Source organism: Rhinatrema bivittatum, chromosome 4 (genome assembly GCF_901001135.1).
Source record: "Rhinatrema bivittatum chromosome 4, aRhiBiv1.1, whole genome shotgun sequence".
NCBI lineage: Eukaryota > Metazoa > Chordata > Amphibia > Gymnophiona > Rhinatrematidae > Rhinatrema > Rhinatrema bivittatum.
In genome coordinates, this window is record NC_042618.1 from 21,989,573 (window position 1) to 22,133,751 (window position 144,179).

General features: G+C 45.0%; 1 protein-coding gene across 2 annotated transcripts; it reads left to right on the forward strand.

The window, feature by feature from the left end:
- The first annotated feature begins 12,782 nt into the window (after window positions 1-12,782).
- GOLGA5 (golgin A5) lies at window positions 12,783-65,956 on the forward strand. 2 transcript variants are annotated; one of them, XM_029597833.1, is made up of 13 exons: window positions 12,783-12,962; window positions 18,294-18,915; window positions 21,855-22,079; window positions 23,276-23,495; window positions 24,254-24,377; window positions 32,069-32,272; window positions 37,068-37,232; window positions 41,968-42,096; window positions 43,767-43,865; window positions 47,960-48,185; window positions 49,197-49,302; window positions 62,790-62,853; window positions 65,253-65,956. In XM_029597833.1, exons 2-13 carry the CDS (start codon window positions 18,345-18,347, stop codon window positions 65,331-65,333), a joined length of 2,214 nt encoding a protein of 737 aa, XP_029453693.1. In that variant the 5' UTR covers window positions 12,783-12,962; window positions 18,294-18,344; the 3' UTR covers window positions 65,334-65,956. The 2 variants fall into 2 exon arrangements, with proteins under 2 accessions (XP_029453693.1, XP_029453692.1); XM_029597832.1 differs by having other exon boundaries at window positions 12,784-12,995.
- The last annotated feature ends 78,223 nt before the right edge of the window (window positions 65,957-144,179 follow it).

Sequence of the window (144,179 nt, forward strand, 5' to 3'; positions counted from 1 at the left end):
TAAAATATCCTCTTTCACCTCACTTTTTAGCCATGCCGGTAAACATTTGATCTTCGTTCCACCTTTCTTAATGCGTGGAATACATCTGGACTGTGCTTCTAAGATGGTATTTTTTAACAATGTCCACGCGTGTTGCAAACTCTTGACCTTTGTAGCTGCAGCTTTCAGTTTTTTTGTAACTATTTTTCTCATTTTCACAAAGTTTCCTTTTTGAAAGTTTAGTGCTAGAGCCATGGATTTACTTACTATCCCCCTTCCAGTCATTAATTCAAATTTGATCATGTTATGATCACTTTTGCCAAGCGGTCCCACCACTGTTACCTCTCTCACCAAATCCTGTACTTCACTGAGAATTAGATCTAAAATTGCTCCCTCTCTTGATGGCTCCTGAACCAATTGCTCCATAAAACTGGCATTTATTCCATCCAGGAACTTTATCTCTCTAGCATGACCCGATGATACATTTATCCAGTCAATATTGGGGTAATTGAAATCTCCCATTATTACTGCACTACAAATTTGGTTAGCTTCCCTAATTTCTCTTAGCATTTCACTGTTCTTTTTATCATTTTGGCCAGGTGGATGGTAGTATACTCCTATTGCTATATTCTACCCATAAAGATTTGATTGTACATTTTGGGCCGGATTTTAAAAAGGTTACACGCGTAAATCTGGAGGATTTCGGAGTGGCCTGGGAGAAACGGGGGAAGGCAGCAAGGCTCCGCACATGCAAGGTGCACAATTGTGTACCCCCTTGTGCACGCCGACCACTGATTTTATAAATTGCGTGCGTGCGCAAGTTATAAAATCGGGTGTACATGTGCGCAACCTTAGTATCTTACAGGATCTTTATCCTGTTGAAGTCTATGCCATCCCGGACATAAAGTGCCACCCCACCACCACCACCACCATGTTGCTCCTCCCTATCATTGCGATATAATTTATACCCTGGTATAGCACTATCCCATTGGTTATCCTCCTTCCACCACATCTGCTATAAACTCTAATTCTCTCATCTTACTTTAGACTTAGACCCCCTACCCCTGTACACAGGTACCCTCATACCTCGCACATTGACAGCTCATCTGTACCACTTACAGAGGTACCCCTAGCCCCTGCAAACTGACAGCCCCACTGTACCACTCACACAGGTATCTTTACCCCATACACACTGACAGCATCCAAACATTTCAAAGTGTATTTTTTGTCTGTATTAACATGCTGCTTTTCAGTGGATAGGGATACATTGGAATCTTTTAGCTCAGGAGAGTCTTTAATTATGGGCACATGGACCACCTTTCTTACTATTGGAACCTCTCTGTCGGGATGCCCTAACTATAATGCTTCATTAGTATCCTTTGAAGATACCTCTCTCCGAACCATGCGCTGCTGAGCGACTGTCGGCTTTCCCCTTTGTTCTAGTTTAAAAGCTGCTCTATCTCCTTTTTAAAGGTTAGCGCCAGCAGCCTGGTTCCACCCTGGTTAAGGTGGAGCCCATCCCTTCAGAAAAGACTCCCCCCTTCCCTAAAAGGTTCTCCAGTTCCTTATAAAACTGAATCCCTCTTCCTTGCACCATCGTCTCATCCACACATTGAGACTCCGGAGCTCTGCCTGCCTCTGGTGACCTGCACATGGAACAGGGAGCATTTCAGAGAATGCTACCCTGGAGGTTCTGGATTTCAGCTTTCTACCTAAGAACCTAAATTTGACTTCCAGAACCTTCTTCCCATATTTTCCTATGTCATTGGTGCCCACATGTACCACGACAGCTGGCTCCTCCCCAGCACTGTCTAAAATCCTATCTAGGTGACACATGAGGTCTGCCACTTTCACAACAGATAGGCATGTTACCAAGCGATCCTCATGCCCATGAGCCACCCAGATGTCTACATTCCCAATAATCAAATCACCAACAATGATGGCTGACCTAACCCTTCCCTCCTGGGCAGTAACCCTGAGAGACACATCCTCAGTGCAAGAGGACAATGCATCACCTAGACAGCAGGTCCTTGCTACAGGGTCATTTCCTGTTTCACCAGGTTGATGCCCTCTGACCAGAAGACCTTCCTCCTCCAAGGCAGCACCAGGGCTGCCAGACTGGAGTTGGGATTTGGCTAGTATGTTGTTGAAGGTTTGATCTATATACCTCTCTGTCTGCCTCAGCTCCTCCAGGTCTGCCACTCTAGCCTCCAGAGATCGGACATTCTCTGAGAGACAGGAGCTCTATGCACTGGGTGCACACATACAACTTCTCACCAGTAGGTAAAAAATCATACATGTGACACTAGATGCAAAAGACTGGAAGGCACTCCTCTTGCTGCTGGACAGCTGCCTTCATCTTAATTTTATTCAGTTCCTAGTTAAGTTTGTTGCTATGGGAGTAGGAATGCATACAACTAGGGTCCTTTAAATGTTTTAGTGTATTCACTATTTATCTGGTAGTGACCTACAAAGGGATGATTAAACTCTTGATAAGGTGTGGGGAATTTCTGAATTTAAGTTAAAAAAATGTAATCAACCTTTGAACTGAAAGTGTTTTCTGCCTATAAATCAAAGGATGAGTTAGGGGTGGATGGGAGAGGGGTGAGAGGGAGAAAAAGACAAACACACAAACTCCTGGTTTTTGCCTGCCCTCTGACTAGCTATTTAATACAAAACAAACAAACTCATGGTTTATGCCTACCTTCTGACTAGCTATTTAATACAAAATGTTGCGTGTCCCCATTGTGGGCCTACTCACCTCCGGCACCCGGCTCCGGCCCGTCCTCCCTGGGGGCGGTAGCTAGCTGCTTGTGCTCCCGCACCCCCGCTGCCTCCTTGGTCTCTCTCTATCCCTCTGCAGCTCTTCTGGCTCTCTCTGCTCTTCCATGGACTCATCCAGTTCCAGGTGGGTCTCCCCATGTGTGCCACGGGGAGATGCTGCCTTCCAGCGGCCTGCTTCCTCCTAGGCATGTGCATGCTTCTTCCACTTTTAAAGGAGCCGGCGGGAATCATATCCGCGGTCCCAGATGATGACATCATCGGGCCCTGCTACTTAAGGCAGGGCCCGCCACTCATTCCTTGCCTTGGCAACAGGTCTCCACACTTGTCATGTGCTCGTTGCTCATCCTAGTTCCTGACTTCATTCCTGGTTCCTGTTCCTGACTCTGTTCCTGGTTCCTCCCTAGCCTTGCTTGGACTGACTTTTGGCTTTGACCTTTGCTATGTTTGGACCTCACTCAGGACTGATTACTGGCTTTGACCCTCGCTTCGTTGGAACTACGCTCAGGACTGATTACTGGCTTTGACCCTCGCTTCATTGGAACTACGCTCAGGACTGATTATTGGCTTTGACCTCGCTTTGTTGGAACTACGCTCAGGACTGATTACTGGCTTTGACCCTCGCTTTGTTGGAACTACACTCAGGACTGATTACTGGCTTTGACCCTCGCTTTGTTGGAACTACGCTCAGGACTGATTACTGGCTTTGACCCTCGCTTCGTTGGAACTACGCTCAGGACTGATTACTGGCTTTGACCCTCGCTTCGTTGGAACTACGCTCAGGACTGATTACTGGCTTTGACCTTCGCTTTGTTGGAACTACGCTCAGGACTGATTACTGGCTTTGACTCTCGCTTTGTTGGAACTACGCTCAGGACTGATTACTGGCTTTGAACCTCACTTTGTTGGAACTACACTCAGGACTGATTACTGGCTTTGACCCTCGCTTTGTTGGAACTATGCTCAGGACTGATTCCTGTCCTTGGCTCACGCTCCACTGTAGCTTGAGTAGCTCTGCTGCCTGCCCCGACTCCAGGCTGTTCCTGACCTCGCCTTCGGTATCTTCTTGGACTTAGCCCTCTCAGGCTCCGGCCTTCTGCTGCCTGAACGTCACCTGCTTTTGTTTCTGGCCCGTCCTTGGCGCCCAGGCCTCTGGATCTCTGCCTCGTCTGGACCTGTTTCGGTCCCTCTGATACCTCTCTGGTCCCTGGCTACCTGCTACAATGTCCACTGGGAATCGTCTGATGGAGGCCCGCATGAGACCAGCTAGCCCCGGCACCCAAGGGCTCAACCCGCGGGGAACGTGGGCTGGTATTGGCGAAGCTCCATTCGGCCTCCGTCTCCTAGTCTGCTCCACCTCCCAACGGTGGGGACCCGAGGGGCTTGCCCTACAGGTAGCGTCAACCCCACCTCGGGCCAAGGGTCCCCCACCAGCGCAACACGAAACATACAAACTCCTCTTTTATGCCTACCTTCTGACTAGCTATTTAATACAAACACGCAAAATTCCTGTTTTGTTTTTTGCCTTATGACTAGCTATTTAATACAGACAAACAAAACACACTAAAGAATATACCCCAACAGTTTCCTTCTCCCCAAAACGTTTAAGTTCTAAAATTTCCCCAAGCAGTACTTACCGATTCTCTTCAGCCACCAGTAAGGTGATCCTCTCCTCAGTGCTCCCACTGAGCTTTCCAGCTGCTCTTCATATTCACCTTTTCTGCTTTTATTAACTGCTTTTATTTTGTTACTTACTCTTCCTTCTCCCTGCTTGCTTGGGGGTGACATGCCAGATTCACTGGCCACCTCCTGTCACCCCCACTCCCTAGTTTAAATGCCTGATAACGTATGATCTGAATTTTTCACGTAGCATCCTCTTTCCTGCCATAGGTAAATGTAGAAGGATCAAATGTCCAATCCACAAAGTTTACAACTAGTTAATAGCAAATGACAATATCATACCATTTATTGCTTTGGAATTTCAATCCGCGGCCTCTCGCCTCGCAATGGGCCGCAAGCCTTAGTCAGCTTACAAAGCAAGATATAATATTTAATCATTTATTGTCATTTTGCTTGTGCTAGATTTTATTCTCTTAGTATATATTTTTTTATCCCAATTTTTGTTTTCAAATCACCCTAAATAAGGTTTAAATGTGAAACCAAAATTACACTTCTCACCAAGATTAAAAATCTTTCAATAACGAAATTAGAGAAATGAATACTTAGCCATGCTCAGTGAAGTATAGATGCAATCATTCCCGACATGAATCATGTTTCGATTGCGAAAAACAATCTTCTTCAGGGGATGTTTCTCAAGCGTATTTTACATAAAGCGGCCAACATTCTTTATTCCCCGGACAAACTCTGTCTCAGCCAATAGTTTCAAAAATGGCGCCATTGTGTTACTTTGAAATATTGTTCATTTTGTGTGTTTTATAAATCTGCCCTGGATAGATATGTATCATGGAAGTGGTGGAATGCAAGACTTTTGAATGAATGAATGAATGAATGAATAAATAAAATGTTTAAGGCAAAGCTGTAAGACCTGGGGATTCGAGCATCAAGATAAGGGGATTTTAGCTTGGTCCCTACCTCTTGTATGTGAGACATTGTGCTATAATGTTATTTTGTTAGGATGTAGTTTATACGTTGTGAATGTTTATTTATATTTGTATTTTTTATGTTGTAAGCCATCCCGGCTCTTTTCTGGAGAAGGACGACATAGCAGCGTGACATGAAATGAAATCAAATGTTAATATTTAATTACCGTGGGCATGATTTATGGGAGCCGGCGTCTGTCATTCCATGGATCTCTGTGATAAGGTGGCAGACGTGGCCAGCATGCGGCTACAGAAATGGTATATAAATCGGCTTCAATGTGTTATAATTTGAGAAGGTATCTTTAAAAGCAACCTTTCAACATTCCCTGCTAAGCTAATATATCCACCCTTCCCCCCAAGCAAGGGGAACAGTGCTTTTCTAATGCGAGATATGAACTCTGTGGTGAGAACATACACCCATGTGTTACTGTGGCATGAAGATTCTGCTTGTTTAGTTGTTGTCTGCTGTTACCATCTTGCTAGATCCAACGAGGGAATGAATCGGAGTCCGCTCTCAATGCTCTGAGAGCCACGAATGAGGACAAGCGACGGGGCTGGCATAAGCAAGGAAAAGGCTGAACTTGATCTGTCTGGCAGTCTTTATTAACAGTGTGTATGTGACGAGGACTGGCCCAGTGGCTTGGTAGTGGCATGCAGCGCTGCCAGGCGGAGGATCCCTGGTTCGATCCCCAAGTTGGCGGTTCTCCTGGTCGGCTGGGGCTGAGGATGATAAGGAGTCATGGTCATTGCTCAAGGGTGACACCTAGTGGCCGGATCCATGGCCTAGGATTGCAGGATGCCAGCCGGAGCCTTGCTGCATGGCCACCAACCCAGGACCATTGCTGCAATGGTGGAGGGGGAGAGGAGCTATAAAACAGGGAGGAAAGATCCCCAGATGATTGCGAGTGAGGACGCATGGGGGCCAGCATCCCAGCCCTGATTCCAGTTGAGCTGAAGGTCTTGGGAAGTAGGAGGAAACCATCAGGTCAAAAATAGATAGATTTTAGATAATAAAAAAAAAGAAACCGACTCCATAGGAAAGAGCTCAGAAGTGAGACTAGCAGAGACCAACAGCAGCCTTGAACTGGAAAACAATTACAGAAAAGAATGCATAATGTTATAGCACCGGATACCAGCCGTACGTTAATACTCTCTTTTGCAGGTTTTGACATTAACCACGTGGCTTGTGGGATCTCCTGCTACATGCCGACCAAGCAACATCAGCATTAACGCCGACCAAGCAACATCAGCAGTACCCAAGGTCTGACAAGCTGACAAGGCAGTGGTTATTTGTCATTGGATTACAGTGCACGAGGCAGGAATGAAACAGGAAACTGTACATTGAAATAGCAGAAAAGAAATAGGTTGTGGGTTTGTCATCTGAAAAACCTTATGATTACTGAAGATAGGCAGAAAAATCAGAACTGAGGCCGCCGTGGTTGCTTAAAGACCTTTACGCCGAGTATTTCTCCAAGCAGCTGTCAGAAGCCCCACCAGCCAGCTGGGTTTTTGGACTCTTCCTCACGAATGTGCTTGAAATATTTGTATACATTGGATCTAAGAACCAGGTTAATGTATGCAAATCTCTCTCAAGGACTGGTTAGAGAACTATTGGAATAAACCTACATACCCACTCTTAAAATATATGCACAATTTGTTTTATTTAGGGCTTTTGTAGCTCTCCCTTCCAGGTGCAATAGTTATCTGGGGGTGGGGTGGGGGGGAGGGTGCCACACTCAGTACTAGGATTTAGTAGTGACTCAGTCCTGCAGCATTGGTATGGATTCTCCGAAAGGGGGAAGAGGATTGACTTCTAGGCCGCATGGCAATTAGGTGGTAAAACACCATGGAGAAGTTCCAAAATTAACACCTCTAACAATACATAATGCCAAAAAATTAGGTATAAAAACCAATATAAAATATAATAACCAATTCAGAACTTGGTATACTTTTTGTATTTAATCACCTTAAAACAAACCAAGAACTGGTGGATTATTTGAGTCATCGTGTTGCCTGCCGATGCTGACTGCAGTGTTATGCTCAGGCTTGTGGACCCTTGGGCCGACGAGGGGATGTTACACCTTGCGGAGGATCCGTAGGTTCTCTCGTCGGGTGGCGAGGCAGGACAGAGGAGGAGAGCAGCTGACTCTTGGCACTGAAGACAGAAGCTACTGTGGAGACGGACAAGGAGATGAGCAGATGAGCGATCTTCACCACTGGTGGTCTGCGGTCCCCCCGGGAGGAGCCCGTAGGGACCCGACAGCTGTGACTTAGGTGGACCTAGAGAGGTCAGGGTATCGGTGCAAGGCCAACTGGAGCTTCGTCCTGGAAGCCCGCGGTCCCCCCAGGAGGAGCCCGTAGGGACCCGGGCCGCTGGGACTTAGGTGGGCCTTTGGAGACGATGGTCTTGAAGGAGTCCTAGGTCAAGTGCCAGAGGGTCGACGCTCACCAGTCCGAAGTCGTGTACCAGAGAATCACCGCTTGCCAATCCGAAGTCAGGAACCAAAGAATCACCACTTGCCAGTCTGAAGTCAGGAACCAGAGAATCACCATAAGCCAATCCGAAGTCAGGAACCAGGAACACTGAGACGAAACAGGAACCAGAGTTTGAGCACAAGGAACTCACCGAAGCAAGCAGACTAGACAGCGTTGGAGGACGTTGCCAAGTCGAGGAATGAGCAGAGGAAGCCTCCTTAAATACTTCCTCTGCTCTGGATCATTGGAAGCAGGTGAGTATCATTAAAAGGATCAGGTCCCTTTAAATCCAGCAGGGGGGCACGGCCTTGCGCCTAAAGATGGCGGTGGCCATCTTGGATTCCCTCCGAGGAGGAAAGCCAGCAGAACTCCGCGAGGGAGGCGCAGGGATGGCTCCCCAGCCAGCGAATAAATGTTAAATAACATTGCAGATAACTAGGACCCTTGTGGGACAGATGTGCCTACCCTAACCTGCTGCTTCCTGACATGCAGGAAGGAGTAAAGCCATTAAGAACATAAGAACATAAGAAAATGCCATACTGGGTCAGACCAAGGGTCCATCAAGCCCAGCATCCTGTTTCCAACAGTGGCCAATCCAGGCCATAAGAACCTGGCAAGTACCCAAAAACTAAGTCTATTCCATGTAACCATTACTAATGGCAGTGGCTATTCTCTAAGTGAACTTAATAGCAGGTAATGGACTTCTCCTCCAAGAACTTATCCAATCCTTTTTTAAACACAGCTATACTAACTGCACTAACCACATTCTCTGGCAATAAATTCCAGAGTTTAATTGTGCGTTGAGTAAAAAAGAACTTTCTCCGATTAGTTTTAAATGTGCCCCATGCTAACTTCATGGAGTGTCCCCTAGTCTTTCTACTATCCGAAAGAGTAAATAACCGATTCACATCTACCCGTTCTAGACCTCTCATGATTTTAAACACCTCTATCATATCCCCCCTCAGTCGTCTCTTCTCCAAGCTGAAAAGTCCTAACCTCTTTAGTCTTTCCTCATAGGGGAGTTGTTCCATTCCCCTTATCATTTTGGTAGCCCTTCTCTGTACCTTCTCCATCGCAATTATATCTTTTTTGAGATGCGGCGACCAGAATTGTACACAGTATTCAAGGTGCGGTCTCACCATGGAGCGATAGAGGCATTATGACATTTTCTGTTTTATTCATCATTCCTTTTCTAATAATTCCCAACATTCTGTTTGCTTTTTTTGACTGCCGCAGCACACTGCACCGACGATTTCAATGTGTTATCCACTATGACACCTAGATCTCTTTCTTGGGTTGTAGCACCTAATATGGAACCCAACATTGTGTAATTATAGCATGGGTTATTTTTCCCTATATGCATCACCTTGCACTTATCCACATTAAATTTCATCTGCCATTTGGATGCCCAATTTTCCAGTCTCACAAGGTCTTCCTGCAATTTATCACAATCTGCTTGTGATTTAACTACTCTGAACAATTTTGTGTCATCTGCAAATTTGATTATCTCACTCGTCGTATTTCTTTCTAGATCATTTATAAATATATTGAACAGTAAGGGTCCCAATACAGATCCCTGAGGCACTCCACTGTCCACTCCCTTCCACTGAGAGAATTGCCCATTTAATCCTACTCTCTGTTTTCTGTCTTTTAGCCAGTTTGCAATCCACGAAAGGACATCGCCACCTATCCCATGACTTTTTACTTTTCCTAGAAGCCTCTCATGAGGAACTTTGTCAAACGCCTTCTGAAAATCCAAGTACACTACATCTACCGGTTCACCTTTATCCACATGTTTATTAACTCCTTCAAAAAGGTGAAGCAGATTTGTGAGGCAAGACTTGCCCTGGGTAAAGCCATGCTGACTTTGTTCCATTAAACCATGTCTTTCTATATGTTCTGTGATTTTGATGTTTAGAACACTTTCCACTATTTTTCCTGGCACTGAAGTCAGGCTAACCGGTCTGTAGTTTCCCGGATCGCCCCTGGAGCCCTTTTAAATATTGGGGTTACATTGCTATCCTCCAGTCTTCAGGTACAATGGATGATTTTAATGATAAGTTACAAATTTTTACTAATAGGTCTGAAATTTCATTTTTTTAGTTCCTTCAGAACTCTGGGGTGTATACCATCCGGTCCAGGTGATTTACTACTCTTCAGTTTGTCAATCAGGCCTACCACATCTTCTAGGTTCACCGTGATTTGATTCAGTCCATCTGAATCATTACCCATGAAAACCTCTCAATTACGGGTACCTCCCCAACATCCTCTTCAGTAAACACCGAAGCAAAGAAATCATTTAATCTTTCCGCGATGGCCTTATCTTCTCTAAGTGCCCCTTTAACCCCTCGATCATCTAACGGTCCAACTGACTCCCTCACAGGCTTTCTGCTTCGGATATATTTAAAAAAGTTTTTACTGTGAGTTTTTGCCTCTACAGCCAACTTCTTTTCAAATTCTCTCTTAGCCTTCTTATCAATGTCTTACATTTAACTTGCCAATGTTTATGCTTTATCCTATTTTCTTCTGTTGGATCCTTCTTCCAATTTTTGAATGAAGATCTTTTGGCTAAAATAGCTTCTTTCACCTCCCCTTTTAACCATGCCGGTAATCGTTTTGCCTTCTTTCCACCTTTCTTAATGTGTGGAATACATCTGGACTGTGCTTCTAGAATGGTATTTTTTAACAATGACCATGCCTCTTTGACATTTTTTACTTTTGTTGCTGCTCCTTTCAGTTTTTTTCTAACAATTTTTCTCATTTTATCAAAGTTTCCCTTTTGAAAGTTTAGTACGAGAGCCTTGGATTTGCACACTGTTCCTTTTCCAGTCATGAAATCAAATTTGATCATATTATGATCACTATTGCCAAGCGGCCCCACCACCGTTACCTCTCTCACCAAGTCCTGTGCTCCACTGAGAATTAGATCTAAAATTGCTCCCTCTCTTGTCGGTTCCTGAACCAATTGCTCCATAAAGCTATCATTTATTCCATCCAGGAACATTATCTCTCTAGCGTGACCCGATGATACATTTACCCAGTCTATATTGGGGTAATTGAAGTCTCCCATTATTACTGCACTACCAATTTGGTTAGCTTCCCTAATTTCTCTTAGCATTTCACTGTCCATCTCACCATCTTGACCAGGTGGACGGTAGTATACCCCTATCACTGTAGTCTTCCCTGACACACAAGGAATTTCTACCCATAAAGATTCAATTTTGTATTTAGTCTCATGCAGTCACTGTGCCTCCAATACCAATCTGGGACAGGCGATCACAAAGAATCTGATGGTTCAGTGTATCAAATGCCAATGATAGATCTAGAAGAATGAGAATAAATCTTTGTCCAGTGTCCTGTCCTCTTAGAATGACCTCTAGACTAGATCTAATCAGAAGCTCTCTGCTATAATTCTGTCTGGCTCCAAACTGGTATTGGTCAAGCAAGTTGAGTTAATTCAGATAATACTGTAGTTGTTCCAAAACAGCTAGTTCACAAACTTTGCTAAGGAGAGGTGTAGATGAATTTGGACGATAATTATTTAAATCACTGGCAACTAAATTAGGTTTGCATTTTTTTTTATTTAGTGTTCCCTACTGCAGCAAACAGGTCTGGTTTTCAAAGTAACCAAAATATGCAAATAAAACCTGGTTCTTGGACCAAATGCATGCAATTGTGGTTAATGAATATTTGTTGTAGAAACCTAAAAACCAGGACCAGAGCAGAGAACTGCTGCCTGAAACCAGGACACTTCTTAGTAAATTCCAGGTTCCATGCAAGGAATGCTTGCTCTGAAGACTTTACAATCTTAAGGGGCTTCTGTGGCACCAGGAGACAACCAAAGCTGTCCAAGGTCAGACTGACTGTTAATGGCAGAAGCAGGACTTGAACTCAGGTTTACAGAGAGAAAAATTTGAGATGTACTACATGGATAAACATTTTGACAATCAAACACACTTCTGAGAGATATGAAATGTTTCTCTCTTTGACCTGCTAAACAAAAGACATCCACCTTTAATACCTAATTTAAAAGGCTCATTAGTATTCAGTCCCTTGCCTCTCATTGGCTCCTGAGAAGTATTGTCCACCCAAGCTCTGATGCAAAGATATTTCGTTTGTCCATTCAAAAATAATTTAACATTTCATGGAACGTTAATTACAATAAATTCTATTATTGTATCATTCCAGTCATGTCCACTGGGTGTCAGTGTAACCTAACAAATATAGCACTGGCCTCATCAAAGGGAATGTATGTGGAAATTTCTGTAAATAAATAAATATAGCCCTCACAATTTGGTGAGAATTACTTCTGTCTTTTTAAAAGAAAATATTTTACATTTGCATTCCTTTGTAACCTACAAAAGGAATGCAAAGAGTTATGTATATGTCAATATTTGTCTTTTGAACTCAGCTTGGCTCATCAGTGCTTTAATTTACTCTAGCCAGGCACCTAAAGAAACAATTCTAATAAGCCACTGGCTTACACTATTACATAGAAGAAATAGAATTACAAATACCACAATGTAATATAATGTAATTTCAAACATCAAATAGTCAAGAAACTAGGTTACTTGGCAGCTTCATAAACCAAAACAAATCAAGAAGGACTGGCGGGGTTTAGAGGGCTGAGAGCATAAGCATTGCCCTATTTCATGTGGAAAACAGCAGCCCTGGGCTCCAGTACGATGCGAGCAACAACCTGCCTTTAGTGCATGGTGGATGGATGATTTATTACATTATTATTATATTTCTACTTTAGGTTAAACTTTGTTCTCCAGAAGGCACGGGCATGACACTTTGCCCGAGGGCCGCTGCCGAAAGCTCGGCAGCTTTGTCACCCGACTCGCTGGCTCGTGTTTGGGTCGCTTCAATCATTGGGCGCCGACGTGGACTCTCTGGCCCGCTCTCTGTGGTCGGTCCTCCGGCGCCGCGGCGGGCGGGCGTGCGTGCGCGCGCGCGCGTGTGTTTGTTTTGTCAGGCATTCTCCCGGACGCTCCCGCTCGGGGTCCTGCGTCCGCCTCCGTCACGGCAGTTCCGTGTCCACGTCTCCAGGAAGATGGAAGCTGCCTGTTGCCTTCTGTGTTGAGTGAGCGTCGGGGGCGCAGACGTCCTCCCCGCTGGGGAACGGTGAGCGGCGGTCGGAGGGTTCCCGCGCCGCAGGTGAGCAGCGGCCCTGTGCGATCGTTGCCACCCTGAAGCGCTGCTCTCAGCCGGGCTCGTCGCATGCGTTTCCTGATTCTCTGCCTCCCGTGCTGAGACGGTTTCGCCTGAGCCTTCACTGCCTCCCTTGATTCGGCCGCTGCACCTCTCCTCCGCCTTCTGGGCTGACCGAGCGCGCAGCTGCCGCCTTTAATGCTTTTTCGCACCAATTACTGCAGTAACCGCTATGTGAGAAACGTGAGAAGGCTTTAGCCTAAGAAATTTCTGCTGCAAGGGTCATCTGCAGTGGGGCTACTTTTGTGCAAATAATCATTTTCTTTATCAATTTATGTAGCTGTCGCCTTCTCGTACAAACATAGCAAAACAAAAATTACAAAATAACTATTGGGCTGAAAATGCAATTCGAGTGATAAGTGTCTGCCTTCGCATAGTCTCGTTAACTTCTGGAGTGAATTCTTTAATAGATGTGTATGGTTTGTGTGTACGGAGATGTTATTTTTTATTTTTCTTAATTAGTAATTTTTATTGAAGTCCAAGGAGAGAACAAGGGTGTAACAACGCACCTAACAGCAAACAAACATAGAGCAAGGACAGCATTTAAACTTCATAATTGAACCCCCCCCCCCCCCCCCGTGCTGCAATGTCCAAAACTGAAAAACAAGTGTCATAAAAGACATACATCATCATGGTATGGTGTACACCATCAAAAGTCACAAAAGTAATGTTAGAGTGTCTGAGAATAACAAACTAAAGGGATCTAAATAGTTTCTCCAGGAGTGATGAAATAAAAAAGACTTTCTCCAGATCAAATATGGGTTCCAAATGAGATTAAACTTGCCAAGCTGATGGTGTTTTGCCGCAGAAATTTTGTACATGGTGCAAATTCTATCTAAGCATAGCAACACTTCCTGTATGGTTGGGGGGCAGCGGCGAGGCTTTTTCCAAGATATTGCAATCTCCATCCTCATGGCTATACAAAATTTTTTTTATTTATTTGTTTTTATTTATTAATTGTTGAATTAAGAGTTGAGCATTAGGTTCACTTGAGTTGTCCTGGAGGCTAAGAAGTGCCAGTTCTTTAGATAGATGAACAGAAACCTTCAACACTTCTGAAATCATGGTTGATAACTGCTGCCAAATGGATTTTGTGTGTGTATGTGTGTGTGTATATATATATATATATATACATATACACATACACACACACAGTCCCACCACATGTGGATGTAGGATCCTGGTGAAGAGCATCTACGCCAACATAACATACATAAATTTTGTCCTACATTTTAGTATTTTAAGGGATGTAAAATGCCATCTGTATAACAGTTTATAACTATTCTCAATTATGGAGGAAGAAATTGAGGAGGACTTAATCCTTTGAAATATGAGACCACTCCACTCCTCTTCAGAGAGATTTAAATTAAGATCATTTTCCCATGCAATTATATGTGAAGGTTTATTCTTCAAACGGGTATTTAATAACTTGTAAATTTTGGAAATCAATCCCTTCACAATATGGGTTGCGAGCAGTAACCCACCCTGGAAGAGAGATCTTTCAGGGGATAGAAGAGATTTCCTCTTGAGTTCAGTAATAAAATGTACAATCTGAAGATATGAATAATATTCCAAATGAGGAAGTCTGTATTTAGTGCATAGTGCAGCGAAGGGTAATATCTTCCCATTTAAATTGATATGATCTACCTGAGAGAGATCTCTGGATTTCCTCTCATTAAAAGAATAGGTGGGTATACAGGGAGGGAATGCTGAATTATGGAAGAGAGAGGATGATTGAAAATAAAAGGCAAGGCCCACCAACAGATGCTTCGAGAGGGTCCAGACATTCAAGGTGTGTCTAGTAGTAGGGGCTATATTAGGGCAAGGCCGCCAGGACCGCCGGGGTTGCCACAAGGTAGCTCGTAGTGGCATATCTTTCATCCAAGCCTGCTCTATTTGTACCCAATGCTTCTCTACAGGGATGTGATGCCAATCAATAAGGGGGCGTAAGTGGTCCGCCATGTAATACTAAAGAAGATTTGGTAGCCCCAACCCATCATCCAGTTTGGATCGATAAAGGACAGATCTAGCTATCCTTGGGGGGGGGCCTCCGTCTCCAGATAAATCGAAGGAGCTTCCTCTGCCATATTTTCAGTGTAGAGATAGTTGAATTGGGAGAGTTTGAAATAGGTGAAGAAACCTCAGGAGGATATTCATTTTTATTATAGCAATCCTGCCTAGCCATGTAAAGGAAAGGTGACCCCCATCTATCCAAATCCTGTTCAATTTTCTTAAATAAAGGTACATGGGTCAGTTGGAAAAGGTCCTTTAGGTGTTTACTGATATAAACCCCTAAATATATGAGCTTGATCGAGGCCCACTTGAGGGGGGTGGTGAGACTTTAAAAAGAATTCAAGTTGAGTGTCACAAGAGATGTTCAAATGTTCTGACTTTTCCCAGTTAATTTTAAAGCCAGAGACAGGGCTGAAGGAAGCAAGGTGTCTGATTCAATGGCTATCAGAGTTGCGTGAGGGTTACTAATAGTAAAAAGAATATCATCTGCGACTAGTGATCATTTATAAGGCATAGTATCCATTGGAAAACCAAAGATGAGGAGGTTATTGCGTATAGTGGTGGCCAAAGGTCCTAAGAATATAGCAAAAGGAACAGGGGAGAAGGGGCACCCCGTCTAGTGCCGCGTTGGGCATTAAAAGTATCTGAGTACCTCCCATTAATTTTTAAACAGGCTTTGGGATTAAGATAAAGGGCATGAATCCGATTTTGAAAGAATGCACCAAATTCCATGATCTCCAAGGCAGCAAATAAAAAAAAAGGCCCGTGTACCATATGGAACGCCTCTTCGGCGTCTATGGCTAGGAGAAGGAAGGCTATTTGTTTTTTTTATGTGCCCCTCAGATTATATTTAAAATTTTTCAGACAGTATCACTGACCATCCTGCCCGGGATAAAGAGAAGTTTGTTTTGTATTTAATTTACACTGGTTTATTGTGGCAAAACTGGGGTACTTAACTGTTAAGTGGAAGTTAAAAGCACTGCAGCTGATAGTGTAATTTTATATTGTTCCTCTTTGACAGTCTGTCAGTTTAATGTGACTAAATGTCATTAAAAGATTTTTGCAAACTGATTTTCTATTGAAAGGATGAGCTTCTCACAAAAATAGTAATTTTAATATTGATGTATTTTGCCCTTGTAGTTGGCATTTGTAATATCCGGAATGGAACGTAAATATTTGCTTCCTAGTTAGCTGTGGTTTCTTGGTTGGTAAGCTGTGATAGACAAATTGGACGTTGTGACTTTAGTGTGGTGTGACCAATTGTAACTTAGCATTGTCCTTTCACAAGCCCTGCATGCATACCTGTGGTTGTAATAGAAATGAAAAGATAACTTGGAAAATGTCTTTGGTAAAACAACCAAACAAAGCTCCAGATAGCTGCTGGAGTTCACATACACATGGAAAAACAAGCATTACAATATAAATAGTGAAAAATCAGAAAGTATCCCACGAACAGGTCTGGCATAGACAGGTGCAGATGAGCTTCTTTCAGTTTTAATACCTTTTTTTGTGTTTACGATCTCTGCCGTTTGGCTGATCCATGCATGCATCTCCCTGACTGTGAAGCTATGCTTCCTTACATTACTTCTGAGGGTACCTCTTCCAGCTTCCTAACAGATAAATCTTCCTCCTACAAAGTAACACCATCTCTAAATTTATTTCCAAATCATATATTCTTTTGGAAGGAGGGGTGCCTGGCCATTTCTTTTTGCTCCTTTTTTGATTTCCAGCTCAGTTGGAACCAGGAGCTCGAATCTGCTGCCATGACCTCGCAGTTGCAACTGCCCAGGGATTTTTTCCCTGGTTTTTTTTTTTTTTATATTCCTTCTCAACTCACCTAGTCCAGTCATCCCAATGACAGTCCTCAGCCAGGGGCCATGCACTAAGGTTCCATCCAGAACCCTGCAGCCATGGGGCCACTAGAAGCTGCAGTTGCATGATGGGATTCCCTCCCCCTAAGGGCTGTGAATGCTACCACCTCAGCTGAACTCAGATCCATCACATGGCAGTGCACAGCACTGCACCTGAGCTGCCAGACTGGTCCTAAGTCATATCCTGTCTAACATGGCACAGTTTAAAATAGCCTGACCTGCCAAGTTTTGTATCAGTGACTGTATGTATTGTCGATTTTCAAAGCATGTCTTCCACCCTGCAACAGCTTCTCATCCACAGCTGCCAGCTTCAGCTGGAAGGGGGATGACCACACTATTACGTACACATAAATGGCACAAGACATTACTTTATAAGAGCAGATTTGGCGCATGATTTGTTCCAAAAGAGGGTCAATGTACAAGAAATAAAGAAAAAGTACTTAGGATTAGAGTCAAACTATTATTTTGAGCTGATATACCCCATTCACAGAAAGTGCTGTAATAAGCCATGAGTAAAACGTGTGGTGAACTTCAATGCGCCTTTTCTTTACTCTCATGTAGCAAGCTAATGGCATGCTAATGCGTCAGGAGTTAAAAATAAAAGCAAGCTAACCTGAAAATGTGTGCACACAACACATCCTTAGGATGCAGAAAACATGATTTAACACAAACCCTAAATACAGGACCTCTGCATCACCAAGTTCAGTCCCGTAGATTAACTCTAGCCCCCAAAATGAGTTTTCTCCACCTCTGACCAGAAGTTAAATTTCTAGCCTTAGGAAAACAGGCGTTAAGGCTATGTACTTCCCTGCATTGGGGAGTGATAAGCCTTGAACAGCATGGGATGGGCATGATGGAGCACTAATTTGTTTCCGCTCACCTTTTTTTGTTCACTAAACTCCTTGTTAAAGAGGGAGTAAAGTTGTGCACATAGCAAGTGCAGTTTATTACATCGAGTCCTCAGGTTGTAGAGCTCAAATTTTATATTTAGGTTATCAATTTCTTATGCTACTTAGCCCCTTATTTAGGCATAAGCAGAAGTCTAGAGTGCCAAATATCCAGGCCAGAGAAGAGCCTGCCTCCACTTGCTTTATTGCCATGTGCTGGCACAGCTTCGAAGGGATGCCATCATTGCACTCTGCCTGTGGGCGCCAAAATCTTAAATCTGACCCTGCTACTTATACACACAGTATCTGTGCTGTGTCGGTTGCTTTGTTGACTACTTGCTGTTTACAGACAGCATTTAAGGGCCCCCTAAAAAGACTTTTTTATTTGAAGACGCTGCAAAATGAAAACGCCTTTCTCAGGTCTTTTTTCAGAGCATATTGATCACACTATGATTTGGTTTTTCCTTTTGTAGATCATGTATCTGGAATTCTAACACTACGCAGGTTCTGAAGAAATCTTCAAAATGTCCTGGTTTGCTGATCTTGCTGGAAGGGCAGAGGATCTTCTGAATAGAGTGGATCAAGGAGCTGCAACAGCTCTGAGCAAAAGCAAAGACCATGCTGGCTACTTAATCTATGAAGATATGGACTCTGAGGTCTCCAGTCAGCATTTGGAGCAGCAGCAGCAGAGCACAGAGTTGAAGTATCAGACTTATGCTAAAGCTAACTATATCTCCTCTGCAGCTGATAACATAAAGCAGCACAAATCTACATTGCTAGCTGGCACCGCAAATGTAAAAGTTGTGTCTAGGTCATCCACAGAACCTCACCCGAGTCCTGCGGGAGACGTGTCCACGCCTAAGCCCTCCGTCCAGTTTGTGCGGCGGAAAAAGTCCGAACCCGATGATGAGCAGTTGTTTGATTTTCTTAATAGCTCAGAAAAAGCATCCAATGGGAGAACGGACACCAAAAAAGAGAAGAGCCAAGAGATCTTCCTGCTGAGCCACTCTCGGACGTCGAGTGCTAGTTCTGTTGCTACCAGTACGCCGAGTATCAAAACTACTGAGGACAACTCCACCAAGAGTCAAGGCCATGGTAGGGTATCCAACTGGAATTAGGAAAGGACATCTCATTTATTTACAAATCATTATAGATGAGATTTGTAACTCAGATCTTTTCCCCAGAAAATGCATTTTTATATGCTGCTGAACTTACTCTGGTTCCCTCTTTATACATAAAATATTTATTTTCTGTTGGAACAGAGTTTTGTTTTGGTCCTCTGTGGAACTAATTTAGAGATCACAGCTTAGACCAAAGCTTCCCAGTCCAGATACTGAGGCCCATCTGACAGGTCTGTTTTTTCAGGATTCTTACAATGAATATGCATGTGATATATTTACATACACTAGTACAGATATTTCATGCATATTCATTATGCATCCCCTGAGAACCAGACCCGTTGAGTGGGCCTTGAAGACTTGGTTGAGAGCCAGTGGCTTAGACCCTCTCAGTTGGCACAGGGATCATTAGCAGGCCAGTGTGACATGAGTGCATTGTAGCTTCTGCACGGTTCCTGATGCTAGGAATGGAAAGCAAAAATCTCTTCTCAAACAAGACAGAAACAGATTGCCCATTTTCCCTGCTGACTATATTACTGTATATCCTATTTGTTATCTGATAGACACAGAGGGTCAATCTCATGCCTATTTTTTTCAATTTTAGTGCTAGGAGTCTGTTCCATACATCCATCTCCCTGTGTGTGAACATATCCTCAAAAGGTTTGTGCATACCCCCAATAAATATGCATCAGATAGATTTGCATTCAGTGAAGGGAGTGCATGCAACTCTCTCATATGCATATTCATTGTGGATATCCTGAAAACCAGGCCTGTTTGTGGCTCTTGAGGACTGGAGTTGGCCACTTCTGTTCTAGAACTTTTGTCCCCTATGCATGAAAACAAAAAAAACAATTGTTTAGCAATTGTAGAAAAAGAGTGAAGATGACTACTGAAACCTGGAAAGAGAGAGAGCAGTGTTATGAGAGGATGAGTTTACTGTGAATTGCATAATACTGACTATATCACAATAATCATTCCTGGACATTAATCAGAATCAGTGATTGGTTGTACTGTATCTAATTGGTGGACCTTTACATAATCAAAGGTCGGTCAGTCGGAACAAAGTAAAAGTGTGGTACAGGCTGTGCGAATAACTAAAAAAAAAAAAAAAGATTAAGTTAATACAATGCAGTGCAAACAGTGAATTCAAGATATGTGAAGACTGCTGGAGCAATTATAGAGTCACAACAGCCAAAGAGTTGTCATTGTAGTCCAGCAGTGTCCTAATCCTTTCGTAGTAATGACGGCACAAAAGGAGCAGATGGTCCATCCAGTCCATCCAGCAAGTTTGTTATATGCCACTCTGTGCAAGTTACCACCATGGCCTATGATAAGGCTAGTAATATTTACAGTCAAAACCAAGCAACTGTCGAATCCAAACAAATTACTGCTAGCAACATTTTTACAGGGCGAGCAGCCTTCTTGATGATTCAGACAATGCTGCTTGAAGTTCTTTGCTTGGGGACTTGGCCAAAGAAGCCATCCTGTGCTTTTATCCAGCCATCTGGTACGGGTGATTGCTACTTATCCTAAGTATTTATCTAAGTAGTGGTAACCAGGCCAATGTAGCTGGATAAATACTGACTTATTTGGCTATCTGGTAGCTGTTATACTCTGTTCCCTGTACATACCCGGATCAGTCCAGACAGTGGGTTGAGCCTCCTGTCCAGCAGAGGGAGACAGAGAAAAACTGAAAAAGGTATCCTATATCAGGACAGTGCTCACCCTGCGTCCCTTTAGTATTTCTCTGTCTCCCAGCAGAGGTAGGCAGTTGAACCTGCGGTTCCCTAGCTTTCTATGTTTTATTTATCTAAGTAGTGGTAACCATGCTATATAGCTGGATAAATACTGACTTATTTGGCTATCTGATAGCTGTTATACTCTGTTAGGTTGGTTTTTATGTCGCCACTTATTTTAATATTTTATTGATTTTAATATTTTTCTTATGGTTTTTTTTTTATATTGTGTTGTAAACTATTGTGATTAACAGAATGATAGTATACAAATACAATAAATATAGACAGCCGGATAAGTCATACGTACCCGGGTAAGAGACGTCAGCCGCTACTTAGTTGAATAGGTACAGACTTATCTGCAGACATTTTTTAACTTTTAAAACTTGGTTTTCCCCTTTTTTCGGGGATTTAAGTGCCAGTGCAGTAGCGCTGGAAACTTAACTCCAGCTCTGAAATGAAGTTAAAAAAAAAAAAAGTGCGCTGGCCGGATGCAGTCTCTCTGATGGAGGAATACTGCTCAATGCCCTCATTTGCTTGGGATTTCCATGCGAAGGCACTAAGCAGTACTCCTGGTTCAGAAACACGCATTTTCTACGTGCAGAGCCCCCTGCTGCGTCGACAGGTAAGCTTTGCGTGCGGGAAAACGCGCGTTGAAGTGCAGGCAGAAGGGTGTGTGTTCGACTGAACGCACCTTTCTGCATTGGCCTGTTAGACTGTGAGCCCTCTGGGGACAGGGAAATAGCTGCAGTACCTGAATGTGATCCACTCTGAAGTGTCTGAAATATTAAATGAAATAAAGAGGAGGACTGGGGATTCCAGGCTTTTTGAGTAAAGTTTTGCGCAAGGATTTCATGCGGCACCTTCCGCAGTGGGATTTGTTGGATGAACTTTATCCTTTCTAATTTCCTCGCTTCTGATGCTATAGTTCTTTTCCTCCGTGCAAAGGTTCTCTTGATACTGTCATTGCTCACGTGCACCTTTAGCTTTGCAGCTGACCTAGCTGTCTGGAAAATCTGCACTAACCCCAGGGATAAGGCTAAGGTAGCCATATACATGTGGCATAATGGCTGCTGAATCTCAGCGCTGATTGGAGTAGGAAATGTCATCTTCTTGCTAGGTCTATTGTATAATCTCTCCACTCGGTTAACGATAGATTTGAATCTGTGTACTTTCTGCGTAGATACCTCTGACAGTTCAGATTCTGGCCTGGTAGGACCCACGGGTGTTGCTAAAGAAGACACGTCGCCAAGTCCAGCAGCCGCGCCCGGCACAGCCGCTAACGGTGACGGCAGATCCCATGAACTGTCGAATCTCCGTCTGGAGAACCAGCTGCTGAGGAATGAGGTTCAGTCGTTAAACCAGGAAATGGCATCGTTAATTCAGAGGTCGAAAGAGACGCAGGAAGGTATAATGTATGCCGCCTCACTCAAGCCTGGGCTATTTCAGAATCATGATTTGTCTTTCATGGCTTGGTTTCTTGAATAAAAATGTGATGGCCTGTCTTTAAGGATTTTAGCTGCAATGGGAAATAATATGGAGGCTGCTGAATAGTGAAAGTGTGTGTGTATTGATATGTGCATGGCTGGGGAAAATAATTGTAAAGGTTAGGCACCAGCCAGCATTTCTAAGAGCTGGGAAAATTAGGACATCCAGTGTAACTGCCTGTCACAAATGAAGAGGGCAAAACAGCACATACACACGGAGTCCCGATCTCCTGCCATCCTGGGAGCACATCTCTTCTCTGCCACGGAGAGATACATGGGCTCTTCTTGCGGACGCATGCTTTTCCCCTTAGGAATGCTGGATAGTGCAATTCTTCCTTAATTAGGATTCCTAAAGGACAGTTTTGGGTGGGGTACTGATAGTGTCTCCAAGGGAAATGCAATTAGTCATTAAATGACTGAAAAGTCAGCACAGATATCCTTTGAGCGTGACTGACACACAAACCTAGCAAATTATCTATAGAAAGGGACTTCTTTTTTTTTTTTTGAGGGGTATTTCTTGACTATATTTCATTTCTTTTTGACTTTTTCTTTTTCCTTTTCTCTCTTCTCTCTGTCCAGCCAGTTGGCGCCTCTGCCTCTTGGGAGCCCAGACAGATTGGCTCCTTCCCAGGATCCAGTTTGGCTGCAACCGCATTGCCTCCCATCTTCCTTTTGGCCTGGCAGTTGCCTGTGCAGACACATCCGGGAGTTTATTCACCTGAGTTTGTGTAGACCTCACATATTCTGTATATAAAATCAATGCATACTGCTGCCAAAATATCTTGGATGCTTCGTAATACTATTCCAAGAAATTGTATGGAAGGATATTGCTAAGTATTGAGTATAATTTTTCATTGGTGTACTTTGATTTCTTAGTTTGTCTTGCTACTTCCATAATCAGAGGATAATAGATATTTAATTTCCTCATTTTCATTTTGAAGTTGAAAATTTTTCTCCAGAAAAGGTAGCATGGTAATTTGAGACTAGAAAGCTTTAAGTAAATAAGAGCATTTTATGGACACGCGCCATATGGTTTAGGAGCTCCAGCTTGGAAAGAGGGTTATGGTGCGTGTGAATTTGGGATGCTTGTGAAAATGCCCTTTTCTTGTACCTATAGAACTGAATGAGGCCCGAGGAAGAGTGGAGAAGTGGAATGCGGACAATTCCAACGGTGACCGTTTGGTGCGAGAGCTGCGAGCTCAGGTGGATGACCTGACCGAAGCAGCTGCCGCCAAGGACTCCCAGCTGGCTGTGCTGAAAGTGAGACTGCAGGAGGCTGACCAGTTGCTCCACAGCCGCACAGAAGTGCTGGAAGCACTTCAGAGTGAAAAGTCCCGGTACTGTAAACCAGTACAGTTTTTGAATAGTCGTTTTCCCTTGCCTGGACTATGGCTCTCTTTTCATCGATAGGTTTAAATCCTGCAGTACCATGCTTGCATTTGAGATTTTAACATCTTGTGTTTAATTGCTACTCAGTTTCTACCACTTCAGGCATCGGAGCTGTGGTTGTCAATGTTTACAGTATCGCAGCTTTTAAACTGAGACAGGATGAAATGGAGCTAATCTTGAGTTGTCAGTAAAGTCAGTGTAGACCCATCCTTAAATGTGACTAAGACTCAAATGATTGGATAACAGGCATTTTCAAATTGCAGCTTTAAAACTGGTCACTGAAAATGCTTTTTATGTCTAGCTTGCATTTGAGCTCACAGAGTTCAGGAGAAGGGTTGGAGCTTTATCTCCTTGTAGGAGATCCGGTACCACCTTTAATAGCAAAAGCAATGCTGGGGATGCTGACATTTGTGTCTGGCCTGTCTTGTCTTCTGGCTGGAATAAGAGTTAAATGTGCAAGCGGTAGCAAAGATACAAGAAGACTGAGAACTGAGTGCCAAGAATAGACCACGTCTGCTTCTCTTGTCATACCAAAGCTAAAGGAAAACAACCAAATTCCTGACACAATTCTGGATTTATTTCTGTATTTTACTGAAGTAGACAAAAGTCCTTCGGCGTCGACACTGACCACTTCACTTAGTTTTGCCTTTGCTTGATAACCACCTACTTGATTTGACATTCCTGTTGGCCTTCCCTTCCCCCGTAGCATCCTCCAGGACCACAGCGAAGGGAGCAATGCGCACAGCCAAGCCCTGCAGATGTTAGAGGAGAGGCTTCGGGAAGCAGAGGGGGCGCACAGACGGGAGCAGGACAGTTACAGACAGATGCAGGTGCCTCACCGTGTTACTCTTTTTTTTGTTATTTCAGTAGCAATGGGAGAAAGATTCTCTGTGCACATGTTTCCTCTGCTGCCACCTTTATTCAAATTGGAGAAGTCCGACCTGTGTAGTACAATATGTATGGATAAGCATATATATATATATATATATATATATATATATATATCCTATTTATTTAAACAATTTATAGCCCACACTAGTCCAACGTGCAGAGCAGAGTACAATATTACATTTATAAAAAATCATGACACAGAGGACAAGCAGCAAGACAAGCCTTCCAGTCCATTTGTATTGTTTATGGACGAGGTGAGGGGTGTGTGGCTTTAACTAAAAAAAAATCTTGTCTTTGTACTTTGCCTTAAATTTTCTGATTCTTTTTTCTGTCTGTCAGCCTGCTTTATAAGAGTGGTAACGCCCTTCAAACTGTGCGTGTATGTTTAGTGATTTCTTCATTTGTTAGAGCTGCCTTATCTTTCAAGGCATCGTGTGCGTGTTACAGCACCTGACGCACTTTCCTATTATTGCTGACTTGTGTACATGTATGGGATTTGATTGTCTTACAGTATTTGTACCGCATATTTAGAAAAGTGTAGTAATGTGCCTCTAGAGGCCTTGATTTTGGTTTTCAGCTCTGCTTTGATTTCTGTGTAAGACCGATTTTAAATCAAGATGAAAAAACTAAACTGGGACCACAGATAAGTTGAAGTGTGAGATTGTTAGCTTTCCGGTTTAGATCTAAATAATATATTAAGAGGACAACTTTCAAACTGCATCCGTTCTCAAGAGAGAAGCTCCCTTTGAAAATTGAGATGGGTGGGTACTTTTTCCAGCAAAGTTATGCACTTAAGTGTTTTTATATACAAATAAGTGCTAACCACCCCCAGGGTCACCCCCACGCTCTGCATGTACTGTCTCTAGGCACTCACATAATTGCAGAGTGGGTAGGAAACTTTAAAGAGCCCATTTCCTAGCGGGTAGCCAGATGGACTCAAGACCAGTGGCTTGTGTGTTCCTCTGCTAGCAGATGGGAGACGGAGTCAGGTTTCAAAGCTGACGTCACCCTAGCAATACCTCTGCAGTGACCTCAGCTCTTCAGTATCTCTGTCTCCTAGCAGATGCAGATGCTATCCCCACATGTGTTAGCGGGATTGCAGCACTAATCTAAAGAGAAATTTTTTACCTTCGCTTCAAAAGAAGATCAAGCCCCGTTCTCCTGTAGTGATACCTAAGGCTCCTTCCCCCAGTTGAGAATTCCTGAGGTGATTTCCGAGATCCCTCAGAGGTGTGCCTTGGTCCGGTAGCCGGTTCCTGGTGTGGACTTAGCTGCTGAAGCAGCTGAAAGGCAGCGGGTGCAGAAGCCGAGCGTGGTGGTGAAGGCCAAAGCCCTCTCCCCCCGCAGCCGGAGACCGTCTCTGTACTCAGCGGGTAAGCGCTGAGAACCAGGTAAGTAGAGAAGAACTCCTCCAATCCAGAGACGTGGAAGGGCTTCAGTAAGTCTTTCCTCCGGTCTCCTTGTCAGGTATGCCGAACCAACTTCGTTCCCGATCTCCATTCAGGCGAGGGAAGGGGGTTCCGAGCGGCCCCTCTGAGCTAGGCTCCATTTTCAGCTCTGTCATCTCTCCATGAGGCGATCCGCAGCGGCGCCATCTTGCGCGTATTTTGGTGTGGCGCCATTTTCCCCCTTCGGCAGTCGGTACGCGCGGTGTGGGCCGGCCTTCTGTGCGGTTAATGGTAACGCAAATACGCACATAACTGCGCATATATCTTCGCACACAACCGACCGCTTAGACATACACGTGCCGAAGCGAGTCGGTGCGCGCCTGTTAGACAATAACCAGCTAAACGCAAATACCACACAGGCTATGGCCCCGGCAGCAAGGAAGCTCAGGCGACACCCTCTGCGTGGTCTGCCATATTAGAGTCGCACAGTCTCTGACCTGGAATCCTGCTTGTGTCCGCACTGTGAGGAGGCCCAGAGAGGGCTGGATTCTCAAAAAGTTTCCAAGCCCATCCCAGTTGGAGAATGGGTCAGCCACGACATTATCTGGCAGCTCCCTGGACCTGAGCAATTTCGGGTTGGCATACTTCCCGGGAGAGGGCAGTCCAATGGCCCCCTACCCTGGTTCCCCCTGGGACAAATATGGACCCAGCGGCCTTCTCTTGGTTGGAATTTTTTCAGGGCCTCCAAGCCTTTGTTCAGGCGCAGTCAGCCCCGGTCCCTGCCCGGGTTGAACCCGAATTGGGGGGGGCCTTGCTCTTCCAGCCCTGCCTACAGGCCACAAGACCTCACCAAGAGTATCCCTGACAGGGACCGAGATACCACAGATGATGGGGATTCACTGGAGGACAGGGAAATCCCTCCAGGCCTGGAACCATACCGGACCATGCTTCATTTCTTCCACAGAGATGAATTACCAGCACTAGTCTCTCAAACCCTGAAGACTCTGGTTGTTCCAGGCACTGACCTTATGGCAGAGCCAAAGAAGAACCCCATCCTGGTGTCCCTTTTAAAGCCTTTTGCTATTTTCCAATGCGGGAAGCTATCCAGGAGTTAATTGACCTGGAATGGGATGCCCTAGAGCAGTGGTTCTCAACCCTGTCCTGGGGACCCCCCCAGCCAGTCGGGTTTTCAGGATATCCATAATGAATATGCATGAGAGAAAATTTGCATGTTATGGAGGCAGTGTATGCAAATTTTCTCTCATGCATATTAATTGTGGATATCCTGAAAACCCGACTGGCTGGGGGGGTCCCCAGGACAGGGTTGAGAACCACTGCCCTAGAGGCAAACTTTAAAGGAGGTCAGGCCTTGGAAGCCTTGTATCCTCTTTACCCAGCGGTCAAGGAACGCCTGCATTTCCCCAAAGTAGATGCCATGGTCTGCGCTGTCTCGAAGCAAACAACCATCCCTGTTGAGGGAGGGGGAGCTTTGAAGGATGCTCGCGATAGGCAATTAGAATCCATCCTTAAGCAAGCCTTTGACGCGACAGCAATGACTCTACTGATCGCTTCCTGCTTTGCCCTGGTGGCTCGCTCCTGCTTCTCCTCTCGAGAGAGGCAGATAGCTCTGGGGCGCATGCCGGAGTGGCGATTGAACCCGCTGCAGCCTTCCTGACAGATGCAAGCTCAGACCTAGTGTGTATCTTGGCCAGAGGAGTAGCCTCAGTGGTGGCAGCCAGAAGACAGCTATGGTTGCGGAACTGGTCAGCGGACGCAATCTCTAAGGCGAACCTCACAAAGATGCCCTTTAAGGGATCCTCCTATTCTGAAGCAAGTAGGAGACGCTAGCCAGTAAGTGGGGCGAATCTCCAGTGCCTCAACTACCGGAAGACAGGAAAAAGAGGTCTCAGTGCCCCTCTCCTATGAGGGTTCGGGCCAGGGGCTCCCAGCGCTTCTGGCCCTACAGAAACCAGACGTTCCAGTCATCTCGACCCTCGGAGCGGTCTCAGTCCTTTCGGAACCAGCAACCCAAAAGAGGGACAGGTTCAAGCTCAGGCTCAACCTGAGCTTCCCAGTGAAGTTGGGCCGACCCATCCATGGGAAGAGGAGATAGGGGGTCGACTTTCCCTCTTCTACCAGCGGTGGGTCAAGATCACGTCAGACAAATGGGTACTGGACAATATTCTGGAATTTCACAGCATCCCTCTGGACAGGTTCATGATATCATCTTGCCACTCGCAGATCAAGAAACTGGCAGTGGAATCCACACTAAGGCTCCTCAGTCTGAGGGCTATAACTCCAGTACCTACAACCCAAGTAAATATGGGGCGTTATTCCATCTATTTTATCGTGCCCAAGAAAGTGGGCTCATTCCGGCCCATCCTGGATCTCAAGAGTGTCAACTGTCATCTGCGGATATTGCACTTCTGCATGGAAAGTCTCTGCTTCGTCAGAATGGCAGTGCAACCGGGAGAGTTCTTAACCTCCCTGGACTCGCCAAAGCCTACCTTCATATTCCAGTCCATCAAGATCACCAGCATTTTCTATGCTTTGCAGTACTGGGCTGCCATTACCAGTTCCGGGCGTTACCCTTCGGTCTAGCAACCGCCCCCAGAAGGATTAGGGGGGACTCCATGAAGTTAGCTAGTAGCACGTTTAAGACTAATCGGAGAAAATTCTTTTTACTCAACGCACAATAAAGCTCTGGAATTTGATGCCAGAGGATGTGGTTAGTGCAGTTAGTGTAGCTGGGTTCAAAAAAGGTTTGGATAAGTTCTTGGAGGAGAAGTCCATTAACGGCTATTAATCAAGTTTACTTAGGGAATAGGAACTGCTATTAATTGCATCAGTAGCATGGGATCTTCTTAGTGTTTGGGTAATTGCCAGGTTCTTGTGGCCTGGTTTGGCCTCTGTTGGAAACAGGATGCTGGGCTTGATGGACCCTTGGTCTGACCCAGCATGGCAATTTCTTATGTTCTTATTCTCCAAAATTATGGTGGTCGTAGTGGCAGCACTGAGAAAAGAAGGGATCCTGGTGCACCCCTCCTTGAACGACTGGCTGATCCGGGCAAAGTCAGTGGAAGAGACCTTCCAGGTCCCTCCTACAGGAACTCGGGTCGTGAACATGGACAAGAGCAGCCTCAAGCCCTCCCAGTCCTTAGAGTACCTGGGGGCCTGATTCAACACCAAGCAGAACACGATCTTCCTCTCTCCCCCGAGGAGGAGAAAACTGATGGACCAAGTATATGCTGCTTGATGACCACAATGTTCCCCAAGGTGTGGAACTATCTTCAGGTCCTCGACCTCATGTCATCAACACTGAAGTAGTACCGTGGGCAAGGGCTCATATGCAGCCTCTCCAACATTCTTTACTGTCAGGCTGGAACTCACTGTCCCAAGACTACCCTATTTGCTTCCACCTACCACCGGAGGCATGCTCTTGGCTGCAGTGGTGGCTACAGGAAATCCACCTAAGCAAGGTCGTAAGCCTATCCCCATTGAGCTGGATCGTCATCATGACAGACGTGAGCCTCCAGGAGTGGGGAGCTCACTGTCGGGAGCTGACAGCCCAGGGGCAATGGACCAAGGAAGAGGCGAACTGGAACATAAACTGCCTGGAAGCTTGAGCGGTCAGACTAGCATGCCTGCAGTTCAGTCACAGGCTCCAGGGGCAAGCGATCTAGGTGGTGATGGACAACGCAACAACGGGTGCCTACATCAACCACCAGGGAGGAACAGAGAGGCATTAAGTGTCTTGGGAAATAGACCCCCTTATGGAATGGGTGGAGTTAAACCTACAAGGGATCTCTGCCTCCCACATCACAGGAAAAGACAACGTCACAGCAGACTTTCTCAGCAGGGAAAGCCTGGACCCGGGGGAATGGACGCTGTCGACCAAAGGCTTCTAGTAAATCTCTGGGGCCTCCCGGCCATGGACCTACTGGCCACATCTCACAACGTGAAAGTCCCCCGGTTCTTTAGTCGCAGACGAGATCAGCCCTCCCAAGGGATCGACGCACTCATCCAGACCTGGCCATAGGAGGACTTACTGTACGCCTTCCTCCCATGACCTCTATTGGGCAAGATTATCCGCAAGAGAGAACACCACAGAGGTTTAGTCCTCCTAGTGGCCCCGGATTGGCCCAGATGCCCATGGTACGCAGAGAAGGTTCCTCATGGGGAGTCCTCTGTGCCTCCTCCACACCAGGACCTTCTCCAGCAGGGCTCTATTCTTCACAAACGTCTGTCTCGATTCTCTCTTATGGTCTGGCCCTTGAGAGGGCTCGCCTGAAGATGCGTGGTTATTCGGTGGCTGTGATCGCTACCTTGCTTCATGCGCGGAAGTTCTCAATGTCCCTGGTATACATACGGATCTGGAAAATATTTGAGACCTGGTGCGAGGGCTACAGGGTGCCCCCACGAACGGCCAATATCCCCCATGATTCTGGAATTTTTACAGGACGGCCTGAAGAAAGGGTTGTCCTTTAACTCCCTCAAGGACCAGGTAGCAGCCCTCTCCTGCTTCAGAGCAGAGGTAAACGGAAACAGTCTATCGGCACATCCGGACTTCTTTAACCACTTTAAGGAAACGGGCCAACTCCGACCACCCTTAAAGTGGCCGGTCCCCCCTATGGAACCTCAATCTAATATTGGACTTCCTATCAGGACCTTCCTTCAGATCGATGCGCATTCTGTTGCTATGCCTATTAACACTAAAGACAGTATTCTTGGTGGCAATATGCTCGGCCCGTCGCATCTCGGAACTACAGGCACTATCCTGTCGGGAACCATTCCTTCGATTTGCACCAGGAACAGTACAGCTTCGCACTGTCCCCTCTTTCTTACCAAAGGTGGTCTCAGAGTTTCACTTGAATCAATCGGTCTCCAGAGGGACACAAGGGCACAGAAGACTCCCGTCTTCTTCACCATCTAAATGTTGGCAGACTCTTAGTGTGGTACCTAGAGCATTCAGAACCAGTGCGCATGACAGATCGCTTGTTTATTCTTCATGGTGGGAAGAAACAGGGCGAAGCAGCTACGTGAGCTACTATAGCCCGTTGGGTCAAGGAAGTAATCAAGGCAGCTTACGTAGAGGCAGGGAAGCCTTTACCCCGTCAGGTCAAAGCTCATTCTACTAGGGCCCAGGCAGTATCCTGGGAGGAGGCTAAGCTACCGTCGCCTGCCGACATCTGTTGAGCAGTGACGTGATCTTCCCTACACACCTCCAGGTTCTACCACCTGGATGTCCAGGCTTGAGAGGACGTAGCTTTTGCAAGGGCGGTGTTGACTGGACCATGGGCAGCCTCCTGCCCCATTTGGGAGTAGTTTTTGTACATCCCACTGGTCCTGAGTCTTTCTGGCTACATGCTAGGAAATGGAAAAATTACTTACCTGATAATTTTGTTTTCCTTAGTGTAGACAGATGGACTCAGCATCCCACCCGTGGCTGCCAAGGATTCGCTCATGAGGCAAATCTCGATTCCATATGAATACGGGTAAGCCATTGCCCTACCCCTAATTCAGGGCATCCACAATATGGCTGGGTTCGATGCTTATGTTGGTTGAGTACACTGGTGGTCTCCAGTTTTTAATCAACTTTTTTAATCAAGTTTTGTTAACCAAGGGTTTAATCAAGTTGTATCCAAATTCTAATCAAGTTCTTCGATGTCCACAATGGCTTTTGAAGAGAATACTGAAGAGCTGAGGTCCCTGCAGGGTATATCTTGGATGAAGTCTGCTTTGAAACCTGACTCCATCTCCCATCTGCTAGCAGAGGAACACACTGGTCCTGAGTCCATCTGTCTTTACTAAGGAAAACGAAATTATCAGGTAAGTAATTTCTCCATTTCTGCACACAAAACATTGCTTTAGCTGTGGAAATGCCTTTCACAATTGCCCTCATAAAATCAGCAAATTTTATTTCATAAAGGTTTACAATATGATCTTTATTTTGTATGAAAACTTGGAAAGAGCAGTGAGGCACTTTGAGTCAGAGGCTGGCAGATTCGATGGGGCTTTCTCTGGGGTTTTGGTTATGAACAACACAACCAATCCGATTATGGCCTGAAGCAGTCACAGTTCAGCTGTTCTAGGCCATTTGCTACATTATAATCCGGGCCCTGTTTACTGATGATTAAAAAAAAGTCCCTCACTTGAGAGTCCCTGTTGTAAAGAGGTTTAATTAAGTTGGTTTCATTGAAGATGTGTTGCTGGTGATGAAAGTTTCTTGCTTTTGTTGACAGAATGAGTTTGCGACTCGCCTTGGTAAAATGGAATCAGAGCGTCAGAACTTGGCAGAAGCAGTTACCACTGCAGAGAAAAAATACATAGAAGAGAAGAGGCGTGCTGATGACCTCCAGCAGCAAGTCAAGGCAGCCAAAGTCGGCATTGAGTCTGCCAAACAAGAAATGCTGGACTATAAGCAAAAAGCCACCCGTATTCTGCAGGTGAGCATCAGGCCACAGATCGCTCTTAGGAGACCACACAGCTCATAAATAAGTTACATGTTAGAAATGTTGACAGTCTCCCTACTTTAAGGTGTGTATTTTATTGCATCAGAATTTTATGTTTTCAGAAAAGATATTGGAAGTCAGCCAGTTGTAAAAGAGCAGAAAATGCTGATTTTTGTGTTGTAAAATTAACACCACAACTCGGTTCTTGTGGATAAAGCAGCTTGGACTAATTACAGAATTTTGTGAATGTTGTAGGTGTACATGAGTAATTTTTGTGTGTATATATATAAATTGACTGTAAAGTTTAGGAGTGCAGGGACCTGTCTACTACAGGACACTTCCATTTCCCTGTACGTACCCAGATCAGTCCAGCCTCCTGGGTTTTGCCTCCCCTCCAGCAGATGGAGACAGAGTTTTTTTTTTTTTTTTACTGGCACTGTCGCTTAACATGAGGTGCAACCTGCAGTCCCTCGGTATTTCTCTGTCTCCAGCAGATGGTGGAGGTGCAAATCCTGCAGTCTGCAGTTTTGAGATTTAGAAAAAAAAAAAAGAGAAACTTTGAGCGCCAGTTTGGCTTGCCTCCCAGGGGGTTGTTAGGTCCCAGTGGGGCCATCCCTCCTGGTTTGTGAAGCAGACAAGCAGGGGCTTGGGGACCCTTGATTGCTCAGTCCCTTCTTGCCGGACAGAGTTGAAAGCTGGAGGTTCCAGTTCCCTCACCCTGAAGGAGGAACAGAGCATGCTGCCAGTCTTCTGACAAGGAAAGTGCTACTTGTCTTTGATTCCTTGCTTTAAAGTTTTGATTTAAAAAAAAAAAAAAGTATAAAGGTGAGAGAAGGGATTGCTGTGGACACGCTTGCCTGGAATTTTTCATTGTAGGTCGGGCGGCTTTTCTTTTAGTCCAATGCCTCCGGAGATGTTTGTTTTTGCTGCGGCTCAATGCCACATTTGCAATGCTGCATGGGCCATGCTGTACTGTGTGTGGAGACACGGTCGTGCGTCTTTCCCTCGAGAGCTGATGCTCCCGGTGGACAACCCCTTCCCGCTAAGCGCGGGAATGGCCGAAATTTTGTCCACATTCTCCGCTGCCTTATCCGCTGCGGAGGGGGATTTCCCTCCTTCATTGTCCCCTGTGGTTAGGGCCTCCGGGAGGAGGTCAGGAGGCTGGGGGGAATCCTGCAGCAGGTGAAGATGGTTCCCGGCAGGATTCTGTTTTTCCTTCTTCCTTTTTATCTGACTTTGTGCTCCTCTTACATAAGGCTTATAAGGCCAGGAAAGCTAAAGCTGTGAGGGGGCTTTGGCATGTTCAAGACCGGTGAATTGGGCCAGGACCTCTTGAGCTGCCGGGGCTACTAATGTCCGGTGGGTCCCAGGGTCCCAGCTGCCCCTTCTTCGAATCCGGGTCTTGGTGTTTCCGCGTTTATTATCTCACCTGAAGTAGCCACAATTGCTGATACTGCCTGAAAGGCTGCGGTCGAAGTTGGAATCTCTGCAGGCAACCCAGAAGAGGTTCCCTCGTTCAACGTGTTGGGTTGGAACAACGACCCTGATCTTTGTGTCGACGCTGGCCTTAGGTCTGGGCTCAGTGTTGTCTCCTCCGGTGCTGAAACTTCTTTCTCTGTTTCCTGTACCAAGAGTTCCTCGACTCCTGGAGTTTCTAAAGCTGACGGGGTAAGGAACCGGATAATCTCCTGCTGCATAGCCATTGATGGTGGGGGTGTAGAAGGGAATACCCTAATTTTCCCCTGCTGTATGTGTTTCTGTCTTGGCCACTAGCAGGCAAGGTCTTGCGGCACATAGAGGTTCATCCGGGCGATGTGATCCTCATGGCTGAGACATCCTTGGTTTGCAGACTTAATCAACCTAGCAGTGGGTGCTCCGGTACAGCTAGCTCATCTGCTGAATCTTCTGCATCAAGGCCCCATATTTTCAGATCAGGAGGCTCGCTTTTATCTAGTGGCTTGGCTTTTGAGAGGCAGCATTTGAGAGAGAAGGATTATTCAGAAGGGGTTATCGCTACTCTTTTACAGTCCAGGAAGACGTCTACCTCCTTAGCTTATGTGAGGATATGGAGAGTGTTTGAGGCCTGGTGCTTGTAGCAAGGAGTAAATCCTTTGCTAGATTCAGTGGTTCACATTCTCCCTTTTCTGCAGAACAGTTTGGTAAAGGGTTTATTCTTCAGTTCCCTCCGAGTTCAGGTGGTGGCCCTAGGCTGTCTTCGAGGTAAGGTGAAGGGTTCTACTTTAGCTGCTCATCCGGATGTGGTGAGTTTTTTTTTTTCTCTGGGGAGCAAAACATTTAAGTCCTCCGGTTAGGAAGTCTTGTCTTCTTGGAACCTTAACGTAGTCCTTAAGAGCATGTGTGTGGCCCCGTTTGAACTTCTGAGACAGGCGACAATGAAGGATCTCACTTTGAAAGTGGTTTGCTTAGTGGCGATTTGCTCGGCTCGACGGATCTCGGAGCTTCAGGCCTTGTCCTGTAGGGAGCCTTTTTTTAGAATCTGAGTCTGGTGTTTCCTTGAGGGACGGTTCCTTCCTTCCTTTCTATCGAAGGTGGTATCGTCATTCCACTTAAATCAGTCTATGGAGCGCCTGTCCTTTCCAATGGTGGATCCTTTGGCACTGGAGGCAAGAGAGTTGCATCGTTTGGACATGAAATGTGCATTGCTGCAATACCTGAAGGTCATGAATAGTTTCGCCTTGTTGGATCATCTTTTGTGCTGTGGAGCGGTGCAAAAAAGGGGCATAAAGCGTTAAGGGCCATGATTGTGAGGTGGCTCAAAGAGGCTATTAGCTCTGTGTATATCTGTCGGAGTTGCCTTATCCCGATGGGACTAAGTGCACATTCTACCTGTTCCCAGGCGACCTCCTGGGCCAAGTGTCAGCAGGTTTCGCTGCAAGAGATCTGCAGGGTGGCTACTTGGAAATCTTTACACACTTTTGCCAGGCACTACCGTTTGGATGTCCAGGCTCCAGAAGCCATAGGCTTTGGTGAAAGTGTACTACGAACAGGACTCTCACAGTCCCACCCCAGTGAAGGAAGCTTTGGTACATCCCAGGAGTTGGACTGATCTGGGTAAGTACAGGGAAAGGAAATAGTTCTTACATGCTAACTTTTGTTCCTGTAGTACCACAGATCAGTCCAGAGTCCTGCCCACTGGAGGAAGGGAAGATTTGGAGTGTCCGCTCGATCTGTTTTTTTGTCATCAATCTGAAGAATGGCACAGGTTTTTCTATACAGGGTTGTGTGTGGGTGCAGTTATCTGTTCCAGTTTTTCCACTTCCCTCTGCTCATTCAGGGGATATTAGTTTGGTAGTTGGTATTTGTTTCTATTCGTGAGCTTGGGTACAGATCAGTACTGAGGGACTGCAGGTGGCACCTCATGTTTAAGTGTCAGTAAAACTTTCTCTGTCTCCATCTGCTGGAGGGGAGGCAAAACCCAGGAGTCTGGACTGATCTGTGGTACTACAGGATCGAAAATTAGTAGGTAAGAACCAATTTTCCTTTACTCTCCCACTTCACTTCATGCTCTTAAGTTCAGGAAGAACACCATGTTGTCTCCTCAGAAACAGACTTTTATTTATCAGATTTGGCAGGACTTAGCATTTAGAAGACTATTCCTGTCTCTAACATCCTGGCCACTAAGCACCAATTTACCCTAAAGAAAGTTCTGTATCATGGGTGGTTACAAACATGCCATAAACCTTAGCCTGCTTAATTGCTTACCCCTGGTCCCAACTTCAGGTGATTTCCCTCTGTTCACCTCTGAAGCAAATGCTGGATGGAGGCCTGGAGAATGTGTGCAGGGAAGGAGACTTGCTTCCTGGGTTTGGTAAAGGCAGAGCTACTGGCTGTCTGGGTGCTTGCTTCTGGGTCCCATACTAGCAGGGCTGTCAGGCTGCTCTCTGCTTCCCGTCGCCTCAGACTCCAATTCACTGTCTGTCTCTGCGCAGGGCCTCTCTTTCTCCGGTCTCCTGGCCACACTTTAGTCTTCTCCCTCCTCAATATTTATTTATGTATGTATTTATTTATTTATTTATTTATTTATTTATAGACTTGTCACACTGCAGGTCTTTCCCCCTCCCCATTTCTTCAGGGGAGGGGGCAGCCCTGCCACATCTTGGACCAAGGCTGGATGACCAGCTGTTATGCCAGAGGCAGCGTTTTCGCTGTCTCAGGCTGCCCCCCTTTCTTCCAAGGGTGGGGGTCCCTCTGATCTCCCTTGGCCAGTCCATGACTCCTGCTTATGAGCTTAAGTTGTTGCATTGCCCCTCTGCCTTGGTTTTATTTACACAGGAGCATACAAGCAGGCAGATCTTGATAGCACCCTTCAGTTCTGGTTTGCAGTTCTCATCTGGCCAAAGTTTCTTCTTTTTCCACTGAGAAAGAGTCTTGGCCTGTCAGTCCATTTTGTCTACATATTTTTTGGCTATTATGATTCATATTTGGTGATCTCAGTGGTAAAACATGGGATATCTCCCTGCCCTTCACTTGGCTAAGTTAATTCTGAATCACCAAGCAAAGATGTGCTGTATTAGTACAGGAAGTATAGGAAGAGTAAGAGGCATCAGAAGATGAGTGGCTCTCCATGCTGGCATCAAAAGTTGTCTCTTGAGTGCTATTTTTTTTTTTTTTTTAAATAAAAAAAAATGTATTATCCAAGCTTATGCAAAGAGGTTGCTGGCTCTCCAAATGGACTTTCTTTCAAGACTTCACGTTCGGTCAGTTTAGTTCTCTTTAAATAATTGTGAGTACATTAACAGTCTAATATAAAAATGTTTGTCCTTTTTAGTCCAAAGAGAAATTGATCAACAGCTTGAAAGAAGGCTCAAGTATGGAAGGGCTGGATGCTGTCAGCACCATGGAACTGGAAGAACTAAGACACGAGCGAGACACACAGAGAGAGGAAATTCAGAAACTGATGGGACAGATCCAGCAGCTGAGATCTGAGTTACAGGTAGGGAAACCTCACACACGAGTCTTGTCTCCTGCAAGCTGAGCCTGAATCTGCTGTGTTTATGTATTTTTTTTAGCCCAGCAGTACGACTGCCAACGAAATAAGTCTAGGCCACCTAATATTAGAGTCCAAGTAATTTTAATTTAGCCAATGGATTTTCCATCGATAAGCAGGCTGAATGAGCAATTACATGGAAGCAATGGCATCCAGCGGCACAGAATGGAATTCTCTTTCCAAGCTGCTAGAGCTTTGAGCTCTACTGGGCATGTGCAGGAGTTCCCACACACGTGTTGCTTCAGAAGCCTCCTCAGTACATATCAAAGCTAGTAAGAGTAGTATCTACTCTCCAGGGAGAAGGGCGGGCATCTCATGGTTAATTCATCCTTCTTTCTATGGAAACCACCATTTATGGTAAGCAAACTTGCTATTTCCATCAATAAGTAAGCTGAAATAGCCATTACATGTGGGGGCTATGTTCCCTCCAAGGAATGACTAGGTGTATGCAAATTTGTTTTGTGAGCAACAATTTTTGAATGCCAATATTAGCGTTTCATTTCTATATATAGTGCAAAAAAAATGTATGTGAGCGACGATGTAAAACTTGTGAGCGATGCTCATATTTCGGAGCAATCGCTTACGCACTCAGCTTAGAGGGAACTATGGGTGGTAGTCCCAAACTAAGGGTTGCAGTGGAGCAGTTACTTAGTAAGTAATCCAGCCCTCGCCGGATTACTTACTAATTGGATTCTGGGATTGCAAAGGGACCTTAGCAGATCACAAGGAATAAACTCACCTGCACTGTAAAGCCTTCCAACTGTTTGACTCCTACGATCCCCATAGGCTAGGAGTAGCAGTCGCCAAGCACATCTAGTCTAACTGGCTGACTGAGTGCACTCACCACTGCTACACCTTAGCATGACTACAAATCACAGACTCTGTAAAGGCCATGGCTGCATCTGTTGCGTATCTTTGAGAAGTGCCTATTGAAGATATCTGCAAAGCTGCAACTTAGTCTTCCATTCATACCTTTATGTCCCACTATTGTCTTGATACCCTCTCAAAGACTGACAAGTAAATCTGGCAAGCAGTTTTGCAAAGTCTGGTCTCGCTGAAATACACTCTCCACAGCCCTCGCCGTGGAGAGTGTATTTCAGCGAGACGACTTTGCAAAACTGCTTGCCAGATTTACTTGTCAGTCTTTGAGAGGGTATCAAGACAATAGTGGGACATAAAGGTATGAATGGAAGACTAAGTTGCAGCTTTGCAGATATCTTCAATAGGCACTTCTCAAAGATACGCAACAGATGCAGCCATGGCCTTTACAGAGTCTGTGATTTGTAGTCATGCTAAGGTGTAGCAGTGGTGAGTGCACTCAGTCAGCCAGTTAGACTAGATGTGCTTGGCGACTGCTACTCCTAGCCTATGGGGATCGTAGGAGTCAAACAGTTGGAAGGCTTTACAGTGCAGGTGAGTTTATTCCTTGTGATCTGCTAAGGTCCCTTTGCAATCCCAGAATATATAGGGCTTTTTCACCCTCATGGCATAGGGCCGAGGAAAGAAGGTAGGCAGTACAGTGGATTGATTGATATGGAGAGCCGAGATGACCTTTGGGAGAAGCTTTGCATGAGTACGGAGAAACCTCCCTGTTGTGGAAGAACTGCACATTTGGAGGATAGTGAATGAAAGCTTGGAGTTCACGGACTCTCCTAGCTGAAGTCACTGCGATGAGGAGCACCACTTGCTGTCTACGTAAAACATCATTCATAGTAAGGAAACTTGCCCAGGAGTATGGTTGCCAATGGAATCTGAATCTAGGCCAACAAGTATTAGAGACCAGATCATTTCAATTTAACCAATGGAACCCTCTCATGATCAGCTATATCCAGCTCTAGTTTGATCCCCAAAATTAATTTTGGTAAATAATTATTGAGTGCAGTTATTAGCTTTGACTTATTTGTTTTATGTTTTACCTGGTGCTATATCCCAGCTCTGAAAGCCCAGACTATCACAAACTGTCCCTGGAGTGCTTGAACCAACTTCAGTAACCAGAAGGCAACCAATAGCTTTAATAAAATGGAAAAGCAAGCTGCTCATAGTTGCAAATAATATTTTGTTACCAAATAAAACACCATGAAAGCAAGATAAGACTGTAGAGAAGGCTTTTGATATGGTACACTGGACATTTCTGTTTCAAACTTGGAAAAAATGACTTGTGGTATTCATTTTAAGTGGATGCAACAACTACTTAATCATCCCCAAGCTTGTGTGAAAGTAAATGGAGGGTATTCAGATGCATCTACTATTCAGTGAGCACTTGCCAGGGATGCCCACTTTCTCCACCACTATTTGCTTTATTTCTGGCATCACTGGCAACTAGAGTACACGTAACAGATGCAATAAAAGGGACTTGTATTATAGGTGAGGTTAATTATAAGCGCTCTGTTTTTGCTGATGACATACTATTTACTTTAACAAATCCATCGCAGTCTTTATCAGGTGCAGTATCCGAAATGTGCCAGTTTAGCAGTGTGTCTGATTTTTCAGTTAAATCTGGAAAAATCTGAAATCCTTAACTTATCGCTACCAGTAGATCAAATACCTTACCTAAAAACAAGATTTTCCTTTTCAGTGAGCTGACCAGAACATTTTAAGTATCTCTGCATATATTTGGGTAAGAAAGTGGAAGAACTTCATGAGTTAAATTACTCCCCTTCATTAAAAAAAAAATCTTCCGAGATCTGGAAGATTGGACGGGTTATTCATTGGCATGGTCGGGGAGGATATTTTGCCAAGATTTGTTTCCATCTCTTCCAATCCATATCTCAAATGCTATGCTTAAAATCTGGCAAAAGTGCATATTTGCTTCTACCTGGAAAAGGAGACCACCATAGTTGCTCAGAATGTACCTTTTGCTATAAATTGAGAGGAGGTGCGGGTGGGCCACGTATTGGCTGCTGTGTTGCTGCACAACTGTTACCTTTCCTATTCCAGTCAAGTATGAACCGCGGCAGTGGATGAAAATGGCACAGTCTTTAGTAGGGAATATGCCATTATGGGCCATGTTTGGGCAGGCAAGGGCAACGTGGAGACCAACTGGATTTATGCCTCCTACTAGTGCAACAACTTTAAAAGTTTGGGATCGATGGCGCACAAATTTAACGGGCAAGCGAAAATATTTTTCAGTTCCTGAATTTATCATAACGTGGATTTTCAATCTTAATTGAGTTTGAAAAATGTTAAGGGTTGGATAGCGAAAGGGATTACTTGGTTGGGACATATGTGGGGGGTGAGGGATGTTCAATCATTCCAAGACCCAAGTTTGACATTTTCCTATTGAAGGTTCAGATACCTTCCTATATTTACAGTTACATCATTTTATGAGAACAGAGGAGATTAGAGCTGACTTACGGGTAAAGCACAATTTGAACACGTGTGATAATGCAGACCAAATACAGGGAGCCTTATTCAATATTTATGGTTTACTTAATAAAGATCCACCATCCAACGGCACCCTGCACCACCTCAAGTAAATGAAGAAAAATAAAAGGGAAATGGGAACAAATGTCAGCAAGCACTGTGAAGAGAGCTCCGATGGGAAGCCCCGCCCCCTGACGTCGTCAGGCTCGGCACCGGACCGTTAAACGGCGCCGTGCCATCAGGCGCCCACTCTGAGAGGGGCCACCCACCATCCAAGGGCACCCTGCACCACCTCAAGTAATTGAAAAATAAAAGGAAAATGGGAACAAATGTCAGCAAGCATTGTGAAGAGAGCACCGATGGGGAACCTCGGCACCGGACTGTTAAATGGCGCCATGCCATCAGGCGTCACGCGCCGAAGGGGCGCAACAAAGGGACACTCCCCTTTGTGTACCCCTTCGTGCAATCCGTAGTGCTATATCTAGTTAAAATGGTCACCTCTTGCTGTTATCTCCCACCTTAATATGCTTGTACCCTTCACATGTTTGTAATCCATTATGATAGCTTTATTATGAAGCTTCCTTCTCCCCTCCCTTGAACCCTCCCATTATTTCATTGATTAGCTAATGTTAAATTTAGCTTTAATGTTTGATGCTTGTAAACCGTTGTGATGGCATCAGTAGCATGGGATCTTCCTGGTGTTTGGGTAATTGCCAGGTTCTTGTGGCCTGGATTGGCCTCTGTTGGAAACAGGATGCTGGGCTTGATGGACCCTTGGTCTGACCCAGGATGGCAATTTCTTATGTAAAGCCCAGCCCTTCCAGAAGGGGGGAAAACAGGAATTAGGCAAATTCCCCAAACTGTAAAATCTCTGAAAATAGTCTTCCACCAGCTTCCTCTGCTTCAGCTTCTCCCTGGGGTGAGCTAGGAGGCCTGCCCAAAACTCACCAGCTCTTCCACCCTCCGAAGAATCTCCTAACCCTCTGCCTCTGAGCAAACTCACTCGCGAATATAGCGGGAGCAAGGCCCAACCCAAAAGGGGGCGTGGCCTACCACTGGGGAGGAGTAAAAAATGCAAAATCCCCCCGAGATGGCAGAAAGGGAAAAATATTTACTACAGATTGGGAAGCCCCCGCCCAATTGTATTAGCTTTATGGCATTTTATCTTTTGAAGTTTTATGTTTATTTTTATGAATAACAAGAGCTTGACCCCAGAGGCATTTTTTTTTTTTTTTTTTTTTTTTTAGTAACTGGGAACCTCAGCTGTGCCTGCATGTGACATAGGCTTGTAATTGTGTTCCTTCCATGCCCACTTAAGGATCAAGAAATGCAGCAGATGAGTGAAGCTGAGTCGGCGAGGGAGCAGCTTCAGGAGGTCCAAGAGCAACTGGCAGAGCAGCATCGGGCCAGGCAAGAGCTGGAGACCGAACTGGATCGGCAAAAGCAAGTAAGTATCTTGCTACAAGTTTGGACCCTGTAAGTCAGAGGCCCTGAGCTTTTGTCGCTCGCCAGTCCTCTTCAGCAGCAGATATTGAATCGCCATTCGCTTTTAAGATTAGAATTCTCTGTTTTCTATCGAAGAAATGCGGCTTCCAAGCTGGGGCTGAATGTTGCTACTTGTGAGCAGTTTCTAGAAAACCAGTGACATCTAGTGAGCAAGTAGGGAACTGCAGGACGTGGCTGACAGTAGTTGTCTGACTTAAAAAAGAGAGAAAATTCCTTGGTGTGTGCTTCTTCAACACATTACGGTTGTATCTGGCTAACTTGTTTAGGTTATTGAGCAGTGTAGCCGTGCCACTGAAAATACCTGGATAGCTTTCTGAGTTAGTCCAAGAAAACAAACCGGTAACCAATCCAAGATGGCTAACAGCAAACAAACAACAAAGGTGGAATCGGTAAAATGGACTTTATTGAATCTTGCCCGACTCTGGCCGAGTTTCGCTCATCATGTGATCCCAGAACTGAGCTCTGCATAGCATTTGTTTGTGAGGCAAATACGCGAGTGCCGTTTCTACTGATGCCAGTTTGCTGATTAATGATTCTGGGATCACAGTGTATGTGAAGTCCGTGCTAATCTGAGCCAATTCAAGTGGCTCTAAAGCCCCTGAGGCAGCTTGATGAGCGAAACTCGGCCAGAGTCGGGCAAGATTCAATAAAGTCCATTTTACCGATTCCACCTTGTTGTTTGTTTGCTGTTAGCTTTCTGAGTTAGCCAGTTAAGTTTGTCTGGTTAACTTTAGACCTGCTCAGTAGCTGGGTTTTGCCAGATAAGTCCAAATATTGCCACTTATCTAGCTCCTTCCTGGAACACTCCTGTCCTTCCCACCACTTAGCTGGATAACTAGCGGAATAAATAGTTATCCTGCTTAGTGGCAGCTACTGACTGCGGTTGAATATTCAAACGCCACCACTTACCCGGTTAAGGGCTGCTGAATACTGGGCCCATTATCCCTGATCAGTCTCTGTGTTGTGGGAATCGCACAGCATCTCTGTAAGGATTTATCGTGCACCACACATGCTCACTTGCTTACAGTTGGTGCATCATTGGAATGAAAGCAAGATTGTCAGTGTAAGAATGAGCCAATGGCTCATAGTCTTTGTTGCCATGTTAACTAAACCTTTTAACACAGTGGTGTTAAAAGTGGTGAGTTTTAAAATGAGGATGAAGCCGCCAAAAAGCGATCGGATGTCTTCAAGTTGGATGAAGGTGCATAAGAAGCGACGTTTCTAATCGCTGCAGAAGTTAAATTGGCAGCGAGGGGGTGAGAGGGAACAATGGTACATGCTTGCTTTTTTTTTTTTGTAGAAATGGTCGAGGAAAAACTTGAGCTTCGTTTACAAAAACTTGCAGGGCTGTGGGAAAATTCCTAGATGGACGGATGCAGTCTCTCTGGCTCCCTCCATCTTGTCACTACCTTAATGAGACACCGACTCAGCCTCTGACTAATGCATGTGTGAACATTTTTAAAAGAAATGGGCACCTTGTTTTTGGTTTTTTTTCTTTTATTGTTCTTGGTTATGCTGAAGTGGAATGCTAGATGAAAATGTCTGTACTCTGGTGGAATTGGTGGAAGGATCTGTATTTTACAGGTGTATTGATGCTTGACTGTATTATAGGAATTCCAGTATACAGAAGAAGAACTGTATCGGACAAAGAAAAGCATGCAGAGCAGACTCAAAGACCGGGAAGAGGAGATTCAGAAGCTTAGGAACCAGGTGCAGTTATACAAAGGTGGGGGGAGGTGATCGGGAGGGTGACCCATTTAGGAATATTGATTTTTTAAATGTTTTTTTCCTATGTAACTTTATTGAAGGTTATTTGCAAATGCAACAGAACAAAGTTGATATAGCCAGTAAGAACAATACACAATAGTTCCTTAAGCCTTATACAGTCTTAGGATATGCCAAATGCACTGTGGTGTAGCAGGAAAAAAGAGGCTTACATTAAACAAGCATTTGGAGCAGATACTGTGCTCCATATATTTGCGCCATCGCTCTTCAGTTCTGTCTCTGCGTTTTAATAGCAGTCAAACATTTTGCCTTTTTCCGTCCATATTTATCTGGCATTTCCATGGTAGCAAAATGGGAAGGCACTGTGGAATGAAAAGGCTGGCATATCTTGGGTACGTTACGTAGAAATCTCTAACCTGAGAAGGAGCTGATTCCATCGTATAAACTTGACAGAGCTGTTGCATCCATAAGAAAATAGGAGGAGCAAACATTGACGTCCAGTGGCAAGCTAGATTTTGTCTAACAGCTACCAACATGTGCATCCTTAAGCTTATTCCCTTCCTTGTAACGGGAAAGGGGGGCCCTAACCAGCAGACCCAACAAGGCGGAAGACATATCCCGATAACATGATTGATCCATGGAAGAATTTCAGACCCATCCTTTTGCTTAAGACAGGCTCATGCATGTGAGAGAATGTACCCTTTCCTCCGCAATCTCACCAGCACTTATGACAGGTGACCCGTCTTTATTTTACTTCATCAGCCATGTAATATCAATGACCTAATAATTTATATCTGTTTTTCTTACGCAAATTGGATTACCTTTGATAATTCTACAATTATGTTTCTGCTAATAGTAATTTGGATTCCCTGTATGTAGCCAGATCAGTCCAGACTCCTGGGTTTTGCCTTCCTTCCAGCAGATGGAGACAGAGAAAGTTTCACTGACACTGCCACATAACCTGCAATCCCTCAGTCCCTCAGTCCCTCATAACCTGCAGGCCCTCAGTCCCTCATAACCTGCAGTACCTCAGTATTTCTGTCTCTCCAGCAGATGGAGGAAGTGCAAAACCTGCTGTCTGAGACTGATTTACAAAAAGAAAAAAAAAGGAGAAAAGATTCTTGGAGATTGCCTTCCACGGGGTTGTTAGGTCCTGGTGGGACCATCACCCCTGGTTTTTGAGGCGGACGAGCAGGGGGGTGGGAACCCTTCATTGCTCAGTCCTTCATCACTGGTAGGGGCAGACAGCTGGAAGACACCACAAACAAGGGATTTAGAATCATGTCTATGGAGATCTAATAATTAAGATTATAAGAACAGAGTGGTGTTTTCCATCATAGAAGACCAACTACAATATTAACATGTTTGGGTTGTAAAGGGAATTAAGGGAAAGATTGAGGTAAGAAATAGAAGAGAGTTGAGGGTCATCACTAGTTGGGTTTAAAATATGTTTAGTACCAATTGTTACTATGTTGAAACAAAGTAACCAATGAAGAATTAAAGAGTGATATTGGTTTTATGTGAAAATTGAAAAATTAACATTCTATTATATTTTCAATAAAGTATGATTATTGTAGGAAAAATAATATTTCCTGTATGATTATTGTATAAGTGACAGTGCTTTTTGCTTTTTTCCCCAAAGTTCTTTTGGGGTTTTCTTTTTGCATATATATATATAGATATATAGATAGATATATATAGAGAGAGAGAGAGAAAAGCACCGGTCCAAGTACAGATCTCTGAGGCACTCCACTGTTTACCCTTTTCCACGGAGAAAATTGACCATTTAATCCTACTCTCTGTTTCCTGTCTCTTAACCAGTTTGTAATCCACGAAAGGACATCGCCTCCTATCCCATGACTTTTTAGTTTTCGCAGAAGCCTCTCATGAGGGACTTTGTCAAACGCCTTCTGAAAATCCAAATACACTACATCTACCGGTTCACCTTTATCCACATGTTTATTAACTCCTTCAAAAAAGTGAAGCAGATTTGTTAGGCAAGACTTCCCTTGGGTAAATCCATGTTGACTGTGTCCCATTAAATCATGTCTTTCTATATGCTATATGATTTTGATCTTGAGAATAGTTTCCACTATTTTTCCCAGCACTGAAGTCAGGCTCACTGGTCTATAGTTACCCGGATCACCCCTGGAGCCTTTTTTAAATATTGGGGTTACATTGGCCACCCTCCAGTCTTCAGGTACAATGGATGATTTTAATGATAGGTTACAAATTTTAACTAATAGATCAGAAATTTCATTTTTGAGTTCCTTCAGTACACTAGGATGCATACCATCCAGTCCAGGTGATTTGCTACTCTTTAGTTTGTCAATCTGGCCTACTACATCTTCTATGTTCACAGTGATTTCGTTCAGTTCGTCTGACTCATCACCCCTGAAAACCATCTCTGGATCTGGTATCTCCCCAACATCCTCATTAGTAAACACGGAAGCAAAGAATTCATTTAGTCTTTCTGTTTTTCCTTTCTGTTGTACCACAGATCAGTCCAGATTCCTGCCCTCGGGGGGAAAAGGGAGAATTGGAGAGTCCGCTTGATCTGTTAGTATGGTTAATCTGAAGAATGGCTCAGGTTTTGTTTGTCCTACACAGGTTTAGTGTGGGCAAGGTTATTTATGAATGTTTTTCCATGTCCTGCTGCTCATTCAGGGGGAGCATTATTTGGTTATTGTATTGGTATTTGTTCTTTTTCTTGGCTTGGGAACCTATCAATACTGAGGGACTGCAGGTGGTTCCTCGGGTTATATGGCAGTGTCAGTGAAACTTTCTCTGACTCCGTCTGCTGGAAGGGAGGCAAAACCCAGGAATCTGGATTGATTTGTGGTATTACAGGAATGAAAATTAGCAGGTAAGAATCAATTTTCCTATCTTATAACTGGGGGGGGTTTTCCCCACTGGGTTTTGACTTTAAGGGATTCTGAAGATTCAACACTAAAAGTCGGTAAATTCTTGAAGTAATCTCTTTACTGTAAAACGGTTCTGAAGCCTATTTTTCAAAGTCTGTGGTTCTCTACCATAAGCCTTCCTTAAAAAGGATTTAGTCTGTAATCCTTTTAGCTGTAAGTATTGAAGTAATGGGATATTAGTTATACTGTTGCTCCTGTTAACTTGATGGATAAATAGTATCATTCCCTCAAACATTTGCCCGGCAGCACAGATCTCGAGTTATACCAAAGAGGGAAGCTGCCTCTAGAAAAGCGCTCTGAGAAGTCAGGATAAGTGAATGGAAGAAATCCCTTCCTTACCCAGCGGTTTCCTCCCCAGCAAGATAGTAAATGAAGATAGATAGACCAAAAGGCCCATCCAGTCTGCATTTATGCAAAGTAGATCAAATTCCCAAGCCCCAGTCCCATTGCATCCCCTTCAGAGTTCCAGATGCCTCTCCGTGCAGGTTTCCTCATGCCTTCCGGTAAGCACAGTGCAGGTATCTTTTAAAGGGGGTCGCCCTTCAGTTAGCTCAAGCTTTTGTGAGTATTTTACGAAAGTTTGATGCTCAACATAACTTCCCGCTGGTGGCTTGTCTGATGGCCGTTCCTTTCTAATGACCCTTTCTGGAATGCCCCGGGTCACAGGAATATAAAATCAGCAAATGTGACCCTCTCCTAGTGATTTCCACTGCTCTAGCACACCACGTCTTGTAACTGTTTGTCTTAAGCTTTGCCAAATACCTTTTAGTAAACAATTTCCATCACATCTTATTTCAAGCCAGCATTTTGATTTTGAGGGCAGCTGTTGGGGATGGCCCTTCTGTGGGTGCGGCTCCGCATGCCACATTTCGGGCTGCAGTTAGCACCAGAGTGCAAGCAACAGCAGTAGTCCATGCTGCGGCTGCTGCTACCGTTGCTGGCTGCTGCCGAACGGTGCCGCTGCTCTCCTGGTGGAGGAGCAGTAAGTGTTTTGGCACCACTGCTGCTTCCGATTTCTGCCAATCCCACTGAGATTTTGTTGGGGGCGGCGGAGGCAGACAGGTGACTGACATGAAACACCCCCTCCGTGCAATGCCCGTGGCATGCACTTTTTCACTTGTTGCTAATTAAGTAACTTTACCTTTTTCTCTCCAGCTTACGAACAAGGCCCTGAGCAGCAGCAGCCAGACTGAGCTGGAGAACAGGCTCCATCAGCTGACGGAGACTCTGATTCAGAAGCAGACCATGCTGGAGAGTCTCAGCACGGAGAAGAATTCACTGGTTTATCAGCTGGAGCGGCTGGAGCAGCAGCTGAAGAGCATCCAAGGCAGCAGTGGCAATGGCCCTTCTATTAATATGTCTGGAGTCGAAAGCAGTGAAGGTGAACGGGTATAGGGAGGAACTGTTGGCTAGCGATTGGGACTGATGCTATACTCCTAGCCTAAATGTATCTATCTATGCACCTACAGGCTAATGCCCATTAGTGTGTAATTCCTTGTAGACTGCAGCATGAAAAGCTTCAAAACCAGAGTGCAGTGAGCCAGGCCCCAGGAGACGAGGAATGTGTACATACCCGGGAGATCCACGGTCCCCTTCCTGAATTAACACATTACCCCAGCCAGCAAGGCAGGAATATCCTGTGAGAGGCTCGCCTCTCCTTAACCTATGACTGTTGGGTGGCCATCCGTTCTGAATTCAGTTAATTGCAAAGCCATCCACACAGCCCGGTTAAGTAACTTAGTACAGCAGTTAAGCTTAAGAATTAGTACTGCATAATGTTTTAACTCTCGGAGAGAAATAAAATAGAAGCCGCGTGATTCGAGCAGCAGTTCCATTACCTATTTTGTACTCCTGTTCCATGGGCGATTTATTCCTTTACACGCCGACCCTTACCTGGGTCTTGGGTATTTCTGCTGCTGCTGCTGCTGTTTTGTCCTGGAGGCCCTCCCCCGACCTGTCCTCTTACCATTCAGACCTGCTTCACGTTCACATTCTGCCTAAAAATGGAGAGGCCTAAGATCGAGGAAGCTTTGTTTTTGTCCCCATTACTGTGTCCTTGTTCAGGCACACCCTTGGTCCAGGCTAATCTTATGCTTAGGATCCAGACCCACTAAGAACCAAGCTTCGGCGTAGCGCAGACCCAGAGCTTAAGTGCCTGGCAGATGTCTGCCAGCTGTGCTGTTACTGTCCCATCAGGCCGCGTCTCCCTTCTGGGCGCCTCCTAATTAGATGAGGCACTTTGATGCTTTTTCTGCTGGCCATTTCAGGAACCACACAATCTCTAATTTCAGCTTTCGATAGGTTTTGCCTTTTACGTGTGTTGTCTAATTGAAATGTGCAAGTTGGCAGTAGATATCCTCCTGGGCTAATCAGCCTTTCTGGGTTTTTATAGGTGCTCGCATGCGAAATGTTCCGGTTCTCTTTAGTGACGCAGACACTAATGTGGCAGGAATGTACGGAAAGGTTCGGAAAGCTGCCAGCAGCATAGACCAATTTAGGTAAGAGAGATTCTTTTTTAGAAACTCTTTCATGTACTTTGAAGGATAGAAACATGTTTAGTTCCAATAATTTTTACTGGCATAATATCAAACTTGACTTGGGGTGCATGGTTACTGAATCATCCACAAGTAACTACAACAAGGTATGACATTTTTAGTAATAATTGAAATCCCTTAACCGCCCCCTTCCAACCATCCTCCCTCCCTCTTCCTCCCCCCCCCCCCCCCCCCCCACATAGTTCACCCACATTCAATGAACCAAAAACAGCACTGTCAGCAAAACAAACAGACGCCAACTCAAAGAGCAGTTCGCTATCAGTCATTCAAAATCAAACTCCTGGATTGATGAGGCAACATTTGTATGTAATTGTGCCAAACCAGAGATGCCATATTGTCCATCTGCATCATACGATGTAGATAATTCTGCCGCATCCAGAACGATGGTGTGTCATGCCCCTTCCATAAATAAAAAGATTAGTAATTTCCCAACCACGCTCACCGCCTTTATGAATAAATGAGGTCCTTGTCCCTGACCTAGCAAAGGGGGAATGCAGTCAAATAACTTTCGGAGAGAGGGGAATTGAAATGCCTAATAATTCTGCAGCATAATGTACATTCCCTGTATGTACCCAGATCAAGCCAGACTGCTGGGATTTGCCTCCCTTCCAGCAGATGGAGACAGAGAAAAACTTGTAGAGCGCCCCCTATTAGACCGGTGTGCCTCAGTATTTTCGTCTCCAGCAGACGGAGGTGGTGCAAAACCTGCGGTCTTCACTTTGTCTGGAGGTGTTGGCAAATTTATAAAAAAATAAAAAAATGGAGCTAAAAGCAAAGCAGACTAGCAGATCAACGGACATAAAAAAAAAAAAAATCCTCCCGGTGGGGCCATCCCTCCTGGTTGCAGGTCATGAGGAGCTGGGGTTGGTGACCCCGTGGGGCTCCCAAATGATAAGGCAGCTGGGGGGATACCGGTAGTCCAGTCCCCCTTCACCCCGCTGGACTTGTTTTGTCTGCTATTTGAATAATTATCGCGGCAAAATCTGATTTTACGAAGTATTTTCATAGAAGTTCTAACATGACATTAAAAACTCTATCCCAGCTTCCTTGTTTTGGCGTTCCTGTTTGTGCTCGGTGAACCCCACAGCTCATATGTTTCATGTGTCCCCAGTGCCCCCTTCTTTTTACTGCCTACTTCGTGTGAAATTTCAGGGAGGGTGAAGCACATTGTGAGGCCATCAAGCATTTACAAAGCTGCTCTGCTATGACGCATTTCTTGCCAAATTTCTTATAGGGAAGAAAAAAGTCTCTGATGTTTAATGATATACTTATAAACTTAAAAAATGAAAACCCAGTAATGGAGGTAGACAAATATAATAAAAGATGACCACCAATTGCTAGTAATGAAGTAAATGATGTCCTCGTGACTTTTTAGATAAAAGTTACAATCAGAGCTCATCTTCTATGATAGATTTAATCATAGGACTCAAACAGTATATCCATAATGTCTATTTTTTTGTTTGGAGAATTATTTTTATGTGCAAGTGCAAAACATAGCATCAAATATAGTGAAGGCGAAATAACAATAACTTGGCTTTGAGACTCTCTTGAAAAACGCTAAACGCCAGAGTACAAAACAGTCCCGCCCGACACAACCTGCGTTTCGTGTGCCTTCCTCAGGGGCCAGGAGAGTATAATGAACTTATAGTGTTTCTAAGACAACTGATCTGAGCATCAGTCCATAGCATCATCTCACGTCGTGTCAGGCTGGACTGTTTTGTACTCTGGGCCCTGGAGCATGAATCATCCCCATTGATGCACTGGGCCTTGGTGCTGCTAATGCAACTATTCATGAAGTCATAGGTTCATTATACACATTCAAGAGGAATGGGAGATGCACAAGCAGATGTGCTTCACTTACTCCCCTATCTCAAGGGCTTTTTCCCTATCAAAACTGCTTTAGCAAGGTCTTCGTGTGCAAGTTCCTGATTCCGTCTGCTCAGTGGTGCCTTTAAGCTCTAAACACCCACCCAGACAATAATGCAAAGTCCAGAGGACATTCTAGAAGAGCCCATCTTAGTCTCTGAAGATGATGTTTCACCCCCAACACCTGGTCAGAGAGCACGTTAGCCTTTATACCAAGTGGCAAAGTTGGTGAAGACTTTCTTTGCCTCCCTGGCAGCTAAGAACAACTCCTTTCCAGAGTATTGGGTTTGCTCCCCTTTGCCCCAGATACCATCAGAACCCCCGTGCAGGGGTTCGAATCCTCATGTCCAGCCAGTTGGTGGACAATCCCAAGGAATATTCCCCTCCGAGATGACCAAGGACTCACCTCATTCACTTACTTTGTTATTGGGGTCCTGGTTGGAGGACGTTTTACAGGAACTCCTTCTGACCCCCCCCACCTGAGCCTCTGGAATACTCATCACCACTCGAGGACATCTTCTATTCCAATTTTCTGGATAAATTGGGTAAGGCGCTGGGAGTCTGTGATCGTGAGGACAAGGATCCTCACACAGATGTCTTCGGCCTTTTCCAGATTCTCAACACCTTGACAGAGCCAGCAGCCATTACAATTCATTCAATCCTACAAGTATTACAAAGCGGGAAGTAGTAGAATCCAGTTTTCTTTGCTCCAGTAGCCAGAAATTAGACCTCAAGTATAGAGTTGAGAGAACCTGGGGATTTGGGGTAGTGCAGCTGCACCACCAATCAGTTGTGGTAGAATCAGCGATAAAATGGAAAATGTTGTTGTTTCTCAAAATTCCACCTGTAAAAGATACCCAGCTACTTGGACACCTTTGGGGGGGGGGGGGGGAAGGTGTTCCAAAGTTTAATGCTAAATGCTTGCATATCCACACACTTACATTTCTAAATGGGGCAATACTTACATGATTGTATTCAAAAACTGAACCCGTTTCTTATCTCAGTTAATGGGGGTGCCTGAGCATTTCCACAGCCACTCCTAGATGCAGAAAAATATATAACCTATTTTATTTGGTCAGTGTGCAAGGCATTAGACACGATGGTGCATTTGTCTGCCTCCGTTGGAGCATGCCGAATGGCTTGGCTAAGAGCCAAAAGTTCACCCAGTGATGTTCATATAAAGTTAGTGGATATTCCCTGTACAATATTCGACTGACACATCAAGCAAGGGATTGGGAGCACACAGGGATCCCTTCCGAAGTCAGGGTACCTGGTCGTCAGTAGAATGATGGTTCCAAATCAACCTGTTGGAGCTTTGAGCAATCAGATGCACCTCAAGTGCCTTCTGCCGCCATCTCAAAGGAAAGAGAGTTTTTATCCAAACAGACAACCAAGTAGCCGTGTTTTTTATCAACAAGCAAGAAGGCAGGAAGCCCTAAGGATATAGCAATGGCTGTACAACCATCAAATTGTTCTGCAAGCGACCTACCTTCTGAGGATTTCAAACACATTGGTAGATTTATTTATTTATTTATTTATTTATTTATTTATTTAACAGTTTTATATACCGACCTTCATAGTAAATAACCATATCGGATCGGTTTACAATTAACAAGAAAATAACGGGGGTAATGATTCAAGTAAACGAAAGATAAACAATAGGTAGGAATGAGTCAAAGTTACAATCAACAGGGTAAGAGAACTTGGAAGCTTGCAACAAGCTGGAAAGAAGATAAGGCAGGAAATAAATATAAAGTAATACCATAGGGCGTACGGGTTAAAGCTAAATGGTGCTTTAACCTGGAAGAGTCAGAGTCCATTCGTGAGTATAATCACCATAACGGGTAAGCGTCAAGGACAACTAGTGATTGTCTGGTGGGTCGGCGAAGGCTTGGTGAAAGAGCCAGGTTTTAAGTCTTTTTCTAAAAGTTAACAGGCAAGGCTCCACTCTGAGACTTGATGGGATGCTATTCCAGATAGATGGGCCAGCTATCGAAAAAGCTCTGTCTTTGGTCATCGAGAGGCGTGAGGCTTTAGTAGGGGGAAATTTCAGAGTGCCTTTGAGAATATCTCTGGTTGGTCTGTTAGAGGAGTGGAGTTTGAATGGGATTTCCAGGTCCAGTTGAAGATGATGATGGATAGTTTTATGAATAACGGTGATTGATTTGTATAGAATTCTGAAATTAACTGGTAACCAGTGTAGGTTCCTGAGGATGGGAGAGATGTGTTCGCTGCGGCTGGTACTGGTCAGCAATCTAGCAACCGCATTTTGTAACATCTGCAGTGGTTTGGTAGTGGATTTGGGGAGGCCTAGGAAAAGGGCACTGCAGTAGTCTATTTTGGCGAACAGTAGCGCTTGGAGGACTGTCCTGAAGTCGTGGAAGAATAAGAGTGGTTTAAGACGTTTTAGAATCTGAAGAAACAGTCTTTGGAGGTTGAGTTGACCATTTTCTTAAGGTTTAGTCGATTGTCTAGATCACCACAGCAGGGGGTTTCGGCCTCATGAATGGTCCCTACATCAGTCAATAACTGACAGGCTTGGTGGACATCCCTCAATCTACCTCTTCGTGTTACAGGAAAACAGAAAACTGGTAAGATTTTTTTCCATTATTCCAAGCAGACTTGGGTCCACTCATGATGCTTTTCTGTTCACTTGGAATGCAGATCTCATGTACGCCTTTCCACAGATTCCACTGATAGCCAAGACCACTACAAAAAATGCTCAAGGACAGGCCCACCTGATACTTTATTGCACCAGTATTGGCCCAGACAAGTGTGGTTCTTGTACCTAGTGCATATGTCCATCAGCCTTCCAATTGCTCTAGAGGCTGACTCATCATTGATTCAAGAAGAGGGTCATCTGTATTAACCAAACTTGACAGCCTGTTTACAATATTTTCCTTACCAAAGGAAGTTAGACATACTAGTATCCACCAGGAAATCCTCAGTAGAAGGACCTACAGGTTTAAATGGAATCAGTTCTTGCTGTGGTATCAACAAAGCTCCCTTGACCCGTTGACTTGTGAACTGCGGGAGCTGGGAGCTGCTTCAGTACTCGTTCTGTCTTTCCTCCTAGGGACTCTGTATCACATTACTCAAGGTGCATCTCAGTGCCATAGTAGTCTACCATGTTCGGGTAGAGGGTAAACAAATTTTGACTAATCTCTTAATGTCAAACTTTATGAAAGACCTATGGCATGCTAAGTCCCCAGTGGCCAAACCATCCGTTCCATGGGACCTTAATGTTGATCTGGCTTATGAAACCACCCTTTGAGCCATTGGACTTAACTTCCTTGAAATTTCTCATATGTAAAGTATTATTCCCTGTTGCGATCGCATCAGCCAGAAGAGTCTGTGAGTGTCAGGCATTGGTTTGTTTCTCTCCTTACGTGCAATTCTTCCAAAATACAGTGGTGCTCCATACCCACCTGAAGTTTATATCAAAAATGGTGGCATCTTGTTACCCTCATTTTTCCTAAGCCACTTGCACATGAAGTTGGGAGAGTCCTTCATTCCCTGGACTATAAAAGAGCCTTGGCTTAATACCGAAAGAAAACTTAGCCACGTCATCAGAACTTGTGATCCTGTGCATAGCAATGGCCAAGCATACGTTTTTCAGTTGGTTAGCGGATTGTATCATGCATTATGTGCTTGCTGAGATTGCAGACCCAGTTAAGACTCAAGTGAGAGCCATGATGTAAAAATGGGGGGAGGCGACTGAGTGGTAGGTTATGTCACAGAATACATAACACACTTATAAGTACAGAAGCTTTACTTCTGAGTCTGAGAATAAGCAATCAAAGCATAGATTTTGCATTAAAGAATATTACACAAAATACTTTCCTCACAATTCCCAATGTGATGTATTTTGGAAATCCGGGACAACGTGTTGGAAAATCAGCAACAACTCCTTGGTCACTTCATTAACCACAGATAATGTCCAAAAAGCTTTTCCCTACTTCATGGGTCGCTTCAATAACACTGGTAATGTCCAAAAAGCTTTTTCTCCAAGCTGTTGGTTCTCTTAATTTCAAACAACCTGTCTCATGCTGCTGTTTTTAAGTGAATTCTTCTGACCTTTGTCTTAGTTTCTTTCTCTGGACCATTCCCCATGTGCTCATTGAGGCCCCATCTATCCGTTATCGTATCAGCAGCAAACAGTGAGATGTGGTCGAGAGGCCTGTCTTCCTCAGATATCTGCAGTTAGCCGTTCTGAGTAATGGCTCTCCAATATATCTGATCCCAGGACTTGTTTTGTTACAAACAGTTTTTTGTTACAAGCAGGCTAAGAAAAATGGCATATTTATTCTCAGAACTTGTAGGCCTTTATATTAAAATAATTACACTAATAATATCAGTGATTCTCTGCTTCATTCCTATCTATCGCGGTACAGTACTCTTCCGCAGCTAACTTCCTGCTTAAAATAATTTCCACACACGTTCCCACAGCAGTAGCTCATCTGTGAGCCGTGCCTATGACACATCTGTAAAGCTGCAACTGAGTTGTCAGTGCACACCTTCATTTTCTATTACTGACTGTACACAATCTATGAAGTGATATTAAATTTAGACAAGTAGCTTTGCGGATCATGTTCATGCAGTAGTCTTCTCCCCACAGTGTAGTCCCAGTTGTTTTTTCGATAAGTGCTTCAGCTGAAAGGGGCTTTCTGGAATGCAGACTCTGGGATTCATGGTGGAAGGGTAATATGTATATTGTTGGAATGTGAAAGATTTTGGAGAACAGACTTAAGAGTGAGCATCTTAGACTGAAAAATGCATTAAACTTTTTCTCAAGATGTTTAAAGGACTTTGTAGAATTATTAAAAATGGTAGGTGAAGCACTAAAATACAGTAATCATACTGGTATCATAAAGGCTTACATGTTAACTCTGAACAAGGTGCAAAGCCCTCTACGAGTGAAGAAACGGGTGCAGGGATAATCATAGACCAGCATGTTGTGACTTTTTTTTTTTTTTGTCAGAATAATTTTTATTAAAAGAGAAGAGGCATGTAAACATGAAGGCAAAAACCCCCAAAGCCCCACATCATACAAATGATAAAGGGTTCACTTGTACTTATTAAAACACATCGAACCAGATAGCAGAGAAGATCTGCATGAAGCACATGAGCATAATGCCACATACAGGCAACCAAAATTTGCGAACCTCCTGGGGCAGTGATACAAGGATTGCAACGTGCCGCCGTCTCCTCTTCCGATTTACCCCCTACCCAAGAAATAGTATCCCCTAGCCCAGTTCACACGCTCATGCGCACATCCCCAGCCATCCAAGCGAGCTGAAACCCTTTACTCTGAAGGTACTAATCCTAAGCCCCGAAATCTACCCACACCCCCGCCTATCCAAACGAAGCATCAAGAGAGAGAGAAGCGCAAGTTAGGTATTAGCTAGATCCCCAGTACACACAAACACTTCCGGGTATGCAGGAAGACAGGAAACTGACCCCCACTCCCAAGAGCTACAGCAGCGACACCTCATTGGGGGGAGGGGGGATTTTTCTTTTCTATTTTTACAGATAAAAACTTAGGACAGTCCTTAATTTTCTTTACAGCAGTCAAAAAAGCAAACAATGTTAGGAATTATTAGGAAGGGAATGGTTAATAAAATGGAAAATGTCATAATGCCTCTATATCGCTCCATGGTGAGACCGCACCTTGATGAATACTGTGTACAATTCTGGTCGCCACATCTCAAAAAAGATATAGTTGCGATGGAAAAGATACAGAGAAGGGCAACCAAAATGATAAGGGGGGTGGAACAGCTTCCCTATGAGGAAAGGCTGAAGAGGTTAGGGCTGTTCAGCTTGGAGAAGAGACGGCTGAGGGGATATGATAGAGGTCTTTAAGATCATGAGAGGTCTTGAATGAGTAGATGTGACTCGGTTATTTACACTTTCAAATAATAGAAAGACTAGGGGGCATTCCATGAAGTTAGCAAGTAGCACATTTAAGACTAATCGGAGAAAATTCTTTTTCACTCAACGCACAATAAAGCTCTGGAATTTGTTGCCAGAGGAGGTGGTTAGTGCAGTTAGTGTAGCTGGGTTCAAAAAAGGTTTGGATATGTTCTTGGAGGAGAAGTCCATTAACGGCTATTGATCAAGTTTACTTAGGGAATAGCCACTGCTATTAATTGCATCAGTAGCATGGGATCTTCTTAGTGTTTGGGTAATTGCCAGGTTCTTGTGGCCTGGTTTGGCCTCTGTTGGATACAGGATGCTGGGCTTGATGGACCCTTGGTCTGACCCAGCATGGCAATTTCTTATGTTCTTACAGCAGTATCTTGTCAGTAGCATCAATATTAGTCTCCATGAAAAAATACTTAGCTTGCAGATAATGCGCCGCTATCCCATTCAAGAACACCAGTGTCCTTTATTAAAAGCACCTACTGCCTTTAATCAAAACACCCAGTACAGACTGTTTTGGTGAATAACGCCTGCTTCGGGGGCTTGATCTGTAAAAAGATAAACAGAAACGCAATTGTGTGCACACGTTCCGCTTGAAAGAATTAAATGAGCAGATCTCACTTACTAGCAGCCTAACTGGGTCAGTGCGTCAATGGCGTTTAAAAAAATAAAAAACAATAAAGCTGGTAAAAGTGCCATTTTTAAAGAGCTCACGAGCTGCTGACATTGCATACTGAAAACCCAAAACATTAGAGAACCTAGAAAAAGTATATGCATGCTAGACACACCTTTGTACTAATTTAATAAAAAAAAAAACAATCCAGTCAATCTTGTTGAAACCACTTGGAGTGGTAGTCTCGATCCTGTAGATCAATCCTTGTTCCCTGTACGTCCCACGATCAACCCAGACCGCTGGGTTATGCCTCCCTTCCAGCAGATGGAGTCAGAGAAAAGCTGAAAGCACCCCCAGATTACCTGGTGTGGCACCTGCGATCCTTCAGTATTTCTCTGACTCTAGCAGATGAAGGATGGCATAACTTGCAGTCCTGATCCTTTGCAAATTTCTTTATTTGATTGATTAATAAGTGAAGGGGGTATCCTAACCTTATTACCTTTGACTAGATCAACTTGTAGTAAATGGTTAAAAAAAAAAAAAAAGGGGGGGAAGACTGGCAAGGCTGGGCTCCTGCCCTTGGCCTTAATACCCAGAGAATATTGACACAGCCCGGTGAGTTGGGGAGGATTTACTGGTGGGCCGGGCCCTCCTCCCACCCCCCCATACAGTGCCAGAGACGTCTTAATTCCTCTGGTGGGAGCTACAAATTGCATATTAAGTCCAGGGACGTACATTCCCTGGTTGAGTAGCTCTGAAAAAGAAAAAATAAATACATAAATAAAAGGCAAAGGATAAGCCTTTTAAACCGAGCGAGCCTGCTGAAATCTCCCGGGGCTCCGGAGGGGGTGAATTGCTTCACTCAGCTGATTTTCTACTTAAGGCCTAGATTGCCATGCCGCTAGGATCGCGATGTGCAGCGTGTGGAGAGCCAGTAGCGCAGCTCTCTCGCGAAGGCCTCTGCTCCTGCTGTATCCCTGGAGATGAGGGGCCTTTGCAGCTACTGATTGCAGGGAAAAGATCAGCGTTGATGCAATCGCGCAGCTTAGGCCGCAGTCACAGTTCATAAGGAAGAGGCCTGCCCCGTCACTGACAAGCGGCCATTTTGCCCGATTCGGGCCCCGATGCTGCACAGGGCTCAGATGCTCAGGGGGAGGGGATTTCCTGCCGATTTCTCCACCTATGTTAAGACCCCAAAGGCCTCGCGATTTGGGACATGATTCTTCTCCTCCTGCCGTGCCTCCGGGGGGGGGGCCGCCCCTTAGAGACCGCACCCATTTTCTTCTCAGTTTATTTTACTGCTTCACAAAGCTTATATGGAGGCTGAGGCAGACTTGGATGGGCAATATTCTCCTCCTGCCAAGATCCCCAGGCCTGCGGAGGATCAAGGGTCTCCTAGGACCCGGCCTTCCCATCCCGCTCCTGATGCTGAGCTACCGGCGCCTTCCACTCCTCCGGGGTCCATGCTTCCGAACCCCTCCCCGGTGGATACGAGCGATGATGTTGACAATGCCGCTCCAGTGGAGGGGGATGATCCGTGGGTGCTCAGATTATTTCGTAAGGAGGAGCTAGACCCTTTGATTCCTCATGTGCCACAGGAACTAGATATTCAGGCTCTGTGACCAGTGACAGATCCTTCTTCAGGGGATCCTGTTTTGTCGGGCCTGCAGGCCCCTCCTAGAACTTTTCCTTTCCACCCAATGCTTTTACAGCTTATGACCCGGGAATGGGATGCGCCTGAAGCCACCCTAAGGGTTCGTAGGGCCATAGAAAAACTTTACCCGCTCCCAGACGAGTTCTTGGATCTTCTCAAGATCCTTAAGGTGGACGTGGCCGTGTCAGCCATCACCAAGCGCACCACGATTCCAGTAACAGGAGGAGCAGCTCTCAAGAACCTCCAGGATAGAAAGCTGGAGGTTCTACCCAAGCGGATATTTGAAGTATCGGCTCTCGGAGTTAGGGCAGCCGTCTGTAGTAGTCTCATGCAGAGAGCTACCCTTAGATGAGTTCAGCAATTACTCACAACTCAAGAGCTCCCTCCAGCGGAGGCAGAACAGGCCGCATGGAAGCGGTGGTTGCTTATACAGCGGACGCCTCGTACGATCTTCTTCGTGCTTCTGCGCACAAGATATCCTCTGCAATTTCGGCAAGGAGGCTTCTTTGGCTCCGCAATTGGTCGGCTGATGTCTCTTCTAAGTCTCAGCTGGGCGCCTTTCCGTTTAGAGGAAAGCTATTATTTGGAGATGATCTGGAACAACTGGTTAAGTCCTTAGGGAACAATAAGGTTTACAAGCTTGCAGAGGACAAGCCCAGGCCGTCTCGCCCTTCTGGTGCGACTCGGAGTCATTTTCGAGGTCAGCGCCGTTTTCGTACAGGTAGGGGCTCGTCTTTTGACCCTCAGCAATTGTCGGCAAGGTCTCAGGATTGGGCTCATTCCTTTCGTGGTAGACGGCCTCAGTGAGACGGATCCTCCCAAGGATTTTCCTCCAACAAGGCTTCCCAATGAAGGTGCGCCAGCCCATTCCTCTGTTCCTGAGATCGGGGGTGTCACGTCTCCCTGTTTTGCGAGGAGTGGTTCAAGATTACTTCGGACCAGTGGGTTCTAGATATCATAGAACACTGTTATGCTTTGAATTTTGCTCGCCCACTTCGGGATCTGTTCCTTGTGTCTCCTTGCAGGTCTCAGGCAAAGCAACAGGTCATATTCCAAATCCTGACTCTGCTCAAGGCTCTGGGAGTGGTTGTCCTGGTGCCACCGAACGAATGTCGGACCAGTAGGTACTCCATTTATTTCGTAGTCCCCAAGAAGGAGGGCTCCTTCTGGCCGATATTGGACTTAAAAAAAGGTCAACAGAGCACTACGGGTCCCTCGTTTTCGAATGGAGACGTTGAGGTCCGTCATTGCGGCCGTCCACAATGGCGAATTTTTGGCTTCTTTGGATCTGACGGAGGTTTATCTTCACATAGGAATCAGAGAGCATCATCAAAGGTTTCTGTGGTTCATGGTCTTGGGCGAGCATTACCAGTTTCATGTAAGGCTTCAAAGACTACTATTGCCTGATGGTTGAAGGACACTATTGCTTCGGCATACATATGTCACGGGCGGCAAGTGCCAGACAGTCTTAAAGCTCATTCGATCAGATAGCAAGCGGCATCTTGGGCAGAGAGCCAATGTGTTTCACCACAAGAGATTTGCAGGGCAGCTACTTGGAAATATTTGCACACGTTTGCTAAGCATTACCATTTGGATGTCCGGGCTCCGGATGTTGATTCTTTTGGCGGCAGTGTGCTTCGAGCGGGACTCTCCAGGTCACACCCCATTTAGGGCAGCTTGGGTACATCCCAGCGGTCTGGACTAATCCTGGTACGTACAGGGAAATGAAAATTGGTTCTTACCTGCTAATTTTTGTTCCTGTAGTACCAAGCATCAGTCCAGACACCTGCCCAGGGTTATAGTGTTCAGGAGAGTCCGCTCGGTTGGTTTTGTTTTTTCTCTCTGCAGTTTTTAGACTAATATGAAGATTATCAAGCAAGCTTATCCATGGAAGCATTTCAGTCTGTACTCTTGTCCTGTAGATAGTTTTCACAGGTTATTGTTCAGCTAAATTCTCTCGATCTAGTCATTGGTTGTTTAAATTTACTTCATTCTGCTTTGATATTGATTATACTGAAGGATCGCAGGTGGCACACTGGGTTATCTGGGGGTGCTTTTCAGCTTTTCTCTGACTCCATCTGCTGGAAGGGAGGCATAACCCAGCGGACTGGACTGATCCTTGGTACTACAGGAACAAAAATTAGCAGGTAAGAACCAATTTTCCTTTCGTGATGAAGCAACATTCTGGCCAAGACGCCATCGCGCTGACTCATTTCATGATGTTCCAAAACTTCTAATTTTAAACTCACTGGGAGCATGCCCCTCTTCGAGCCAATGATTCACCAATGGTGCTTCCTTTTTCGGCAGCAAAAGCAGCTGAGATGTTCTAAAACTCGCACCCGTATAGGTTGCATCGATTTGTCCATGTAAAACAAATGGCGGGGGCACCACACAGAATGGTTTTTCAGAGGGAGTTTTATAATCACTGTGATGTAACAACTGAAATCAACTTCCTGACCACTGAAAGAAAATTCACATGCTGAACAAGACCCACAGGGAAAATGTCCTTTAATCACTGATGGTGTTGCATAACTGTCCACCTGTAAATAGGATTTCACTAAGTTGAGACAAATATTAGGAGCTCTCTTACAGGCGAAAAGAGGCTAGGACCGTAATGGTGGTTGTGGCTGTACAATATACCAGTGTCGCCTAAATACTCTTCTGTATCAAATGAGGGCGAGAGGGCCCCCCCCCCCATTGATTCTCCATCTGCAGTGCTCATCAAGCAAAGAATGACTGGGGGCTGGAGCTGAGGATGCAGGATCACTGGGTTGAGGAAGAAGAGAGAGAATGTGTTTACGTGTGTGTGTGTGTGGAAGAGAGAGGTAGTTCACACTCGGCACTGGCCCCGCCCCTTTGCTCAGCTCACACCAGGTCCTACTCCACTCATCTTCCTGTTCCACTTTCTTTTTGTCTACAAATTAAGCTCCCCACTGTGCCCCAGTTTGAGAGCAGCGCTGAGAACACAGCTGGCCTAGGAGAGGAGCTCAGCGCACACCGGGCTGGCTCTCGTTTAAGCAGTATCAGAGCGTGCCTCTCTAAAAGCACGGCTGAATTTTATAGGAAAGGGGGTGAAATATAGCCGCATTCTCCTCCAAATGTGGTACTCCCTCACAAAAAGTGAGCAGCAGCAGCTGCAGGGCCCACAGTTACTTGGTCAAATATTCAGTAACTTAAGGATTTTTTTTTAATGGAAATATTTTGAAAATCACCCTTTTAAAAAACAAAGGAAATGTACAACTGTGCCATAAAAACTCTTGTTTGAACGCTGGTAGGAAATCTGAGTAACTTTAAGGCCTGTGAGCTGACGGGGAGCCAGGGACTTGACTGAAAACTCAGCTCTTTTAATTGGTCTCTCCTATATTTTTCCCACAGCATTCGACTAGGAATTTTCCTGAGACGGTATCCCATAGCACGCGTATTTGTCATCATTTACATGGTGAGTTCTAAGCTGGTTGAAAGTCTGGCGGGTTTTCCAGCGATCGTGTCTATCTGTGCTCATTTTTAGGAAATACTGAGATGGGGGTGGGGAGGCATTCGCTGGGGTTAATTGTCTTGACTGAATGCTGACCCCTTCTTACGTGGCTGAAAGTGTGTGTGTGGGTACCAGAGAATGCGCACTCCTAGCGAGCCTGTGGGCGAGAGGGAAAACGATGTGCATGCGCCTGATTTTTTTTTTTTTTTTAAATGCATGCGTGCCTTGGTGTCCCCTTCACCCTCCCTCCTCTAGCAAATAAATTACAGGTGCACAGTTGCTTTTTAACGTGCGTGAGTTGCACTTACTACATTTTCAAAGAAGAAAGTAAGGAGTGTTTCTTTTGAAGGATTTCCCAAAGTGCTTGCATTAAAACCACCTGCATAGTTCACAACTGCGTGGGCTGTTTCGAGTATTGTCCTCTTGATTTTCAGAGGTACTCATGGGTGCCTAAGTGGCCGAGGGGGCTGATCAAACTGATGCCTTCAGTAAGGAATACATTAAACACGGGCAGAGTGAAGTTCAGCTGCGATTCTTGGAATGGACAGAGAGAAGGGGTATGGTTAGCACACTTTAAGGGCCAAATTGCCTAGTTCAGGGGTCCCCAGGCTGAGGGCCAGATGCAACCCCCCCCCCAGCATCGACAGCAGAAGGAGCTTGATCCGTCCTGCAGCGCTGGCATGCATTTCGCTGCTACCACCGGCTCAGATACGTGACAGCACGTCGGAGGAGCATAGGGGGTCGAGCCGCCATTGTCTAGCTGAGCTACGCGCTGCTGGCATTGGTGCTGTTTGTGGAGCCACTTGGACCAAAGATGGGGGAAACAGGTTGCAGCGCAGCCATCGTGGGTTCTGCAGGGTTACCTAGGAAAGCCAGGTAAAGATGGAGGTTCCTGGAGGACGCAGGCTTTGGAGGCACAGAGTGCAGACATCGTCATTGTTATAACCCAGAGAGCAAGTCCAAATATCTCTGCCTGGATTGGGGTCTCCAGAGGGGGGGATTGGTTTGCTCGTACCACGAATCGGGGGGAGGGGGGATGGGGAAGGAAGTAGAGTGCATGGGGGAGATCAAAATGTGAGTGCCCCACACCACCACCCCATCCACCTTCCCCACTACCTTCTTCCCAGGGTGGGGAAAGGTTGTTTGGGGGTGAGGCAGGTTGCTAACTTTCCCCATCCCCCTTGGCCCCCTCTGTGATTTGAAATGTCCTATGTGGCCTTTCTCTTGAAATGTTGGAGGCCCCTGACCTGTTTAATCCTTACCTGTAGGTAAACGAAGTTCTGCGCAGGTGCAGTAAGTAGCTTGGGGGACCAGGGGAATATTAACCTGTCCCATTCTTCTCTCAAGGGGGGGGCGGCTCAGTGGGACATGTTGTGTTGTACTAAGAGGAAAAGGGAGCAAGTGCATTTCATATGGAGGATAGACGTGACCATTTTAAGGAATCGTCAGACTTTTACACTGCTGGTTAATCTTAGACTTTGTGCTGGCTGTAGAAATAGTTTCTGTAGCCGTCCCTCCGTTTCCAGTTAGCCAGGCTCTCCCATCCTACCTGAGACCAAGATTTTGTAAGTAGCAAGATGTTTATCCAAAGTGACCCCCGGCCACTCTGACCCGGCAGCTGAATTCAGCCTGCAGCTGGGCCTGCTTGCAGTGCCTCCGCATTTCATGCACAGCTGTTCGTGTTCTTTTTTTGTAGAAGCAGACTGAGATTTGTGTGCCGGGGGAGTGGATGTATCAGCTGCTTTGGTTTCATGTGTGTGCAGCACAATTCTAATTCTTCCTGGGTTAGATGCAAACCACCATTCGTTCAGCTGAGAACTCGCTGCCGTGCCATGGATGAAATGCTTCCCGAGTCCAGCAGAGGGAAGACCCATCTTGCTCACTGCTTTGCTTCTCTGGTGCAGGAGTGAAAGGAGCTCTTACAGAGTGCAGCGCGCAGTGATGATAAATTGCTGCCTTCGGCTTCCTCACTCTTCTCGGCTCTCCTTGTCATGCTCGCAAAGTGTATCCCAACTCCAGACTGGCGGCATGACCTGAAAATCCCTTTATTTCCTGGGTACTGGGACTTCACCCAGCTGAGATTAAGCTCCCTTTGTGTTCCTGCATGCAAGAGGATGACATGAATACAAACTGGGACGTGTGAGGGTAGATGGGGGTTCAGACTGCGCACATTCAGGTTTAGCTGCTCAGTGCACTTCCCGCCTTGTAAGAACCGAGCCCTTGTCCGCTGTTCTCTAGCAAGTACGTCAGCTAGAGCAGCTGGCACATCTCTGTTGCCCTTAAACATCCCTGGCATAGAGGCACAGATTTCTGCTCCTGGTCTTCCAGTAAAATTTCTCTTTCTGGATGTTTTCTTTTGCCAGGCACTGCTTCATCTCTGGGTCATGATTGTGCTCCTTACCTACTCGCCAGAAATGCATCACGACCGTCCTGAAGGCAAATAAAGAAAGGAGCCTCCAGCTGTTCTAATGCTCATCGCAGTCCGATTTTCTGACTGATCGCTTAAAAATTGTCTGTACTTACTTTAAAGTAAGTTAAGGGTGCCTACATTTTACCTTTTAAGAAGGTAAGACACACACACTGTACCTTTTTGATAAGGATTTTTGCCATGGGCACACAATCGTAGAAGATCCTTGGTTTTGCGGTTTAAATTATTAGACAGATTGCATTCCGCTTCTTACTTTAAATTCCTTGAGAGAGAAGGAAGCAATGCTAACACTTGAGTTAGCCTACTGTACATTGGCCATAGAGTTTCCGAAGCTCCTTGTAGGAAACTGAGTTGCACAGTGCTAGGAAGATCTCCTCCAGTATTCTAGCTCTGTGCCATGAAGTATTGTATTTCAGACCAGACTGACAGAGGTTAATCAGGGAACCTAATGTACTTAGAAATGTAATTAAACTGGTTACAATTCTTGGTTATACTCATCTTTGCACCTATATATTTTTTTATGTAAATATAAACTTATTTCAATTTTAACTTGTTAAAAATATTTGGAGGAACTGAAATATGACACTAGTGCAATATATTTAGTAAATACTGAAATAAAATAAAATGTCATGAGCTTTCCCTTGTTACCTTTTTTTTTTTTTCTGTGTTCAAAGGAGTGCATCTTTTCTGTCAGGTGTACTGTTAAAGGTTTGAGAGCAGGGGCTATTGTGTTTTGAAGCATATACCATATCCTTCTGTGCAAATATGTATTTAAAAAAAGCATGTAAATGTTATGTGTTAAGAGCTCCTTCTGCTTGCCACTCCTGTGGGATCATCGGATACAGCAAGGAACATGTGCCCAGCACCAGCCAGTTTTCGCTTGCTGCCAGTGCTCCTTACTGCCTCTACTCATATAACTCCAGAAGAAGGAACCACTTGAAAAATTATTTGCTGATATTTAATTTTTTTCCTGCTTTTTATTTTCAGGCAATGGATTTTTCCAGCAGCTGGGATAGGGGAGACCTAGCAGAAGAGAAACTTGGAAAAGTTGTTTAAATGTGAGACTGTTCCCGCGCAGATCCCCATTCTAAAGTCTGGTTGTAGACAAGGGGTTCCTGTGCTGTGTCTGGGACGGGTGGCAGAGACCAGATTCACTCAATGTGGGTTACATCATATTACAGACAGGTCATTTGGAGCCTCATTTTACAAAGGTGTAAACAGTTTTGAGTAGCAGCATTAGCATTATATAGATTGACCAAAATCAAGTGCATCTCAAGGCCTAACGCTAAATAGATCAACAATACTGACTAAGCTCCAACAGCTTTAACTCTGAGAATAAATGGTTCCCTAGCAAATCTTTAGCTTGTAGCAGCATGGGTAAGGCACTGGGTGAAATGGCATAGTTTCCCCATAGTCAATTCAGCAGCTCGTCGTCGGGCATTACAGAAAGCTGCAATTGCACTGCCTAACCTGTCCATCTTGGATGTCCTGAATATCCTGGGAGCTTGCATTCTGATGATATTCATTTTTAGCTCACTCATTGTGCTATGAAACGGATGTAAGCCGAGGTGTGGATGCTATGTTTCATACGTGGACAAAGGACTGACAGTACAAAGAATGGACTGGAAAAACTCAGAGTGCAGCCATTGTGTAGGTGTATTCATTGCTTATCAGCATGGCCTCAGCAGATGTTGCTCTAGCATAGAGACCAAGTTTGTTTACTTTTGATGATCCTGAATGGAGGAGCATGGGACATACTTCATCTTACTCAGAAAACCCATGCACTGTTCTGGTGCTTATTAGACTGCGCTTGTGAGGTGCTCTGTTCATCATGTTCATGTCCCCTGATTGCCTATTTAATTTCCCTGTTTAAAGGCACTCTTAACTTGCTTTTCCGTGAATTGATTTTTGAGGCTTTGGGAAACAGCCCCCTTAAATTGGGCAGTCTCATTAAGAACTCACTGGTGAGAGCCAGCGGCATCCATTCAAGTAGCCAGATTCATTGAATGCCTTCTGGATGGCCTGTACTACTGTCAAGAAGTCACATCTTGCACATCCTACTTGGAGTCGGGTTTCCTGTACGTAGCTGTCTGAGCAGTAAAAATCCCCCTCAGGCTTACCGATTACTTGGTTAGCTGTGGATGAGAAATGGTGACCAGATCAGTATTTCTGGCTACCTAGTCAGTGGATTTCTGTGCATTATCATCTTGCTCATGGTCGCCCAGTTAACTGCTTATATAATCATTGTGGTTTTTATACACCCAATGGTGTGCAGTGCTCAGGGTCAGCTCTCTGATAGATTTTTGTCAGAGAATAGACAATCTGTTGTCCAGTGGCGTCGACCAGTTTTTTCATGATGTCTCTTCCGGAAAGAAGAAATCATTGAGCTTTGTTCCCTTTACTTTCCTTTAGCTAGAAAAGAAATTTCTTCGCAGCATGTGAAGCTGGTGAAGAACGCTTACAGACAGTGAGATGGGAGAGGTAGAATAGTTTGAATGTCAAACACCTTCCTAGCCAGCGCTCCTTCACTGCCAGTGTGCCAGCATATACCCTTTGCAGCTCCTCGGGCTTCTCGTGCTACTGTTACTAAGATTGCTTCGGCAGGCCTCACTTCATGCGACTTCTGATATTCGAGAACTTGTACAACGCTCTTGGTTATGCAGAAACTTAAATCTGTTTTATTTGGGCTGTACGTGTAAATTTTATGTCGGCATGCTGTAATCACCAAAGCCATAACCTCCCAAATGTTTAACACGCTTGGATCTGCTTTTTAAGAGAGGGTTTATAATCCAGTCTAAAATGCAGTGTAAGTGAGGGCTAGCATGGATGGGACCTGTTCTGAGTGTGAGGGGAAGAGGAGTTAGGGTGATTTAAAGCCAAGCCGTGTCCGTCATGCCTGACCTCAATTGCTGGTTACAACTGTAGCATATTACTCTCTTACGTCTGAGGCAAAGGAATGTTTGCATTTCTGTATTCATCCCTTTAACTCTGACATGACAGCAGCATGGCAATAACACCCCACCACTGAGGATCTTCAGTTCCTGGGCAGGATGTCAAAATTATATAATACCTACAAGTATGGTTCCTGCAAGAGAGAGTGGTCTGGAAGCAGAAACATTCATAGCTGGTATAAAAGTAAATATAACTGTCCAGTGCTTGAGTGTAGTCCAGCTCTGGTGTTCAGTGTGCATTGAGAGGTTTTTTTGATGCACAGTCTTAAGAGAAATCAAATGCTGCAATTCTTAAGGGCTGAGCACTTCACTTCTCCCTGTTAAAGCATGGTAATGACCACACACCTAAGTTCATGTTCTCAAAATAGTGTTCCCTGTACGTACCAGGATCAGCTCAAAATAGTGTTAGAATTTGCTGAGACCCCTGAACAAGTGGAAATGGTGTGCATGCACTGTCTAACCAATAAAATTCCTGAATGCCCTCCCCCAGCCCATGCTTCCTGGGCCGTTTGATAGTGGGTTGAGAACGAATGGAGCTATATTGTAGCTCAAACATTGATTGAGAGGAAGCCCCAGTAATGAAACTCACAAAGAATGTGGAACCAAGGTGACTTAGTAGAGTCCTGCAGAAGATTCTTTTACCTGGGAACTTATTGTTCCAAAGCAATCAAACCTGAAATGGAAAGAGGAGAGAACAAGGTTTTGAATTTCACTTGCATCAGATCCAGGTGCCAGGGAGAGGAGATGACCTTAACTAGAGGCAGGATTAGGCCAGGTCCTTCAGCATCCGTTTCATGGGGCGATGGAGGCACCTGTTCATCCACTCCGAATGTTGCCCACTGGCCCCCTTTGAGCAGTGGGAGCACCGCATGCTGGCTTGGAAGTCTGTCCTTCAGCACAAATGCGTATGCATGCCTCGCTGTCCTTCAAAACCATGAGAGAGCTCGCCATATTGTATGCCAAGATTCAGAAACCCTTCTCAGATTCAAATAATCATTTTTCTTGTCCCGCTAGTTAACTAACAAGCAGCGCGATTATTTTTTTTCTAAATAGAAACCGCAATTAGGAGTGCGTCCTTTGCTATTTTATGGATCGTGTATTGCAGTCAGCAGTGGGTATGGCCAGCATCTTCAGGCAGAATCAGCCTATGAAAAGCCGGTAGCGCTTTTAGCATGGGTGCGTGCAATGTGATGGGAACACACTCTATTTTTTTTTTTTTTAATCAATTTGCCTCGTCCTCTGTTGACCCCCCTCACCAGCGCAAGCAGGACTCCTGGTTTCCCAGAGCTGCGGCGATTGCCTGGCACCGACACCAGCCTTCACAGTGGTGAGGGGATTGATTTTATATTTCTGAACATGAATGTAAGGAAAATGTGATGTACTCTTACCTCCCGTCAAATGAACCACCCCCCAACTAAAAGGTTGTGTCATTTTAGTGACTATTTTTAATTACAGAAATTCAGGCGCAAGTTGCACTCCGTTTAACAGCAGATGGTATAATACAGGTTCATTACAGAAATAAGATTTAAACAAGCACGGACCAAAATGAAGTATGATTAGACTAGTGTTTTCCACTCTCTCTTCTTGTCCAGCTCATGATTCGATTGTGCACCATCCACCACGAAGTCATGATTCCCTGTACGTAGCAGGATCAGTCCAGACTGCTGGGTTATGCCTCCCCTCCAGCAGATGGAGTTCTTTCTCCAAAATGTACACCACCTGTGGCGAAGGTGCAGATACCTTCTCCCTAGTATACTGTAAACAGTTTTGAGTAATCGAAAAGTTGGGTAATAAATCCAAATAAGCAAAAGAAATGAACCTAAGATCTGAATTTTCTCCTGGTCTCCACTCTGGTGCCATAATACATTTTTTCTTCTCCCCAACTCTTGTGGTTTTTTTTTTTGTTGTAAATGATTTTGATTTCTAGTCTGCCTCTTTTTATGTGGCTTACATTCAGGGACTGTGCCTCTAGTTTGTAAAGTCTCCCTGCCAGCCCTAGCTCTTGCTTCCACCCGCTCTCCTGGTTTGCAGCCCTGCCGGCCCTTTGCTGGTGAACTGTTACAGGGGGATGAGGGGGCGGCCCCACCATTTTCTGCAGATAGGAGCTGGAGCTGCTTCCAGAGGAGGCTCGGAGTGGCAGAGGGGATTTAAAGCGAGCGAGAAAGGAGGAATCTACTCTGTTTTTTATTTTATTTTATTTTATTTTTAGTGCCTCCTGCAACTTGCTGTCCCAGGCAGTACTGGCTTGGTATCCATGAGATCAGGGACCCCTCAGTGCAAGACAAGAATTAGAATTTATTTTTTGTTTTCATGGGGAAGCTTGCAGGTTGTGCTTTCTTTCCATCCTAAGGTGAAATAAGAAAGGCAAGAAGTTCCATCCAGAACTAAGGGAGCCTGCCTTCCAGAACATTGTGTGGATCTCGGCCGGAACCCCCCCAAAAACTCCAACTCCTGGCTGCAGCCCTTCACACCCCCCCCCCCCCCCCCCAAACCTCCAGCTTTTCTGAAAGATTTGGTTGGGATAGAGAAAATGTGCTGAAATGCAAGAAGGCAAAAGAAGAGGAACACGTATGAAGGATTAATAGAAAAGATCTAAAAATGTTTAGAAATCTATATGAAAAAATACAATCACTAACCACAGTATCGGCGTCCAGGAACTGGTTCAAAGATAAAAGTAAGTCCTGGCATGCTTGCTTCAGGGCAAATGTAAAATGAAGAATAAAGTCTGCTGGGGAAAAAGTGCTTTTCTTGTGCTTCTCAGATGGTGTCCGCCTCAGGACGGACTGGCGTCCTGTTGAAAATAGGACCCAGCAGGGCAGGAGGGACTCCATTGCAATCTCTTGTGACCCCCTGGATGCAGTAAAATGGGGGGAGGGATGAGGGAGGCTAGGGGATGTTTTTTTATTTAGTGGGGGGGGGGCAGGGTTTGGTGGGGGAGGGTAGGATCTAGCCCCTTTCTCGCTTTGGTATTTATTTCATTTCTGTTAAATGCAACAAGCCCAAATAAACATGAAACAAAACATTTTTTTTATGTGCACATTCCTATTTGCCACGGGAAATAAAATTTGACTGGGGCTATTGCTACCGAAGCTATGGTTTGGATCAATACTTCTGTTGCGTTCTTAGGAGATTCTTAATCCACAGCGCGTCACAGATTTGCAGATATCCACTCTTATTCTGAGGTTCCAAGCTGCTTCTCTCATCTACCTCCTCTTCTCCAGGTTATACATATTTATATCTATCAGCCTCTCCTAGGTCTTCCAATTCAGACTATAAAAGTTTATAAATAAATAAAATCCCTTGCTGGGTTGAGACTTAAGGAGGACCAGTGCAGCAGCTGTGGCTGGTCCTTTAAGGTGTTCTGAGGGAGTTTCTTATATTCTAAAGACTGGAAGGGGGACAATATGTAAATCTACAGTTCTAATACTAAATTTTCAAAAGGGAAACTTTGATAAAATGAGGGAAATAGAAAAAAACTGAAAGTTGGCAGCTGCAAAGGTTAAAAATATACAACAGACATGGACATTGTTTAAAAATACCATCTTTGAAGCTCAGATCAGATATATTCCATACATTAAGAAAGGAGTAAGGAAGGCAAAATGATTACCAACATGGTTAAGAGGTGAGGTGAAAGAGGCTATTTTAGCCAAAAAAATCAATCCTTCAAAAATTGGAAGAAGGATCCATCTGAAGAAAATAGGAAAAAGCATAAGCATTGTTAAATTAAGTGTAAAACATTGATAAGACAGGCTAAGAGAGAATTTGAAATGAAGCTGGCTGTAGAGGCAAAAACTCATATTAAAACTTTTTAAAATATATCCAAAGAAACAAACCTGTGAGGGAGTTGGTTGGACCGTTAGCTGACCGAAGGCTTAAAGGGGCTCTTAGGGGAAGATAAGGCCATTGCAGAAAGACTAAATGAATTATTTGCTTCTATATTTACTAATGAGGATGGTAGGGAGATACCAGTTCCGGATATGGTTTTCAAAGGTGATGAGTCAGATGAACTGAGCCAAATCACTGTAAACCTGGAAGATGCAGTAGGCCAGATTGACAAATTAAAGAGTAACTAATCGCCTGGGCTGGATTGTATGCACTCTAGGTTTCTGAAGGAACTCAAAAATTGAATCTATCTATTAGTTAAAATTTGTAATCAATCATTGAAAAATCATCCATTGTACATGAAGAGTAGTCAATGTAACCCCAATATTTAAAAAGGTGCCGGGGGTGATCCAGGATACTATAGACCAGTGAGCCTGAGTTCAGTGCTGGAAAAAATAGTGGAAAGTATTCTAAAGATCAAAATCACAGAGGATATAGAAAGACATGTTTCAATAGAACACAGTCAGCATGGATTTACCCAAGGGAAGTCTTGCCTCACAGTTTCATTTTTTTTTAAGGTGTTAATAAATATGTGGATAAAGGTGAACCAGTAGATGTGGTGTAATTAGATTTTCAAAAGGCATTTGACAAAGTCCCTCATGAGAGGCTTCTAAGAAAACTAAAAAGTCATGGGATAGGAGGCGATGTCCTTACGTGGATTATAAACTGGTTAAAAGACAGAGTATGATTAAATGGCCAATTTTCTCAGTGGAAAAGGGTAAACAGTGGAGTGCCTCAGGGATCTATACTTGGACTGGTGCTTTTTAATGTATATATAAATGATCTGGAAAGGAATACGACAAGTGAGGTAATCAAATTTGCAGATGATACAAAATTGATCAGAGTAGTTAAATCACAAGCGGTTTGTAATAAATTGTAGGAGGACTTTGCGAGACTGGAAGATTGGGCATCCAAATGGCACGTTAAAACCACCAAATACTTAACTCCAAAACTCAGGCGTTCAAAAAATCACCCAACATGGACCATGTTTCGGCCGTCAAGCCTTCATCAGGGGAAAATGTTTGAATCAATCACAGCTAGACGCCACCATATCGTCTCCCACATCCTAGAAATACTATAAAAAAATTAGTGATAATCACAAACCACATAAATGTCTATGCTTTTATACATGAACTTAGATGAAATGAAGGGTTGGCGTTTTGAGCGTTGTGGTGCCATTAATTTGAACGGGGCACCTAGAAGGTATGAGTTGGTTTGGCAATTCCTTGTTGTAGAAGATATATGAGGAAATAGCTAATTTGTCTATCAAAGATATGTTTTTTGTAGAATGAGTAATAAAGGTATAGATATTATTAACAAAATTATCCTATGAGGGTGATGGTAGATGATTACAACTGTAGAGCCAGTGAGGCTGATAATGTCTGAGGCCCATTGCGGGCGAGAGACAGTGGATTAAAAACAGGCACTTTGTCCTGATACTGTCTTTCCTCAAAAGATTATTTGTTTCCCTTAAAAAAAATTTTTTTTAGTTAATGTATTTGGGAGAATTATTGTTTCCCTCTCTGTTTTTTCAATTTCTATTATATTTAGGGAGCAGTTGCTTCTGAGTTTGAGACTTTAAGTAATTACATTTTAAATGAATACAGAAAAAAAAGTTATTACTTAAAGATGCAGAATTGTAAATATTTTGAGCAGAATTTCCCTAGAAATTCACTGTAAGAGTGTCCCTTCCACTCACTCTCCCTACTCCCCTGGCCACTTTGCCCTCTCAGGCCCCAACTCCTCCACCTGCCAGTATCTCTCCCCTCCACCTCTAGTCTCAACCCCTTCCACTGTATCGCCAGTCCCAGAGTTTGACCCTGTTCTCAGTACTACCCCTCACACATACTCCCTCTGTCTAGTACACATACACACACCCTCATACAGGCTCCCTCACTGTCTCGCGCACACACACACATCCCCTTATACAGGGCCCTCTCTCTTGCATACACACCCACACAAGCTCCCTTTCTCTCTCAAACATACATCTTCACACAGGCTACCTATGTCTCTCTCTCACGCACCCTTTCTCACAGGCTTTCTCTCACACATACACAATCCCTTCACACAGGCTTGCACCCTCACATACACACAATCACTTTTTCATACACACCAGTTCCCAATCTCTCACACACATACACACTCCTTCACAATCTCCTCATATAGGCTCCCTCTCTCTGGCACCCACTCAAGCATTTCCCCCCCCCCCCTCCCACCTCTCACCTCTCATGCTTTCTCACAGGACAAGCAGGATGGTAGTTCTCACATATGGGTGACATCACAGGATGGAGCCCAATCACGGAAAACTTCTGTCAAAGTTTCCAGAACTTTGAATAGCCCCTACTGGGCATGCCCAGCATGGCACTAACCCTGCAGCCAGCAGGGGTCCCCCTTCAGTCTTCTTTTTTCCGCACAGCAGTAGCCACGCGGTTTAGGAGCTCTGAAGAGATTCCTGACAGGAATTTTCCTCATGGAATTGTTTAAAGTTAAATTGCCCCACAGGGGTCCCTCCTCTAACTTTTCTCTGACCGCGGTACTCCGGTAAGTTTTTACCCGTCTTCCGTCAATTACCTTCGAGTTTGGCCCTTGCGGCCTACTGGCCATCGACTGAACCGCGGCTCGATTTTTTTCAATGGCCATGGAGTTGAGGTTCCGTTGGTGCCCGGACTGTACTCGCACCATGTCTCACAGACCCCCATGGAGTCTGTGTAATATGTTTAGGCCATGAGCATGATGTCCTGACTTGCACCAAATGTGCCCTCATGACACCAAAAGGTCGCAAAGCCAGAATGGAGAAGATGGAACTCATCTTCCGTGCTCAGACCCCGACTCCGTCCATTGCATCGATGTCATCGGAACCGGCACTGTCAACTTCGCGCCAGCATCGACCACCGACCAGTGACCGACCGCCATCGATGTCTTCACGGCCATCGACACCCTCTACTCCCCCCTCAGGATCGAGGGGATCGCAGGGAGAAACATCGCCATCGACATCGCAAGACTCGGACCATCGAGGGAGCAAAATCATTGACCTCGCCACTGTCTGAGCTACCGTTGAAGAAGCCCCGTCCAGGAAAGGCACCGACCATTCCTGCGACCGGGTCATCGAGGCCACCCTCACCTGATCGGGGTTTGGGAGTCGTGATTCCGCCTGTAAAGGTGGTCCCTCCAACTATGCCTCTGCCTCCCTCTTCTGTGCCGGAGCCGGGGCTGCTTGCTCCAGGTCTCTGAGAAGAACTGGACCAGCTGGTTCAGGAGGCCATCGACAAGGCGATGCAATGTCTCCAGGTTCCTCCGGCACCGACACCGGCACCGATTGTGGAACCTGTCATCGACCCGATTCCGGCAGCGCTGGCACCGCTGCTATCCAGGATGGAGGCGCTGATGGCCGCCCTTCCACCGATGGATCCCGGGTCTCCGATGGCTCCAATGCCTTCCCCGATGACAGCTTCATCGGGTGGAGAAACACTGTTCCGCATCCCTCCATCGGGATTTTTGCCTCAGCCATCGATGCCGATACGTCCCTCGCCACCAATTCATCCATCGGTGCCGATACGTCCATCGGCGCCATCGGGTCATCCATCGATGCCCTCTATGCCTGCACCGATGCCTTCCATGCCATCATCGGTGCCTCTGGCGATTCCTTCGATTTTTTTTGGAGCCTCAACCGTGAGATTCAGGTATCCAACCCCCTTCTCGTCCTACAGGAGAGTCTGCTGATCCTTATGACACTTGGGGTGAGGATTCTTCAACAGACACCGATGACTTACCTTCACCACTTTCTCCCACTGAAAGTAGAAAGCGTTCTCCTCCAGAGGACCTCTCATTCATAAATTTTGTGAAGGAAATGTCTGAGTTGGTTCCTTTTCAACTTCAGACGGAACAGGATGACAGGCGCAATTCCTGGATGCCCCCAAAGTGATCACCTCTATTCCCATTCATCAAGTCCTCCTTGATCTCCTCAAAAAGAACTGGGAAAATCCTGGATCAAGTTGCTCCAGTACACAGAAAGGCTGACACTACTTACTTAGTTCAGTCAGCCCCAGGCTTTCAAAAATCCCAGCTCGACCACCACTCAGTTGTGGTAGAGTCTGCTCAAAAAAGGGCAAAAAGTTCAAAACCTCACTCATCTACCCTGCCTGCTAAGGGACAAAAGTTCCTAGACAACATTGGTCGATGAGTGGTCCAAGGGGCCATGCTAATCTCCCGTATTGCTGCCTATCAGCTTTATATGACCCAATATAATAGGGTCATCTTTAAACAGATACAGGACTTCCCAGAGTCCCTACCTGAACAATTCCAAGACCAGCTACAAACCCTTGTAAACAAAGGATTTGAGGCGGGCAAACATGAGATTCGAACATCTTATGACATATTTGACACCTCTACCAGAGTGTCTGCTATTTCGACAAGACGGTGGGCCTGGCTCAAATCTTTTGACCTTCGCCCAGAAGTGCAAGACTGGTTGTCCAACCTACCGTGTGTAGGAGATAATCTGTTCGGTGAATAGATCCAACGAATGGTGGCTGAATTAAAAGACCATCATGAGACTCTCAAACAGCTGTCTTCGATGCCTTCTGACTTCTCCTCAAGACAGCCCTTCAGGAAGGACTCTAAGAAGTCATTCGTCCGTCCATGGAAGGCCTATCCACCATCAGCAAGGTCCCGTACTACGAGACCTTATCAAAAGCCTCCGCCTCGCCAAGCCCGAAAGCAAAAACCACAAGCAGCTCCCCAGCCAGGGCCTGCTTCAGGTTTTTGACTTCCGCTTGGAGAGCAGCAGCCAGATTCCTATCTCAAACATACCAGTGGGAGGTCGATTGACTGCCACATGTTGTGAAAGTGGCACAATCACAACCGACCAATGAGTATTGGCAATCATTGCTCAGGGTTACCATCTAAACTTTCTCGCCCTGCCACCGGACTCCCCACCTCTGCAGACGTGGGGGATGTCCGACCACTCCCTTCTTCTGGATCAAGAGGTCTCCCTCCTTCTCCAGTAAAGAGCAATAGAACCCGTTCTGCACTCGCAGCAAGGCCTAGGGTTCTATTCCCAGTACTTTCTGATCCCCCAAAAATCGGGGGGTGTCGTCCAATTCTGGACCTATGTGCTCTCAACAAGTACCTCCAGCAGGGAAAAGTTCAAGATGGTAACCTTGGGATCGCTTCTACCTCTTCTACAACGAGGAGACTGGCTCTGCTCTCTGGACCTCCAGGACGCATACACACACATTGCGATTACTCCAACTCATCGCAAGTACCTGAGGTTTTTAGTAGGCCCCAAGCACTATCAATACCGAGTGCTTCCATTCGGCCTGGCGTCTGCACCAGAGTCTTTACCAAATGTCTCGTAGTTGTTGCAGCTTTCCTCAGGAAAGAAGGTGTTCACATCTACCCCTATCTGGACGACTGGTTAATCAGGGCTCCAACCCAGCAAGCTGCTCTGTCATCCCTCGATTTGACTCTACACACTCTAATTTCACTAGGATTTCTCATCAATTACGAAAAATCTTATTTAGTCCCATCACAAACCTTGTCGTTCATTGGAGCACACTTGGACACCTTGCAAGAAAAAGCTTTTCTACCTCAACAACGAGCGCTAACTCTCGTGTCTCTCGCTCACCAGTTGCAGTCTCAGAATACTGCAACAGCTCGCCAATTCCTCATCCTTCTGGGACACATGGCATCCTCAGTCCATGTCACACCAATGGCCCGCTTGGCCATGAGACTCATGCATTGGACTCTGAGGTCACAATGGATTCAAGCTATTCAGCCTCTGTCGACCATTGTCCACATCACCGACTCACTCTGTCTGTCTCTCGCCTGGTGGAAAAATCAGAACAATCTCCTCCAGGGACTGCCCTTTCAAGTGCCAGATGCTCAAGTCATTCTCACCACTGACGCTTCCAACCTCGGGTGGGGAGCCCACGTGGCCGATCTACAGACACAAGGATCTTGGTCTCCAGAGAAAGCCAAACATCAAATACATTTCCTGGAACTTCAAGCAATGTGATATGCTCTCAGGGCTTTTCAGGATCGCCTATCAAATCAAGTCATCCTGATTCAGGCGGACAACCAGGTGGCCATGTGGTACATCAACAAGCAGGGAGGCACAGGCTACTTCCTTCTGTGTCAGGAAGCTGCGCAGATTTGGGCGGAAGCTCTCTCCCACTCGATGTACCTCAGGGCCACCTACTTGCTGGGAGTGGACAATGTGTTGGCAGACAAGCTGAGTCTCGTCTTTCAACCACACGAGTGGTCTCTCAACCCCTCGGTAGCGAACTCCATCTTCCAATAATGGAATTATCCTCAGACAGACCTCTTTGCGTCCCCTCAGAACCACAAAGTGGACAATTACTGCTCTCTCATTCGCAGCAAATGCTCTCAGCCCAGAGATGCATTCTCCCTCTCGTGGGCAACCGGTCTCCTTTATGCATTCCCTCCACTTCCTCTTCTCTCGAAGACTCTCATGAAGCTACATCAGGACAAGGGAACCATGATCCTGATAGCACCTCACTGGCCACGCCAAGTGTGGTTTCCCATACTCCAGGATCTCTCCATCTGCAGGCACATTTCCTTGGGAAAGGACCCGCTCCTGATCACTCAAAACGACGGGTGCCTACGCCATCCCAATCTTCAGGCCTTGTCTCTGACGGCATGGATTTTGAGAGGTTAATCCTTCAACCATTTAACCTTTCAGATCCGGTTTCCTGTGTCTTGATTGCTTCATGGAAGCCTTCCACGAGAAAATCTTACTCCTATAAATGGAAAAGGTACATATCATGGTGCACCTCTCAGTCCCTTGATCCCTTTTCCTGTCCAATCTCAAGGTTTTTGGACTATCTCTGGCATCTGTCAGAGTCAGGTCTCAAGACATCTTCCATCAAAATGCATGTCAGTGCGGTAGCCACCTTCCATAAAGGTGTCAGGGATGTCCCTATATCAGTACAACCCCTCGTAACACACTTTTTGAAGGGCTTGCTCCATATCAAGCCACCTTTACGTCCTCCGGCCCCTTCTTGGGACCGTAACCTGGTTCTTGGTCGGCTCATGAAACCACCATTTGAGCCTCTTCACTCCTGTGACCCAAAATTTCTCACATGGAAAGTGATTTTCCTTTTGGCTATCACTTCAGCTCGCAGGGTTAGTGAGTTACAGGCCCTAGTTACCTATCCACCTTACACTAAACTCCTGCAGGACCGGGCGGTACTCCACACTCACCCTAAGTTTTTACCCAAGGTAGTTTTGGAGTTTCACATTAATCAATCCATCATACTACCTACCTTCTTTCCCAGGCCCCATTCCAATCCAGGGGAACAGGCTCTGCATACCCTTGACAGTAAACGGGCTCTAGCTTTCTATATAGACCGTACAGTTGCCCACAGGAAGAGCACTCAGTTATTCGTCTCTTTCCATCCCAACAAATTAGGGCAACCTGTGGGTAAGCAGACTCTCTCCTCCTGGTTGGCGGACTGCATATCTTTTTGCTATCAGCAAGCAGGCATTCCTTTTCAAGACCATGTTAAAGCACACTCTGTGAGGGCCGTGGCGACTTCAGTAGCACACCTGCGATCGGTGCCACTTCCTGACATTTGTAGGGCTGCCACCTGGAGTTCTCTCCATACCTTCGCAGCCCACTATTGCTTGGACAAAGCCGGAAGACAAGATTCCATCTTCGGCCAGTCTGTCCTGCTTAACCTATTTCCAACGTGACGTACCAACACCCTTCTGCCTGCCCGGTGGGATTCAGGATGCCCTCTACCAAATTCCACCCCAGTTGTTGTGCCTGTTGCACGCCGTTGGGTACATTTGGTGCATGTTCGGACATCCTCAGCTCGGTACTCACCCATATGTGAGAACTACCATCCTGCTTGTCCTGTGAGAAAGCAAATGTTGCTTACCTGTAACAGGTGTTCTCACAGGACAGCAGGATGTTAGTCCTCACGAAACCCCCGCGGTGTTGGGTTCGTAACGTTTGGTTATTTTATTTTTCGGCACTGCCTGTAGCTTTCAAATAAGACTGAAGGGGACCCCTGCTGGCTGCAGGGTTAGTGCCATGCTGGGCATGCCCAGTAGGGGCCAGTCAAAGTTCTGGAAACTTTGACAGAAGTTTTCCGTGATTGGGCTCCATCCTGATGATGTCACCCATATGTGAGGACTAACATCCTGCTGTCCTGTGAGAAAACCTGTTACAGGTAAGCAACATTTGCTTTCTCTCACACCCTCCTGTTCACCCCCCTCTCTCACCCTCTCCCTGCTCTCTCACCCTTCCCTTTCTCACATCCCTCTCCCTGCTCTCACCCTCCCCTCCCGTCCCCCTCTCCTCTTTCATAGCCCCTCTCCCTCTCCACTCACACACACACATTCACTCTCACCGGGGCCTTCATCTTTGCCTCGAACGGTGTACCGGGGCCTTAATCTTCGCACTCTCCCTTCGCGGCATGCCTGGGGTCTCCTCTGCCATTTTTGGCGCAGAATTTGGCAATTCTGTGCAAATTCTGCGCTCCGCAGTAGTAGATAAAAGTAGCCCTGGTGGGTCATAGGAAACCGGGCAATACAGGAAGCATACCTGAACAAGTTTTCATTACATATATCAAATCAGTTTACCAAAACAGAAATTCTGTTATAGCAAAATTCTGCTAAGTGACTTTCTGTGCAATGAGGGATTGCTGTATTCTAGTTTGCATCTACCATCGTTAATATCAGAAGAACATTTAATAACTTGCTAACTACAGTTGGTACCTGATGCTTGGTGGGGGGGGGGGGGGAGAAGGGTGGTGTTTGGTACGTACGTGTATTAAACAGTGTACCTGTATTATAACAGCAGTGTGATAACATACACTTGATTTATCTTAGTTGTGGCGGTTATCAGGTTGCATGATAACAGGCTCTAAGGAAACAAGTGCTTGATGAGATAGAAAAATGACTTTGTGTTTGCATGACAAACAACTCTGGGTTATGAACCCCAGCACTGGCAACTTATTTAGAACAACTTCAGCTGATGATTCCGAGATCCACATTCAGACATTAACAAAAGGACACCAAAAGTCAAATGGCCTCGCCACCTTTCTCCTCTTGCCACTGGCAACATATTTAGATATAGGAAGTTCCTCCTAACAAGCCCTTCTAAGGCTCTCCTAGTCTAATCTTCCAGCCATTTAGGGATGTGGTTAGTCACCATGCACCTGCTGGACAACAGAGAGGCGCACTCAATTCAACCTGATAAAGGTTATTTACGCAATTGGGATTTGGTAAATGCACATTTATCTCACTTATTTATCTGCCGATAATAAGCTAACTCAGTTACCATGTCCGTGTGCTTATTGCCTGTGTCAACAGGGCCATGTGGGCCTTTATTAGGATTACATTTCTTTTAGTAATTGGACATGGAAACGGGTGGGCATTGTGAATGTGAACGTACCGGGAGCCAGCATTCATTGCTGTCGTCTGTCTCTATGAAGTCTTAGAAAGGAAAAATACAAATCCGACTCTTAGACAAATAAGAGCTGCTGTAGATCAGGAGGTTCTTGTGTTTTCCCACTACAAGAGCAAATACAATAAGGCCATTGAGGTGAAATGCCTTTTTATTAATATTTCCAGAAACATGACTAGGTTTGCTCATCTGTCAAGTCACAGGCAGGAAATTTGTTGTGCCTGCGAAGGCTAAGAACTGCCACCTTTATTCATTTGCTTTTGCTTTGATATTGATAATTGCACACCAAAGTTCGATCTGGCTCTTTTTTCACATAGCAGCTAGTAAAAGAAAAATATTGGATCTAACTTTGTCTTAACATTCTAAGCTCCTTTCAGACTTTTTATTTGCCAGGGCTTAGTTTCTTAGGAACATAAGAAGTTACCATACTGGGTCAGACTGAGGGTCCATCAAGCCTGTCTCCAATAGTGGCCAAGCCAAGATACAAGTATCTGGCAAGTACCCAAACATTAAATTGATCCCATGCTACTAATGCTGGCACTAGCAGTGGCTATTCCCCAAGCCAACTTGTTTAAAAGCAGTTTATGGACTTTTCCTCCAGGAGCTTATCCAAACCTTTTTTAAACCCAGCTACATTAACTTCCCTAAACATATACTCTGTCAACAAATTCCAGAGCTTAATTGTACATTGAATGAGAGAATTTTCTCATATTTGTTTTAAATATGCTACTTGCTAACTTCATGGAGTCACCGTAGTCCTTCAATTATCTGAAAGAATAAATAACTGATTCACATTTCTAGTCCTCTCATAATTATATAGACTTCTATCATATCCCTTCTCTGTTGTCTCTTCTCCAAACTGAACAGCCATAACCTCTTTAGCCTTTCCTCATAGGGGAACCGTTCCATTCCCTTTATCATTTTAGTTACCCTTCTCTGTATCTTCTCCAGTGCAACTATATCTTTTTTTTCACATGCAGCGACCAGAATTGCACACAGTACTCAAGGTGCAGTCTCACCATGAAGCAATATAGAGGCATTATGACATCCACCATTTTATTAACCATTCCCTTCCTAATAATTCCTAACATTGTTTGCTTTTTTTACCTCTGCAGTACACTGAGTCAATGATTTCGATGTATTATCCACTATGATGCCTAGATCTTTTATCCTGGATGGTAACTCCTAAAATGGAACCTAACATTGTGTAATTTCGGCAAGGGTTTCATCTGCCATTTGGATGTCCAATCTTCCAGTCTTGCACGGTCCTCCTGCAATTTATCACAATCAAATGTGATTTAAGTACTCTGAATAATTAGGGACACCATATTTGATAAGTCACTTGACAATTATACTGTAATGTAAATGGCTTTGGGAGATGTTATCAGCAAAGTGATAGATAAATGAGTTTTGCATATTTTATTTAAAAATTATTCACATCCTCTTTTTAGCTTTGGTTCAATAAAACAGAAAGGCTTATAAGATTGTACTGAATGTCTGGCTGTGTTTATGTTTGCGTGTGTTTATGGTTTCCTTCTCCTCCATCTCTTAAAAATTTGGAATGGTTAAACCTAGCTGCACCAAACTTTGTGTGGAGCGAGGTGCCTGGTGGGGCATTCGACTTTAAGTTGGTGCAAGTTGGCGAGTGATTTGCGGGAGTGCAGGAAGAGGGCAAAGTTGGCACATTTGCAATAGGGAATGCATGGGGTGTTGAACCGAAGCTATCCAGAACGCCTCGTCTTCTGTTGGTTTCCTTCATCAGGTGGCAGGATGGCTGCAGGTTTTAATTTAGTTTTCTAGTGAACTTATTGCTCATGAAAAGTGCTGGCTTGACAGCATTGTGATTTTCCCCACCCTTGCCTGCCAATGGGGCCGATGCAATACAGTGCGCTTAGGCGAGTGCACGTTAACCCTCAGTCGGAAGCGGGATAAATAGGCGCTAATCCATCTCCTAATGCAATAGGGGATTAGCGCCTATTTAACGCGTGTCCGACGCAGAGGGAATGAGATAGCGCTCAACACATGCAAATGCACGTGAATGAGCCTGTTACTCATTCACTCCGAATGCAAAAAGATAAATGTGCGTCTCAGACACACATTTATCACTCAGATATTAACGCCTGCCTGGAGCAGATGTTAATAGCTAAGCGCATTGAAAAGAAGTACAGAAAAGCAGAAAAAACTGCTTTTCTAAAGTTAATAAATAAGTAAATTGGCAGACGGCCGAGTTATGAAGACCAACACCGGTAAACTTGGCGTCGGTTTTTATAACCGGCCGTCTGCCAGTAATGAAAATGGCCGCCGATAAACTCAGCGGCCGTTTTCATTACTGGCAGACAGGCAGGTTATGAAAACCGAGTCCGAGTTTACCAGTGTCAGTCTTCATAACGGCGGGTCACCTCAGGAAGGAGGCGCTGAGGTCGGGCAAGCGACCCTAGCGCCTCCTTCCTAGCACGACCCTCTAATTTGAATATTGCACGACGCCCCCCTTGCGGGCGCCATGCATGCATTAAAAAAGCGGGCGCTGAAAAATCAGCGCCGGCTTTCAGGGCACATAATTGCATCGGCCCCAATGTGCCTCTGCATGGCCCTGAAGGGAGCAGCTCCAGGAGCAAGAGGCTATAACTCACTCTCCACGTCTGTGCAATGTTTGACCTTTCTTGGACTGTGCCAATAAGTATCAGATTACAGTGATGACTTTTTAGTGATGTTGGCTTCTGTCCTCTAGGAACTGGAGTGAAGCCACCTATTCATTTCACTTTGTCCACCAAACTACTTACAGATGGCAATGCCTTTCATTCACCACTAACCTGAGCTGGAGTAGACCTCTCGACAAAAGCCTCTGTAACCCTGTGCCAGTCTCCTAAATCCATCCAGTCCACCTTCCCAATCTGCATTTAATTCCTGGTGAGAAGGTGCTCTCTGACTTAGGCTCTTGCTGGTGGGAATTGCTAAGTAAATCAAGGTGCTGTTCTGGATAATGTTCATTAGAACCCCTTGCAGAAATAAAGCAGGAATGCTTGATTTGCTTTTAAATAATAAAGGACTTGTTTTTCAAAACAGGGGCAAGGCTATGAGAGAGAGAGAGAGAGAGAGAGTGCACACCTTTTTATTCCAGTTAAGTAAACATATAAAATAAAATGACCTAGAAATATCAAAGAAGAAGCAGTAGAGTTACAAAGCAGGTCACTTAATACTTTGAAGAGTCTACGAGGGAATGAAGTGCTGGGGCACTTCCGGAGAGCCCCTTGTTACATTATTGAAAACCAAGAGTGTGTCACAGTATAGAGCTGAGTGGGCAAGAGCTTCATGATAAAAAAAAATTGGAGGCACAGGATGAGACATGGCTGAATACAAACCTGTTTTCACAAAACCTGCGCGTCAATGGTCATTGCCTGAGGGGAGGTAAATGCATATTCTTGCTCTACCAGTGTTTACGTGTCTGCACTGGTTCTGCACAGAATACAAAAATACAAAGTTACCAAAAAACTTGCATTCAAAATCAATCAATAAAGCCAAGGGAAATGCAAGACATAATATTAGATTATATACAAAAAACCCAAACTTTAATATAATCAAATCATCTATAAGAACCCCCACAAAATCTACATTTTAAATATAAAGCTCTATATGGAAATTAAGTCCAAATAGTATTAAAATTCATCTTGAGGCCAACCATAAATTATAAACAAAAAAACATTCAGACACCACAGGGCACATCACAAACAAAACAAAATATTAAAACATATTAAAGCAAGAAACCTGTGAGGGAGTCGGTTGGACCATTAGATGACAGAGGGGTTAAAGGGGCTCTTAGGGAAGATATGGCCATTGCAGAAAGACTAAATGAATTCTTTGCCTCCGTGTTTACTAATGAGGATGTTGGGGAGATAACAGTTCCAGAGATGGTTTTCAGGGGTGATGACTCAGACGAACTGAACGAAATCACTGTGAACCTGGAAGATGTAGTAGGCCAGATTGACAAACTAAAGAGTAGCAAATCACCTGGACCCGTTGGTATGCATCCTAGGGTTCTGAAGGAACTCAAAAATGAAATTTCTGATCCATTAGTTAAAATTTGTAACCTATCATTAAAATCATCCATTGTACCTGAAGACTGGAGGGTGGCCAATGTAACCCCGATATTTAAAAAAGGCTCCAGGGGCGATCTGGGTAACTATAGACCAGTGAGCCTGACTTCAGTGCCAGGAAAAATAGTGGAAACTATTCTCAAGATCAAAATCGTAGAGCATATAGAAAGACATGATTTAATGGGACACAGTCAACATGGATTTACCCAAGGGAAGTCTTGCCTAACAAATCTGCTTCATTTTTTTGAAGGGGTTAATAAACATGTGGATAAAGGTGAACCGGTAGATGTAGTGTATTTGGATTTTCAGAAGGCGTTTGACAAAGTCCCTCATGAGAGGCTTCTACGAAAACTAAAAAGTCATGGGATAGGAGGCGATGTCCTTTTGTGGATTACAAACTGGTTAAAAGACAGGAAACAAAGAGTAGGATTAAATGGTCAATTTTCTCAGTGGAAAAGGGTAAACAGTGGAGTGCCTCAGGGATCTGTACTTGGACCGGTGCTTTTCAATATATATATAAATGATCTGGAAAGGAATACGACGAGTGAGGTTATCAAATTTGCGGATCATTGAAAATTATTCAGAGTAGTTAAATCACAAGCAGACTGTGATACATTACAGGAGGACCTTGTAAGACTGGAAGATTGGGTATCCAAATGGCAAATGAAATTTAATGTGGACAAGTGCAAGGTGTTGCATATAGGGAAAAATAACCCTTGCTGTAGTTACACAATGTTAGGTTCCATATTAGGAGCTACCACCCAGGAAAAAGATCTAGGCATCATAGTGGATAATACTTTAAAATCGTTGGCTCAGTGTGCTGCAGGAGTCAAAAAAGCAAATAGAATGTTAGGAATTATTAGGAAGGGAATGGTTAATAGAACGGAAAATGTCATAATGCCTCTGTATCGCTCCATGGTGAGACCGCACCTTGAATACTGTGTACAATTCTGGTCGCCGCATCTCAAAAAAGATATAGTTGCGATGGAGAAGGTACAGAGAAGGGCAAACAAAATGATAAAGGGGATGGAACAGCTCCCCTATGAGGAAAGGCTGAAGAGGTTAGGGCTGATCAGTTTGGAGAAGAGACAGCTGAGGGGGGATATGATAGAGGTCTTTAAGATCATGAGAGGTCTTGAACGAGTAGATGTGACTTAGTTATTTACACTTTCGAATAATAGAAGGACTAGGGGGCATTCCATGAAGTTAGCAAGTATCACATTTAAGACTAATCGGAGAAAATTCTTTTTCACTCAACGCACAATAAAGCTCTGGAATTTGTTGTCAGAGGAGGTGGTTAGTGCAGTTAGTGTAGCTGGGTTCAAAAAGGTTTGGATAAGTTCTTGGAGGAGAAGTCCATTAATGGCTATTAATCAATTATACTTAGGGAATAGCCACTGCTATTAATTGCATCAGTAGCATGGGTTCTTCTTAGTGTTTGGGTAATTGCCAGGTTTTTGTGGCCTGGTTTTGGCCTCTGTTGGAAACAGGATGCTGGGCTTGATGGACCCTTGGTCTGACCCAGCATGGAAATTTCTTAACATAGAAACGTAATATAAAAAAAAAGTCCATCTAAAATTGCACAAACATTGTATGTGACTGGAGAGAGAGAGAGAGAGAGAGAGAGAGAGAGAGAGAGAGAGAGAGAGAGAGAGAGAGAGAGAGAGAGAGAGAGAGAGAGAGAGAGAGAGAGAGAGAGAGAGAGAGACCATAATATCATGGCCCATAGGCAGGTATTTGTATCCCTATGGTAGGCCCACCTAGTAACTCGAGGTGGGGATTAGGTAAGAGTGTAGGGGGTTAGGGACCACTTTGACATTCTATGTGACACCTACGAACAGAACAGTGGTCTCTTGTGAAGATTTGCTGGCCTTTGGAGTGAGGAAACTCACTCCAAGATGAGATTTGGGCAAGGTTCTCTCAACCTAGCTTGATGGACTCTCTACCTGGGTAATATCAAGCTAGGTTGAGAGAACCTTGCCCAAATCTCATCTTGGAGTGAGTTTCCTCACTCCAAAGGCCAGCAAATCTTTACAAGAGACCACTGTTCTGTTCGTAGGTGTCACATAGAATGTCAAAGTGGTCCCTAACCCCCTACACTCTTACCTAATCCCCACCTCGAGTTACTAGGTGGGCCTACCATAGGGATACAAATACCTGCCTACGGGTCATGATATTATGGCCAGTCTCTCTCTCTCTCTCTCTCTCTCTCTCTCTCTCTCTCTCTCTCTCTCTCTCTCTCTCTCTCTCTCTCTCTCTCTCTCTCTCTCTCTCTCTCTCTCAAAATGGTCCCCCAGTGATTGAATGCAGGAAATACAACAGGTCTGGCACTTATCACAGAATCTGAAATGGTATTGCTCTTTGCACAGGTATTTAGTGCAAATTGCTATATTAGCATAAAACACACCCCTTTTGCTATCGCATGCGGTACTTACCGCATTTTGATAAATGCACCCCTAAGCTTGCTGAGACCCACTGTGTGGTTTCCTAAGCTTCAGTACCCAAGTACCATAGCTTTAGTAACCCTGCATGGTATTTTCCCCTCTGGGGAAATGTCGTAGCTTAGTAAATGACCCCCTAAGATTGTCAGCCCTCTGAGGATAGGGACATACATCATCTGAATGTAATCTCCTCTGAAGTGTCACAGAAGGAGGACTCAAAATTGTATAAAACACGAGGGATCGAAGGACTGACACGACAGTCAGCTTTTTGGGCTTTATAAATAGCATTTTAAATAAAGTAGTAATGAATCAACTGGAGGGATATGGAAACTTTTGCGCATGCCAGATTCACTGTTTCATTATTTTTGTTCTGATAGAATCAGAAAATAAATAGTAGTTTTATATTAAAAATTGCAAAAAGATGCCGTCTTTAACTGTGTGCCACGTTGGAGCAGCTTCTTTTAACTTAGAGATTCATTGAAACATACACTTTGAACAGGGGCACCGAAACTTTTGTGCACACAACTGTGTGTGTAGACATAGACAGATCGATATATCCAGAGAGCCTCCTCCCGGTAGGAGAAGGAAAGGTAGCATATAGCTGATCAGGAGGTAAAGGCGGGAATAATGAATATTCAGCCTGAGAGAACAAGCTAAAGATATCAAAAGCAGGACGATTGGACACCATAAATCTTCTTTCCCATCTACCTGGGATTTTTGCCCCATTTTGAGCTCCCATTGCTGGTCTGGGCCCCTCGTCCTCAGTCAGGAGTAACAGACACTGGTTCCCTGCGGAAGCCGGGCTATGTGTGCCTGAGTTTGGTGAGCGGCTGTTACAGATGAACGATGATGCCCTATGCCCTCGAGACTGCGCGTGTCGCTTTCTCTCCGGGTCCCGTTAGCTGGAGGAGCAAAGGAACTGGAACGGGATCTGCCGCTGAGCCACAGGACCAGCCCCCGGAGGACAAATACTGTTCCTGTCGCCAGCTCTATAAATACAGCGGTGCTTTCTAGAGTTTTCTGAATATCTCTGCTATGTTTGCCAGCACGTGAAGCTTGTTTTGCTTGAGATTCTGAGTTTCCACCTTGCTGTTGGAGGCAGATGAGCTGCCTGGGCCAGTTGCACCAGCCTGGGCTATAACAACTGTATAATAGTTATGCCCTTCAACAGTGCTCACTGTCACCTGTATACCCCAACCGGTACATTTCAACCTTACCTACCAATTATTTGCAGTTAATCGTATCATTTATTCATGTTATTTGACGAATTTTTGTTGTCTATTTTATATTTTTTTATATTTAATATTTATTGATTTACGTTTTTTTGTTCAATACTCTGTTTATTGTTTAATGTAACGCCTTACCGGCGACAGTTTTGTTCTATGGAAACCGACTTGATTTGATATGTATATCGAGAATGTCGGTATATAAAAACCCTAAATAAATAAATAAATAAATAAATAATGGGGGGAAAAGTAAACTGCCTTAAATGCCCTGCTTTCGTTCCATGCCCTCCTGCTTTCTTCCCCTCCCTCCCTCCCTCCCTTCAATTTCAGGAGCCATCTCTTTTCAACCTAGATGATTGCACCAGCGTCATCATAAGTAAAGACAGACGGCAGACACTTAAGGCTGTTACCTCTGATCACATGTAGGCGGGAAATGGTGTTCAAGAAGGCTAAGGTTCTCTGTCTTGGCACATACGCAGGCTGCTGGCAAGCAGGTATTATATTTGATTGCAGTTATTTAGCCTGATTCCGAATTCATTCTGAAGAGTCTTATTGAATGAAAGTAAATTGCTTTTCACAGGCATGACAGGAGATTGTATAGGACGTGCTGTACTTTAATTATTAATTTTAAAGAATTTCACAAAGAAATCTGAGCCGTATTGCCAAGCTTTGTCGGCTCGGGGTTTGGGTATTTATTAGAGTATATGTTTGACCACCTCATGTGTTAATCAGAGTTGCCAGATGCAGAAATATTTAGAGCCCAACCAATCACCAAATCTAGCCCAAAACTCAAAAATTGCCAGAACAATTTTTATTATGCATGACTGTACACAAATTCCTGCATTGCACGCAGACAAATGTACAAAATTAACAATGTATATCAAAAAGAGAAATATTGCTAGAAAAGTCTAAAAATCAAGGTTGTCATGTTCAGCGTTGCCACGACATAAGGTTCATCTGAGAACTGTGCAGAGCTGCGCCAGGCAAGGTCTATTAGAAGCAAGTCCAGGTTAGGGACCCGACCCCCCCCCAGGGCATTCAATACTGCAGTTCCGTTCCTGCTCGGGGGTGATAAAACAAGCAGCTTTCCTTTTTTCAAGCCCCGCAGGGTGGAAATGAAGTGGCAGAGCAAAGAAAGCATTTCTTTTAAGTCCCTGGCAGGGCGAAAGTAGCAGCAAAACGGTGATGCAAGTTGCCTTGGGAGCTACGTCTTACTGCAATTTGCAGTCGGCCCACTCAGCGTCCCAGGAACAGCGGACTCCAACGTAGTTATATTGATTGCTTTAGCACTATACTGGCACTGTTGATTGCTCTTGGATAGAATAGTCTGGGGCTCATGTGTAAGGTGTTACCGTTAGCACTGACAGTGTATTACGAGGCAGCTCTGTTCCCTTTAGCACTGAAATCGGGGCTGTATTTTTGAGTGACACTAATAGCACTACTTTGCCATATGACATGGCATTGCAGATGGTAGTGGTTCTCACCCAGGGATATCTGGCAGCCTGTCAGGGACTTCACAGCCAGCCCATTACTGCCACATGAGGAAGGGAAGCCTGAACTGCAGGAGACAGCCACCTGCCACCGCGCAGAAAAAGCCACCCTCATTCATATCCATGAGCCTTTTTTCAACAGCAATCTGTACTCCTACCTAGAATAAGCCATAGACTATATTTAGTCTTTATTTTCTTTTGATGGAGAAGTAAGATGGACAGAGAAGTGTCCACTTGTAATAGTCATCCCTCTGACTCCCTAAAATGAGCAAAGCAAGCTTAAACTGTCTGATACTCACTTCCCCCATTTCCCCCCTCAAGTTTCAAACTGGCACCAGTTTGTCAGGAAGGGGACAACAAAGCGCCGCTAGAAATATGCCTTCCAGCTACCACAGCACGCTTCCGGGAAGAAGCCCCCCAAAAAACGCCCGCAGCAAGAAAAATAACCCAAAGTCCCGCAGCCAAAAGCGGAAAAAAAATTCCTGCACGTGCTCAGAAAAACCGCCCATCTGGCAACGCTGGTGTTAATACAAGCGGCCATAGCTAGCAGACGTACGGATCACATGCTCCCAATGGGCTATGGAGAGCCACTGAAATGTTCAGCTTTAAATAAAGTTTCCCTTTCAGCCCACTGCCAGCTGGGGGCCTTGGAGAAGGAATCCTCAGCTTAAGTCCTTGAGGGTTGCACACCAGTCTGTTTAGCCCGCCAGCCACAATGAATATTCATGAGATACATTTGATCGAAGAAACAGATGAATTTGCATATTCTGGTTACCCCCCCCGAAGACCAGACTGGTTTGTGGTGCTTCAGGCCTGAGTTGTTCACTTCTGCAAGAGTGCAAGGGGGAAAAGAAAAAAAATTGTTCTTCTTTCCATTCATTTTTAAGGCTGATGATGAGGGGAGGATCCTACATGGTAGACATAGGCCCTTTATCCAATAGCAGCCTCCCTGTAACCAGACCTTTGGGTGCGACCAGTTCAGTTGCTCTGAGTGCAAACATTTGTTGTAAAGACAGAGCAAAGCTGCTAGGGATGTGCGCAGCCAACAGTTTTGTTTTGGTTCCTTTCTTTTGCTATTGGGCTGATTTTGGCCCAGTTTTTGTTTTGGGGGAGGTTTTGTTAATTTTTTTATATTTTATTTTTATTTGTTTCAAAAAATAATGTACCCTATTTGCAAATAGGGTGCAGTGCGTGCAATTTGGGTGAGCTGTTTTCCAAAACAAATGAAAACACAATTTATCAGGGCTTTGGGGGCCATTTCAGATTCATTTTGATTTAACAAAATGAAAATGTCCATTTTCGTTTCAGATTACCATTCGTTTTGAAATGACCGCATATCCCCTGTAAGCTGCAGTGCAGGAGAAAGGGAGCCCAGTTAGTGGAACAGGAGATGCAGCTGCCCCAAAACTCCCCAGCTGAGAGGAGTTGAGCCCATGTTGCCACTGCTGACCTGGAGCCCAGAAAAGATATGGGATGGAGTCTCTGCTGATACATTTAGTTGAAAACTGCAAGACAGATAAGGGCTGTGAGGAGAGAGACTGGCAAGGAGGGACGAGAGGGAGAGACAGAGTAAAGGACAATGGAAGAGAGAAAGAAAGAGAGAGAAGAAAGAGCAAGGGAAACTCCCCCTTGTTCCACCATTTATTTTGTAGGCCATCGGCCACCACTGAGGGTGAGGACAGAAAGATTTTAAAAAAGCAGAAAAAGATTAAACCCTTTCTCAAAAGTCATATGTGAAGGATAAAAGGATTCTGATTTGGGCCCCTGGTTTCATATATTTGAAGACAGACTATCCATTAAACAATATTGCCAGCCCTTGTCCGTGAGAGAATTTTAAGTTTTTAAGATTTTTTTGTAAGCTCATCGTGTACAAGCTCCAGACAGTGTGGCCTACAGCTCGACTTCTTTCAAACTGTGGGCTCATGAGCCAGAGCTCCGTTTTCTTTCTGCTTTCACATAAATCATACATGGTGACCAAGCCATCTGGATCTATCGAATGACACTGTATTGCAACCACAAACTCACGGCAAATTAAATGAGCATAGATTCATAGAGCCCCATTCATCCAGTCAGGATGCTGCTTCTCACTGAGCCTACCTAACCTTGCTCACAATCTCCACAGCAATGCATGGCAGCAGGAGCCCTCAAAGCTGTTAAATCACCAGTCAACTGCAATTTCTTTGTCTCGCACCAGTTAATTCTCCTATTTAGGAGTCATGCCATTGAAGATTAGGGTCGTTTTTTTTCTTTTTTTAATTTTTCTTTTTTTAGACACAAAAGTTCAGTACAGGAGATTACAGCACACATCCACAGGGACGGCTACAGGAAACTCAGATTTACCACGCTTCCATTGACATACATCATACATAAAACTATCCAGGTACCATCATATTTACTGCAGCCAGTGGGAACTCCAGATATGTCACTGAACTTTATGAATTTCAGTGGCATGGTTCAGAGGGTTCATTGTTAATTGTAAATTAGTAATGAACATTTTGTGATGGTGGCTAAAGCATACCACAATATTACGTGGCCTGAAACCATTATTTTCTGAAAGAATTATAAACAACTGGGTTTGTTTATGAAATATAAGTAACAGAGTGCTGGGCTATATAGTGTTATATTATGTTACATTTCTATATCTACTTCCTAGGACAACAGTCCAGTGCAAAGCGGTTTCCAGAATATGAAAATAATGCAATATATGACAAAACATCATAAAAAGAAACCATATATAATACAGCATGTAAAGAAATAACAAAATATAATAAACATTAATAGCTGGCAAGTTCTGAATGGGGATCGGTCTCTTCACCGAGAGGTGAATTTTAAAAGCATCGATCGTGTTAAAAGGCCTATATACGCGAGTATCAGGGCCACGCATAAGCAACATGTATTTTAAAAACCACAAATTATGTGCATATCTATGTGTGCACAAGTGAAAAAAAAGGGCGGAGTTGGGGGCGTGTCAGGAGAGTTCTGGGGTGGGGCCCAAATTTACATGCGTAAATCCGAATTGTAAAATCCGGTGACCAATGCACACGGTGGGCACTTAGCCGCGCATGTTTACTTCTGCTCTTGAGGTGTAAGTCTGCATAAATCTCTAGGCCTAACTCGGCAGGGGGAGGGGGCTGGGTCAACTGGGGGGGAGTGCAGACTGAAGAACCAGAGAGGTCTGGATGACCTTGAGATGGATTGGGCAAACTGGTGGACTAACTGGTAAAACCGGGAATGCCCTTCACACGATCACGTTTTAAAATCTGCTTACCTGCGCGCGTTAAAGCCGACAAAGTCTTAAGGAAGATACATGAATTACGTTTGCTTGAGTAACCGCTTCAAATTAGGAGCACACATACATGCAGAGGGACTAATTTTCAAAAGGAGTTATGTGTGTAAATGTAACTACCGTCGTAGCAATTTTCAAAAGCCCACTTACTCCAGTAAAGGGCACTTATGTGAGAAAATCCTATCAACAATTCCATGGCATATATTGAGGCAATTTTCAAAAGCCCAATTATTCTAGTAAAGGGCATTTACTTGAGTAAAACCCAGAGGGGTAGATTTTCAAAAAACGCGAATAGGCGTACTTTTGCTGGCGCATCAGGCGCAAGCAAAAGTACGCTGGATTTTAGTAGATACGCGCGGAGCCGCGCGTATCCACTAAAATCCTGGATTGGCGCGCGCAAGGCTATCGATTTTGTATAGCCGGCGCGCACCAAGCCGCGCAGCCTACCCCCATTCCCTCCAAGGCCGCTCTGAAATCGGAGCGGCCTTGGAGGGAATCCTCTAACGCCCTCCCCTCACCTTCCCCTCCCTTCCTCTATCTAACCCACCCGCCCGGCCCTGTCTACACCCCCCCCTTACCTTTCTCCGGAGATTTACGCCTCCCGGAGGGAGAAGTAAATCCCCGCACGCCAGCGGGCCTGTTGCGCGCCGGGACGCGACCTGGGGGCGGGTACGGAGGGCGCGGCCACGCCCCCGGACCGCCCCGGGCCGTAGCCACGCCCCCGTACCCGCCCCCAAAACGCTGCCAACACGCCCCCTAAACGCCGCGACGACCGGGCCCGCCCCCCGACACGCCCCCCTTGGAGAACCCCGGGACTTACGCGAGTCCCGGGGCTCTGCGCGCGCCGGTGAGCCTATGTAAAATAGGCTCACCGGCGCGCAGGGCCCTGCTCGCCTAAATCCGCCCGGTTTTGGGCGGATTTAGGCGAGCAGGGCTCTGAAAATCCGCCCCAGAGTGTGTATTTTAAATCATGTGCATGCTATTGCACACACGATATAAAATATATACCCTCTCTCCCCGCAGCTGAAGACCGTGCATGAACTCAGCCAGGACAGGCTGAGCTCAGGTTAAGTTTTAAAATTTCTTGAGAAGGGAAGTTGAGTAAGGATTCCTCCTCCCCCCGTCCCCTCCCCCATCCCCCGTCTCTGTGCTTGGCGAGCAAACCGATGGCCGTTCCCGCCTCCAGTGGTGTTCGGAGGTCGGGGGAGGGGCAGCCTGGTGGGTTGAGCAGCCCTTGCGGCTAGGCCCCGCACCGAGATGGCATGGATGATGAGACTGATCCTTTCTCCCTGGGAGATGGGGAGATTCCTCCAGGATTGGAGCCGTATGGAACTATGTTGCGATTTTTTACATAGTCATGAGTTACTGGATCTCATTTCCCAGACATTGAAGATGCTGGGAATACCTGGGGCTGAATCTATGTCTGAGCCAAAGAAGAATCCCATTCTGGTTTCCTTGCGTAAAGCCTCATGTTTCTTTGCTATTATGGAGGCTATTAAATAATGAATTGATCTTGAATGAGGCAACCAGGAAGCATGTTTTATAGGGTGACGAGTCTTGGATGGACTGTACCCCGTAGATCCAGATGCAAGAGACAAATTGCGTTTTCCGAATGTGGATGCACTTGTCTGTGTTGTTACCAAGTGGACGACTATTTCCATTGAAGGGGGAGTGGCTTTGAAGTAGGCACAGGATAGAAGAATTGAGGCAATCCTTAAGCAGGCTTTTGAGGCAATGGGAGTGACCTTGCAGATGGCTTCTTGTTGTTCCCTGGTGGCTTGCTCTTGTTTGCTGCTCTCTCAGGAGGTCGATGAGCCTGGTGTAAATTCCAAGGTAATGATGGAACCAACAGCCACCTTTTTTGGCAGATGCAGACTGATTTGGTCCACACTTTCAGCCAGAGGGGTGTCTTTGGTTGTTGCGGTTAGGCATCAGCTATGGCTGAGAAATTGGTCAGCCAATTCAACTTTGAAACCTAACCTTATGATGTTGGCCTTGAAAGCCTCACTCTTATTTGGGAGTGAGCTGGAGAAACTGTCCAATAAGTGGGGTGAGTCCCCGGTTCCTCGATTGCCAGAGCATAAGAAACAAGTGCCGAGTTCCTTCAGCTCCAGTGGTTGAACTAGGGGGTTCCAACATTTTTGGCCCTTCAGAGGAGCAGCCTTTCAGAACACTTGACCTTTGGGTAGATCTCAGTCCTTTCGTCCCAGGCAGCCCAGATGGGGAGCAGGCATGGGTAGTGGAGCACCCCAAGACTCCCAATGAATGAGTGCTGACCCACTTCTGGGAAAAGGAGATAGGAGGTCACCTCTCTTTTTTATTGGAGGTGGGTTGAGATCACTACAGACCAGTGGGTTCTGGAGGTGATATGAGATGGCTATGTGTTGGAGTTTCACAGTGTTCCTTGGGATGTGTTTATGGTGTCTCCCTGAAACTCTCTGCAGAAAAGACAGACAGTGGAGTGTACATTGTCCAGACTCCTCAGCCTGTGGGCTGTGGTTCCAGTTCCCACGTCTCAAAAAAATATGGGCCAATATTCCATGGATTTCATTGGGGGAGGAGGAATAGCCTAGTGGTCAGAGCAGTGGGCTATGAACCAGGAGATTAGCATTTGAGTCTCACTGTCATTCCTTGTGACCTTGGGCAAGTCACTTTACCCTCCATTGCCTCAGGTACAAACTTAGATTATAAGCCCTCTGGGGACAGGGAAAATACCTACAGTACCTGAATGTAAACTGATGTGATGTGTCAGATCAAATGTCAGTATATAAAAATAAATAAATTGTGCCTAAGGAGAGCTCTTTTCATCCCTTCTTGGATCTCAAAGGAGTCAACCATCATTTGAGTGTGTCTCATTTTCGCATGGAAACCTTGTGCTCAGTGATAATGGCATGACAGTCAGGGGAGTTTCTGACGTATCTGGATTTGTCTGAGGCATACCCCTATATTCCCATCTGACTAGAGCATCACTGATTTTTTGCGGTTTGCAGTTTTGGGGCGTCATCATCAGTATTGAGCACTTCCTTTTGGTTTGGCCACTGCGCCCAGACCTTTTTCCAAGGTCATGGTAGTGGTGGTGGTAGAGTTGAGAAAGGATGGGATCTTGGTACATCCGTACTTGGATGACTGGCTGATTCAGGCCAAGAGTCTGGAAGAGATCCTCCGGGTCTCATGCAAGGTGATCTCCTTGTTGGAGGAGTTAGGTTGGGTCATTAGAACATAAGAACATGCCATACTGGGTCAGACTAAGGGTCCATCAAGCCCAGCATCCTTTTTCCAACAGTGGCCAATCCAGGCCACAAGAACCTGGCAAGTACCCAAAAACTAAGTCTATTCCATGTTACCGTTGCTAGTAATAGCAGTGGCTATTTTCTAAGTCAACTTAATTAATAGCAGGTAATGGACTTCTCCTCCAAGAACTTATCCAATCCTTTTTTAAACACAGCTACACTAACTGCACTAACCACATCCTCTGGCAACAAATTCCAGAGTTTAATTGTGCGTTGAGTAGAAAAGAACTTTCTCTGATTAGTTTTAAATGTGCCACATGCTAACTTCATGGAGTGCCCCCTAGTCTTTCTATTATCCAAAAGAGTAAATAACCGATTCACATCTACCCGTTCTAGACCTGTCATGATTTTAAACACCTCTATCATATCCCCCCTCAGCCGTCTCTTCTCCAAGCTGAAAAGTCCTAACCTCTTTAGTCTTTCCTCATAGGGGAGCTGTTCCATTCCCCTTATCATTTTGGTAGCCCTTCTCTGTACCTTTTCCATGTCAACTATATTTTTTTTGACATGCGGCGACCAGAATTGTACACAGTATTCAAGGTGCGGTCTCACCATGGAGCGATACAGAGGCATTATGACATTTTCCGTTTTATTCACCATTCCCTTTCTAATAATTCCCAACATTCTGTTTGCTTTTTTGACTGCTGCAGCACACTGAACCGACGATTTCAATGTGTTATCCACTATGATGCCTAGATCTCTTTCTTGGGTTGTAGCACCTAATAAGGAACCTAACATTGTGTAACTATAGCATGGGTTATTTTTCCCTATGTGTATCACTTTGCACTTATCCACATTAAATTTCATCTGCCATTTTGATGCCCAATTTTCCAGTCTCTCAAGGTCTTCCTGCAATTTATCACAATCTGCTTGTGATTTAACTACTCTGAACAATTTTGTATCATCTGCAAATTTGATTATCTCACTCGTCGTATTTCTTTCCAGATCATTTATAAATATATTGAAAAGTAAGGGTCCCAATACAGATCCCTGAGGCACTCCACTGCCCACTCTCTTCCACTGAGAAAATTGTCCATTTAATCCTACTCTCTGTTTCCTGTCTTTTAGCCAGTTTGCAATCCACGAAAGGACATCGCCACCTATCCCATGACTTTTTACTTTTCCTAGAAGCCTCTCATGAGGAACTTTGTCAAACGCCTTCTGAAAATCCAAGTTTACTACATCTACCGATTCACGTTTATCCACATATTTATTAACTCCTTCAAAAAAGTGAAGCAGATTTGTGAGGCAAGACTTGCCTTGGGTAAAGCCATGCTGACTTTGTTCCATTAAACCATGTCTTTCTATATGTTCTGTGATTTTGATGTTTAGAACACTTTCCACTATTTTTCCTGGCACTGAAGTCAGGCTAACCGGCCTGTAGTTTCCCGGATTGCCCCTGGAGCCCTTTTTAAATATTGGGGTTACATTTGCTATCCTCCAGTCTTCAGGTACAATGGATGATTTTAATGATAGGTTACCAATTTTTACTAATAGGTCTGAAATTTCATTTTTTAGTTCCTTCAGAACTCTGGGGTGTATACCATCCGGTCCAGGTGATTTACTACTCTTCAGTTTGTCAATCAGGTCTACCACATCTTCTAGGTTCACCGTGATTTGATTCAGTCCATCTGAATCATTACCCATGAAAACCTTCTCCAGTACAGGTACCTCCCCAACATCCTCTTCAGTAAACACCGAAGCAAAGAAATCATTTAATTTTTCCGCGATGGCCTTATCTTCTCTAAGTGTCCCTTTAACCCTTCGATCATCTAACAGTCCAACTGACTCCTTCACAGGCTTTCTGTTTCGGATATATTTTTAAAAGTTTTTACTGTGAGTTTTTGCCTCTGCGGCCAACTTCCTTTCAAATTCTCTCTTAGCCTGTCTTATCAATGTCTTACATTTAACTTGCCAACGTTTATGCATTATCCTATTTTCTTCAGTTGGATACTTCTTCCAATTTTTGAATGAAGATCTTTTGGCTAAAATAGCTTCTTTCACCTCCCCTTTTAACCATGAACCTGGCCAAGAGCAATCTCTGGCTGTCTCAGTAACTAGAGTATCTCGGTGTTCGGTTTAACACAGAACAGGGCAGGGTGTTCTTGCTGGAGAGCCGTATTCAGAAGTTGATGACGCAGGTGCATTATTGACTAACACAATATACCCAACAGTGTGGTCCTATCTGTAGGTGCTTGGATTGATGGTGGTGACCCTAGAGTTGATGCTGTGGGTGAGGGTGCATATGCATCCTCTTCAACGCACTCTGCTGTCTCATTGGAGCCCACAGTTTCAAGATTATTGGATTCATCTCCACCTGCCGATGAAAATTTGCACTCAACTACAGTGGTGGTTAAAAGCAGATTATCTAAGGAAGGGGGTTTTCCTAAATTCACTGGATTTGGCGAGTACTCACGACAGATGTGAGCCTTCAAGGCCTGGGGAGCTCACTGTAAGGAGTTGACAGCGCAAGGGCGATGGAGTGCAGAAGAGTCTGTCTGGCACATCAATTGGCTGGAAGCCCGGGTGATCTGGTTGCCATGCTTGCAGTTTGGTGACAGGTTGCAGGGTCGAATGGTCTGGATAATATCGGCTAATGCAATGACAGTAGCCTACATCAATCAGCAGGGAGGAACCAAGAGCCAGCAAGTGTTGCAGGAAATAGACCAACTTATGGAATGGGTGGAAGTGCATCTTCAGGATATCTCAGCTTTGCACATTGCAGGAAAAGACAATGTAAGAACAGACTTTCTCAGCAGGCAGAGTCTGGACCCAGGAGAATGGGAATTGTCAGATGATGCATTTCAGCTAATAGTGGATTGCTGGGGTCTGCCATTTCTGGACCTACTAGCAACTTTTCACAATGCAAAGGTTCCTCAATTCTTCAGTTGCAGGAGAGATCCAAAGTCTTTGGGCATCGATGCTGTCATGCAGAAATGGCCAGAGGACAAGCTGCTGTATACCTTTCCCACATGGCCCATGTTGGGCAGAATGTTTCAGAGGGTCTAGCGTCAAAGAGGGATGGTGCTTCTGATGACACCAGACTGGCCCAGGTGATCAAGGTATGCTGATCTATGAAGGGTCCTGATAGACTCCCTCCTCCTATTCCAGTGCACAGGAATCTGTTGCGGCAGGGTCCTGTTCTTCACGAAGATTCGACTCTATTTTTGTCTTATGGTATGGCCCATGAGAGGGCTGGCTTGCTGAAGCGTGGATATTCTAATATGTGATTCAGATCCTGCTCATTTTGGAATATTTGCAGGATGGTTTGAATAAAGGATTGGCCCTTCATTAAAGGGCCAATCCTGTTTCAAGAGTCATGTGAAGAGTTTCAAGAGTCATGTTTCAAGAGTTTCAAGAGTCATGTTTCAAGAGCCTGTTTCAAGAGTCATGTGAATGGTGGACCCGTGTCAGCTCATCCAGATGTGTCCTGTTTCTTGAAAGGATCTGAATCGAACGAGGAGGAATCACTCGATTTTCACACCAAGCCTTAAACACTCGCCAAACCCGCACAAAGGCTAAGGAAGTGGAGAGCTTTCTAGCACGTAGCAAGGTGGCAATCACTGCATTAGAATATCCACGCTTCAGCAAGCAAACCCTCTCATGGGCCATACCATAAGACAAAAATAGAGTCGAATCTTCATGAAGAACAGGACCCTACCGCAACAGATTCCTGTGCGCTGGTACTGGAACTAGTCTTCCCTTGCAGTTACTGGTGCCCTTGTAGAGTCTAAATCTGGTTTTGGATTTCTTAGCGGGCCCTATGTTTTGACCAATGCATAACTTTTCTTTGCGGTTACTGACCTTGAAAACGGTGTTTCTTATGGCGATTTGTTCTGCGTGTAGAATATCCGAGCTACAGCTGCGAGTGACTCCAGGGGTGATACAGCGGGATACTGTTCCTTCCTTTTTGCCAGTAGTGGTCTCGGATTTTCACTTAAATCAGTCCATCTCCCTACCATCTCTGGATAGAGAGATGCGGAGGAATGTCACCTGTTACAATCCTTGGATGTTAAGAGAGATATCATGAGGTATCTGGAAGTTTTTAAACCTTTCAGGAAGATGGATCGCCTGTTTCTCCTCCACAGTGGAGGTAAACAGGGTGAGCCAGCTTCGCGAGCTACAATAGCTCGCTGGATTAAGAAGGTAGTCATGGCCGCTATGTGGATGCTGATTAGCCGTTGTCTAGTCAGGTTAGGGCTCCTTCTGCTAGGGCTCAGGCAGTGTCATGGGCAGAGTTTAGATTATTTCCCATCAACATTTACCGAGCTGCGATGAGGTCCTCCTTACACACCTTTTCCAGGTATTATTGTCTGGATGTGTAGGCTCAGGAGGATGCAACCTTTCCACGTGCGGTTTTGACTGGACCGCGAGCAGCCTCCCGCCCTATTTGGGAGTAGCTTGGAAACATCCTACTGGTTCTGGATTCATCTGTCTAGACGCTAAGAAATGAGAAATTACTACTTACACGATAATTTCCTTTCCTTTAACACAATCAGATGAATCCAGCTTCCCTCCCTTGGCTGCCAAATAATCGTACTATGTTCTTCCTGCATGGCTATGCGGTCCAGGGGTTACTGGTGTTAATCTGTTCCTAGACCAGTGTTAATACATCCTTTGTCTGAGCTTTGTGTTTCCTGTTGACTGGGTACTGGAATGTTTATCTGGTGTTAATCAAGTTTTTGTTAGTCTATCCACAGTTGGCTTTTGCAGAGAATACTGGCAGGCTGATGTCACTGCAGGGGTATATATAATGTGATGTCAGCTTTGCTTCATCTCCATCTGCTGGTAGAGGTGCATAACCCACTGGTTCTGCATTCATTTATCTATCCTAAAGAAAAGGCAATTCAGGTAAGTAGTAATTTCTCATTTTGCTTTAAAGAATTTCAGCACATGTATCAGATGTGTTGTCAGACATGAGGCTATTTGTTAAAACTATCTTATATTCTGCCTCTTCCACAGTGTTGTTCAGTGCAGATTACATAAAATTATAATCATAAATAATACATAAAATATAAATATAACATAAAATATTTAAAAATAACACAAGACACACAAACTTAAACATAATACATAAAACATAAAAATATGAACTACTTAAAAGCTTCCCTAAAATATAATGCCTTCACTCTCTTCCTGAAACATTATATGTCTCTTTCATCCCTCAGTTCAGCTGGCAATGCATACCACAAGATTGGGGCAATATTGAAAAGGCTCTTGCATGCGTATACTGCAATCTATACTTGCTTGTTGCTGGAATAGTTAAAAGCCTTGTTCTAGAATATTTCAAAGAGCATGCAGGCTCATACCAGTGTAGCCTCTTTGCTACTGAACCTGAATTCTCCAAGTACAATAATTTATGAGTTATCATCAAAATCTTAAAATGTGATCTCCATTTTACTGGGAGCTAATGCAAGATCATGCGGTACTGGAGTGATGTGGTCCCGAAGACCACTTCCACTTATTAATCTAGTGGCCGCCTGTTGGACCAGCTGTAATACATGGAGCATCTCATCCGAAAGTCCAACAATCAGGCTGTTACAATAATCCAAGCGACCCAGCATTACTGCTTGCAGCACTGTTCTAAACACAGCAGCATAAAGAAGCATTTGTAAAGCTCTCAACATCTTTAGCTTATAAAAAGATACTTTCGCCAAATGCCAAATATGCGGTTTCAAAGTTAACTTAGAATCCAAGAACGTGCCCAAATAAAAATTGGTGGCCTCATGCCATCATATGAAAATCCATGACACCCCCCCTTTGGTAGCCGTTTACCTACCAAATGGAAGCCTGGTTTTCTGTATATTTAATGCAAGCCCATTACTTGTCAATCATCCTTTGACAGTCAAGCATCTCTGAAAGAAACTATTAGCAAGTGCACCATCCCTATCACAAGGGATAACAACTGAATATCGTCTGCATAAATGACGTACATTACTACCAGCGACTCAAGTAATGAACCTAAAGGCAAGAAACAAGTATTGAACAGGACAGAACCTTCTGGAGCATCTGAAGATAAGGGTCTCCAGGTCAAAAAGGTGGTGCCTAGTTACACGCGCTGCCTTCTGTCCTTCAAAAAAGAAGCAAGCCAGGCCTCGCCCATACCGATATGGCTTATGGCGACAGCCTTCAGTGCCTGAAGGGCATTGAAATTGTATGTTCTGGGGTTATTGTCTTGATAAAAATGTCCTAGAATAAAACCTTCCCACAGATTTTATCTTAAACATTTAGTTGTGGTTTCAATACAGGATGTTCAGTCGCCTCCCTCGAGGTTTAAGAGGACAATTTCCAAAGGCATTTCGGCGGGTGACGCAGTGTTTTACACGCAGAAAGGGCTCTTTGAAAATGACCGTACCCTCTCCACAGCCCTGGATTAACCATTAAGCAAAAGAAGGGCGTGCATAGGGCGGCACAGAGGGTTGAAAATGTGCACTTGTTTCTGTTGCTCCCTACTTATAAGTAAATAATTTGCTTACATTGCTTACTGCTATTTAGTGTTAAATAACATTTTTTTTTAAAGATATCTCATATAGTGGTGGGGTCTGGCCTGCGGGATGGCCTGAATTTTTTATCTATTTCACCTTCAGCCCTTATTGAGTCTTAATGTCCTGTCAGTTAAGCATTGGAAGGGCCGTGGGAGCGCCGTTGTGGGTCTGTGCTTAAGGCCTCTCCACACACAAACGTAGGCGTGCGGTGCCGGTTACACGGGTGCTTTCACGTACAGAGAGGGGGAGGTGCTCCTGGGGCGCAGTCGGGGAGGGGTCAGCACTTAGCGCGTGCGTGCGCGCAGTTGTCTGCGCCAAGACTTCTCCCTTCGAGGACTGGCGTAAGGTCTGCAGGTAGAAAGTTCCCACTGGCTCCGCACGTCTGTGCGCGGTTCCAGATCTGCCTTACAAGTGGAGCTGGTGATACCGTGATGTCTCCTGGTATTGTCCAGCTTTGACTGCGCACGGAAAGATTTTTGACACAGAGCCTCGTGTTTTCCTTCTAACACGCGGCAATGCTTGGTTTTTCTAAACCGTTTTATAACGGTGTTCAGCGTAGGGGGCCTGGCATGGAACACCAGGCCTTCCAGTTAAATCACCTCATTTGTACATTCAGAAGCACCACAGTCTCCTCCAGTCACATCCAGAACAATTGAATTAAAACTTCGGAGTTCCTTCTTTGGATTTAAGATGTTTCTCTTCGAGCCTAGGGTTGCCAACTGGCTCTAGTTTTTTTTTGTTTTTGTTTTTTTTGGGGGGGGGGGGGGCGGGGGCTGATCCAGGCCTGGTTTTGCCCCCATTGTATGCAGGGACTTGTAGTTCTGGTGTCTAAGGAAAACAGTAGTATGTCAGTGGAGTGAAACCAGGTCTGGATCAGCAGGTCCTGAAAAACTGGAGTCTGTTTGCAGCCCTAATTTTTGTCATTGGTTGACTAAGGATTTTACTGTACAGTATCCTGGGTTAGGCATTAAGATGCTAATATCCAGTAAGCTGGCAAGCAGAGAGATTATCTGGCAATAGATAGCCGGATAACTTATCCCGTATATTCAGTGGGATAAACGTTCTGCTGAATATTCCCAATTAAAGTTATCTGCCTACCTTTAGCCGGATAACTTTAAACCTGACTAGCTATCTTTTGAATATTGTTGGTTAGGTTTATGCGGCTAAATAACTTTAGGCTTAGTTGGTTAAGTGGCCTTGCAGACTTAAAATAAGTGCCTCGTGGGCCTAGCGGCAAGAATTAAAGCCCCCCCTGCCAAGCTGCAAGTCATGGGCCCTGCCGGGCCAATCCCCCCTCTCCCCGACCTCTCTGAGAGCGTCTTACCACAAGCACAAGAGGTCCAGGGACTGGCCTCCTCCTTTCACCATCTGCTCCCCAGTTCCACCAAATTCAGCCCTCCCCTACCTCCCCCCCATCCCTAAACCTCCCAGTACAATCTGAGTCCTCTGTTTTCTGCTGGGACCGCGGTATGCTGGTACCTTCTCTATTGCTGTGCCAGCAATGCCCCAGAATACCTCTTTCTCATCCAGCTAGATTGTAACTGGATACTATTGATTGATTTATTTATTGATGTTCTGTTTCTCAGCACCTGAAAGCAGATTACATTCAGGTACAGTAGTTATTTCCCCTGCCCCAGAGGGCTCACAATCCAACTGGCTAATTTTAAAAGCCACATGCGTGCACCCATTGGCACACGAGCAGAGCTCCGCTTAATTTTATATCGCGTGTGCAAGCGCATGCGTATCATTTATAATATCCCTGCCGTGCATATGTGTGCAGCCTTTATGTGCGTATTTTAATAACCTGCTCGCACAAGTGACCGTATTTTGGGGGGTGGGAGAGAGAATCTGACACTCAATATATCCTCCCACTGTAAGAGGGGCATTTTCAACTCAGGGTGGGTTTTGGGAGGGGGCGGTGTTACCTTGGTCTACAGACCCTTGTGCACCCCCAAAACCCACCCTGAGTTGAAAATGCCCCTCTTTCAGTGGGATCAGGGAGATATATTGAGTATCAGATATTCTCTCTCTCTCTCTCTCTCTCTCTCTCTCTCTCTCTCTCTCTCTCTCTCTCTCTCTCTCTCTCTCTCTCCTCTCTCTCTCTCTCTCTCTCTCTCTCTCTCTCTCTCTCTCTCTCTCTCTCTCTCCATCTCCATCTACCTGTAAGTTTATACTTGAGACAACGGAGGGCTCCAAAATAACTTCTATCTGGCTAAATGTCTTTGAATGTTGACCCCCTAAATATTTCATTCAATTGGAAAACAAGCTGTTGTGATGTTCCTTCTGCAGGGGAGCTGACCGCACGATGCATGTCAGAGTGCTAAGCAATGAACTTAAAATAATGAGGCTCCCTGGCAGAGAGCCAGTCATTCTGTAAAATAAAATAACATGGCTAGTGCCAAACAAAGAAGAGACAAGAGCTTAATCAGAAGTAAAATGAGGTTATTGCAGCAGCTGCAATGGGAGGAGGAAGGCTCTTAAGTCAGCATCAGGGAGTCTGGGTTTATTTGAAAGCAAGCGATTAGAATGATTTGCATGTATTCAGTGTGTTTCATCCAGACGGAACATCTACAGCACCCCAGCAAGAAATAAACTGTAAGCGAGTCTTTCGTGGAGCTCGTGGGGATGCTTGGGGGCCTCAGACGGCACCACCTGCCCCATTGACATTCAGAAAGTGAACTCAACAATGGACATTTTCGTTCCAGAAAGAGCTTTCCTCTGGACAAACAATATTGTACGCACTGGTGAAGATTCCTCTTGGACTTTTGGCGTGTAAAATGTATTTGTTGACATTTCGGTGTGCTCGAGATTTTTTTTTATTGCAAATATTCTAATAACCACATTTTCAGAGTTTAGGAAGGAATGTGACTTAAGTACTGACCATGCTTTTTTCATATCTGATAAACACAGTCGGTGTGAAAAGACAAAGCTGCCTCTCCCAAACCTCCTGCAGTCTTTCCAAAACTTAGAGCAACTGCTTCCAAGAAGGCTGCTCCAAGATAATCTCCCCCATTTCCCCCTAGCTCCATGCCTGTAGGCTCAAGAATTGTGCAAACAGACTTTAAACATGCAATACACACTTTACACCTACCATCAGGACCTGGAGTGCCCTACCCTCCTGGCCCTGGTTTCTGACATTTTTGAGGGAAGGACTGGGAAGCAGGAGACCTGAGGCCAGAGCCTTGCTTTTGCTGCTGACTCTTGCTGTGGCCTAGAACGGGCCTTCCCAGGCCTCTCCTGGGATTCCCCACAGCCTGTCGGGTTTGCAGAATATCCACACTGAATATGCACGAGGAATTGGCATATACTGAGTCTCCATGCCTTGCAAACTTATCTCTGAAAACCTCACAAGCAGGAAGCCCCGGTCTATAGGAACTCACTTCATTTCCCTTCATCTCAGCCACCCAAGTAGCTTAGAAGCTTGTTGGAGAGCAGGGTGCTGGGCTTGATGGACCCTTGGTCTGACCCAGCAGGGCAATTTCTTATGTTCTTAAGTTCCCTATAAACCTAATAGCCTAATAGCCTGGGGAGAGAGCTTAGGAAGGGGGGTACTGTAATGATTTCACTGGCTGCAGTAGCTCTGCTGTGGTGTGTGCCTCCTTACCTCTCTGTTGGATGCCTAGCCCGTGAGGCTCCAGAGCTTTTTAAATTGGAAAGTAAATTTTTAAAAAAGGGATACATTTAAGTTAAAGAGAAAAAATTAAGCAAAATCCCCTGCAATTTACTTTGCGTGCACATTTTGCCCAAGTACTTAATTTCCAACTTCAAATAGAGAAAAAAATCCTCCTCATGTGATTCAGTAACTTGTTAACTGGAAAATCCACTGATGTCTGGCATAGTGTCCTAAGCATTTTTTCCAAACCAATGTCATCAATATGCCAACCTTTTTATATTCCTAAGGATATATGTATCTTCAGGACAAAATTGAAAACAATAAAAGGCTGATGCATTCACAGACAGCTATTTCTTTCCTAGATTGTTTTATCATTTTTATTGGTTTTTACAATACAACATAACCCATAGGCAACAAACAGCTAGATATAGTACCTTTGTGAACCAGTTGGTACTAGTGACCAAATATATAACAGAACAATATCCACATATAAACATGACACACGATTGGCTTTATATCATTATAACAGTAATTATCATTTGCTAATGGATATCAGACCAATGTCATCCTTTTGCAGACTATCTTGTCAAGAAATCCCACCAGATAGGTTCACGACAGAAGACAATGTGTGATGGTAAATGGAACTTTCTCTGAAGAGAGAGCGGTTTTAAGTGGTGTACCGCAAGGATCGATGTTGGGACCAGTCCTGTTCAATATCTTTGTGAGCGACATTGCAGACGGGATAGAAGGTAAGGTTTGTCTTTTTGCGGTTGACACTAAGATCTGCAACAGAGTGGACACGCCGGAAGGAGTGGAGAGAATGAGACAGGATTTAAGGAAACTGGAAGAGTGGTCGAAGATATGGCAGCTGAGATTCAATGCCAAGAAGTGCAAAGTCATGCATATGGGGAGTGGAAATCCGAATGAACTGTATTTGATGGGGGGGGAAAGGCAGATGTGCACAGAGCAGGAGAGGGACCTTGGGGTGATAGTGTCTAATGATATGAAGTCTGCAAAACAATGCGACAAGGCGATAGCAAAAGCCAGAAGAATGCTGGGCTGCATAGAGAGAGGAATATCGAGTAAGAAAAGGGAAGTGATTATCCCCTTGTACAGGTCCTAGGTGAGGCCTCACCTGGAGTACTGTGTTCAGTTCTGGAGACCGTACCTTCAAAAAGACAAAGACAAGATGGAAGCGGTACAGAGAAGGGCAACCAGGAAGGTGGAGGATCTTCATCGGATGACGTACGAGGAGAGATTGAAGAATCTAAATATGTACACCCTGGAGGAAAGGAGGAGCAGGGGTGATATGATTCAGACTTTCAGAAACTTGAAAAACTTTAACGATCCAAAGACAACGACAAACCTTTTCCATCAGAAAAAAATCAGCAGAACCAGAGGTCACGAGCTGAGGCTCCAGGGAGGAAGACTAAGAACCAATGTCAGGAAGTATTTCTTCACGGAAAGGGTGGTGGATGCCTGGAATGCCCTTCCGGAGGAAGTGGTGAAGTCTAAAACTGTGAAGGACTTCAAAGGGGCGTGGGATAAACACTGTGGATCCATCAAGTCTAGAGGGCGTGAATAAAGTGGAGGCAGCAAAACACTGCACAGAGCGGCAGTAGCCACAGAGGCATTCACGGAGCGGGATGCCAGTGGCCAGTGGTTGGTGTTCCACCTTCACGAAGCGGAAGGATGGAGGGCTGCTATCTCAAAAAAAAAACCCAAAAAAAACAAACAAACAAAGCAGGGGTGGGTAAGAGTATGGGGCAGGGGTGTGGCCTGCTGGTTGCGGCGGTTGCTACCCCTGATTGAGCTGGATGTTCACTAGGATGGTGCTGCTCTCTGCATTGGTGGAGGGGTGGAAGGGAGTTGGGGCCGGAGGGTGCTGGAAGTCAATAGTGATGGGTGGGAGGGAGAAAAAGGGGGGGGGGAAATAAAATAAAAAATGGATAAACTGCGTGGCTTGCTGGGCAGACTGGATGGGCCGTTTGGTCTTCTTCTGCCGTCATTTCTATGTTTCTATGAATTAGTTGGCAGCACAAAGGGGCCCCAACTTTGACACTACTACATAAAAGAAATCTACCATATGCAGAGAGCACTAACACTTCCGCAGTGCCACCTCTTCTAACAACCACACAGCCCCTTTCTGCAAAATCCGCTTATAGAACAGCCCCCCAATACTGTCTGCTCACATGCTCCCCCACTCCCTGGTACAACTTTATATCTCCTCCCTCCTTCAGCCATTTGATAGAGCCATACACATCGCCTACCCTATCCCCCAACAAGTACCCTCAAGTCAACCCAACTTTAAACATGCAGACTCACACAATCCCAATTCTCAAGCACTACAACCACAAGCCCTTTTCTCCTCACCCTTACCATCAATTCACTCACTTCAGAACACTTCGCCCTATTATGCTCACCCCAATTACACAATTCCTGGGCCTAACTGCCCTCTCACTCATCCTCTGCAATGCACAACCAATAGCCAAAAAAACACCCATTCTCAACGATATTCTCCTAGATGACCGCCCTGACATTTGCGCCATAACTGAGATACGGCTCAAGGAAACGGACGCTGTTCTAATAAACCAACTACCCATAAATACCTACGACATCTTTTCCATCCCAAGACCCAAAAAAAGAGGCGGTGGCCTCCTCGCCGCAAAAAAAGAGCTTAAACTAACACAACAAACCATTAGCATTCCACATAAACTCGAAATTGGGCTCTTCAAATCCCCTAACCTCCATATCTGTCTAATATATGCCCCACCAGGGCTACTAGACAGTAACCCATCTCCTCTTATTTAATTTATTGCCAAGAACATAACCATACACTCCCCCGCCATCGTCCTCGGAGATTTCAATCTCCACGTAGACACCACTTCTCGCTCACCATCATGTGACACCCTCCTGGCCACGTTCAATGCTTTAGACCTTAAGCAGACTATTAACAACCCAATACATAGAGCAGGATATACCCTTGATCTACTCTTTACAAATCTCCTTATACATGCAGACCCCCCCACATGCCCACCCATCCCCTGGTCTGACCATTTCCTCATCAGAACTAACTGCTCCATAAAACCTCCCCCAACCCAACAAACACAAAAAACACCTTTTTCAGAAAAGCATGCAAAAGAGATGACCTAATCATAGCACTTTCTTAATGCTCTAGACAATTTAGATACGACTGATTCTAACTCTGCCCTTTCATCCTGGAATCATCTCACCAACATTGTCGCCAACAAAATCTGCCCACTGCAATCCAAAGAAATAAAATCTCCACACAATTCAAAAAAACCATGGTACACACAAGAACTAAAAACCATGAAATACAATCTTAGAAAACAAGAAAGGAGTTGGCGTAAAGATCCATCCATATATTGCAAGCTCCTGGGGCTTGCAATATACAAATCTTCCCTCCATAGCTACCGTGAGACATTGAACAAAACTAAATGGGATTTCTATGCCCGCAGAATCCACCATTTACATTTCAATGCCAGAGCCCTCTTCGAATATGTCGCAGCCTTAACTAAATCACTACCCAACCCTATTCCTGATGAACAAGCCAAAACTAAATGTGAAGACCTCGCACTATACTTCCATGATAAAAACACTAATCTACTGACACGCTTTCCATCTACCCCAGCAACCACCAGAATCCTCCCAAAAAACCACTCCACGGAACTGAACTCTTTTGAAATCACCGCCACTTCTGAAATTGAAGCTATCTTAAGGAAAATGAGACCATCCTCACACCCTGCAGACAATATCCCCAGCAAAACCCTCCTATCCATCCCTAATGCAATAGCCCAGCCCATTGCGGATATTATAAACAGCTCCATCACTCTCGGCACAGTCCCAAATGCTCTTAAACAAGCAATAGTTAAACCCGTGGGGGTAGATTTTACAAATCTACACGCACGCGCGTACTTTTGTTCGCGCACCAGGCGCGAACAAAAGTACGCAGGATTTTATAAGATACGTGCGTAGCCGTGTGTATCTTGTAAAATCCAGGGTCGGCGTGCGCAAGGGGGTGCACATTTGTGCACCTTGCGTGCGCCAAGCCCTGCACGCGCTGCCCGTTCTCTCCGAGGCCGCTCCAAAATCGGAGCGGCCTCGGAGGAAACTTTCCATTCACCCTCCTGCACCTTCCCCTCCCTTCCCCTACCTAACCCACCCCCCCCGGCCCTATCTAAACCCCCTCCCTACCTTTATCTTAAAAGTTACTACTGCCTCCTTGTAGTAAGGGCGAGATCCGTTGTTCCTGATAGTGGAGTTGGCTCAGCATCGGGAGGGGGCACAGGAACGAACCCAGAAGGCGTGCAGGTGAAAACGCTACTCCCTGAAACCGACGTATCGTTGAACTCTATCTGGAAAGCTCTCCAAGCTATTGAGAAAGCTATACTGGGCTTAACCAAAGAAATAATAGAGGTGAAACAACAAGGCAAGGACAATGCTACCGAAATAAAAGTACAAAGTGAAAAAATAGAGACTTTGGAAAAAAGAGTTTCGGTTACTGAGAAACTTAATACAGAAATGATTGTGAATCAATCAGAAATAAATGGCAAGTCCAATTCCAGGCAAGGTCAGGGCAGGCGGCAGGCAAAGCAGAGTCCAGTTCCAGGCAAAGGTCAGGGCAGGCAGCAGGCAAAGCAAAGTCCAGTTCCAGGCAAAGGTCAAGGCAGGCGGTAGGCAAAGCAAAGTCCGGTTCCAGGCAAAGTTGAGGCAGGCAGCAGGCAAGGCAAAGCAAACACCAACAGCAACAGGAGAACCTTATTGCAAAGGCAGAGAGCTTTTCCCGGGGAGAGGTTTAAATCTCCCCGGGCGTCTGACGTCACCTCCGGGGCCGACCCGACTTTCCCGCCTCTGCCCCTTTAAGGGGGCGGGTCCTGCCACGCTCTCCCCGACGCTGCTTTCCGGATGTGGGGAGAGATGTGCCACGGCCCGCGCGATCCGCGACCGCCGTCAAGGGACCTGTTTGGACTGGTAAGAGATCCCGGCCGGGAACCCCTCAGTCCGGGATCGCAACAGTTGTGGAGGGATTTATGAATTATAGTGAGTGTTTTATATTGTATCCGGGCTGTTACAGGTAACCAGTGTAAATGTTTGAGTACAGGGGTGATATGGTCATTTTTGTGTAAATTCGTGAGGATACGGGCAGCAGCATTTTGGAGAATCTGTAAGGGTTGGATCGTGCATTTTGGGAGACCTAGGAGAATGGCATTGCAGTAATCAATTTTAGACAGAATGATGGCTTGTAGTATAGTGCAAAAATCATTAAGGTGTAGTATGTAGTTTGAAAAAGCCATCTTTTAGGGTTGTGTTGATGAATTTTTTTAGATTAAATTGATTGTCTAAGATGACGCTGAGGCTGCGGAAATGAGAGGAGAAGGTATTGGGTGGTGTAGGGGAGTTGATTGAAGGAGGACTGATGGTGATAATGTTTGGAGAAATGGCTAGTAGCTCGGTTTTTGCAGTGTTAAGGGTGAGGAAGTTGTTGGTGAGCAGAGAGTTGATGGCGGGGAGGGCTGATTCCCAGGTCTTGATTGCATTAGGCAGTGTGTCAGTGATAGGAATGAGAATCTGAATGTCATCAGCATATATGAAATGTGGAAGACCAAGGTCAGACAAGAGACGGCATAGGGGAAGGAGGTATATGTTGAATAGGGTGGAAGAAAGAGGAGCCTTGGGAGATGCCTTATGCCAAGTTATATGATTCAGATTCGTTGTTCCCAATTTTTACTCTGTATTGTCGATTACTGAGGAAAGACTGAAACCAGTGGAGGGCGGAGCCTGAGATGCCAATTTCATGGAGGCAGTTGATTAATATGTTCTGATTGACGGTATCAAAGGTGGCGGAAATATCAAGTAGGGCAAGGATGTAGGATTGACCATTGTCTAGAGCTTTTAGTATGTAGTAGTCCAGCGATATGAGAAGGGTTTCAGTACTATGGTGTTTATGGAAACCATATTGGGAGGGGAAGAGAATGTTGGCGATTGATGATTTTTTCTAAGATTTTGGATAGGAATGGAAGTTTGGAAATGGGGCGAAAGTTTGCAGGTTCAGCAGGATCAAGGGAGGGTTTTTTTTAGGATGGGTTTTATAATGGCTTGTTTTAATTGGTTTGGGACAGAACCAAGAGTTATAGATCTATTGATGTCCTGCTCCTGTATTCTCCCCTGGAGATAAAGTCTGGTTGAGCACCAAACACATTCATTTGCAAATCCCATCCATGCACCTAGCTCCCAAATACATAGGTCCATTTGTTGTCACGAAGCGAGTGGGCAAGGTTTCTTAACGCTTACGCCTCCCGTCCACACTAAGGATTTACAATGTGTTCCATGTGTCCTTACTCAAACCTCTGGTTTTGTCGCTCTTCCACAGCAAACTACCTGAACCCTCCAAAATCATGGCAGAGGAAGAGACCATTTATCAAGTGCGAGATGTCTTAGACGTACGCTTCCACATAAGAGATGGGAGTACCTTCTCTCTTGGGAAGGTTGTGGTCCTGAGGAGAACACTTGGGAACCTGCTTCAAACATTTTGGACAAAGCTCTTCTCCACAGATTCCACCTGGATTATCCTGCTAAACCCAAACCCTTGGGGAGGGGGCATAGGAGGGGGGATACTGTTACGCTCCCGGCTCGTGGAGGTCCGCAACTGGTCCCTCTCCTTACCTCGGGGCTGCTTCGCTTGACCACGGCATCCTCCATGCCCATTCGGGCCTTGTCGGGGCCTTCCTGCGGTGCTCCCTCCACGAGGGAGACGCCGCCAACTCGCTGCTGCTGGTCCCGCCCCTTAGGCGTGCACGCAGGGCTCGGGAATTTAAAGGGGCTAGAGCGGGAAACTTAGCTCCGCCCCTGGGAATGACGTCAGACGCCTTCGGGTATTTAAACCCGGAGGTGAGTCCTCCTCTTTCCTTGCAACGGGTCTTCTCATCTGAGAGTGAGTTCTTGATTCCTGCTCCGTCCTCGCCTGGTTCCAGTTCCTGCTTTTCCCTCGGCTTGTCTCTCTGGCTCCTGACCTTGGTACGTTCTCTGGACTTCCTGCTTCGCTACCCATCCTGATCTTTGGCTTGTCTTCGGTTTCCCTTGTCTGCCGCCTGCCCTGACTGCTAGCCCGATCCCTCGAACTGCACCGCTGCTGCCAGCCATGACTTTGGGACTTCTCCTGGATTCTCTTAAATTCCGCCTGCCTCGACTCGGACACTTCTTCAGATTCCTCTGTTCCACCTCCCGGCTATGAGTCTTGCTGAGAGCCTTCCCTCAGTGGAACCCCATCATCCTCTAGCCGGCTCAAGGGTCCACACTCAACCTGCTGTTATGCTGTAAACCGATATGATGTCGCTACGAATATCAGTATAGAAAAGTTTATAAATAATAATAATAAATAATGTAGAATGCCATATAAATACTGAAATAAAAATAAATCATACTTCTATTTAAAAATCAATTTTTAGATACAATTATAAATTATTTCTGGGCAGCACTCCTCTGTCAAATTGTGGTTACTGCAGGAGTAGGCAGCTCTGGTCCTGGAGCGCCACAAACAGGCCTAGTTTTCAGGATATCCACAACGAATGTGCGAGAGGTATATTTGCATGCACTGCCTCCACTGTATGCAAACCTATCTCATGCATATTCTTTGTGGATGTCCTGAGAGCCAGCCCTGTTGGTGGGGCTCCGGGACCGGGGTTAATGACAGGAAGCAGTTAAATGTGAAATAATCAGTATGCATACTGAAGTGCTATCAATTTCACATTACAATAATAGCCAGGGCTGGAAAAATCTCAGGAGCCAGGCTACCAGGGCATCTAAAATACAGCGCCTGGTGCCTAAAATTCAGAAAAGGAAAAAATAAAAATAAAGGAAAAGAAGCAAAAAATATATAAAAAGCTAAATTAAAACAAACAATACAAAAAAAAAAAAAGACAAAATCGAGCAAAATAAAAAAAAACCAAGCAAAATAGCAGCAGGAAACAAATTTTCCCTGGTTCCTAAACATTCTTGACTGGTGTTTACGTTTCTCACTGTATTTCCATCCCTGATAATAACATTGTAAAATAGCAATATCTGGCTCCTCCACCTGTACCTGTACACTGCATGTCTATGGCTTCAGATGCTCAGTTACTTTTGCATATGAGGCTGCATCTTAAAGCTGCACTTATTGTGTGCTTACAAAGTTCCCAGAAAAAAAACCAATACCTGCTCATGTTGTGCAAAGCTGAATAAAGCGTTGATAAGGTATTAGCTTTGAAAGTCTTTGCTATGTTCTTTTCTAGCACTAATGCTCACTAGTGCATCGCATGGGACATTGTGCATAGGCTGCCAAGATGAGATGGTTGTGGGCTGTGTGAAAAACCAGACCAAGCTGTAACATGAATCCTGCACACACAGGCAGCAAACCAGTTCCTTAGAAACAGTAGAAAATCCACATACACCTCCCACTAGCTGTAGGGGATGCCGTAGTAACATACGGGCCGATACAGTAAAATGCGCGGGAGAGCCGGCCCTCCGAGGCGAGTGCCCGCTCTCCCGACGCACACCCGGGCCACTCTCCTGGGCGCGCGATTTTCTATTCAAATGAGGGCCCGCGGTAAAAGGGGGTGCTAGGGACACTAACGCGTCCCTAGCGCCTCTTTTTTGACAGAAGCGGCGGCTGTCAGCGGGTTTGACAGCCAACGCTCAATTTTACCGGCGTCGGTTGTCAAACCCGCTGACAGCCACGGGTTCGGAACCCGGACGCTGGCAAAATTGAGCGTTCGTAGGAGGGTGTACAGAAAAGCAGTTTTTTTATGCTTTTCTGTACACTTGCCTGGTGCTGGCTGAAGTTAACGCCAGTCTTTGGCAGGCGCTAATTTCTGAAAATAAAAAGTGCGGCTTGGCTGCACATTTTACTTACTGAATCACGCGGAAATAACTAATAGGCCCATCAGCATGCATTTGCATGTTGTGGGCGCTATTAGTTTCGGGGGGGGGGGGGGAGGGGGTTGGCCACGCATGGAAAACACGCGGTCAAACGGGAGCTAACAGTACGCTCGGTCGAGTGCACCGTACTGCATCGGCAGCAGATAAAGACAAAAATGGTGCATCCAGCCTGCCAGGCAAATTTAGTTTTTTGGAGGGTTTTTTTTTTTTCAGGGTAGTACTAGTAACCTCGATTCACAAGGGACTGAATTTGTTTTTAAAAAGAAAAAGGCCTCCCCCACTCCAGGCGCAGAACGAGAGAAAAGTCTTTATAAATCAGACCCTACTAAAGGCAATGCCATTAGGCTCCCGGGTTTAATTAAAGCCACTCATTCCCTCTGCATTTTCCATTCTTTTTTTTTTTTTATTTGTAATTTTATTGCTGTTGAACAATGGCATGTATGACCATATTCATCAATAACCGGAGCTCCAGGGGCCAACCGTAATTCAATGTTCAGTCAGGCTTCTGAGAAAAGGTTTTTCCGTATTAAATAGACAAGTTCTGGAGGGCATTGTCAAAGACAGGTCGGATCAATTCTTCCATTCTTAGAATGGGAAGCATTGTATCCAGAAGCAGCAGTTCTTTGTTCTTACATTTACATCAAGATGCACCCCACCTGGTAAACATAGTTTCCTGCAGCTTTATGGTAACTACAACAACAGTAAAATAACTCCTGGAAATTCCTGACCTAAACATACAGAACACGCATGCAGTAAGGAGTGTTATATACACGAGGGCATATGCATTGCAACACGGCGGTCGCTTTTCAAAAATAGGCCTATTTTTGAATAGCGACCTATTTTGCAATAGGCCTAGATTTGCAATAGGCCTATTGCAAATCTAGGCGACCTATTTTGCAATAGGCCTATTTGCAATAGGCCTAGATTTAGGTGCCTAAATCTAGGCCTATTGCAGGCCTGCAATTCACAATTCATTTATCTAGACTCAGGGACTTACATTAAGTGCCTAATGCCAACTCCCCTCTTCCTCCTGTCTCTGATTCTGTGGCTAACATGGTCATCCTCCCGGTCCCCTCGCGGCCTGTAACTTAGGAGTCATTTTTGACTCTTCTCTCCTTCTCTACACACATCCAAAACTCTGCTAAAACGTGCCGTTTCTTTCTCTACAACATCGCCAAAATCTGTCCCTTCCTTTCTGAACGCACTACCAGAGATCTTACTTTCATCTCCTCCCGCTTAGACTATTGCAACCTGCTCCTCACAGGTCTCCCGGCGAGCCATCTCTCTCTCTACTACAGTCCGTCCAAAATTCAGCCGCACAACTTATCTTTATCCACATAACCCCTCTTCTGAAGTCACTGCATACAGTTCAAGCTCCTTGAACTCACCTGCAAGTGCCTTCACTCTACAGCACCTCTCTGCCTCTCCTCTCCTATCTCTCTCTGCACCCCTCCTTGTGCACTGCGCTCATCAGACAAGTCTCTCCTATCTGCGCCCTTCTCCTCTACCGCCAACTCCCAACTCCGAGCTTTCCACCTGGTTGCACCATAAGCTTGGAATAGACTTCCTGAGCTGGTGCGTCATGCTCCCTCTCTCACCTTGTTTAAATCCCATCTAAAGACCCACCTTTTTGAGGCTGCTTTTAAATCTTAAGCCTGTTGGTTTGCCTTCAGCCTCATTAACTAATTTTAACAATTCTCTGTTGACCTGTCGGTTTGTCTTGATGAGATGGTAAGCTCTATTGAGAAGGGACTCTCTCATATGTGTTGTTTGTACAGCGCTGCATATGTCGAGTAAGGCTATAGAAATATTAAGTAGCAAATAGTAGTGGTAGTGCTGAAAAAACAGTGCTAGGCCCCTGACTTTCCCCATCCTAACTTCAGCACCTGGCCACCCACTTTGTAAGCACCTAAATTTAGGTCTTCGCTCCTAGTCACTTTTCAAAGCTGCTGCTTTAGTGCCTGACTCCTGAGGTCATGCTTCCCAACCTTTTCAGAACTGACCCCATAAGCCCGTAGTAGGTGGCAGCAGAAAATGACCAAATGGAAGGATGCAGCCCAGCTGACAGCCGCAGAGTGTCAGCACTTGCAAGATTTTCCCTCTTATCCAGGACAGTCTCTTTTGTCTTTCTCATATGTCTTTCGGCTTCTTGGATAGATGGACACTGAAGATCCTCACTTAGTTCCTTCCCCACTTCCAAAGCTCTGTAATAATCTAAATAGCCAGCAAAACTAGCATGGCCATTGCTTGAACAGCCGTAGCCTGCCAGACAGAACTGGCTACATGAGTGCTTGCATTTCAGCTAGGTCTTCTAGTTTTTTCTGTACTTGCAGCTTACCTGCCAGACCCAGTTGCTGGTTTGATTCTGTCGTTGCGGCTTGATCTAAATAGCTGCCATTACCAATGAGCTCCCTAAGATCCCACATCTATTTATTTATTTATTTTTAACTTTTATATACCGAGGTTTCTGTATGGGATACAAATCACCCCGGGTTACAAAAAAACTGCAACTTCACACAAAGGCAGTACATAAAACAAGTGAATACAAGAACTGGTACAGGGAACATAAACTGAATATTCTATAATATGAAACGCTTCAGGAGACCGCATCATTGAGATTAATGGGAGAGTTTATACAATCGAGAATAAAACAGGTATCGTATGCAGGTAAAAAGTTACATACGTTGAGTTATAGGATGAGAAAACACACTGGGTGAGTGTACATTGGGACCTGGATAAGACTGTTATTAAACCAAGGCCTGGGTTAAGTGTCAGGGAAAGCTTGGATGAAAAGCCAAGTTTTCAGGGTTTTTTTTGAAAGCCGAGGGGCATGGTTCAAGTCGTAGGTCCGGGGGGAGCGCGTTCCATTGATGGGGGCCTGCTGTGGATAGGGCCCGCTTCCTTAGTGCTGTTTTCGCTGGAGGGGCATACAGTGCGCCTTTATAAGCACTTCTGATGGGTCTGGATGAAGTGTGCGATCTCAGTTGACATAAATAAATAAAATACAATAACGAATGCAACATTAAATCAGCAATGTGCTCCATCCCTATATCATGGGGGGTATCAAATTCAAAATAAAATCAACCATAATAAAATCTGTCCAGAGGTTTGTTCACATTACCCCGGGGCGGTCAATTCCAAGAGCCACAAATAGGCCTGGTTTTCAGGATATCCACAATAAATAGGCCTGAGACAGAACTGCATGCATTTCCTTCTCTAGAGGACCAGAGTTGGCCACCCCGGAAGCAACCGATCAGCTAATAGACCCTAGCATTACAGGTGCAGCCTGCTGGACAAACCCTACTAAAAAAAAAACAAAAAAACAAATGCCACTCGGGAAGGAAGGAACTCAATCCATTAATTTTCTGATTGGGAAGTCAGCCGGATTAGCCATGCACCTTCTGTTTTAGAAACGGTCATGCTCAGGGTATTCTGTGGGAGAGAAATGCTACTTTTAACGCTGCAGGAGTGCCGGGCTCCATCAGAACCGTGCTCATTATCATCAGGAAAGCTTTAATCCAATTGCTGTGGCAGTCCAGACCTGCAGACGGAGTGAAGTCTCCAGGCAACCAGCTAATCTTTCTGATTAGTAGTATGTAACCGAATACATTATTTTGTAGATTGCTGTGGAGAGCATGGTACCAGGGAAAGTACATTTGGAAATGCAAGATGATACATCCTTGTTTATGCAGCCTGCTCGTTCACTCACAGTTGCCTTGAGGTCCACCAGAGAACATTGCCAAGGACAGTCACATTTGCTTCTTAGATTTTAAGTACTTTGAGGGTAAGATCCGATAATCTTCTTCTGTCCCTGTTGCTTCCTTGCTTGTCAGGTTATGTATCTCGTTTATTTTAAACAAGAGGCAGAAAGGATGGTGGATGCATGGAATAAACTCCCGATGGAGAAGGTGGGGACAAAACTGTGACAGAATTCAAGAAAAGCTTGGGATAAGAAAGCACAGAGGAAAGAAGTGAGAGGCAAGCCAGGGATCAGCCGAGGGCTATGGCAGTGCAAAAGGAATTGAATTGGGCAGACAAGGTGGACCTGATGGTCTTTACCTGCTGTCAGCTGAGTGTTTCTAGGTAACTTGCACATCTTCTCGCACCGCTCAGCCTACCTAGGTACAATGTGGCACACCCCGACTGAGCTTAATAAATAGTAATGGGTAACTAAGCACATGAACTGCAGTGCTTTACGGGTTTCTGTGTTTTGCTGTCCAGCTTAGTTGTGGATGGGGGCTGGTGCTAGTTTTTTTTGTTGCCCTGTGCAAACAATTACTGCGCTGCCCCCCTCCCCTCGTTCATTCATTCTCGGTCCCGGGCCCACCAAAAAACTGCCCATCTCACTTCAGTGATACAGACTATAAAAACTGACATCACCACCTCCTTGTCCCCACGAACCCATGGCTGGTGCAAGGGTATTAGGTGCCCCAGGCAAACCTTTATAGCCTTGTAGAACGTCCCTCCAACCCCAAACCTTCCCCCTCGGCCTCCCCCATTTACATGCACTGTTGTGATGCCAACCAGAAATCCCTGTAGAAACACATTGGGAACCCCTGTGGTATTAGAGCTGTTGCAATGCGTGTTGGGTGTGGGCTTGACCTTCCACATGCCCTAAAACACTTCCTATTAGCAGAATACCTCACCTCAGTCACACATGCAGGACATAAACAGACATTCACACAAATACAGAATAGAGCAACCGTAAAGTAGAAATCCAAACATGCAGACAAAACCCTGAACTGGAAACCACAAGAAGCCAGGCCCTCTATGCAGTGCAGCAATAAAACAACCAGAACCATTCCTCAAACATGAAAGAATAAAATCAAGACACATAATTACATAATCATAATAGTAAAAACATGCTAATGATAATATTTCAAAAACACGGCAATTAAAAGATTGAATAATTAAAAACTCAAATTTTTTTAAATGTCCCAAACACCAATAAAATATTTTTAAACAGCAGGCATGTTAAATAACACCCGAAAAATAAAACTAAAAAGGATTAAAAAAAAAAAAAATCACACTCTCCATACCTGGGAACCTTTGATTTCCAGTTACCCTGAGATTGTCGTGGATTAACGGAAATGGGGTGCACAAACTTTCTCCTCTCTTTCTTATATATATACACACGCACACACACATACACACACACGCGCACACATACACACACACACACATACATTCCAGTCAGCCACCCGTTCACACACACATACCCCCATCCCAGGCATTCTCCCATTCACACACACACACAGACACACATACAACCCAGGCAGCTTCCCATTCACACACACACTGCCCAGGCAGCCTCCCGTTCACACTCACACACTACACAGGCAGCCTCCCATTCACACATACACCCAACCTAGACAGCCTCCCATTCATACTGGATAACACATTGAAATCGTCAGTTCAGTGTGCTGCGGCAGTCAAAAAAGCAAACAGAATGTTGGGAATTATTAGAAAGGGAATGGTGAATAAAACGGAAAATGTCATAATGCCTATGTATCGCTCCATGGTGAGACTGCACCTTGAATACTGTGTACAATTCTGGTCGCCGCATCTCAAAAAAGATATAATTGCGATGGAGAAGGTGCAGAGAAGGGCAACCAAAATGATAAAGGGAATGGAACAGCTCCCCTATGAGGAAAGACTAAAGAGGTTAGGACTTTTCAGCTTGGAGAAGAGATGGCGGAGGGGGGATATGATAGAGGTGTTTAAATTTTATTTATTTATTTATTTTATTTAGAGTTTTTATATACCGACCTTCTCGATATACATAATCGAATCAGGTCGGTTTCCATAAAACAAAACTTTCGCAAGTAAGGCGTTACATTAAACAATAAAACAGAGTATTGAACTAAAGCGTACAGCATAACATTAAACAATAAACGGCAAATAGAACAATAAAACGTAAATCAATAAATATTAAATCTTATATATAGATATATACATATAAATATATATATAAAGAGAGGTCTAGAATGGGTAGATGTGAATCAGTTTTTTACTCTTTCGGATAATAGAAAGACTAGGGGGCACTCCATGAAGTTAGCATGTGGCACATTTAAAACTAATTGGAGAAAGTTCTTTTTCACTCAACGCACAATTAAACTGTGGAATTTGTTGCCAGAGGATGTGGTTAGTGCAGTTAGTATAGCTGTGTTTAAAAAAGGATTGGATAAGTTCTTGGAAGAGAAGTCCATTACCTGCTGTTAATTAAGTTGACTTAGATAATAACCACCGCTATTACTAGCAACGGTAACATGGAATAGACTTAGTTTTGGGTACTTGCCAGGTTCTTATGGCCTGGATTGGCCACTGTTGGAAACAGGATGCTGGGCTTGATGGACCCTTGGTCTGACCCAGTATGGCATGTTCTTATGTTCTCATATACACATACATACACACACACCCATCTCAGGCAGACTCCCATTCACTCACACACACACTCACCCATCTCAGGCAGACTCCCATTCACTCACTCACACACACACACACACGCAGACACGCACACACACAACACACACACCCATCTCAGGCAGACTCCCATTCACTCACACACACACACACTCACCCATCTCAGGCAGACTCCCATTCATTCACTCACTCACTCACACACACACACACACACACACCCATCTCAGGCAGACTCCCATTCACTCACACACACACACACACACACACACACACACATACATACATACACCCATCTCAGGCAGACTCCCATTCACACACACACACACACCCATCTCAGGCAGACTCCCATTCACTCACACACACACTCACCCATCTCAGGCAGACTCCCATTCACTCACTCACACACACACACACACACACACACATGCACACACACACACACACACACACACACACACACACACACACCCATCTCAGGCAGACTCCCATTCACTCACACACACACACACTCACCCATCTCAGGGCAGCCTCCCATTCACTCACACACACACACACCCATCCCCCATCCCAGGCAGCCTCCCATTCACTCACTCACACACACACACATACACACATCCCAGGCAGCCTCCCATTCACTCACACACACACACACACCCATCCCAGGCAGCCTCCCATTCACTCACACACACACACACATCCCTGGCAGCCTCCCATTCACACACACACACACACACATCCCAGGCCGCCTCCCAATCACTCACACACACACACATCCCAGGCAACCTCCCATTCACTCACACACACACACACACACACACATACACACACACCCATCCCAGGCAGCCTCCCATTCACTCACACACACATACACACACACCCATCCCAGGCAGCCTCCCATTCACACATACACATGCAGACCAGGCAGTCACTGTCCACAAGTCATTCCTCCTCTGCTGCGGCTGCTACTGCCAGCCTGTGCCTTCTTCTTTGGGAAAGCAGCTGTCCTGCAGCTTCTCCTCATGTACTAGCCCTGTGGTCATTCAACACTTGTAGTGCAAGCACTTCTTGTATTCTCATCTCATCATTGCAAGATGAGAATACAGGAACCAACGAGAGAGGGAGCTATTTTAGATTTAATTCTTAGTGGAACGCAGGATTTGGTGACAGAGGTAACAAATTTAAACTAATAAATGGAAGGGGAAAAATAAGTAAATCTATGGCTCTTACACTAAATTTTCAAAAGGTAACTTTGATAAAATGAGGAAAATAGTTAGAAAAAAACTGAAAGGTGCAGCTGCAAAGGTTAAAAGTGTCCAACAGGCATGGACATTGTTTAAAAATACAATCCTAGAGGTGCAGTCCATATCTATTCCACGCATTAAGAAAGGTGGAAGGAAGGCAAAACGATTAATGTCATGATTAAAAGGTGAGGTGAAATAGGCTATTTTAGCCAAAAAAACATCCTTCAAAAATTGGAAGAAGGATCTATCTGAAGAAAATAGGATAAAACATAAGCATTGTCAAGTTAAGTGTAAAACATTGATAAGGCAGGCAAAGAGAGAATTTGAAATGAAGTTGGCTGTAGAGGCAAAAACTAATAATAAAAACTTTAAAAAATATATCCGAAGCAAAAAACCTGTGAGGAGTCGGTTGGACTGTTAGATGACCGAGGGGTTAAAATGGCTCTTAGGGAAGAAAGACTAAATGAATTCTTTGCTTCCGTGTTTACTAATAAGGATGTTGGGGAGATACCTGTTCCAGAGATGGTTTTCAAGAGTGATGAGTCAGATGAACTGAACCAAATCACTGTGAACCTGGAAGATGTAGTAGGCCAGATTGACAAACTAAAGAGTAGCAAATCACCTGGACCGGATGGTATGCATCCTCAGGTACTGAAGGAACTCAAAAATGAAATTTCAGATCTTTTAGTTAAAATTTGTAACCTATCATTAAAATCATCCATTGTACCTGAAGACTAGAGGGTGGCCAATGTAACTCCAATATTTAAAATGTGCTCCAGGGGTGATCTGGGAAACTATAATCCAGTGAGCCTGAATTCAGTGCCGGGAAAAATAGTGGAAACTATCCTAAAGATCAAAATCACAGAGCATATAGAAAGACATGATTTAATGGAACACAGCCAGCCTGGATTTACCCAAGGGAATTCTTGCCTCACAAATCTTTTTTTTTTTTTTTTGAAGGGCTTAATAAACATGTGGATAAAGATGAATCGGTAGATGTGGTGTATTTGGATTTTCAGAAGGCGTTTGACTAAGTCCCTCATGAGAGGCTTCTAAGAAAACTAAAAAATCATGGGCTAGGAGGCGATGTCCTTTCATGGATTACAAACTGGTTAAAAGTCAGGAAACAGAGAGTAGGATTAAAAGGTCAATTTTCTCAGTGGAAAAGGGTAAACAGTGGAGTGCCTCAGAGATCTGTACTTGGACCGGTGCTTTTCAATATATATATAAATGATCTGGAAAGGAATAAGACGAGTGACGTTATCAAATTTGCAGATGATACAAAATTATTCAGAGTAGTTAAATCACAAGCGGTTGGTAATAAATTGTAGAGGACTTTGCGAGACTGGAAGACTGGGTATCCAAATGGCAGATGAAATGTAATGTGGACAAGTGCAAAGTGATGCATATAAGGAAAAATAACCCTTGCTGTAGTTACACGATGTTAGGTTCCATATTAGGAGCTACCACCCAGGAAAAAGATCTAGGTGTCATAGTGGATAATACATTGAAATCATCGGCTCAGTGTGCTGCAGCAGTCAAAAAAGCAAACAGAATGTTAGTAATTATTAGGAAGGGAATGGTTAACAACACGGAAAATGTCATAATGCCTCTGTATCGCTCCATGGTGAGACCGCACTTTGAATTCTGTGTACAATTCTGGTAGCTGCATCTCTAAAAAGATACAGTTGCAATGGAGAAGGTACAGAGAAGGGCAACCATAGAAACATAGAAATGACGGCAGAAGAAGACCAATCGGTCCATCCAGTCTGCCCAGCAAGCTTCACACTTCTTTTTTCTCATTCTTATCTGTTTCTCTTGGCTCTTAGTAACCTTAGGTTCTATTTCCCTTTCACCCCCACCATTAATGTAGAGAGCAGTGATGGAGCTGTATCCAAGTGAACTATCAAGCTTGATTAGTTAGGGGGGTAGTAACCGCCGCAATAAGCAAGCTACACCCATACTTATATGTTTACCCAGACTATATTATGTAGCCCTTATTGGTTATTTTTCTTCTCCCCTGTCGTTGAAGCAGAGAGCTATGCTGGATATTTGTGAAGTATTCGTTTTTCTTCTCCCCTGTCGTTGAAGCAGAGAGCTATGCTGGATATTTGTGAAGTATTAGTTTTTCTTCTCCCCTGCCGTTGAAGCAGGGAGCTATGCTGGATATGCGTGAAGTATCAGTTTTTCTTCTCCCCTGCCGTTGAAGCAGAGAGCTATGCTGGATATGCGTGAAGTATCAGTTTTTCTTCTCCCCTGCCGTTGAAGCAGAGAGCTATGCTGGTTATGCGTGAAGTATCAGTTTTTCTTCTCCCCTGCCGTTGAAGCAGAGAGCTATGCTGGATATGCGTGAAGTATCAGTTTTTCTTCTCTCCTGCCGTTGAAGCAGAGAGCTATGCTGGATATGCGTGAAGTATTAGTTTTTCTTCTCCCCTGCCGTTGAAGCAGAGAGCTATGCTGGATATGCGTGTAGGTATTAGTTTTTCTTCTCCCCTGCCATTGAAGCAAGGAGCTATGCTGGATATGCACTGAAAGTGAAGTATGCCTTGAAAGTCACATTAACTATCATCAAATATTGAAAAGCCTACTAATTGGTAATTGAATAAGCCTAATAATTGGTAATACCTATAGCCCATGAACCCACCCCTGGTTTTTTTTTGTTTTTTTTTTTTTGTTTTTTTAATTTGGAGATGGCAGCCCTCCATCCTTCTGCTCCGTGAAGGTGGAACACCAACCACTGGCCACTGGCATCCCGCTCCATGAATGCCTCTGTGGCTACTGCCGCTCCGTGCAGTGTTTGCTGCCTCCTCTCTATTTATGCGTCCACTAGATCTTGATGGATCCACAGTGTTTATCCCATGCCCCTTTGAAGTCCTTCACAGTTTTAGACTTCACCACTTCCTCCAGAAGGGCGTTCCAGGCATCCACCACTCTCTCCATGAAGAAATATTTCCTGACATTGGTTCTTAGTCTTCCTCCTTGGAGCCTCAGCTCGTGACCTCTGGTTCTGCTGATTTTTTTCTGACGGAAAAGGTTTGTCGTTGTCTTTGGATCGTTAAAGTTTTCCAAGTATCTGAATCATATCAGCCCTGCTCCTCCTTTCCTCCAGGGTGTACATATTTAGATTCTTCAATCTCTCCTCGTATGACATCCGATGAAGATCCTCCACCTTTCTGGTCACCCTTCTCTGTCCCGCTTCAATCTTGTCTCTGTCTCTTTGTAGATACGGTCTCCAGAACTGAACACAGTACTCCAGGTGAGGCCTCACCAAGGACCTGTACAAGGGGATACTATAACCCCAAGGTCTCTCTCCTGCTCCGTGCACGTCAGCCTTTCCCCCCACCATCGAATACAGTTCATTCGGATTTCCACTCCCCATATGCATGACTTTGCACTTCTTGGCATTGAATCTCAGCTGCCATATCTTCGACCACTCTTCCAGTTTCCTTAAATCCTGTCTCATTCTCTCATGATAAATGATAAAGAGGATTCTCTCATGATAAATGATAAAGAGGATGGAACAGCTCCCCTATGAGGAAAGGCTGAAGAGGTTAGGGCTGTTCAGCTTGGAGAAGAGATGGCTGAGGGGGGATATGATAGAGGTCTTGAAAATCATGAGAGGTCTTGAACGAGTAGATGTGAATTGGTTATTTACACTTTCGGATAATAGAAGGACTAGGGGGCTCCATGAAGTTAGCAAGTAGCACATTTAAGACTAATCATAGAAAATTCTTTTTCACTCAATGCACAATTAAGCTCTGGAATTTTTGCCAGATGATGTGGTTAGTTCAGTAAGTGTAGCTGGGTTTAAATAAGGTTTGGATAAGTTCTTGGAGGAGAAGTCCATTACCTGCTATTAATCAAATTGACTTAGAAAATAGCCACTGCTATTACTAGCATCAGTAGCATGGGATATACTTAGTGGTTGGGTACTTGCCAGGTACTTGTAGGCTGGATTGGCCACTGTTTGAAACATGATGCTGGGCTTGATGGACCCTTGATCTGACCCAGCATGGCAATTTCTTATTTTCTTATGAATTACCATTGGGCCAACACATGAGGAGGAGTTATAGTATGTGCTTCATCTTCCTCTGTGGCCTGCTTCTTTCCCTGCCGGTTGCACAGGCCTTCTGCTTGTGCCGCCGATGGGATTGGGTCCACTGGCGGTAGCATGGGCCTCTTCCTGCTCCTGATGCCACCCTCCTGGGTGTGCCACCCTCTGCAGCTGCATGATTTGCACACCCAGTGGTGCCGAGCCTGGTTGTGGAAACACCTTTGTCTTTAAATATTCTAATATCAAAGAAGGGGGCAGAAAAACTGGGACTGATGGCATGAACCCAACCAGCAGATTTAAAACAAATCAGAGAAAATATTTTTTCACTCAATGCACTGTCAAGTTGTAGAATCTGTTGCCAGAGGATGTGGTCAAGGGAACTAACAAATTGAGGTCTGAAAGAGGTTTGGACAAGTTCCAGAAGGAAAAGTGCATGACACATTATTAGCCAGGTAGACTATGGAAAGCCATTGCTAACCCTGGGAGTGAGTAACAAGAAATACATCTACTTTTTGGGAGTTGCCAGGTACTTGTGACCCGGGTTGGCCATTGTCAGAAACAGGATGCTGGGGCTCGATAGACCTTGGCCTGACCCAGTATCAAGAAGCCATCTTATATGAGAGAGCAAGACTGGACTAAAACAAATTGGGAGGGGATATAAAATAGAAGAAATAATTGCCAGATGGCTGCGAGTGAAGGCTCAGTCCTGGTTCTGACTGAGCCTGAAACCCAAAGAAACGGGAGGAAACTGGTGCGCCCCAAACAAGTAAGTAAATAAATACAAAATGAATGGGAAAAAGTATCAAACCTCTAGTGGCAGAAGGTTGGAAGTGTAGGCATAGGAGTAAGACCTAAACTGGAAACGATTGGAAACGATAGCGCGAAGCAAAAGCGAGCTACATACTTTGTGCATCCTAGCTGTTAGTACCAGTTAATGGACATGCTGCGACATACTCATCGTATGTGCTTTATATCTTTATTGGCCTGTACACTATTATATTTTTTAATGCTTAAGAATATAAGAAATTGCCATACTGGGTCAGACTGAGGGTGTCATCAAGCCCAGTGCCCTGCTTCCAACAGAGGCCAATCCAGGCCATAAGAACCTGGCAAGTACCCAAAAACTAAATAGATCCCATGCTACTGATGCCAGTAATAGCCCTGGCTATTCCCTAGGTCAACTAGGTTAATACGGATGGTGGTGGTGATTTCTTTTGGACATGCCGTGTTGCACCTGGACGTTGAAATACAGAAAGAACAAAAATGACGCTACCATGTTGATTCTAGCTTGCTGCTAGAGACATAAGGGCCCACGTGGATGGGCAGGATGAGAGTAGTGCTTACATTTTGCTAAGCCACCCAATATCCTGTATTTGCTTCAACCTCATCTGGTTTTATGGTGAGAAAGCACAGCTTTATGAGCCCATTGCAAACAGCAGCATATGAGTGACCTGAAGGTGCCTGGCCCTATTAAAACAAATCACGCGAGCCCCCTGTAAAAACCTTCACAAGAATATTCATAAAAGCAGCACTAGCACAGATTTAATTAGAAGGTATGCCTCTTGTATAAATTAATCACCATATCTAAATCATATGCGTGACTGGTAATAGGAGCAGATGGAGAGTGCTGCACAGTTTCAGGGAAAAAGCTCCTGCTTAATCATAACTTTTTTTTTTTTCTGCTCACGAAACAGTCCTGAATATTAACCTTTTCATTTCCAGCCTGAGGAAGAGTGACCTTAACCCAGAGCGTCTAACTGCAGGAAAAGAGATCCTTCAAGATGCAATCTTAAGCATGTTTCCCATCAACCCACGGAGTTCATATGCCCTATATGGTCCCGAGACGGCAAAATCCATAAGTAGAGTCGTCACTCTCCTGCCACAGGAACAATCTCTGGAGAAGACCGTCATCGACATACAGCATTAGAGCTTCCAGAGGGGTAGACGTGTTGGTCTGTAGAGGTAAAAAATGTCAAAGAGACGAGAGGCATCTTACAGCAACAGATTTATGGAGACATGAGCTTTCAAGGACAAGAACCCACCTCGTCACATGCAGCTCCTGGAAAGCTTATGCCTCAATACATCTGTCTACATTAGGGTGCCACAAGTCTCTGTGTCATTTTTACATCAGTTAATATTGAAGTTTGCCTGTGGCGTCCATGACTGATTGGTATTCTCATTGAATGGCTGGCACTGTATTAGCCAGGTGGTGGTAATAAATGTCAGATTTCAGCTCTGTAGTGGGCTACAGGACTTGGTAGCAGGTGCATGTGTATGTACTCTGAAAAGACACGGTCAGATATTTGCTCAAAGTGCTTGATTTCAAAGATTTCCATGATTACGTACCCTTTTACAGCAGCTTCATCCATCTCCACGGTACACCAAGTCACCGTCAGGGCCCTCTTCTCATCCAGGTGGAGTGAATTTTTCCCCTGCTGAAGGATCTCAGAGCACATACGGCACAGAAGGAACATAAGCTCTCTGCGAGTCCTGAATGGTAGCGCTGTGAAAAAGAGCTCTCGTGAAGCGTACACTGTGGCTTTAATGATTCCAGAATAATCTGAGAGGGGTCTGAATTGATCTTGAGGAGCCGATAGGCCTTGCAGGACTTTGATGATTTGTGATCCTGGGTCCCTTGAGCAAGGGAACCCCAGCAGAAGAAGAGGAGGTGGCAGGTAAGGAGCACTGCTCGCTGACTCCTGTTGCTAGCAGTGGGCCATCATGCAGGAGAGAAAGCAAGATAGAAAGACTTTGCTGCTGGTGATTCAGTGAAGATGTAATTTCCTTGGAGATCATTGCATGTACCATGGAGAAGTTTGTAGCACATGAGCAGCTTGCACATGCTTGGCTGTGATATTTCCTACCACCCATACCATCAGTGCAGCAGCTCCTAACAGACTGGCAGGACAGTATCTGTAGTTCAAATCATCGTTTTTATTAAATACATAGAAACATAGAAATGATGACAGAAAAGGATCAAATGGTCCATCCAGTCTGCCCAGCAAGCTTATGGTAGCATCTGCTGCACCATGTAGGTTACCTCCATGCTTATCAGTTTCCCAGACCATAAAAGTCATGGCCCTCAGTTGCTATTTGAATCCAATTCCCCTTTTCCCCCTGCCATTGAAGCAGAGAGCCATGATGGAGTTCCATCGAGTATGAAGGCTTATTGGTTAAGGGTAGTAGCTGCTGCACCAGCAAGCTACCCCCGTGCATTCAATTCTTAATTTCCATCCTCTAGTCTTTAGGGATCCACAGGGATCACAGTTTTCATCTTCACCACTTCCTCCAGAAGGGCATTCCAGGCATCCACCACCCTCTCAGTGAAGAAATATTTTCTGACGTTGGTTCTGAGTTGTCCTCCCTGGGGTTTCATTTCGTGATCCCTAGTTCTACTGATTTATTTCCAATGGAAAAGGTTTATCAAATGTGCATCACTAAAACCTTTCAGGTATCTGAAGGTCTGTATCATATCTTCCCTGCACTTCCCCTCTTCCAGGGTGCACATATTCAGATCCTTCAGCCTCTCCTCATAGGTCTTCTCATGCAGACCCACACATTTTGGTCGCTCTTCTCTGGATCACCATCATCCTTACTTTGTCCCTCTTGAGATATGGACTCCAGTACTGAACACAATACTCCAAGTGATGCCTCACCAAGGACCTCTACAAGGGCATTATCACCTCCTTTTTCTTATTGGTTATTCCTCTTTCTATTCAGCCCATCATTCTTCTGGCTTTAGCTATTGCCTTGTCACATTGCTTCATCATCTTTAGATCTCCAGGGACTATTACCCCAATATCCCTCTTTTGGTCTGTGCGCATCAATCTTTCACCCCCCATCACATACAGCTCTTTTGAATTACTGCACCCCAAATGCTTGACTCTGCACTTCTTGGATTGAATCACAGCTGCCAAATCTTTGACCACTCTTCCAGTTTTCTTAAATCCCTTTCATTCCCTATACTCCTTCAGGCATGTCCACTCTATTGCAGATCTTAGTATCATCCGTAAATAGACAAATGTCACCTTCTATTCCTTCAGCAAAGTTGCTCACAAAGATATTGTACAGAACTGATCCCAAAACTGAACCCTGTGGCACTCACTTAACAGGGTTTTCTCTTCAGAGTAGGTTCCATTTACCATTACACATTATTATTATTATTATTATTATTTATTTCTTTTATATACCGACATTCAATCGAGATATCACATCGGTTTCCAGATAACCAAGGGAATAGGGCGTAGTCCGCCCTATTTTACAAAAAACAATTATAACATATTATACATTGGGCCAGATCTTAAAATCTACGCCCGATTTTATAACATGCGCGCGCTGCTGCGCACATGTTATAAAATCCAGGCTCGGCATGCGCAAGGTGGTGCACACATGTGCACCTTGCGCGCGCCGAGCCCGAGGGGAGCCCCAATGGCTTTCCCCGTTCCCTCCGAGGCCGCTCCGAAATCGGAGCGGCCTCGGAGGGAACTTTTTTCGGCCACCGCCCACCTTCCCCTCCCTTCCCCTATCTAACCCACCCCCAGCCCTAACTAAATCGTTCCCCCTACATTTATTTCAAAAGTTACGCCTGCCCAAGGCAGGCGTAACTTGCGTGTGCTGGCTCGCCATCCCCCAGCACAGCCGCTGTGCTGGGTGTTTCAGCCCCACCCCCTAACCCACCCCCAGACTGCCACCACGCCCTCAGACCCGCCCCTTCTCACCCGTTTTTCAAAGCCCCAGGACATACGCACATCCCCGGGCTTGCGTGCACTGCCAAGCCTATGCAAAATAGGCTCGGCGCGCGCAGGGGCAGATTTTTCTCAGGTTATGTGCGTATGTTTCGCGCGTAGCCTTTGAAAATCTGCCCCTCTGTCTCCTAACGGTCAACCAGTTTGTAATCCATGCCACCACCTTGGCACTCATTCTCAAGCTGAGAGTATGGAGGTTCTTAATCACTGAACCCTAAGCAAGTCATGTGCTTAGTGGAGTTGTAAACCCAAGCCAGAAAAAGCTCTCCTACCAAGGGAGATAAGCTGAAGGGCAGTGACCAATCTGGAGGTGGAGTGGTCCCCCAGGTGGAAGGGGACCCCAGCAGCAGATCTAGTGGTCCCCCAGGCAGAAGGGAATCCCAGTGGCAGTTTGGGAGGTGACCCTGGGTCACATGAGCAAGGGGACCCCAGCAGCAGATTGAGCGGTCCCCCAGGAGGAAGGGGACCCCAGCAGCAGACTGAGTGGTTCCCCAGGTAGAAAGGGACACAAGTGGCAAATTGGGAGGTGATCCTGGGTCCCTTGAGCAAGGGAACCTCAGTGGCAGATTGGGAGGTGAACCAGGGTCCCCCTTGAGCAAAGGGACCCCAGTGGCAGATCGAGCGGTCCTCCAAGAGGGTGTGGACCCCAGAAGCAGATTGGGTGATCCCCTAGGAAGAAGGTGACCCCAGTGGCAGATCAAGCAGTCCCCCAAGAGGATGTGGGCCCCAGCAGCAGATCAAGTGGTCCCCCAGGAAGAAAGTGACCCCATCAGCAGGTCCAGAGGTGCAGTTGGGTCTCTCAGTAGGGCATGGACCCCAGCAGCATTAGAGGAGGCAGAGTCAGGTCCCCAGAAGAGAGTGGACTCCAGCATTGGCACAGACCTTTCAGCGGAGTGGAAGCAGCACTGAGGAGATAGCAGCAGTTTAGATACAATGGATCCCCAGTCCAACACTGCCCACCAGCCCTGTTGTATCTTTTCAAATGGGTAAGACTTGGGAAAGAAGAAGTGATTAAGCGGGAACACAAGAGGTCCCTTCTATTCTATATAGTGCTACACCTTGGGGGGGCCAACAACCCCAAATTGCCAAATATTAAATGTTCTGGCTATCTTGTAGAAATGTATATAGTTGCGTGGCCTGAGACTACTAACCACGAGTAGATTAGTGTGCTGTTTGACATCCTATTAGCAATGGGCCAGATTTTAAAAGCCCTATGTGCGCTGGGCCTATTTTATAAAGGCCCGGTGACACGCGTAAAGCCCCGGGACGCATCTAAGTCCTGGGGCTTTACAAAAGGGGCGGTCCAGGGGAGGCCAGAAGCCTCTGGCATAGCAGCCATTTGCAACTGTACTGGGGGATCACATGCCGGCAGGCGCAGCAGGTAAATTAAAAATTTGGGGGGTTTAGGATAGGGCTAGGGGGGGATAAGTTAGGGGAAGGGGTGGGAAGGTTAGTTTAGGGGGAACAGGGGAAGGCCGCAGGTGTCGGTGTGCGCAAGATGCACTAGAATGCACCCCTTTGTGCGCGCCAGGTAGCACAGGTACGCCCGCACGTAGGTTTGACAATCTACCCCAATGTACATAGTCATGTAGAAATGTATATACTTATATAGTCTAATAAACCTATATATATTTGTACATACCGACAGCCTTGTTCATAGTCCTTTTGTTTTCCTGGGGTGAAGGGAGGGAAATCCCAACCACTAACACCTTCGGCACCAGGCATCAAGAATGTGAGGACCGACGGAGTCTGCCCTGGGGGTGCTCCTGCCAGGTCAGTCCTGGACCCAGGAACATCCCATTGAGGTAAGTGGTCAAGGGGGTATTACATGTGTAACTGGACTTTAGTAGTGCTTGACTTAATTACCCCTCACTGTGCAATTGATTATATCACACCCAGAAAGCCTAATAGAGTGCTGTGTTCCTCTTTTGAAAAAAATTACTAGCAAAATATTATATTACCACAATACACTAGACAGAAAGAAATATGATTGCAATCTATTGCGGAAATGTTTTTGTTATATTATTCAGCCACACACAAGACAGAAGTAAAGCAGGAGAATTAAGCAATGTTTATTAGAAAACAATAATCTTGCCCACCATAAGAACAGATTCTAAACAGCAGAGATAAAGCAAACAATATTGGGAATGTACACAATAAAAAATTAAAGTAAATTAGACTTAGGCAAAACAGGAAACCAGGAGCAGTGCTGGAACCAGGTGAGTTTCAAAACAGGCTACAAAAACAGATTATGCTTTCCATACATGGTAGCTTTGTTTCAAGAAACTCTCTAACTTGAAAAGAGAATTAGAATCTGTTACTTGTTTTCTATTCACTTCTTTTACAACAAAATGAAGTAAGACACAGAGAGTCAAAATATTTTGTTACAAAATCAGAGAATTAGATTGTCACATTTATTGCTTATCTCATAACATGCACATACTTTATTAGTTTTCCAGTTGTCAGCATGCATGGTCTTGTCTATAGTAACAGAGTCAACAAAAAGTCTGTGACTCTTTTTCTATTCACATTTTTTATGAAAAAAAATAAACAGGGTCAGGCCGCCCATACAGGTAGATTTTAAAAGCGTAGTTTGTGCGAAAACGGTCTCATACACGCTCAAGAGGGCTCTACATGGAGGCAACGCAAATTTTAAGAAACCGGAACATATAAGTGAACATTCCTGTGCGCACATCAAGAATAAGGAGGCAGAAAAGGGATGAGAAATGGACGTTCCAGCGTGGGGCCAAGACATATTACCTGCAGAACTTTAGTACCGGTCCTGATGAGGTGCAAGTCTGGAGATTTTGGGCCAGAGGGCTCCTGAACACCGGGGGGGAGAGGGGAGAAGGGGGGGTGCGGAGACACAATCTGACACTGTATATCTCTCACTGGAAGAAGGGCACTTTCAACTCAGGGTGTGTTGGGTGGGGTGGGCGGTGTTGCATTGATCTGCCTAGGGTGCAAGGGTCTGTAGACTCTTGTAAGACTGCCCCCCCAAAACCAGTTGACTTTTTTGCCATAGCACCCACAAAAATAAAAGCATGCTCTTACCTCTACTACTATGGATGAACAATCTTTTTCTTTTAGTTTGTTAAAGTAATCCATCATCTCAGGATCCACCGCTGTGTGGTACAATTCCATGTGCGTACAGTCTATACCATTATTATCATTGTCTACGCCCGTTGCTTGATCTGTGTTTTTTCGGTCATCTTTGCTATCAAACATTTCTTAGGAATGAATAATTTTTGCACCAACGGCATCTCGTCTTATCTCTGCATTGGACGACCCCCTCTTCGTGTTCTCCTTCAACACCAGCAGCGCTCTCCAGAGATTCAAGCATCATTCCTACAGCCGGTTGCTCTACCAACTGCGCCTTGAGGACGAGGTCCCGAAGAATGTGGTGGAGCATTTGCCCCTCCTTCAGAATGATGGGCCGTTCCCCTCTTTCTATCACCTGTCTTTCAGGGATTTCATTGTGGGTCCCTATTTGCTCAGTCTCCTTCGTTATCACTCATTTATTGGGAGTAAAACAATGTTTATGCCAACAGTCTCTCATCCGTCTCTGCCCTGGGTGGCCCTTCTTTGGCAATGATGATAATGCTTTCCAGACAATCAAGCACGATTCCTACAACTGGGTACTCTTCCGACTCCACTTCGAGGTCCCTAAGAAAGTAGCGGATTTATGATCCACCTTGAGAACTGGGGACTGTCTCCCTCCTTCCAACGCCTGTCTTTCAGGGGTTTTGTAGGGATCCTTTTTTTTTTTTCAACAGGACCCATGATACAACATTTTTTTTTTGTTTTTTAAACTTGCTGGGGGCCCAGCATGTATGGCTGCTGCCACCTGTCATCATTCTCTACACACACTTGGGACATATCTCTGCCTTGTCCCCAAACCTGCACCTTCATATCCTTTCTTCTTCTCTCTCCTTCTCCGAGTGCCCGCTCGTAATCGTCTCTTCCTTTGGCTTGCTCAAATTATTTGACGGATTTTTCCCTTCACTTCTTTGGTCTTCCTTTCTGCTTCTTAGGGGGTCTTAGGCCTGCTCCCTCTGGTGTTCAGGTTTGAGTCGACTATTTGTTATTTACTTTTTCTCTATGAATTTTTGTTTTTCTTTTACTTTGCAAGATAGGAATTGTTTCTACAAAACGCATTGCGTTTGTGGGATGCTGCTGATGAGATATTTTATTATCCGCAATGAATTAATGTGCTTAAAATCTCAGATTACAGAAGGGGTCTCAGGTTTTGGTGCTGGTAGAACAGAGCAGAATAATGTAGGCTGCAATGAAGCTTTCAGAAAAAAAAAACAAACTTTCGGATGGGGCCTGAACCCCCTCTATATACTACCTAGCAGGAAGGGGCATTCGGGAAAAACAAAGTAGGACATGAGATGAAATTTCCGATTTCATTCTCAAAGCGAAATGATTGAAAATCCAATTAAATTTAATTGGTTTTCACGTTTTGTTTTGAAAACAAAATTGATCCATCAGGCCTAGACCTAGGCAGCAAGCTGGAGCTCCGGCGTGAGTCGAGGGGTGGGGCTCGCTGTCAGACAGCAGCGTCCATCGCAAGCTCGGCTTTCTCTCTTACAAGTCCTCCTTCATTCCCCTTTTCATCCTCCGCTCTCTCACCTTCTCTTCACTTTCATACTTTCCTGTGTTTAGTCTCATTTTTTCCCTATATCTCACTCTTTTCTGTTCCTATTCCCTTTTTATATTTTGAAGTCCTTACAATGATTTCCTCTCTGTACTTTAACGCTTTTAATTGGGCTTTAATGAGAAATAGATCCGGTGTGAAAGATGCAGGCCCGCAGTCTGGATTTAGTTTGGGCCATGTAGAAGTTGAATTTTGTTAAACTAAATGTTACGTTGAGGTTTCTGTTTCTGCACCTATCCTGCGAATCCGTGCAAAGGGAGGGAACTACGTATGGAATGGACAAGAGAAACAAAACCTCTTGGGCCCAATATTCAAAATGAAAGGTTTATTTAAGTTAACCGGATAAGACTCACCCGGTTAACTTAAATGGGATGTTCAGCAGCGCGGCTATGCTGCTGGATATCCGTGTGTAAGTCTCCCACTTAGCCGGATATGTTATATTCAGCTAAGTCAGGCCTGCTCGGTAGCAGCTCTAACCCCTGCAATTAACTTAACTGGATAAGCCTGATTATTGGCATTTATCTGCTTAAGTTAACCAGATAAGTAGTTTCGCACCAACCTACCCAATTCCACCACTTCACTGTCTGGCTATCTACTTATCCAGTTTAGTGGTGGCCGCTGAACATATCCAGCTAAGTAGCATCTCAGAATCGGCCTCCTTTGCAGATACCACACTTATTTGATTATTTTTTTACTTTTGTTTCTTCAGAAAACATGATCATTGTTAGGTGATGCCTCAAGCTGTGTTAGTGCTCTAACACACGTTACATTGCATATATCATGCAGTATATACGCTATATTTTGCATCTCCCCGCCTAGATACCTCCCCTATTATAATCACCTTCTTTGCAAGCGATTTGCATGCATGAATAATGCAATTGCATGCAAAGAAGGTTATGCAGAGTCAATTTGATGATAATATTTTATTGCAGTTGACCAAAAAGGTAGTCAGCCGCGATAAAATAACAACACCTATTTGAAATATGTTAATGTGGGTGGGAGGCCTGGGACCCTAATGTGAGTCCCAAAGCTCCTGCTTAAAGAACATAAGAAATTGCCATACTGGGTCAGACCAAGGGTCCATCAAGCCCAGCATCCTGTTTCCAACAGAGGCCAAACCAGGCCACAAGAACCTGGCAATTACCCAAACACTAAGAAGATCCCAATGCTACTGATGCAATTAATAGCAGTGGCTATTCCCTAAGTAAACTTGATTAATAGCCATTAATGGACTTCTCCTCCAAGAACGTATCCAAACCTTTTATGAACCCAGCTACACTAACTGCACTTCACATTTAAAGTCTCAGAAAAAAAATAGCGGCAAAACAGGGAGGTTCAGCGGGAATCAGTGCTGACCCCTATTTCAACCTAGGGCTGACAGTTGAGGCAGCGCCAGCTCTTCTCAAAATGTAAAAATAGATTAAAAAGCCCACGCGGCGATGACCCCTGGCCCTGGCCACATGGCCTGGGTCTGTTCCCCAGATCTTATCCCAGTCACATAGTTGGGGCAAGGTCAAGTTGGCGCCATTTTCTAAAATGGCGTCGAGTGTGAGAGGGCACCCGGCCCTACCGCGTAACTTTACTACTGCTGTGGACGGCATGTATGTATTAAAATTAAAAAAAACAGGTAAGTCAGCGGGGGTTTAAGGGTTGCGGTTAATAGAGTAAACGGGAGGCTAAATAACGGAGGGGGGTTAGGAAATCTGATCTGTGAAATGGGCAAACTGGGGAAAAGGGCTATTGCGTCGGCCTGCGTATCTAATAAAATCCCCCCCCCCCCCCCCACTTACGCGGTACAGCCGGCATTTCGCTCACATGCGCGCGTCCATATAAAATCGTGCACACGTGTCTGCACGCGCAGCCAATTTTATACGCGCATATATACCGGACTATGTTAGAAATTGGCTGCGCGTCTCTAGGCGGGAGGCGGCCTACGCGCGTACGTGTATGCCAGCGCGGCCGTTCGAAAGTTACCGTCCCCGCGTACCAAGCGACAGGGGAGAAGGCCGATAGCACGAAGCCGCCTTAGATCACGGCCCTTCAGCCACCTCCCGAGCGCCCTCGCAGCGTCCACCGCGCCACTGAGGGGAAACCCCCAGCAGGCTCTCCGTGCGCAGGGTCGCGTGGATGCTTCCTGAGGTGCCTGTGGCTGGCGCTTTGGCATGATCAAGGAATCTGTTTAAAATTAAAAAAAAAAAGAGAGAAAATCACAGATGGGCCAGATGATTTAGCTAAGTATTTTTTTTCTGGTCCGCTGCCATTCTTGGGAATGAAATAAATGTATTCTTTCATAATAAAAAGCCGGGCCTCATATTCCACTGCCAGCGCTCAGTAATTATTGCAGCATTGACTGGAACCAAGAGCGGGGGAGCTGGGTTGGAGGGTTTTCTTTCATTCCTTCGATGCTTTTCTCTGTTTGAGATCTCCAACTGGTTCCATGTCAACTGGGCAGGCTGACCTAGTCTTGCTTTTTACCTCCTCTCCCCAGGCATCTGTGGACTACTAGCCCTGCTCTTATTAGAAAAAACAAACAAACGGGTTTTGCTGTATTGTAAAGTGATTTATACATGTACTGTATAGTATAGGGCACTACAATGTGTACACAGCACTGTACAAATACACAAAGGATGTGTTCCCTGCTCTGTGAAGCTTATAATCTAGTCAAGACTGACAAGCAAGACAGGTAAGCATTTAGGGAGAATCGGGGAAAAGATTTAAAATCTCAACAGTGGATTAATAGGTGTGATTTAATTGAAGAGAGGGATCTAGTAATCTGAGTAAAGCTGTAAGAACTGCACATTTGTCCACAAAACAGTCTCTATGAGAAACGCGGTGGGTGGATGAGGGGCAGAGTGGGTGGATTTCGCGGTCAAAGTGCTTATTTCTTCTTTAGAGCCGAGCATGGTAACGTAGACCCCATGCAAACCAGCAGAGAAAAGCCTCGTGACCCATGGGAGCTCAATGACATTGGGGAACTGTGCAGAGGGAGATTGAAACAATGGCGATTGGTAGCGTGTAAATAAACTGCATCCAAAAGAAAGATTGCCCTTGGTCCACACTCCCCAGTTTCAGTCCCAGCTCTGCTTTGCTGAAAACCAGCGGGAGAATTTTGTTGGTGTTAAAGACATTTTAAGTTCAGAAAAAGACAAAAACTTGATAACATAAATTTTTTCTATATAGTTCCCCCTCCCAAAACAATTATTTCTGCAGAATCTCCTGTGCAGTCAGACTATACTGGATACCCCCTTTCACGTCCTTCACTGATCCCCTTTGTGAATCACTTAACTACCTACATATAATTGGGTAATAATAATAATAATAATAATAAGATATATATTTTTGTTAAAGGTTCTCAGATCTTTGATTAAGCAAGCATCATTGAAGATTGCTTCCCTTTGCATGAAGTTATTGTAGCTGGTGCCACAGACTAGAGAGAGAGCACGGATGACCTTCGTGCAGGCGGTGTCAGGGACAACGAATCACTCATCCTATACAATGATCGCGTTTCAAGCAATGTCAGTTTGGTGCATTCCTGGAAGAGGCTGAACAGTGTGCTGCTTTAATTTCATGGAAAATGCTCTTCTGCACTTATTTCGAACAGCAGACCCTGCACTGCCGCCGTACATTCGTGTAGCTTCAGAACAAGTGCAGGATGCACCGTCTGCGGAAGAGATAACAAGTGCCAAGCCAGTAACAGAACGCTACTCCCTCAAGAACACTTTATGGCAATTATATCATAAAACTGAATTAAAATCCATTTACTAGAGAAAGCTCATAAACATGACTCATGAATGCCATTAATTACAGGCAGAAATAAAGCACTCACAGGGGCCTGGATGCAAAGGCTTTCTGGTTTCAGTATCACAGCTTTAAAGTTCTGTCTCAAACTAAATTTGACTGATAGAGCTGTCACGTGTCAGAATGCACACAGATACAAACACACACACACACACACAAAACATCCATACAAAACACACACACATATACAAAACATCTACACAAAATGCAGGTATGCAACAAAACATCCACACAAAACGCACGTATGCATACAAAACATCCACACAAAACACATGTATACAAAACATCCACACAAAACACACACACGTATACAAAACATCCACACAAAATGCACGTACGCAACAAAACGTCCACACAAAACGCACATGTACACACACAAAACATCCACACGTATACAAAACATCCACACAAAATGCATGTATGCATACAAAACATCCACACAAAACACATGTATACAAAACATCCACTCAAAACACACATGTACTCACAAAACATCCACACAAAATGCACTTATGCATACAAAATATCCACACAAAACACATGTACACACACAAAACGCACGTATGCATATAAAACATTCACAAAACACATGAATACAAAACATCCACACAAAACACATGTATACAAAACATCCAAAGGGGTAGATTTTAAAAAGGTGCGCACGCTACCCGGCACGCGCACATGTACACCTGATTTTATAACTTGCGCGCGCAAGTTATAAAATCAGGGGTCAGTGCGCACAAGGGGGTGCAAAATTGTGCACCTTGCACGCGCCGAGCAATGCTGCTTTCCCCGTTCCCTCCCCCCTAACCTGACCTTCCACCCCTTCCCCTAACCTTTCCTCCCCCTAGCCCTACTCTAACCCTTCCCAAAATTTTTATTTTACCTTTTGCGCCTGGAGGCCTCTGGCCCTGCCCCCAGACCGCCCCCAGACCTCCCTTTTATAAAGCCTGGGACTTACACGTGTCGCCGAGCCTTTTTAAAATAGGTCCGGCGAGCATAAGACAGGTTACGCGCATAAATTCTCAGGATTTACTTATGTAACCTTTTTAAAATCCGGCCCAAAATGGACATACGCATATAAAACATCCACACAAAATGCATGTATGCATACAAAACATCCACACATAACACACATGTAAACAAAACATCCACACAAAACGCTCATATGCATACAAAATATCCACACATAACACACATGTAAACAAAACATCCACACAAAACGCACGTATGCATACAAAACATCCACACATAACACACTTGTAAACAAAACATCCACACAAAACGCACGTACGCATACAAAACATCCACACATAACACACATGTAAACAAAACATCCACACAAAACGCTCATATGCATACAAAATATCCACACATAACACACATGTAAACAAAACATCCACAGAAAATGCACGTACGCATACAAAACATCTCCACAAATGCACGCACACACATACACTTGCCCATTGTTTTTCCTAATCTTTGATCTGATTTCCCTGTTTCAGCTTCTTCCTTCTTTTCTTGGTCTCCACCATCTCAGTTGTCTCTCTGTCCTTATTCCTCTTTTATCTTTTCAAACATCTCATTTTCCTTTCCCTCCTCTTCTCACTTTGTTCTTTGCTTTATCCTCTTCTATTTTGCCTTTGTTCCCTGTCTTCCCTCTCAGCCTCCCTTCCGTACGACTCTTTCAGTTCGGTTTCCCTGCAGGTTTCATTCCTTCTGTTCTGGACTAACTTTCCTTCCCTCAGTGACTCATGCATTTCTCCCTTTCCTGTCATCCTTTCCTCCCCCTCCTGTCCCTCCCCTGCTTCCCCAGCCCATCCTGTCCTTCCTTCTCTCCCCTGGGAAGTAGGAGCAGGCTCCATGGGGGAGTTAGAGCCCAGCAGATGTACAGGAAATAACTTTTAGCATAATGCTATCGCTGCCTGCCATGGACCAGCCTTGTACACCCACAGGGAGGAGCTCAGCTGAGCCAGCATCAGATAGGTCCGACCTGCTAATTTAAAGGATGAACCTTGTAAATCTTTAATCACAAGTTCAGTGACTGGACAGGGTTTCCATTAAGCAATGCACACCGGAATAATGCTTGTATGGTAAGTGTCGTGCCATCCATTCCTGATGCTGCTCGTCACCTGTCGTCAGCTCCCCTACAAGACGATTCTCATAACCTCAGTAATGTGTAGATACATTTGGGACTCTCGCAGCCACCTTGACGTATTCTCTGATGCAGGAATGTGTTCTTTTATGCCCAAAGTTTCCAGGCTGTAAGGCCACATCTGCCTCACTGCAAATCTGGAGAAGGTAGAGAGAAGAGCAACCAGAATGGTGAGAGGACTGGGGCATCTCTCATACAAAGAGAGGTTAAAACAAATTCGAGCTTCTTAGCCTGGCCTGAAGGCCTCTGAGGGATAATTACAGATTGACCTCTGCTTCATAGGCAGGAAGGCGCACAGAGGATCCTTCAGCGTTAGGAAGGTGGTGTTATTTAAAAAGAAGAGGGAACCTGCATTGGCACTTGCTGATCTGTTTTGTTTCATTTTCCATCGGAAATGATACTAAATATTGCATTCGATGAGTAAACGGAGGGACCCGTGAGATCTGCCAGCTAGAGCTGGTTGTGCCCATGTGCAAAGGGAGGGACTGCGGAGGTGGGTGGGGATCAAAGGGACAGGGATGTGCTTCACGTGATAGGCCTTATATTATTTTAGCACAGTAACACAGCAAATGACGGCCGACAAAGATCAGAATGGTCCCTCCAGTCTGCCCAGCAGGGTGCTTAGGGTTGTACCTGCCGCTGCATGCAGGTTACCCCCATAGAG

Excerpts from the sequence above, each read along its gene's own strand:
- GOLGA5 (XM_029597833.1), top strand. The coding sequence starts at position 18,345 with ATGTCCTGGTTTGCTGATCTTGCTGGAAGGGCAGAGGATCTTCTGAAT. Across the intron at positions 23,496-24,253 it reads CTTCAGAGTGAAAAGTCCCG|CATCCTCCAGGACCACAGCG; the intron begins GTACTGTAAACC and ends CTTCCCCCGTAG. Across the intron at positions 43,866-47,959 it reads TTCAGAAGCTTAGGAACCAG|CTTACGAACAAGGCCCTGAG; the intron begins GTGCAGTTATAC and ends TTTTCTCTCCAG.